We start from the raw sequence: 142,605 nt of genomic DNA on the forward strand, positions 1-142,605 counted from the left end.
AAAATCCATTTTCAACATTTTGTTCTTTCAAACAAAAGAACCTTTTTCAAATTATGATATTGTAGCCTCTACTCCAAAATAATCTTGACAATGCAATTGTATATATAATTATTAGTTACACTTCAAGAATCAACAGGCAGTAAGTACAAAATATATTTACTGCTTTCATTTCAATTGCAATTTTTTGCCTGAGTTAGCCAGACTAGCTACAGTGGTTTAAGAACAAAAAGGAGGCATCACATGCGAGAATTAACAGACTTTATATAAACACCCAGAAAGCACACAAACCAAAACAACAGGTATATAAATCAGTTCTATATGTAAAATACATAAATTAAGACATTGCACCTCAGGATCAGCAAGTAATTAGAAAACATATTTACTTTCAGATTGGTTGGGAACTTTCTTGTTCTGCTTCTGTTGTGCTCTAACAAACAAAAAAAAAAGAAATTCTATCAGTTGCCAGCATTAACTGAACTTTTTAAAAGTAAAAATGAGGAAAAAATAAAAAGAAACAACTCACATAACAGGTAAGTCCATATTTATCAATATAATTATGTATTCTTCCATTCAGTGAAATACAATGAAGTTTATCACCAGACTTTTATTATAAAATCCAGTGAGTCTGAATGAAGTATTATGATTCTCAGAGCAGCAGTTTCAATAGTAAAAGTCTATACATTTTAATTTTATTGACCTGCTCTCAATTTGTAGTTTAAATCAACAAACATATCACTGTAAGACCTGAGATAACATCACCAAAGGCCAATGTAATCCAACTTTAAATGACTTTAGGCATGAAAACTTGGAAGATGGCACATATAAGAAGCAGCTTCTGGTTTTGAAATTCACTTATTTAAGAACAGAATATACCTGAAGCCTCAAAAATACTATTTTATAATTATTTGAAAAATATAAAAATTGGGACTATATGAGATCTGATTTAGCTTAGTGAAAAAAAAAACACCAAACACCTGTGAAAACCTGACCCAAAGAATAGTCATAAATATGTTCATAAATATACTTAGATAACCCTTATAAACCAGGCCGTTATTAAAGTAACCCTAAACATAGAGCATATTAATATCACAATATAAATCTTGAGCTAGAATTACACTACTGATGCCAGAAATTACGTGAGCAAATTATTAAGGATTATTAATTATTAATAAAGGAAAAAGGGTTCTAATAATGATGTACTAGAACTAGTATACCAAAATCTCAAGACACAATACTTGGAATACAGATATCAGCATCTTTATAACCACTGAATGATTGGGACATAGAAGACATTCAAGGATCACAGTATAGAGCCATAGTTGTAGTACTGAAAACATTCAACATCCGTGTTGGCACAGAGCTCAAATAAACTGATTCTGAGCAGGTCCTAGCTTTAGTGAGCAGTGTTCTTATTATCTGGTGTTACATGCTAAATATGTGCACAAGAGTGCATTCTGCTGCGCAAAAATATACTTCACACCAACCAGAAAAATATAAATAACTGCAATCACTCAAAAACAACTTATCTTTTATGATTTAGTACATGCTGTATATGATTATGTTTTCACATAGAAAAGGAAGGCTGCCTCCTCTGATTATATTCATACTTTCATTTGTAACATACCTGAATACAAAAAGAAATTTTAAATCTTGAGGACTTAGCCAGCGCCACAGTGTCTTTTAGAATAGCTTAACTTGTACCAGAGAAAAGGCTATGGGAAGTTTGGAAGGTTGTGACCAAAATACCATCCCCCAAAACCACAGGAGAGAACCAGCATGGTCTTAACTCTAACAGTTTTAACCTTTGATATGTCAGCACAGAAAAGCAAATCTGTAAGAACCAATCATTTATAAACTCCCTGTTCTTTCTGAACACTTACCTCAAGCTGTTCATTCTCATCTAGCTCCTCAACACTGGTCAAATTAGACACTCCAGCTCTATCGGTAAATTCAGCTATCATCTTTTCATCGTTTTCCTGTGGTAACAAAACCCAGTTTTCAGTTAAAAGTATTCCGCATCACAAATAATTATCTATAGAGAATATTTCAGATGTGTTAAAATGACACTATCTATGAATAGAGAATACTTAGATGCATGCTATAGAAATACGTCAGTATGTGAATATGTTCTTTGCATGCTTGTTAAGACAATTTTTTTCAGACTTTTTTAAGTAACAGGAATTTTGGTTTAAATTTCTATATATTAATTTTTTCTGTCACTTTTATACTGTCATCTTCTTAAAGTTATGTGCTCTCAGTATTTTAACAGTGCTCTAAAAACACACATATCTCTAAAGTATGATGTGCTCCTTGTAAATTTAAGAGATATTCATATTTAAAAGCTTTAATGAGATAAACATTCCAATTATCAGTGCATGTTTTTACTGAAATGGCATTAAAAGACCATGCATTTTCACAGATATCTGTCTACACACTCTTCTGTTAGTACGAATTTCTATGTACCAGGAAGATCTCAGAATCAAGAAGCATCCCAGTTTCAAACCACAGTTCCTTTTCCAGGTACAGCAAATGGACTTCAGGCTGACACACTGTATAACATTACTGTCTAAATACTTAAAGCAGACATACTTAAATACTTTCTCACATTTCTCAAGGAATGTGAAAGCATCAACTAAGCTGACACGCTACATTTTGCAATAAATGCTCTCCTCTGATCATAAGCTAAATAAACCTAATAGAACAGATAAAAATACAAGTATGAAAGCCAGACTGGAAAAAAGGTGTTAGAAATTCTTCCCCCATTTTCAATTTATTTTTTTTTACATTATGCGTCAGTTCAACACCCATGGGCTTCTGCATCGTGTTTTGGATTTAGTGCCTCCATCTGGAAAAGGCAGCTGATTAGCAGTATTTTCAAACAACTGACTAAGCTTTGGCTTAAACCTCTTGATCTTCCTGCTGCAACGGCATTTTGCCTTCTTCATTCTGCAGTTCCAACTCCTTACGCTCTTGTTCCAGCTGAGCCTGCAGTCAGTTTAAGAAAGGTAATTAGAAGGGAAAAAAAAAAAACACATTCATATTGCCCACCCCATTGTTTACAATGTATTTCAAAAATGAAATCTTAAAAAAAATAAAAAGGAAGCATAAAACATAACTGCAGTGTTAATAACATAAAACCCTTCCAGCATCATCTGACTCAACACTTTCACAGGTTTTAGATTTGCATGGATAGAAAGTCTTTGCTATCAAGAGGATGAAAAAATAGACACCTGGTTAGCATACACACTTAAGATACTGTTTTGCTCCACATGCTCTTTATCAGTCTATATTCATTATCTCCTACGCTTTGAATTAAGCTCTGATACTTCATATAGTACCTAGCACAGACAGATGAAGCCACGTCAAATCAAATTTATATAAAACTTTAGTAAGCAATGTCATTGACATTAATTATCTTCAGCAGCAACCTTTAATATTTCCAATTAGAAATATCTAATACAAAGTGTTTACTCTTTGTGACCTTAAATCCTACTGCATCAAAAATTAAGAAATTACATAATCGAAGTGCTCACATTCAACAACACTAGGGTCTAGAGAATACTGTTTGCTGCAGCATTCTGTGAGCAGTCATATTGTAGTAATGAGTTTTCGCATTCATTTTTGATATATAATCAAAACACGCCTGAGTACATGACTATAGCCAAAATTGGATTAAGCTAAAAAAATGTGTCTAATGTGAATATTGAATAATTCAACATCTTTCCCATAGTTTACATGAAATAATTTATATAATTCCCTGTGAATTATCTCTAGACACAATCTCATATTCTTGTTTCCATTTGCTATTTTATATGACTCATGAAATCCTATCCTGGTATTGGCTGGGATAGAGTTAATTTTCTTCCTTGTAGCTGGTACAGTCCTGCGTTTCTGCTTTAGTCCAAGAACAATGCTGATAACACACTAGGGATGTTACTGATGTTCTAGTTATTGCTAAATAGCACTTACCCTGATCAAGAACATTTCAGTCTCTTATGCTCTGCCAGTGAGGAGGGGCACAAAAAGCCGGGAGGGAGCAGAGACAGGACACCTGACCCAAACTAGACAAAGGAATATCCCATACCACAGCATGTCATACCCAGTATATAAACTGGGGGGAGTCACCTGGAAGGGACTGATCACTGCATGGCTTGGGCTGGGTATTGGTCAGCAAGTGGTGGGCAATTTTGCTGTGCGTCACTTTTGTTTATTGGTTTTGGTGGGATTTTGTTGTTTGTTTTTTTTTCCTCTCCTTTCCCCTTTTAGTTTTATATTCTCCTTGCAATCCCTCTCAGGAAGTGGGGAAAGGGGAGGTGGGGGGAGAGGGCAAGTGGCTGTGTGGTACTTGGTTACTGCCTGGGTTTAAACCACAACAAATCCTTAGGCACATAACTTTAGGCCTGAAAATTAGTAAATTTCAAATTTTAAAAGTGCAAGTGAAATAGAATAAATGCAACTTATACTGGAACTGGGCTTAACAGGATTTGAAATTACCCTCCTGATAGCATCCTGAAAGTCAGCCATATGAAAAAATCCAGGCAGATAACATCAATGTCATGATAGTAACACTGAAGGTGTGACACATCACTGATTCCCAACCATTTTCAGATCTCTACAATTTTGTATACTTTCTCATTACCTTTGTTTGCATTACTGATATTACACTGAAGTAACTTCAGACAATAATTGGTTATCATTCCCATACCTCCTAACAGGCCTGTCAATTTTTGCAATGATTTCTAACTTTATTTGCACCAGCTCTTGCTCATCATTAATTACAGAAGCCAGGTCTTCTTATTTTAAGTTACTTCTTATGTAAGTATTTTATTTTTTTTTTACATTTTACCACATAGTATGCAAGTTTTCCTTGCTATGTGCTGACCAATTCCTCCAGTTACTATTTAGAAAAGTGAGTTTAAAATACTTGGTTTATGCTACCTTCTATCCAAATCATTATACAGAGATTAGAAACATACAGAGCTACAAGATGCCACAGCGTCATATACTATTTCTATTTATAATTGCCTACTACTAAATATTATTAACCTGATGTTGTTCTTCAAGTTTCTGCTGGATCATTAGTTCTTCTTCCTTCACTTTCTGTAACATTTCGAGTTCTATGCGGGCCGCCTCCCGCTCCTGTTCCAGCTCAATCCTCTCCAACATTATCTATTTCAGAGGTAACAGAGAATCAATTGAAAAAATAGAGATTAAATAGCATCAATTATACTATCATGAATATTTTTTTACCAAGATGGAGCCACCTTTTTTTCTTCATCTAAGACTCTTCTATAATTGTAAATCCAGTGTGCCAGATATTCTATTGGATCTGCAGGCCGACGTTCTGCAACCTCTGCCAGTCCCTTTCTCAAGCAACTTCCCAGGCATCTCTTCAGATACTGAGATTCCATTCACACCTAGTAATAACAGAAAGACATTACCCATCAATGTCAGAGTTAAATTAGGGTTTCTACGAATTATTGCCCCAAGCACCAAATATTGAATATGACATTATTCTTTTTACTAACCTAGCAATTAATTGAAGAAAGTAATTTAAATGTAATATTGGTTTAGTGCTTAAAAGGTCCGGTGATAGATCAGTTATATCAGCACTGCAGGAATAAAAATGCTTAAAATCCCCCTTACTGTTTAGTCATGTATAATTCAGAAACTGTCCAGAAATATGCTGGTAATTTTAGGTCAGCATGATAGAAACAAAAAACAAAAAACCACAGAAAACTTCTACACAGATAGCTGAAGTACAGCAAAGTAGTTCTGTGAATAAGGATAGATTTTAGTCTGAGCTAGCAAAACTATCTTTAGAATATGTATGCAAAACCAAGGCCTGAAGCAATCAGTCTTCACAATTATGAAAGGCATAAACCTGTACATATGCAAGGTTTTACTAGCACTGTGACAGTATGCACATAAGAAACTCGAGTTCTGCAATACTGAAATGCCCTTCATTGGCTACCAAAAGGACTGAATCCACCTCACATGAAGTGACATAGATACAAAACCTCTCTGGCCCTTCATGTTTCCACTGACCCCCAAGGTGATAGGTCCAGGACAAGGGTCAGGGCACATTAGCAGACCTCCATTGTCCCGACCATTCTCAACCGGTGCCTCCAGCCCACACACTCTGCCCCGAGCTCTATTTAAGCTTTTATCCTTGCCCTAGATGATATGCCGGGCGGGCCTGCTCCTGTGGCGCTGTTGGGATTTCCAGAGCGGATCTGGCATGTTACTCTACCTCACCCGGTGCTCCATGGACTCTTTACTAGCGCCCGGTGCTGCCACCTCCCTGTTTCTGGCGCCGTGAGGCTGCGCGCTGTCGCTAAGGTAATTATCTAGCCTGCGCCGCAGCCGATCCTGGCTTCCCCCGCTCGCCTTCCCTCAGAGTAGCCCCAGTCCCACGGCTCCCCGATATTACCTCCCGAGCGCAACCTCGGGACGGCAGCCTTTCCGCGCAGCACCACCCGGTCTTACCCGGCCTGTCGGCTGCTCCAACGCAGGCACAGGCATCACGGCACAGGACGCCTCACAACGCGCCGGGTTGCTAAGCAACACTGCTCTTGGGCGCACCGCGACCTCCGCGTAGCCGATTGGCGGGAGGGCGCAGTGGGGAGGTGCCGGTGGCGGGGCACTCCCGGGGCAGCCGCATTCTTCTCGGTATCGGGACGCGAGCGGGCGGCGGGCGGTGCAGCGGGACAGGCGACACGGGGCGGCCGCTACCGTCCCTTGGCGATGCGATGGGGTCTTCCTACGGAAAAAACAATTGGAAACGCGTTTAACACCGTCTCCTCATGAACGGTTTCCTTTCGTAACAGAAGGGGCTTCCACTAAAATGAAAGACATCTTCAGCCAGTCCTGGGCGCGATCAGCTGGCAGCTACAGATCCTTCCTGACAGGCCTAGACAGAATCATTCTATGCGTGCATGTATAAATACATTTATGCACACGTATATGAAAGGGAAGAAAACACTATCTCAATTTTAGCATGAGAAACCCGAGCTAACACTGAACAAGGATTTTGTAGCTAAGCAGAAGACACGTTTTTAAACGAAGCTGGGATCTCCCTTGCTGGAAGTTTATAATCATAGCATCAAGTAGGTTGAAAAAGACCTTTAAAATCATCAAGTTCCAGGTTAGACGCCCAGCATTAAAATAAACTGATTGTTTCTTCTCCCTGAGAAGCCTCTTGGCTGCCATTCACCTCAGGTTTGGCCAGCTGTTTTACTGGCGACTTTTAACCGGGTATTTAAAAACCCTGCAAAGGATTAATTCCGTATCTGTATTAGTTCTGAAGCTTAACTGCGCTAACGTTACCTTGACTTTTCCCTAGCATTAATGACAGACTGAAAAATATTTCCAGAAAGAAAGACAGCATGGGAGTAATGACACACTCGGCTGACGAAGCCAGCTTTTGAAATGCGTAACAAGGAGCAGATGTAAAACGCGCGCCAAAAGCGGGCACCCCTGCTCTGGCCGGAGGATGTCGCTGGCGCTCTGCGAACGCCTTTCCCAGGGCAGCAAAGGCGCCACCGCCTTTACCCCCGAGGCTAAGGCGAATCCCCACGCCGAGCTACGGCTGCCCGTCCCTCACCGCCAGTAAAGGTGCTCCGCTGCCGCAGGAGAGGCACCTCCCCCCGCACCGGAGGAGCAGGGCCCCTCAATCCGGCCGGCCTACCCCGGCGATCCCCGCGCCTGCGCGGCAGCAGCGGTGGTTGTTCCGCGCCTGCGCGGCGCCAGCGGTCTGCGCGTGAGCCGCGATGGCGGCGGGAGGTGGTGTGCCGATCGAGGAGCGTGTAGGGCAGGTGGTGCTGCCCGGGGACGTGCTGGTTCTCCCTGCGCACCCCGACGAGGACGGGGAGCGACTGCGGCTGGGCTCTAGCCCGGCCCCGCCGACCAGGCTACTCTGCGGGCCGGGCCTGCGGCGGTGCGACGCCGGGCTGTTGGTGACCAAATGCGGCCTGCTGCGGCACCGGCAAGCGGCCGGTGGCGCCTACTGGGTGGACTCGCAGCAGAAGCGGGTAGGGGCGAGGGGAGACCCGCTGTGTGCGGCGGGGGGCGGACAGGGAGGAGACTATCTTCTTGTCCGCGCTTTCCTGACCCGTTTGTCCGCGTTTTTTTGTCCCGCACACCGTGTTTGCAGTATGTTCCGATCAAAGGCGACCACGCAATAGGAATAGTGACGGCCAAAGCGGGGGACGTGTTTAAGCTGGACGTCGGTGGGAGCGAGCAGGCGTCTCTGTCCTACTTGGCCTTTGAAGGCGCCACGAAGAGAAATAGGCCGAACGTGCAGGTTAATGCTCTTGCTGGTTGGCGGTAACGCTCTAGCGATGTCCCTTACTGGTGCTTCTGTTACTGTTTCGTGTTTTTCCTTTGTAAAACTGCTTTTTATAAGCCGCATGTAAAAGGAGGAGTGCGGATTTATTTGCAGTGATTTTTGCTGTGTGCACGACTGGGCTGTGGGTTTTCTGAGTTTTTTTTAGAGGTCATTTAATTTAGTGTGGTTTGGTATCTGGCAGATGGCAGGCTTTTTCACTCCTTACATTTTAACTTTACCATAATATTGCCAGCAGCAGATACAGTTCATGAGTAATATGCATCTGAGGGGGCACTCCAGAGTTAGGGGTTTAAAATAAGCTTTTATACCATCCAGTACTGGTAGAAAATGTTTCTCACAACACTGTTCTAAACAGCTCTATGGCACATGCATGCTGTAGCTTCTGCATCCAACTGAGATACCATCACCAGAATGAAAATTTGACTGTAAAGGAAACCAAAATAAGTTAGTGTGGTTTGTTGTGTTTTGGGGTGGTTTGTTTTTTTTTTTTTTTGGTTAGTTTGTTTTGGCTTGTTTTTTGTTATCATCCTCGTCAAGCTCATAAATGACTACAAGAGCAGATTACATAATGTTTGGTCTTTAAGAAGAGGAATACTCCATGAAATAAAGTTCTGTACTTTCTATTTTTCTAATATCAGTAATGATAAAAGAGAATTCTTTGTAGAGGATGCTGCATTTAGTGGAAGTAGAGAAAATGAAAATACTATACTAGTTTTTGTGTCACCACTATTTTAAAGCTGTTTTGTGGCCTTATGAGAGGGTCTCTAGCAACTGAGTATTGCTTATAAATATGCAGTATGATCTTCTCTACTACTTTTGCTTTTTAATACTGCTTTGTTTAGGTGGGAGATCTTATTTATGGTCAGTTCGTTGTAGCAAATAAAGACATGGAACCAGAGATGGTCTGCATAGACAGCAGTGGAAGATCAAGTGGAATGGGAATAATTGGACAAGATGGCTTCCTCTTTAAAGTTTCTTTAGGTCTAATAAGAAAGTAAGTACTAAGGAAAGTAAGTAGTCACTAACATATACTATGGTGGGTAGGATTCGTGCAACTATTTTCTCTGAGCAGTGTGGGCAGTTCGGTAATCAGTTTGTAATTGTTTTAGTGCGTTTATAACAGTTTTACTGAATAGGGTATGGATATTGGCCTAGGAGGAAGATTTATTTTCCTACTTAAGAGATTTATATGCTCTTCAATATGATGTGCTGTGACCTGCTTAAACAAAGCGATTTGGTTGCCAAGGTAGCATGGAAAACAAAATCAGTGACCTGGCAAAATAAGATATTCAAGGTAGGGTTTCAGGTATGTATCTACTACCTTGGACTTTAAAAACTGTGAATGCCTACTGTCCTTTTTCTGGTTAATGGGGATTGTTGCGGATATACGTTTGGCTGATAGGTGATTAAAAAGCTCTTTCCACATCGATTACATACTATATTCTGACTTCCCAAGAAAAATAAATTGCTTTGAAATACTGATACAGACTTAAAAAAAAAAACTGGGATTTTTGTTTAAAACTGACATGTTAATCCAGGAACTGTTTCAGAAGCTTTTTAATGTATCATGAACTTTGGATTTATGTATGTTGACGTAAATACAAGACTTTTGTGACTGGCAAAGAATGCCAGATTATATGGTTAAGTGATAGTTAAGCATTGTTGCTTTTGGATGTTTTGTTTTGTTGTCCTTTGGAAAATCAATCTGGAGGTGAAGAGCAGCTACTTCATATGTGGACTTTTAAAGTAATAATTTGTCTGGTTACATGTCCCATCAGAAGTCAGTGTGAACTTACACAAATATTTTTTTCATCCGTTCTGTGTGTCTTCCAAATTCTGTCTGCGTGCAAGTAAAGGAATAACAGTATGGTACAAGTGGTAATCTTTCTTTGAGAAAGCCTGTTAGATCTTGATTTGATCCTAGGTGTATTACAATAATTCTTGATGCTTTTTTGCAGTGTTCTCTCACCTAATAAAACTAAAGTATTCTATGTTTACTGCTGTTAATATCGTTTCCTGAAGGAGAAGGGAAGCTATCTTTTGAAGATACATCTTTGATTCTGGTGTTAAATTTATAAATACCAGCACTTTAAAAATGTCACTTTGTCAAACAGTTTTAGACCTATTAAATTGTAGAATTGTTATAAAAGTATGGATTCACTTTAAATTATCAGATATTACTTCTGACCTTAATTAGAAAAATCACACCTGTATTTTTAGGTGTATTTTAGATGAGAGCAGAATCAAAAATCTGATGCTGTATTGCTATTCTGGATGCATATATGCAACTTGTTCATCTTACCTTTTGGTGTGTTGCCTTAATAGCTCACATAACACCAGTACTGCAGTTTAGTTACTGATAGTGTGGTCTGTATAATGACTTTTTAAATCTTTTTTTACAGACTCTTGGCTCCCAAATCTGAAATAATTCAGGAGTTGTCACAGTTGTACCCATTTGAGATGGTCCTGGGAATGAATGGAAGAATATGGGTAAAAGCCAGAACAGTTCAACAGACTTTAATTATAGTAAATATTTTGGAAGCCTGTGAGTATATGACTGCAGAACAGAGAAAACAAGCATTTGCCAAATTGTCAGGGAATTAATAAAAGAAAGCCTTGAGGATTTGTTTGAGATGACTAGGTGTATTGGTTATTTTTGTATTCAGATTTATATTAAAAGCCTTTTTTTCTTTTAAATGAAATACTAGACTTTGTTCTTCAGTTTCCTTATTTATCCACTCAGCTTATTTGTGCCTTGTTTAGGAACTTTGGTTTTACTCACTTCTGTGATTATGAAGTCCTGCTTACATTTATGAATTTCTTGACAGATGGGGAGACAGTCTTTAAAGCTTCCAGTAGCTGTGAGTTTAGAGGTATAACTACTCAGATTTGTAAGAAAAATGGTCAGTTTGTTAATATGCATATATTTGGTTTTTTTATCATTATTAGTATTAACACTTCAAACAATACATGCTTGCTTGAGGTAGTAGAAAGTATCTTGCAGGTCATTCATTCCAGTCAGGTGCTCTGTTTATGCAGTGCAGGAAGTGATTATTTAATATGCAACAAAATGTGGGACTAGAAATGCAGAGAGTAACAGAAAATAATTACAGGGCATAGTATAAAATAAGCATAGGGTGGATAAGGGAAACAATTAGATAAGACTCAGCATACGGTCACAGTGACCTTAGTGCTTTCCCTAAAAATAACCTGGTTAGTAGAATTGAGGAAATAGTGATTAGGACTTAACTTTATAACTTCATAGGACATCATTATGAAAATTCAGGAAGTTGGATGGCTCACTGAAAGGAAAAAATAGGCTAAACAGCTGCTACTTGAAGTCACTTGCATGTTTTTTGTTTTTTTTTCATGAGAGCTTTTTAACTAGAGATTAGGTAAAGGCCACTGCAGCAATAGCCATATATTTCTCAATTCTAGACACTTTATATGTATTTTGTTTTAGATACAGCATCAAGAGTCCATATAGCTTTGCTTCATGTTAAACAAAATCAGCATTAAAATAAAAGCGTCCTCACATGCATGTAGAGGAAATGCTGTTCTAAGGGAGATAAATTGTCCATTTTAGTACATGAGTAGTTTGCTACTGTTCTTTTGAGAAAGAGCCATGGAGTAATTGAAGGGGAACTACTGATCCCTGCTTCATGTAGGAGAAAAGTTTGACTGTGTACCCAATGAGTTGCATTGGAGCTGTTTAAGTGGTTTTTCAGATCTATGATGTTTTGTAGTTCTTAATAAGATGAATAGTTTAATATCAATAGTTAGCAGTAAATTAGAGGGAAAAGGCTAATTAGAATAAGCCTGAATACCATATTAATTCCAAGAAGAAACAGTATTGTTCCTATTTATTCTGCATTTTTTGTAGTTCAGCTTGTGGTATTTGATGCTACAGTTTTCTTTGGCATCTCTCATTTAGAAATTATTTCAGTTGAGAGCCACTCCTGTGAGTCATCTTTAATACACTTACCTAGGGCTTCCCCTGACAAAAAAACAACTTTAATGGTTTCCATGTGACTTTAATGGCTGAAATTCAGAATTCTTTCTGTGTTTCACTGGCTTCCCTATTTAGTATTTAGAGTATTGCTCATCTGGCTTGGTAGATCTTTAGTCATCTTTTTTTTACCTGTCTTCTCCCAGCTGAAGTGACTTTCATTCATATCCCATAAAACTTTTAGGCTTATAATCTGTGTTTTAACTGCACATAAAAAGCTGTAATTTAATAAGGATTTCACTAACTCTGCTCTTCATCAATCATCTTTTTCAAATTTAGCTAACCAGAGCCCCTGCAGGTTGTCCGTTATTAGAACAATAGTTGGCATAAGCAGGAAAGCACTTGCCAAATCATCTCGGGGTGCTGACTTGGTGTTCTGTGAATGTTCTTGGATCATAATAGTAAAACCACAGGAATGGGGAATGACATGGTTCATTTCCTGAAGAGTTGTGGCTTGAAATGCAATTAGCCGTACCACTCCCCCTTTTACTTGTCTAAGCAACCTCCTTTCCCTTCCAAAAGTCTGAATTTTAAGCCTAACCTGCAAGATACATGAACAATCCCGGATTTAAAAATGCTGTTTTGGTAGCACAGCACACCAGATAGTGACCTTGAAAGTTTTCAACATCACAAGTGCCTTATTTCACACTAGCCATTAATCTGTCCCTCTGTCAACAGCTTATCACCCAAATACAAATATAGTTAAATCAAGAGCAGGAAACAAAATGCAATAAAATTATGTTTGTTGTTAATTTAACAAAATGGTGTATCCACAAAGTACTTGTTTTACCCCCTACGCAATCATGGTAAGTATGTGCTACATTTAAGTTTGACAATTTATACAGTGGAGAAAATGACAAGTGGATGTGAGCAAAATGTGTAGAGAAAATGCTTGAAAGCAAATACACATTACTAAAAGAAGGTAATATTGGGGTTCTTTGGTTTTTCTTTTTTTTGTTTGTGTTGGTTTGGGGTTATTTTAGTTTTGGGTTTGGTGGGGTTTTTTGGGGGTAAAAGGAAAACTACATTCCTTAAACCAATTACTAGCTTTGACAAGCTATATCTAATGGAACAAAATATCTAGGCAAAATCCATATGGTGTCTTTGTGAATTTGCAGTTCTGGCTTGGGGACTAAACCTGTATTGCCAAAGAGTGGCACAGGCTATAACTTGGTTCTAGGAAGACAGGCTAATCATAAGTTAATTGGGTATTCTGCTGGACGTGTCACAGGAAGTCCTTCACATTCCCATTAAGGGCACGTAAACACATATATTGAAGGAAATAGAACATGCAGAAGTGATGCCATGGACTTCAAATGTACCTTGTTCAGTAGAATTTTTCCGTTAAATTTATCTACATGATGCATGCCCTTGTCAGCTGTAAAGAACAACTTAGAATTGTTCATTGTGGATAGTTGGCTATTGTGCATTAGGTGCTTTGTTATATTGCTCTTTTTTTCAAGTTAATGTAAAAAGTAAAGGTTGTAGCTGTCAGCATGGACAGTGTGTCTGCAGTGGTGAGCACAACCTCTTAAAGTTAATTAAATGGAAACCATACACTAAAAATAAGAAATACAGAGTCTGTGACCCTTCCTAGGTTGTTACGTTGCGTAAAGACCAAGAATAAATGATGACAGAAATTACAGATAGGCAGTGTTGTAATTGTGTGATAATAAACAACTAAACACATAAGTGTAACTTGTATTTGCTTAAGCAAAAGAAACTTGCACAGATAAATAGTTGAATGTAATGAGAGGATAAACAGCTTAACTCAGGCTATGGTTACAGTATGGCAGTAGCTCTGCTAGATGAGCAGTTCACTGTGCCCAGCTACTCATTGCCACCTTACCATCAGACGCTGGAACTTACGTTTGCTGGTTTATCTATTTGATTTCTAGCCAAGTTCTGTAAAAATGATCTAAATCGGCACCAACACTGAATCACAGGGTCATTTTGTTTTTCTGACCTGGATGTTCTTTTCACAGGAGAGCTCATGGATTTTTTCCTCTCAGATTTTAAATACTAAGGGCAGCTCATCTGCTTCTGGAGAAGGTAAAATTTCTTACAGAGGCCCTAGTTTTCTTCCTTACTGCTTCAACAAATAATTCCGAGTAACAGCTAAATCAACCAGTAAATCGACAGGTTATTTTAAACTTTACAAATTGGTCAGCTTCAAGTTTTACATGCTTACATAAAAAAGTATTTACACCAGTTTTTCTAGCTACATACGACCAACTTGGTGAGATATGTTTTCTGAGTATAGAAACTAGCTGTTACAGACAATGCAGGACGCTTTATTTAGTTGTAATACCAGCGCCTTGTCCTTACTAAATGACTTGTATAGACTGCAAGATGCATAACTACAATTGGAGTCTGTAGAAATAAATGAATCATGTCAGTTTTGCCCTAACAACTTGAAAGAGAAATAGCCTAAAAACATGGGTGTCTGGATTTTAATGGAAGCCAAGTAGTAGTTGCAGGCAGTCAACCAGAACTGCTACAGAATGACTGTTTGACACCCTGATTGTGCAAGTATGCAGTTACGGCTTTTTTGGTGCTATCAGGGTATTTAGGGATGTTCAGGAGTCTCTTTTTGGTTATAGAGCCTGAAGCTCGATCACTATTCCAGTGGCTTGAATAGGCATTAAAAATAATTCTCTTTACTAGGCCTTAGTGTCCTACCTGGTATGAAAAAAACTAAAACACTGGACTAGAGTAACAGTATAGGTAGCACTGCAGTAAATGGGACAAAAGAAAACTATAAGCCCCTGCGATTCAAGTGTGCTTTAATTACACTTAAGCTATAATGATATTAAAGACTGAAGGACAGACAGAGGAACTAATGACCTCATCTGCTCTTTCCAGAGGCTTTGGTTATCATTGCAAATGGTAGGCTTTTCTGTGATTCAGTGTTTATTAGGCTGTTGCCAAAAGAGATTTGTATAAGATTCTGTATCCCCTTTAAAAAGACTTACTAATTCTTTCTTCCTGTTCTTGCCTAGATGGAGGATGTTGCACCAGTCTTTTCTTGGGGTTCCACTGTGAACAGGTCATCCAGATGAAACTAATTTCAAAAGACCTGTAGAGGTTCTTTGGCTTCTTTCACGACTGCCACACCCTGATCTTACTGAAAATAAATCCAAGGTCCTCTGTCCAGGTCTTCTGTCTGGCTGTAGGCAGACTGGTGCTTTTATTTCCTGAGAATCAGAATGAGATTGAAAACACCACCACATGAGTACATACTGCTGTAGAGCCTCCAAACAAGCAATGACCTTTGTCTGGCCTTGCTGAAACTTACAACAGTCTTTATCTGTGTGGATGCACCCTTTGAAGCACATGGGTTAAAATGTCAAGCTTTATTTTTGTATATGTGAATCCAATCTTACTGGTTCAATGCTGAAAAATTAGTCTAGAAATCCTTCTGCAGACACAGGGCCTAGATCCTGCCTTAGCTGACCACTGTTTGTTTCCTCATTGCTTTTGAGTTCTCCCATTTCCTAATACAAAAGACTGTTTAATATAAGCCATTTGTCTAACAACACCCTTGGTCTAAAGCTGATCTATAGAAGCATGATCCAACAAGAAATACAAGTAATTAACTTCTGAAATAACACACAGCTTTGTCATTCTGTACATGAATTGAAAGTTTTGTAATGCTAGATCATGTTTTAGCATAGAGGTACAGTGTGTGCTGGGTGACCTATGCACGGGCATGCTAGAGAAGCTTAATTAACTGGTAGACAAGCAGTTTCAGACTGATACTCTTCAGTTTGACTGTTATAAAACTGAATTATGAAAGCAGGAAGAGAAGGGGTCAGTGTGCTTTTTAAGAACAATATGCCAAACCTGAGAAGATTAAATATTGGTGCCTGTTGCTCTGTGACATGTTTTTTTCATGTGTTAGGAACTTACTCTTTTTTTTTTTTTAACAGGAAAAAACGTGTGAATGCCATCTGTATAGGTGTATGGAAAATTAAACTAAGATCACATAATATGATCTTATTGAGAGGGGGAAAAACAGATACCCAAGGAAGTCAAATTCCCATTCAGCTTTCCTGCCATAATCTTGCTACCTTTCTAAAGCAGTAAAGGCAAAAGTCGTCTAATAAGGACAGAGTAATTGCTGCTGCAACTCCACTTGTGCAACACTCTCACTTTTCGTGGAAAGCAAGCCTTTCTGGCAACAGGAAGAGAAGGTTAGATTTCAGTATTTTCATGACACTTGTTTTATTTTGAATTCTGCATCTATTAGAAGTGTATGTGCATTCAAGTGATTTCACTGCCATGTGAAGTAGGATAGATACTCTTGGATGAATCCAGATGTGCAGGCTCAGACAACGGGGATAAATGAAGTTGGAGTCACTTCTGTGATTAACTGTTTATTGTTCTTGTCATGAACTCCTAGCCAGAGCAAAGAATAAAGATCTTTTCACCTTGTGATAGGTGTTTTTTCCCCCCCTCAGTAATACTGGTGACCTTTGGATTGCAAAGGCCAGCTGCCAGATTGTTGGAGGTATAACGTGCATAAGTATTATTAAGAAAAAAGTTTGGGGTTTTTGTTTTGTGTTATTACTATGGCAACAAAAGTAATGGAGCTGCAATTCTACCTTAGCCAAATGTTCACAGCTGGAGCAACAACCGTTATAAATTTCAGAAGAAAGGAATGTTGACAGTCTGCATAAATTAGAGGTTTAATTACCTGATGAGGCCTGACAAAATTTGTCAATTTTTTTTGTCATAATGTTGTTTCTGAAGACTGCTGTATCCCAGTGGCAAAGATGCATACATTGTAACGCAGATCTCATTTCAAAGCCAGTGAGAAAGCCACTTCAGTGTATTACGGTTCATATTAACAGAGAACCTTCCCCCACTGGTTAAAAAGTAGAGAAAATGTTGGCTTTCATGTATTTCCAAGGAAAAGAAGCAGCCCCAAACCATACAGTCCTCCTAGATTTTCCAGCTTTTTCAAGTAGTCTGGTAATGCTGTTTCTGCCATGAAATTTCCTGAGGTTCTTTTTTAAGTGCTGGGACTTAAGTGCTTTTTCTAATCCATTTGATTTCTAAAAGCATGTTAGATAAAAGCATAGCTACCAGAATTCTGGGCAAAAAGACCCAAAATCTTTTCCCTGCAACTGCCTGAGGTGCTGGCATTTAGGCAAATGGCAAGCATCGTGATACAGCTCTGTCCCGCAGAACTGCTGTTTGTGTGTCTTTCCAGCTGTGCAGGGCCACTATGCACTCCTGCAGGAGCAGGACAGCATGGTCAAGGAGCAGCCAGTGTCTGGGAAGCGGGGTGGTCTTGTGCTCCAAGGCGACTGCAAGGTGATGAATTCTGGTGCGTTACAGCACACGTGGCGTGTTGCCTCTAGTTTGATCTGTACTGTATCAGAACTGTGATGCTCTTGTTGCTTCTGATTAGCAGAGAACTTGTTTTGTGGTAAGATTCTCCAAAAAAACCCACAAGCTCTGTGCTAAACAGAAACTGTAAATAAGGGGTAAACTGAGCAGGTCTAACCAGAGTGGCTGGTGACTCCCAGTGAAGAGAGATAAGGGCGATTTGATCTAGGTAATTCTGGGACATGATGAAAGCCAGTGGCTCTGTGGTGTTTGGAATGTAGACTGTCCAGTACCATCAGAGGTTGCATACATTCTGAGCTGCTGTTGTGTTACTGTAGAGTGTGCTGTCATTGCCACTACCATTTTTGTTGGGTATTTTAAGTGCCAGGTTAACAGGTGACCTCAGGAAATAGTCCTAAGGTAGTGAAGATGAGTCCTCTAAGCTTCTGGCTGGAGTGGTGCCCAGTGACCACAAGCAACTGAAGAGTGTGTTCATAAAACGATGTTGTGACATGTTTGTTCTTGGCTGGCTTATCTGAGCAAGTATATTCTTGAATGTAATGCATATGTAAGCATTTTAAGTGCCCCACTAATCAGACTACTTGAATGATAAGCTCTCTACATTCCCTTACTTAAGTCTTTAGTGTTTGGTTTTTTGTGTTTTGTTTTTTTTTGGGGGGGTGCTTTTTTCACACATTCCCCCCCCCCCCTTCCTCCCTCCCCCAATATATTTAAGCACTGTATCTTGTAATATTTCCTTTCTTTCTTCGCTTAGCCAGTAGCCAGAAGCTAAACCAAAATCCCAATGAGGGGGAAAGTGGCTCCTGGGAGGGAACAGAAGGGATTGATTCATTCCCATCAGTAAGACCGGGATAACGCCCCTCAGCGCGGCAGCAGTGGCGGGCACGCAGCTGGCAGACGCTGGCCGAAGGTCACGCAGCTCTGCGCAGTGGGGCGAGGTGCCTGCGCGGAGGGCACCGGGGGCGGTGCCTGCGTGCCGCACGTGCCCTGCGGCGGGCACGGTGCCGGTAGCGGCGGAGGGGTGTCATACTGTGAGTGCGGGGCCTGGGGAGGGAGGAGGAGGAGGCGGGCGGGCGCGCGCGCACTCGCGCGGTCTCTCACAGGGGTGTCCGGAGGGAAGGAACGCGGGAGCCGCTGTTGCACAGGCCGCCGGGCCGGGCCGGGCCGGGCTATCTCCGCAGTGCCACCGGGCCTCCCCGCTGTCCTTGCCTGGCGGGTGGCTGCTCTCGCCATCCCCGCCGGTCTCCTCTTCGCCGTGCGCACCGGGAAAGAGGCGGCGGCGACTCGTTACTCTTGAGAAATGAGGGCCTGGGGCTGCCGCGGGCTGCGCCGGATGGGGTGAGGGGCTTCCCACCCGCCGCTGAACGGGCGCCGCGGTCATGTGGGCTGCTGCTCTGCATCTGCCGCTTCCCTCGGCGTTTTGGGGTCTGAAATTCACCTTATGCCTGTCCTTGCGGTTTAATATATTGGTTGACCCTTGCATCCTCATGTAACTTAACCTGCGTGGAAGTAGGCACAAGATCAGTCAAAGACGAAGAGACTTCGTCTCTTGTCATTCTTCGTGCATTTGGTGCAATCTTGTGTGTGACCACACTGCTCAGACTTAAGAAGTCCACTGGAACCTCAGGCTGCTTGAAGTCCCCCCAGCCTTCTATTTTAGAATCACAGGGGCAATGTTGCTATCAGACCTGGCTCAGCAGACAACAGGGTGAACTAGGTTGTGCGGAAATTGTTCTCAGCTGGGTCTATCTACCCAGATACATGTTACGCCCTCATGCAAGTACTAAGAATCTGAAAAGATGGAAAATAATTCTTAATTTAAACTTGAATCTACAGGCGTTGAGGTTGGATTGTAGCAGGAGAGACAACTTGCGGCATAGTGAGTCGCTGTGTTATTGATGAATATGGATTTGTATTTTTAGTGGGTCTGTTGGCATTCTTCTTTTTTCTCTATCTCTGCAGGCTGCCACAGCGTGCAGCTTTTCTGCTCTGGAACCCCAGCAGCAAGTTTAGCCTGTATTAGCTTCTTTCTGAAAGAAAGCTGCTTACTAAAGCTGGTAACTGAGCACAGAATATGTATTAGTTTCACCTAACTAGTTTTTGCTACTTCTTCCCATCCCCATGGTCTCTCTATTTTGCACCAGATCTGAATTTTCCTGTACATGGTATTTAGCTGCCCGTTCCCTCTGAATACATCTAGAGAGTTGGAAGATTTCCATGGTATTGTGCCAGAGCTCTTTGTTCTACCCTTCTCAAAAGAAAAGGGTTGTTGAGATGTTGGGCATCTTTAAAACAGCCTCAGAACGGGGGAGATTATTTGGGCTAACAACTAACTTGCTTTCAAAGGAAGGAGTAAGGTTTGCCTGCTTGACACAGCAACTTTCTCCTCAGCTAAAGCCAAGCACAGCCTTGTACTGAATTCAGTAATGAAACAATGCACAGAGTGGGAAGAAACCTAAAAAGATAACTGTTATTCTTGACACAAGGAATGGTTTGTTACAGGATCTTTACAATGGTGAAAATAAAAAATCCCTCATGTTGTGAAAATGACTTATATCCATGCCATCAGAAATTTTAGGAGGCTTCTTTATGCATCAATCTTGGCACATGAAGAACACAATTTAGCTCAGAAGGGACCTCTGAAGTTTCTTCAGTCAAATCCCCAACTAAAGCAGGGCTAATTTTAGAGATTGGTCAGGATGGTGTGTTTTGTAATCCTTACTGGTATTTAAAAGCTCATGAAATCTTGATGAGCATGTTACCAGGTTATTGTAAATGTTCTTTATAGGAGTGAGATTACAAAGATATTTGTAATCACATGACTCATTTTGGGGGGAAATGTCTCATAAAAAATAATCAGCTCAACTTGTTTGGCATATGCAAGTTGTGACAAAGCTCTCGAAGATTTTTAGGCTTGGTATGCAGCAACTTGGGGAGGATGGGAGTGAGAGAGAAGGGACAAATAAGCAATGGTCAAAGTTATTTTATATTAGGGTATATGTGCTAATGCAGTCCAGCTTATGAGAGTCCCCACTGTTTCCATGTCTGCTCAGCTGTCTTTTAAGGAAAAGTATGTAAGTAAATCTCTATGCTACCCTGAGTTTTATTGACAACTCGAAAACCCAGACTTTCCTTTTTTTTTTTTTTTTTTCTTTTGACACAGCTGCAATGGGTCGTGTTTACACTGCTAAAATAAATGTTTAAGGATAGCTATCCTCTTAATGACAATTTTTTCTCTGGTTGTGGGTGGGAAGGAAATGAGACATGTAGAAAACCATGTTTTAACTGGTTTTCTTGACACACAGTGAAGACCATCAACTGGCACTTATAACAGGATTAAGACTAAGCTTGTTTAAATTCTGGTTAGCTGAGTCCTGATAGACCAGAAAGTAACTCACTGTTATCTTGGAGATCTCAGATCTCTTCTGGTCACACAAAAACATGTTTTCCCTTTTTCTTTGGCCTCTGCTCTCTGAAAGCTCACTCCCTTCTGGAGGTTTTAGCAGAGTTGAGAGCTTGCAGGTCTGATAGTTCAAAGAGAATGATGCTCTTTAGTGAAGGGATGTTGGCACTAAAACAGGTAACTGATCATAGAAATGCTGAGTTACTTCACCGTGCAGCCTCTATATTGAAACTTTTTTCTCATATTGTGCATTGTGATAGCTTTTTCACTGCTTCCAAGGTTGGTTGTATTGTTTTGGCATGCAGTGTACGAGGTGGAGGGTACAAGTAGAACAGGCTGAACCACAGGGAAAATATTACTTGCAAAAATGCACAGTTCCACAGAAAAGTGCAGTTTTAACAAGCAGATCTTAATGTTCAGTGATGCATTCCCAGCTTCAGAGAAGTTTTCTAGAACTCTTGTTCCCTGTACCCACCAACCCATAAAGAGGGTAACCATGTGTTCAGTTTTAAGGAAAAAGAAGAATGATTAAGATACCTTTAAAACAATCTTGCTGTGGGCTGCCGCAGGGTGACTGTGGCACATTTAGCTCAAAGAGTGGAGACCCATGTCCTGGCTACAAGACAAAGGCTCCAGAGCTGGACTCCTGCCTAGTCCTGCCCACTTGCCTGCCACACGTGATATCACAGTTTGTCTTCTCTCCTGCCGGCGCTCGCAGTCACAGGGGAAGCTGGTGGTGGCTGATGCTGGTGCAAACTGCATGGCTTCTGGTGAGTGCATGCAGCTAAATGATAAAGGCTTACGGGATGCTCTGTTGTATCTTCTTTGTTGTGGATTGTCTTTTGATGTTTAAAAACTCATGGAGTTTGATCACAAGACAGTAGCGTTTGTTTTTTTAAGGTGGGGTGGAGAGCTGTAAAGTTAATTTAAGCTTCACATTTCCTTAATAAACAGTAGCTAAGCAGAAATGAGGCTGCTAGCTGCAAATGTGCAGTTGTTTTCCGTTTAATGTCTTCACTTGGCGTTCAGTGATGTAGATGTGTTAGGGCTCATCACTGCTAACCATGTCTTGTTAGCAAATGTTTTAATAGTCCTGGCTGCAGCTTCCCATATGTATTGTTCAAAATGGCTTGCTGTGGTGTTTGCTTAGCAGGGAAGGAATTTCAGTATCATGTAGAGCTGCTTCAAATATTCCTCCTATGTATTTAAATAGCAAAATATTCACTTATTTGAATAGGGTTGGGTGGTTTTTTTTTGTCACTGAGTAGAGCCCAAAGCATTTAGCTAAGCTAAAGAGGTATGTTAACTAAGCTTAATGATCTATCAACTACAACTAAGGGGAAGTTGGCTTTTAGCGGTGCTAATAACATTAACAAAAAAAAAAAGGTGAGAAATACTTATTAATCAATTGCTACACATTTGGCAACATGCACAAGAGATTAATACTTGTTTTTACACCACCCCCACCCCCTTTTCTTCTTGTAACAAAGAATTAAGAGAAAACCAGCTCTTGACCTGGCAAGATTCAGATCCAAAGAATAGTTGGATAATCAGACTCTGGGAGGCAAAAGGGCTATATAGCCTTTTGGGTGTGCCACAGTCTTTTCTTAAAGATATTGCTGCATTACAGCAGTACATTTTGAGTTATGTTTTGGTCTTTCCAAAGTCTGGGGTCAGGATGGTCTCTGATATTAGTCAGGGGCAGATATAAAAAAAATTGTTATTACAGTAGGACTTTATGTTTGAAGAAAGTACGTAGAGAAAGCAGATATGGTCAAGGAAGCTTTTCCTTGATTAGAAATAAGTGGTGGAGTGGGGTAAAATCTGTTCCTTTATCTGCTTTATGTTTGTGTAAACTGGCCTTGTTTCCTGCTCGGGACCATGGATTACTCACGTTTCTAGATACTGTGATACTGTCTTCCTTGGAACCAAGCATGCTAGTAAAAGAACAAAGTGATCTTTTTTCCAAATGTTTTCTAGCTATTTCTGCAGGAAGGCAGTTGGTTGTAGTTGTTTATCAGTAGTATTCTGGGGCCAGTTTTAATGATGGACAGGGATTTTCTCCCAGAAAATTCTGGACACAAAAGCGAGGAGCTACTCCTTATTTTCTGAATTCTGGCAACAGCTAGCTGTGGGGGTAAAGATTATGTGTCTCTGGTTTTATTGCCAGTCATGGTTCCAATGTATTTTCTTATATTTATGAGAGGGAAAAATCCTTTTCTACACAAAAGTATATACAGCGGGCAATATTTACGAAAAGTCTATCAGGGAATAGGGTTTTGCAGATGACTCTGGAAAAAATGTGATTCTCTGTATTATGTAATACTAAAGTTGTGTGACTGCAAATCTACAGCCCTTTGTAACACATAACTGTTGCAATAAGTGTGAAGTGACTCCTTATACTGCCAAAACTCCGATGACTCTTGTACCAGTTAGGGCTCAGAGCTGGATCTTGAATTTTGTCCATGAGGCAGGGCTAAGTGTGCTTTCCTGAATCCTCATAACTGATACAGCCTCACTGGAAGGAGGCTGTCAGCCCCTACCAGGCTTGTGAAAGATGCAAGGGTCAGGATTGGGCTGGAGGGGGATTTGCGAACGGATGGTGGTTAAATAAAATTGCTACCAAATGAGTCACTGGTAACAAGCAGCAGTGTTTGTACTGTCAGACTTGATCATGCATATTTAATGGTTTCCATCGCAATGTTACCACTTCTAACCAAAGTTGTTTGTTCCTGATGTCATTTCTGCTTTAGCAAGAGTGGGAATTGGTCAGTATATAGAAGATGCTGTCCTGGGCATGTTTGTAATGTTGGAGCGCAGTGTCTAATAAAATGGTTGCAAGACCACATATTTCTGTCTGCAGGCAAGACTGATGAACTGTTATATTGGCTTGATGCCTGCTTTGGTTCTAGTCTGAAATTGTAGGGAACAGAAAAGGTTACCAGTTACAGTGAACCAGATATAGATTTTGTTTGTTTTTTCTTTTTTCTTAAGTCTTCTGTGGCGTAGTTTTAAAGTTCACTGTTTAATATAGATTGGGTGTGTATGAACATTTAATCTACAAATACTTCTTTTTTGAAAGATACCACTGTCTTAGTGTAATAATTTAAGTTACTAGCTAACATTTTTTTAGATGGTCTGTGGTCTCATTGCAAGGGGTGTTGGCCTAGATGACCTTTGAAGGTTCCTTCCAACCCAAACTATGATTCTGTGGTTTATGACACACATACACTTCAATCATCTTTCTCCTCGTTGCATTTGAGCACTTTAATCATTAACATTTCTGTAATTCTGGTAGCAGGAAAAGGGAAGAATATCTTGTTAATAGTTTTGATGTGGGTCAGGCACAGAACTGGAATGTAATCTTGCTCTTCTAAAATTCAGTTCAGTACAATAATACACAGATCATCTCCAGTCAAACAAAAAATATCAGTGTGAGCTGTTAGTTTTTGTTTTAATCCAGTTCCTCCTTGTCTGGCATCATTGATGCCCAATGTTAGAGCTGTTTTCTTCTTTCTTTTTCCAGAAATGTCCTTCCTGCCTGACTTGGGAATCTTCACCATGGGCATGTGGTCTATTGGTCTTGGAGCTCTTGGTGCAGCTGTGACAGGGATTGTCATTGCTAACACTGATTTATTTTTGTCCAAACCAGAAAAAGCTACGTTGGAGTTTTTAGAGGGGATAGAGCTAAAATCTTTGGGATCAGGTAAGATTCTGGATGTTTCAGCCCACATTCTTTTATAATTTGGTTTTTATAAGAACCTTTGTAAGGAAGAGAACCTTTAATGGAAGAGGTTTTCTTAGTCTTTTCTTGTTATGACACATAGTTGGTGTCCTTGTTAGCTGATAATTCTGGAGAAGGAAAAGCAACCGAAACTATTACTTCTGGATGAAACGTGACATGCTTCTAAAAATCAATAAAACAATAATACCGTGCTATGCATACAGATTTCTTTTTTTCTGATAGAACTGTTTGAATGTGGAATTCCCTGCAGTGCTTTTTGTTTGTCCTTAAAGCATTAGTCATTATATGCAAGAATGGCTGATACTATTGTTGATGCTGTTTCTCCTGTATACACAGAACAAAGGACATTCAAAGCAGGTGAACTATGGAGGAAAAATGGTGCAGTGATCATGGCTGTGCGAAGACCTGGATGTTTTTTGTGCAGAGAGGTAATTGCTGGGCTTAGGAATTAATTAGGAAGAGTTGAGCTCTACTTGCATAGATACCTTTAAATAAAGGGAGAGGGTGAATAGGACAGATATATCTGAACTACATGAAAGGGCTTGTTTCCTAGCCCAAACTGGTCACCAGCTAAGAGCATACTTAGTTTTCTTTGCAGCTGATTTGTATAGCCTGATTTGTATAGATTTATGTAGCTGATTTGTATAGATCCTGAGAATTTTCCTTCTGAAGGCAGTGGCTGCATCATTTTTACATCTGTCAGGGACCTAGCCCATGACAAATATAAAGGGAGATTACACAAAATCCAGCTAGTAATGAGTCTTACGAGCTAGTTGTATTCCCTATGTCCAAAATAAACCTCCATGAGCCTCTATGAGTCTCTGGTCAAAAGCAGCCCAGGACTAGACTGGCAAAAAGCCATCATATAAACCTCATCAGCAAAAAGATGTGCATAAAGAGGAGCCCCTCACTGTTCTGGATGCTGAATGTGAGGCAGGATGGTGAAGAGTCTGAAGGCAAGGAGTTACTGTTCGTAACAAGGAGGGTTTGGAAACAAAATTTGATCCTTAAGTTGGCATTAGGCACCTTGGGTGGAGGTGGGAGGAGACACTTAAAATATGATTTGAATGTACCATGTGCCTGGGAAGAGCCGTAACTTGCACCTTGGCCATTATTTTTCTCATAGCTATGGGGTAAAAAATAGCTATTACGTTATTACTCACCATAACATGGAGTAATTAATATTGCAACCTCTTAATTAAGGGATCTGCTCCTATCAGTGAGAACTGCTTAAGTATGTGTTCAGTTTGTGGAAGGTTAAATACTAAAGTCCTTTGCTCTCAAAACAGGTGTAGTGCAGGCAGGGGGAGAATGCACTATGTGCCTGACTGTGCTTTTCACATACAGTCAGACAGGAATTCATTAAGGTTTTGTTGGTTTTTTTTTAATACTACCTTCCTAAGTAGAAATAAAGTACTGATTCAGGGAACTGTGGGTTGTTGTTACTTTGGTTTGTTTGCTTGTTTCAGGAAAAAATGGGAGATGAGAAATTTAATCTTTCTAGTTCTTATTTTTGGTTCAAAACTTCAAATTTTTAAGAGAGGCAGTCATACTACTGATCAGCTAATTAGGGCAAATAATTGTATTTTAACAGTGAAAGTGTTCAAAAAAGCTTTTAAATTTTCTAAAATGAAGTTATTTTTGATTGTGGTGTGTTCAGAGTATTTGTGTGAGTTGACTCTCACCTCTCTCCTAAGAAAAAGTTCGCCAGTTCAGTCTGCCATTTGTTTTGGTCCATTAATGTTTCTCCATAGTGTGAAAGCTGCCTCTTTCTCCACTGTCACCGACTCTGAGCTGATGGAATGGTTCAGTATAGTGCCTTGCCATATCTGTTAACCTGCAGGCAGTAGGCTGGCTTGGGGGCTTTTTTTTTTGCAAGAACCAAGGTACAGTTGATTCCCACTGTCTTACACCTTCGAAAGAATACTGAATTTTGTCCTTGTTGACAGCACCAAGAACAAATGTACACTTCCCTGGACACAGGGGCAGCATCGAAAAGTGGCCGTTCTACCTCACAGATCACCAACCTAATCTCAGTGGTGAGGACATGCATCCTTTATCCACTGCAGATGATGTCACAAATCCTTTTGGATCATTGAGAATTGAGGCCTGTAGACTTAAGAAATACAGTCTTTTGTCTTTATCGTCTGCATCCTAAATCATCTGATTTTTTTTTTTTGTCATTTAACATAAGACTATATTTAACAGAACTGCACATCTGCATCTCATAGTCTGGATCCAGCCATGCAGTGATCCAGTGCTCGCTCCAGTGCTCCAGTCATTGTGAAAGTGCTGTGGGCTTGCTAAATATTGTAGGTATCAGCTCAACCAGTCTAAAGTAGTAGAAGAGCCTTAGTTAAACTATTAGAGGGATCAGCTGAAATCGGAATTGTTCTTTTTTGTTGCCCCTGCCTTAGCGGAGAGAGGAACTATTTTGCTAGGTTGTGCTGTCCACTTTTTGCAAAAGCAAGAGAACAGTTTCACAGACCAGATGAAATGATCATAGCCCTGTGGTAAGGGTGTACAGCTGTTACGTGATATAATTTGCCCACAAAAACAGACTTTTTGGCTTTCTCTTCTCCAAAACGCTAATCAAGGTTTGATGGTATTGCTGTCTCTCCAGAGACAGTCATTTCAGGGCACCCCTGCACTAGCCTGGAATGTCAGTTCTCAGAAATGTTACGTCACAATATAAATCTTTTGTTGGCTACAAGATTTTTGAATTATATAAAAAATCCCAGACAAAATTGTTCTGTTGTTACTAATGCCCCTTTTAGGAAGATCATAAGGCATTTTGTTGAGGGAAATCAGAAAATTATTACCAGATCTCTAAGAAGAGAAACAAGGGAAAAGATCTGATGAGTGTAAGCAATGATCCTTTAATTCTCACCACTCACTACTCTGTTTGCTTGTGATGCTGATGAATCATTATCCATTTTGTATGAAAAGACAGAGTAGTGAACTAACTGCAAAGCTGCCTTTACCCTTTCAGCTGCTGATGTCTTTCTCCAATGTCTTTTCTCCTATCTGTCTGCTACTTGGTAAATTCTAGATGTCCTGCAAGCCTTTGAGTTAAGACATTTTGGTTAGGTGGCTGAGTGTGTTCATGTAAACTCTGTAAATTCTTTAAAAGTGTGGAGTGCTTTGTGGGAGTTTTGTCCAGTAAAAATGACCTTTCTCCACTGGAGATCATAGAATGGTTTGGGTTGAAAGACACCTCAAAGATCAGCTAGTTCCACCCCCCTGCCACAGGCAGGGACACCTACTAGATGAAGTGAAACAAATTTATAATGTGCAGTCTCATCTGTTGGAAACCTCAGAGGTCTTCGTACAAACTGTGGGATCTGGGATTCCTTCAGCAGAACAAAAAGTCGAGCAGATGAGCGTTGACACCTTGCACTCCCACACACCAGAAGAAGCATTATTGCTTCTGGGATACTGAAGGTGGATAAAGAAATTCTCTGATTATTTTCACTGGGGGGGATCTAGAAAGGAGAGTGCATCTTCACTCCATTACTTAATCTGCACTTGCATAGCCTGCTTCTGCGTAGAGCCCTCAAAATAGCTTGGAAAAGGGCCTGATAATGATGGCTATTTGGAAACAAGGATTGGAAATTCTGGCCTGGGAAGGTTAAGTGATGTGTAGGCAGTATCTTTTTAATGTTCTGTAAACACTTGAAAAGATAGTTGAAGTCCTAGCACAGGCAAGGAATACCTACAGCTTTAAGTTAAAAATACGTTTTCTCCAGCATTTTAGTATTTTATCCAGTAAATGCTCAAAAAAATCTCCTTCCTCCATGCTTACTGAAGAAAATTTTACTAAATCTAGTGAAGACCTGCCTGTGAGTAAAGCTAGCTTAAAAGTCTGATTTATAGGTCTGTTTCTGTTTTGTGCCTCAAGCTAGATTTTATGTATGTTTCTGATGTCCTTGAAATTCAAGGTGAAGCTTTCAATTGCCATTTACTGTCTGAAATGTTTGGGGTATTTTTTCCTTTCTTAGGAGGCTTCTGAGCTCTCCTCTCTGAAACCTCAGCTGTCAAAATTGGGCATCCCTCTCTATGCTGTTGTGAAAGAGAAGATAGGGACTGAAGTGGAGGATTTTCAACCTTATTTCAAAGGAGAAATCTTTCTGGATGAAAAGGTATAGTTAAGTTGGTGTTCTTTTGTTTAAAAACAAACTTGTGAATGTCCTCTTTGAAGAGCTTGTATAAATAATAGAGATGGAATGTGGTCTGAATGAGAAAATATTGAGTAGCATTGTAGTTTAAGACGTTAATTAGCTTTGCTTTTCTAGATACATATCCTGCTCAGCTTACAAACTGACCTGTAGCTATGCACTGACAACATGCTTTTGCAGTATTATTCCTCCCCTCCCCTTTAACAGGTAAAAAAGGTGGCATATTATTTATTCCTTTCTTCCACTGATAGTGTGACATTTGTGGTGTATGAATCAAGGCCTGAACATTATAAACATAATTAATTCCTGATATACAGACCAAGTTGCAGTGATATGGCCTGTCCCAGTACAGTGGCACATGCTTTATGCCTACTTTCATGTCCTTCAAAACTATGGCCCTGCTTATTCCTTAACCGAGAAGATGCATTTAGAAATCATTTGGCTTCTGAAGGAAAAAGAATACGTAATACTCCAATCAGTAGCAGATACGTTAATCTTCCCTCCACATTCTGCCTGTGTGAAAAATCAGGCTGATTTAAAAAAAAACAGTCAACCAGATTCATAAAACTGAAACCCCAGACAAAACAGAAGGTGATAAAAGTTTCAGGACTTGTATCTCTACTAGGTTTTTTATTGTCATACTTCAAAAATAAGAAAAAAGATGTTTATCACAAAGGACCCTTGGTGTCAGCAGTGGGAATGTAGATATACATAGGGCTGAAATACCTGTGGATCAGCTTAAAATCCACATGAATAGTGGCAGTGCCACTAGTTGTCTGTGTGGAGGCAAGGGGTGAGGTAGTGTGTTAAGGAGCTTAGTTCAGGTGCATTTTCTTTTTAGCTATGCCTGGTTAGCTGTTGTGTCTTGTGACCTTTCTTGGATACAGGGCTGGCTGGTTTCCTGAATTTCATCTGGGAGGAAAAGTTCTTCTCACTTTGTTTGCTGAGATATTTTCTGTTTCCCTGCAGAAAGGCTTTTATGGACCACGCAGACGAAAAATGATGATATCGGGTTTCTTCCGCTATGGAGTCTGGCAAAATTTCTTCCGTGCTTGGAAAAGTGGATATAGTGGTAACCTGGAAGGAGAAGGATTCACCCTGGGAGGAGTATATGTGATTGGTGCTGGAAGACAGGTACTGCGGGCCATCTTCATGGGCTTTTATGTCTCCTCTGAGACTAAAAGTTTCTTCTTCGGAATTGTTCAGTTGCTGGCCAGTTGATCTGCTGTAGGGATACTAGTGTAAGAATTTCTCTCTTGTGTCTTTGACTAGGGTGTTTTACTGGAGCATCGTGAAAAAGAATTTGGAGACAAAGTCAACCTTCCATCTGTCCTTGAAGCTGCTGAGAAGATAAAACCCCAAGCTTCATAAGTGGAAAAATAGCTGCACATGTTTCTGACCACAGCTTGAAATGTAGAATGCATCTGTTTCTTGAATATTGCAGTTAAATGCTTTTTAACTATTCAGTGATCAACGCAGAGGACAGGTTCTCTATTCAAATATAGAAAATCATGAAAATCCTCCTGGATCTTCTTTTGCTGCTTTGCAGCCTTTCAGGTGGTCAGGATTTCAACTGCTTTTTTGTGCCTGGCTGCATTAATGAAAGGCTGGTTCTAAAATCCGTCCTAGTGTAGATGTTTCCAGACAGTCAGTTGAAAACCTGCCTACCTAGGGGAGCACATCTTTGCTAAGGCTGAAGTAATGGGGTGGGTACCAGCTGAGGTTGAAGGATAATAAAACTTTATATAAATGAAATGCCTTTGCTTTTTGCTGTTTTCATTAACTTGTAAACACATTGGTGTTTGTAGAAGACTAAATCATGTCAGACTAGATTATTCTAAGATTCTGCATTCAAGAAATGCAGCTATGTCTACCCAGTAGGTTTCTTGTTAACTGCTGGCTCTAGATCTTCCAGCTCTTTGTGTTATTCCCTGCAAAGAAGATTGAAGACATCTGATGTTCACTTCAGAAGATAATTGTGGCATGAGTGCAAGTTCCTTTTTGTGTTTTAAAACTCTTAAAAAAAAAAAAAAAAAAAAAAGGAATAGTAGCAGAGAGCAGATTAGGTGTATCCAGTCTGGAATTCTGTAGTAGAATGACTGGGCTGTTACTTCTAGAAATAGATGTAGTGTTGCACTACATTCATGACAGCCAGCACCATGCATAGCCAAATATATGCATCTAGGCTGAAGTGTGAACACAGCAGCATGAATTTTCCAAATGTGCTAATGTTTCAAAGTCTAAACAAAATTTTAACATTTCACCTAGAGGATTATCAAGTGTTGTGTATCCTTCATTAGCTGGTGTATGTAAGAGGCTAGGTAACTTATGAAAATACATGGGCTGGGACATACTAAGCTAGCAGAAGTATTCTTTTGTCCTGGCAGCAGGTGAGTCTGACCTGTCATTCTGCTTTCTTCTGGTCTTAATGAAACCTTCATGTATCATTTGTGCTGAGGGCAGGGATACTTTGTACTTCTGAAACTTTGGTAATATGCCTATTTCTGCTCTGTGTGCCTGTCCATCTGTATTGTTGAGCTGTGTGCAAAAAAATGGTCATACGTGATGCTGATTGTATGAAACCTAAATGCTAGAAACTCTAGAACTTCACAAGCAGTGAGGCCTGGCCTTGGTCTGTGTTATGGAGTAATCAGTTATGGAGAGTTTAAAATTGCATCCTTATGGAGGAAATCCTGACTTTTTTTTTTATTATTATTATTTATGTCCAGGCAGAACTAATTTTAACTAAAAATATTGATCTGCTCTTCAAAGTCTGCTCTTCACAGTTGCCTAAAACAACACTAGCAGTATGAATTTTGAGTGACTTACATGCATCAAGATATTTCATTTGAAAACTGAATGGAAATTGGACTCGTGCTATCAGGTGAAATTTGCGTTTAACTGTCCTGGGGGATGGATGAAGGATCAGGAGTTTGGAGAGTGGAGCATCAAAGTCTACAAATTGAGTACGCGATTCAGACTTTCTTTATAAAGGCTCTCCTAGGAGTCATGGACAGGTGCAGAGAACCATGTATTGTCTCTGTCCATGTTCTGAGCTGCTTTTGTAAGTATGCCCATAAAATGGTGTCAAGAAGCTGTTGGGTGCTTGAAGACATAAAATGGCTGACTGGAGGTGGGCTCCTCTGAATGGCATCCAGAGCAGCCAGGCAGCTGCCAAAAGTTGTGCTTGAGGGCTTTTTTTCGTCCTGGGTTTTAGCACTGAAAGGAAGTACCCATATCATGAGTGCTTGCCTGACCCAAGGCACCTAAAACTCTACAAACCTGCAAAGTTCAAAGCATTGTGTAAGTGTCCACTTGTCTGCAGTAGGCGTATTGTTACTGTGGAGTGCGATAGGAAACATGCTGAAAGAAATGGGTGTGAGCTACTGTTTCTTAGTTGCAAGATGCAATTAATTACACAAATCTTGCTTACAATAGGAGATTTCTGGATCATGGCTCCTGTGGAGTTTTGAGTTTTCTTTACAGTGGGAACTGGAAAGCTTTGCCATTTACAGAGAACAGATCTTACACAGAGACAGGCAAAGAAGTTACTGATCTTAGACCTGGATTTCAGGGCTTGTTCCAGGGGCTGTTTATACCTTTCACATAAACATGAAATGTGAAAGACATAAACAGTCCTTGGAGAATAGAATGAAAGCCAGACTAATTCCAAGAAATGTAAGATAAACTGGAGTGCTTTTGGAACCTGCTAAATCTGGAGAGCATCTGTTTACAATCTTGCATATATGTAATTGTATTCCAACCACTCTAACAGAACTGGCCACCAGTTCTGTCAGTCAGACTGCTGAAAGTCCTAGACAATGATAAGGGTGCCACACAGCATTGCGGTGTTGCTGTTAGCTGACCCAAAGGGAACTGTGTTTTATGATCTTGGAAGCAGAAGCAGGAAGCCATCATGTCCAGCATTTAGAATGTTTAACTGAAGTATAATGGCTGTTAAACGTACTAATGCTACAAGAATATGAAATGTTCTAGTGTAGAAACATTTTTAGAAAGAACTGTGAAGTCCTTCTGAGCACATTTATTAAAATACTCATGGAGACTAAAAGTTCTCTGCTCTGTCACTTTCAGCAAAGGCACATATACTGTAACCACATTAGACAGATTTGGGAGAGTGTGTTTTCTTACTGCTAATAGCAGTAGTTCCCCTAAACAGGTAGTGGGACAGTGTACTTCTTGATTTGAAAGTTACATAAGCTTACCCACATTTTGAAGTTTTCTAACCCTGTCTTTCGGTTAATCAGAGATCAAGTCAAAATTTGGAGTCACAAAAGTTCCAAATGGTATTTGAAAACGTTCTGAAGAATTACTAATAAATGTTTGGGTTTGGGGCTTTTTTAAGCCAACCTTGGGATTTTTTGGAGTTGACTCATCCTTTCTGAACTCCCTCTTGACAAAATACAAATGGAGAGGATAGAAAATACGTAGTGCCTAGGAGCAGTTAATAGGAATTGGAAATAGGTGGTCTCAAAGAAATAAAAATGACAGCAAAATAGTAAGGGAGGAGCAAATGAATTCTAAGTGTATTTCTGATGGTGGAGACTGTGAGGTCTGACTATCTGGGTTTAAAAAATGTTTTCTTCTTTAAATGTAGAATGTTATTAAAAACCAATTTATTTAATTGTTGATTTTGTTGTACCAACAGCTACCTCTGCTGTCTCAGTTCCTTGTGTGCATCTAAATGTTTTGGTTTGTTTGTTTTTTTTCCCTTTTGCCGCAGAAAATATATGGACTCAGGGATCAATATGATCAGACAAAAAGCCCTTTATTAGAAAGCCTTAACCCCTTAAATACTATTTCTTACATGCACTTACAGTGATTTGGCATGTTATGATTGGATGCATGTCTTGAAGACCCTTTGCAACTAGCATATAATTGGTTAAGCACAGGTGTGGGAACTTGACCTCAAAAGCTTGCCAACAGTCCACAGTTCTCATTAACATGGTGAAATCCAGCTTCTTCTTATCTTGCTTGCTTAAGCTTCCTCGGGCCTCTCATGGCCTTGCTGTTATCTTTCAGGATTTTCAGAGTTTATGTACCAATTATCCATTCTCCTGTGAGAACACTTGTCTCCGCATCTCCCCCTTTTTGTTTTATATATGGTTTGGATGACTCTACTTGAGCAGGGGATTTGCCCTAGATCATATCTCCAATATATGCCAACTACAGGCTGCTGGGCCTGCCCCTTTTTTCTGCGGTATGGCTCTCTGGTAACAGGGGAGGCCATCCTTCACATCAAGGTCTGGCATGGCATGTGTCCCCACCGCTTCACGCCTGCTGGGTTGCAGCCAACAGCGGAGCTAAAGGTTCTTCTTGGTGGCAAACACAGAGGCCAACCCAGTCTTGCCCTTGATTGTGGTAGCAGGCATTTTTTTAGCCTCAGTCCTTGCACCTTGTTGTCAATGCAGAGTTTCACCTGCTTCATCCAGTAACAAGTCTCTACTACAGCAAGGCACACACACATTTACATTAGCAGAGTAACTATTACAGGGTGCAGCAGCATGTTGAAGATGCTGATGGCAGCAAGGGACTAGCCAAAGAAATTTCTTACCAGTGGAATTCTCCCACCCTCTTAATTTGTTCCATCACCTGCTTTATAACACTACCATTGTATTAAAATCTTAGCTTTGTATTAAAATCTTAGCATTGTATTAAAATCTTAGCTTTTGCCTTAGCATTTTCTAGCGGCTACTGCAAATTTCCATACTCTAACATCTCTTTTACAAGTGACAAATCTATACAATACAAGCTGTAGTTTCTTATTAGCAACTAGCTAGTAAATACAGGTGGTTTCATATACAAAATCACAACCTCTAATAATAGCTACTTTAGAAGCACACATATTTAGGATGTTACTTTTCATTTGCCCCCAAGTGATGTTTTGTAGTCATTCATTTTTTCTCTTCCTCTATCTCATTCTGCTTGGGGTATTCACAGTCAGCTCCTGTAGCTGAGGCATCAGGTTTTTCCATTTGTCTGTCCGGCTCATGGTAAGGCTTGACAAACTTTGCAGGCAGTCATCATGGACCTGTAGGCAGGAGGACACAAATATACCCCCTCCCCCATGGTATCAGTTCTTGAGAAGCAGACAGCTTAAATTGCACATTGTTAACTATCATGGAGTTTGATGCATCATTGCTCTTTTTTCCCCCCTTTTTTTTTTTTCCTTGCAAAAGCCGGCCTGCTCAGCAGCAGCTATAGCTGCCTGCCTGCTTCAGCAGCAACTATAAATACCTGCCGGCAGCCGCACTTTCACATTAACTCTTTCATGCCCGAAATGTTAAACAGCTACCCGTTAAAAACTTCTACATGAACACCGATTGCCCTCAACACACACACACACGTGTGGGATCCCACAAGCACACTCCACACAACTACAATATTTGAAGCACAAAAAGACAATTATTACTCCCACTACACAGTCCCACGTACAGAATGTGGCATAAGGACCCTGTGGAGACTAACAGAGAAACAGCTCCGAGAAGCATCATTGCAGTGTGAGGTGGCAGGCTCAACCTTAGCAGGCGTCCCCGCAGAGGCTCTGCCTCCCCCACAGCGCATGAGGCTTGGGCTTTTATACTGACCAAAACACACACTCATTCTGACACAGGTGGCCAGCCTGTGCTGGAAGAAGTGGCCAGCAGTATCTACAAAGGTCTCCAAAGGTTGATAGAAACCTGTACATACTTATTTTTACCAACTTCTAGTTCATGAGTATCACAGAGAGACTGTATTAAATGAGTCACAGTATGCCCAATACCCCTGATAAGAACATATGAAAGACCTTCCCACCACCGAAACCGCACACAATATGCTTGTATCCCGTGTTTGCCTCGCTGTAGGTTTGGGGGGGTGGGTGGGGGGTGGTGGATGGTGGTTTTTTTTGTTTTTGTTTGTTTGTTTGGTTGGTTTTTTTGTTGTTGTTTTTTTTTCTTTAACGTTAAACAGATCGCTCCCTTCACTTTAAGAAGGACTGAAAACATCCATAAAACGGAAGTCCTAAGCTGAAATTTCAATTAATTCAATCACTGACAAGGGGGGTTGTCCTGGGGTGGTACTGGTTCTTTCCAGGGTTTCACCCATCGAGCTGGCACCCACCGCAGACCGGAATCTGTAATAACACATATATAACCTCGACCAGTTAGTTTTACTTCTGCAGGACCTTTCCAAATGCCGGTTTCCAAATCCTTGTACTGGACCAAAATACCCAGAGTTTTAGTCATATAACCTGAACCTAATGCCCGACCATGTATTATAGCAGGGGGGTCATTAAAGTCTCCTGTCAATTGCACAAAATTCATAACATATACAGCTTTCTGTATCCTTGCTACCGGTGTACGTCCTTCTTCCCCCGTTTTTTGTTTTTCCAACAGTTGTTTCAAAGTTTGATGTGTTCGTTCAATAATAGCTTGTCCTTTAGTACCCCCACGATCACCCTGACCTTGTAGAAGGGGTTTAACAGCAGCGGCGAAGGCAGTAGCCATGTATCCAGCCTTTTCCTCTGCTGTGCCCACTTTAGAACATGCATCCATCATTTCTTGAAGACCAGCAGATTTTGGCAAAATCTGCAAAATACACTTACAAGCTGGGTTAGCATTTTCCATAGCCAGAGACATAAACATGGATTCTTTAGCATTAGATGCCAGATCAATATTCTTTTCGATAGCCTCTGTCAATCTGTCAATAAATTGCATATATGGCTCAGTAGGTCCCTGCTTTACTGATGTATATGAAGGATTAGGTTTTCCCGCTTCCGGCACAGCTTTCAGAGCAGCTAAAGCCAATTGCTGTGCTTGCTGTAAAACTTCAATTTTCATGCGAGCTTGTACTCCATCAGGGTGAAATTTCCCCTTTCCCAATAACATTTCAGATGAAACACCGTGCAAAGGGTGATGAGGATTACACTCTGAATTCTCATCTGCAGCCCTTGAGCAAGCTCCTCAAACCCACTTTTAAAATGCAGGAGCTGGGAAGGAGCTAATAAAATTGCAGCCACTCTGAGACAATCATTTGGAGTTAGAACATTACTAGAAAAGAAAGCAGATAACATTTGCTGTGTATATGAGGAAGACAACCCATACTGAGTAACTGCTCCCTTAATTTCTTTCGTAGCTTTCCAGTCCATAGGAGTCCAGACAGACTGTCCCTGAGGATTTATAGTAACACGGAATGCAGCAGGAACATCTATCGGTAAAATAGTACCGTCTATAATTGCATCCTGAATGCAGCCTCACCATCTCATGGCACACGGATTAGCTTTATTAGATGTAGGAGTCGGTGGTAACGGCACATCACACGGACTGATCTTAGCTGGGCTTTCTGGTTTTTCCGTTTTTTTTCCGGTTTTTCTGAGGCTTGCTACCTCTCCTCCCCCAACTTATCCAGACGGTCCCGCAAGTCCTGCAATTGCCTATCTAAGGATTTTCTCCACTGCCCCCAATTCCACTCATTTTGCAGCTCCAGTGGGAGCGATGCAAGCGGTGGCGTATGTGGCGGAGGTGGGTATTTATTCGGAGTTACACTCTCCTCTTCAGGAGATTCCCACCCCGGCAAAAATCCTTGGTGACTAAGCTCGGGGCAGTAGCGGCACGAAAAGGGTTAACATCAGTTTGTTTCGTTTGCTCAGTAACCCCTACCGGCTCCTGAGTATCAGCTGGAGCTACCGCCGATAAAGGCGCTGTCGACATAGGGTAGGGGAAAGGCGCAGGGTCCTCAAACATTCGTACCTTACTGCGCGCCGGTTTTTGACCAGAATATTTTGTGCCTGAAACAGACGACACCACCATGGCTGTAGCGCCGCGTGCTGAATCTAATATAGGTGCCGCACCCTGCTGTTGCAAAGGCGAGTCAAAGCGCTTTAAGAGCAGATTTTTCAGTCTCTCTCTCAGCCTTTATTGCGGCTAGAGTCTCTTTCGTTAGTCGCCAGGTGGCAGCAAGTGATTTCGCCTCCTTAGACCCACAAGTAACTTCATCCCAGAGGCATGTCCCGATTTTTTCCTAGGTCCCGAGATCAAGAGCTTCATTAACCCCCTTGATCAGCTCTTTTTCTTTACTCCAGAGCAATAGCCTTTTTAACAAATTATCATCATATTCTGTCCCTCTCACTGAGAGGATATGCTGGAAGAGATTAAGGATGGTCGTTTCTTCTTTCCTTAGTTGATTCCCCATCCTAACCCTCTTCCAGACCCTGTTGGCTGTTACCTTATTTGCACTGCGCAGTGTCTTCCGGGCTCACTAGGCTCCGTTCCGAGGCGACTACCTCCCGATCCTGGTCCTGCCGGATCGAACCCAGCCGACGGCCCTGTGGCTCCGCGTTTTCCACTTTCTTTGGTGCCACGCGCTTTTTAATTCTTTCAGCTTCAATATGAAATATAAGGGGGGTCCCTGTTCGGGCGCCAGTTGCCACAGAAAATATATGGACTCAGTCAGGGATCAATATGATCAGACAAAAAGCCCTTTATTACAAAGCCTTAACCCCTTAAATACTATTTCTTACATGCACTTACAGTGATTTGGCGTATTATGATTGGATGCATGTCTTGAAGACCCTTTGCAACTAGCATATAATTGGTTAAGCACAGGTGTGGGAACTTGACCTTGAAAGCTTGCCAACAGTCCACAGTTCTCATTAACTTGGTGAAATCCAGCTTCTTCTTATCTTGCTTGTTTAGGCTTCCTCGGGCCTCATGGTCTTGCTGTATCTTTCAGGATTTTCAGAGTTTATGTACCAATTATCCATTCTCCTGTGAGAACACTGTCTCCACACCCTTTTAACACAACATGTACACAAAATCTAAATCAATTCTCAGTGCATCAAATATCACATCACAGTTCAACATTCAGCTGGTTACTGGAAACTCTTTAATAACTTACAGTTTGCTTATTCTGACTTGAGAAGCAAACCTCCCCGGTAGTAATTTCTCTTCAATTGATTTTCCCTTGTTTGTAAGGCTGTCCATCCTCTTTTTTCAGTGCAGAAACAGGCTTGAAAAAGAAAAAAAGAAAAAGCTGTGAAGTCAATGGTGTAGATGTAATACAGAAAGGTGCCTTTTACTTGAACTTTTGAAAATACCGATTACATTTCCTAGAGTGATGTCCTTTTAAAGCCATTAGAAAAATGGTCTGTCTTAAAGGGTGTTTTCTGGTTTTTGTTTCCCAGTGTGGGTTATCCATTTTCACGGCTGTCAGACTGCCTGCAGTTGGTGCAAATACCCACAAGGAGAAGGAAGTGCCAAGGCATCCCTGCCATTTTCTGATGCCTTTCCTGTAATGCACTGTGGTAGAAAGGAAAAGAGCAAATTTCTTTTTCTCCCTGAACCACTGGATGTCACTGCTACCCCAGCCAAAGCGAAGGTCAGCACTAAATCCGCGTTTTTTTCTGCAGGAAAAGATTTGCATAACAAAGATGCCAAGAACGGACCACAATAGATTCCGATTAGGCTGGAAGAAAGCTGATAGAAGAAACACATACTCCTGCGATCTTTTTACTTATGCGGATGTTTTCCGTTTAAAATAAGGAGCTTAAAGGAAGGATATACTGTATTGAATGGTGCAGTCTGTGGTATATAGACATTTTTAAATGCATGTGGAGGGAATAAATTATTAACAGACTCACTGTTATTCTTACCAATGGTTTACGGTTTTAGGCTTCCTTTATCCCACAGACTTCTGTCAGACACTGATGAAGTGGAGCCGGAGTAGACAGGTACAATCACCATCATCATCATCATGGCTTGACTTCGCGAACAAAGATTTGGGAAGGGCTTTACCCACGCTTACTACAAGCGCGCTGATGGCTAAAAAGGCTAATGTGGGATAGGCAAATCTGGTTGCAAAAAGCAAAATGAAAAGTCTCCTTGGGTGGTATAGGCGGGGCGCGATTCTTTCTACATTGTCTTTTCTCCTTGAGACTAGTTCTGCGTGTGTTATCAAAGGAGACAACGGCATTATGTATGGGGTTTCTCCAAGTCTCCCAATTGGAGGCCAAGGTGGACCACTGATGGTAGTTAATATGGCCAAGGCTAAGGTATTGTTTCAGGGAGTCCTTATATCTCTTCTTTGGGGCACTTCTCTTGCAGCAACCAGTGGCAAGTTCACCATAAAACACAATCTTAGGGAGGTGACGATCCTTCATCCTAGAGACGTGCCCTGCCCAGGGCAGCTGCAATTTCAGCAATATGGCCTTGATACTGGTGAACTCTGCCTGTTCAAGGGCAGTAACATTTGACACATAGTCAGTCCAATGAATGTTTAGAATTGTATGGAGGCAGCGCTGATGAAAGTGTTCAAGGAGTCGCAGGTGATGGCGGTAGATAACCCATGATTCAGGCCCATATAAAAGAGCAGACAGTACAATGGCTCTACAGACACTAATCTTTGTACTTCTCTTCAGGTGTTTATTGCACCAGATTCTTTTATGGAGTTTTCCAAAGGCTCTATATACCTTTGCTATTCTGTTGTCTATCTCTTTGTCGATAGTGGCATCCGAGGAAATAATGCTTCTCAAATAGCTGAACTGCTGAACTGACTTAAGCTCTGACTCACCAATGGTAATGTGGGGATGGTGATAATCTTGTGGTGCAGGTTGGTAGAGAACTACTGTCTTCGTCAAGCTGACTTCCAGCCCAAAAAGCTCAGCCGCCTCTGCAAAGCAAGATGTTAAATGTTGCAGAGCTGCTTCTGTGTGGGCAACAAGGGCAGCATTGTCAGCAAAAAAGCAGTTCACGGACAAGATGATTTAAGTCTTAGTGTGGGCCTTCAGTCGCCTTAGATTGAATAGGCTCCCATCAGTACGATATCAAATATAAATGCTGTTTTGTTCGTCGAGGTCTACCGTAGCCCTTTGGAGCATCATGCTGAAGAAGATTGTGAATAAAGCTGGTGCGAGAACACAACCTTGTTTCACACCATCAGTTATTGGGAAGGGCTCAGAGAGTGCATCGCCATATCTGACTTGGCCTTGCTGATCCTCATGTAACAGAATAATCATTTTGAGGAATTTGGGAGGACAACCTAATCGTTCCAAGATCAGGTACAGGCCTTTTCTACTCAAAGAGTGTCAAAAGCTTTGGTGAGGTAACAGCAGAGGGAGCTAGGGAGATAGAAAAAAAATTGCGGAAATGATGCATAAAGTTAACATACAAAGTTAAATCGCTGATTCAGTCTATTCCACTCTCATTTTATTTGATAACTAAATAGTTGAATCATAATTTATTCTTCTTCTAATTGAGCTCTAAAATTTTATAAAGTATTTCCCTAAAATATTTATACTTTCTCTTTTAGATCCATCTACTGATTTCTTTGAAGTCATTTAGTCTCTCAGCAGCTTCTGTGGGCTTTTTTCCCCTTCACCCACCTCTCTCTTAACCTTGTAGTTATCAAAACTGCATGATAATTCCAACTGATTTACAGAAACCTCCCTCCGTAAATAAGAATTTTCATGGAAAAGTTGTGTTTGATGATGATGATGAGCAGATACAGTGGAATTGGTGAATAGCTCTGGTCATGCCATTTTCCACCAGCTACTCCTCATAATGGATCAGTCATTAATTTCAGGAAATGTCTTGGAGTAGTCAGAGGAAACAGCTCTGACAAACCATACACAAACTTTGGCCTGCAAAAATTCACTAAAAAAATCACACTTTCTATTTTCATTCCTGCAGTATTAATACACCCTTTTACTGTTGAAGTGACTGCCTTTTATAAGTTTTCCAATTTGCCCTAGCACTTAGATAATGTTTCTTTGATGGTTTAAATTTTTACCCTTATTTGCAACGCAGTGAAGCACACAGAACAGAGATAACATCACAGGTAAATAAATGGGACATAGTTTGTTTGAACTATCTCCATGCTAACAATGAACGATTCAACTACTCTGTGAACTGCTAACACTAACCATTTTAAGAGAATTTTTTAAATTGTAAGAGAACCTGATTTGACTGATGAATGCCCTTCCTAATTCCACAGTCCTTATATCACAGGGCTGCTGAGTTTCCCTGAAATTTCCCATTTCCCTTGCTGAATCTTAGCAGTTACAATTGCACTCTCCATCTTCCCATCTCTTAGAGAAGCAGCACACTGGAGCTTTCTGTCTTGGTTCCGGACTTTCTGGCAGTGTGACTTGGTGCTCTGTAAGATGACTTAGGTTTTTCTGAGATGGAGTCTTTTTACCACCTGATAATTGACTGACCTTTCCTAGCTCCCCTTCCTTACTTAGATCCTTTCTAAAATTCAGGTGATTCTTCTAGGATCTTCTTCCAGCTTTACCAGTCAATAACATTCTACTTCGGTTTCTAAGAAACCTTGACCAAGCTTGAGAATGCCTTGCAAACCCCTCCTGCCCATCCCCCCTTTAAAAAACATTTATTTGAACAACTGCATGGAAAGCAAGAGAAGGAATTTTGATAATGTGACCAGTGGGTGCGTCACACACTGCTGTTTCCTCTGACTTCAGATGGGTGTGGATGAACGGAACTGTCCATTTATTCCATATTAATTCTACAATGGTTTTGTCCTCCTTGACCGAGTGAATAATCACACAAGAGAACTAATAAACTCACACTGTTTTATTGATCAACAGTTCCTTTTACCCTTCAGCTAAGCACTTGGTGGGAATGCTGCTGTCTTGGTGAGCAGCACCCCTGATCTAGGGGAAATAAGGAAGTCCAAGCCCTGAAGTAGGTGAAGCGAATGAAGCGAAGCCCTGAAGTGTAGCAAATGTGAGAATGCCTCTGGTGTGGAACTGCCTTCCTTAGCCTAGCTTTGCCTTCCTTGCACAAAACCTATTTTCATAGTTAGTGAGGCACTGCAGAAGACAGTTTATATGAGGAAGAGAATGAAGACAGAATTGTTTCCCTGTGCCAAGAGAGATTATTAGGTACAGAATAGATGGGAAGAGGAGCAGTGCATAGAAGTTAGAAGCTAAGCTAGAGAGGGAAGGGGAGGGCATTTCCACCTACCAGGCAGAGACTACTTCAGGTGTGAGCTATCACTTGCTCAGCACATGGGTTTAAAAATCACGACTCAGCTCTTCTCTCCTCACTCTCCTATGTTCCCAGCAGCTCGAAAGAGAAATTTAAAAGCCCTAGGACTCTTTAAAATACTCTTCAGGGTATCCTTTTCCTTTCCTTTTCTCCTTCTGGCTTTTCAGGTAAAGCTCGATTTTCTCCTTCACTATTACCCTGGGAGTGCTGTCCCTAGCATGGTAATTCTCGCTCCGAAAGCCCTCGGGCTGGGAGGAAACGCGGCTGAGGGGACGGGCCGGCAGCGCAGGCCGCTGCCGAGCTCCCTCAGCCCAGGGCGGGGCGCGGGGCAGGTTGGCTTTGCGCGCCTCTTCCGCGGGGCGTGGGACACGGCCATCTCGACCGCAAAACTAGCCTAAAATAAACGAAGCTGACAGCCTTACTGAGGGGCACAGCGTTCCACTCGCTAAGTCGCCGGAGGGGTCTGCGGGGACCGCCTGAGAGGAAGCGACGGCGATAGCGTGACGGACAGTTCTTCCCGCCGCTGGGGCGGGGGCTTCTGCGCTAGCAGCTCCGCCCGGTCTCGGGGGTCCTCCTAGGGTGCCGGCGTTACGCCCCCAGCTGGGGGGGACGCCTGTGGATGTCGCGGCGGGAGAAGGCACTGGGAGGCCTGCAGGACCCTGTGGGGTTGGAGGAAGAGCTGTGTTTCCTGTGCGTCCCCTTTGTGTGGAGCACGGCTGCGTGTGGGGAGCAGGCGTGGCCGGAGGAACGGGTGTGCATTTCCGCGCTTCTCGGCCGCCGGCGGGAGCAGGGGAGCAGCAGTGCGGCTCGACTCTGCAGAGAGGTACCCCAGCCCCGGTGGCTGGCCGCGTCTGCCGCGGGGAAGTTCCGGGAGTGTTGCTACGCCGTGTCCATGGACTAGCCGAGGCAGCGGAGGGAACCTCGGTTACGCCGACCGCCGTCTCACCTCCTCCGCCCAACTTGGCGAAACTTAGCGAGTAAGCAGGCTGCTGCCCCTGGTGAGTTCCTGCCCGCGCAGCCGCCGGCCCGGCGTCCCCCTGAGCCGTCTGACCCGGGGGTCGCACCGCGGCCTGGCTGCATGGAATGCCCCTTTCTGTTCCTTGTCTTTAAGCACGGGCATTTTGATTTCCCCTGGACCATGGCTGTCTACTGCAACGTTCTTTGAGAGCTATCAGCCATTGAACCGGGCGGGGAGCAGGCGCTGCCAGACCGCCCTCCTTCGGGGCGGGCAGTAGCCCTCCGACTTCCAAGTTTCCCTAAAACGCGGGGCTGTGGTGAGCTTTTGCCATTGTCCTTGTCCGTTAAAGGAAGCCGGAGAGGTTGGGCTACGCTTCCTCTGGGAGTACACGCGGAGTTCAGTGAGGTGCCACAAGGAATAAAAACAATTTTGGTTTCTAATTTTTTTAAAAGCCTTTCGGGTTGCTGCAGCCGCAGGGCGGCCTTTGGCTGCTTCTTACTCCGCTGTCCCACCGGCTGCTGCTAGCCTCTCAGTCCAGGCGTTGCGGTTAGAAGAAGCAAGTGTCCCGTGTTTGCGAGAATCGAGGCCTGTAACCTTTGTTTATTATTATTTTAACTTTAATTGCGTGCAAGCTGTTAGCGAGGAACGTTTCTGTCACCTTTTCTCCTGCTTGCCGAAACAGGCCTGGCCGCTGAGCACGGCGTCACCTGAGATGAGGCTAGGCGAGGCGAGCCGAGGCCGCGCTGAAATGCCGGGCTTGTTTCGGCTCCTGGGAGTTCCCAGGAATGGTGTTTGGATAATTGTCATATCACCAGTTCCTGTTTGGTCATTTACGTTCTACCTGGTTGTCTTTAGTTTCAGGTGAATGTCTTATTTCTGGTCTGTGACCGCTACAGAGCGCTGCCGAGAAGCCACTACATACAGACCCTATGAGAAGAGTTCAAGTGAAATTTATTACGCACAGTTCATGTGGAGAAAGTGTTGGTGTGGTTTGTTTTGTTTTTTCTTATTCCCTTTGTAAACTTTTTTTTGTAAGGAAGGGAATTGCCCTTGTGCACTTCTAGGGAGAGGGTTTAGGCTAAGCTGGAAAATGCTTGGTATAACAGCACCTGTGATGTTATACCTGCCTAACTTCAGTACTGTATTTTTCCTCTGTGTGTATGTAGAACAAACCACGATTTTACACTTTCAGATTATCTGCATAAGGCTGTTAAGCATACATCTAACTTCACATAATTCATGTAGACTTTGTGGTTTCATTTTGAGTCTTTCTGTATAAAAAACAAACAAAAAAAAAGCCACCACGCTGTAAAAGTAAGTTATTTATGTTGATTTTCCTTTCCTTATAGGTCCTCAAAGGTGATGGTGGTGGAGGGAAGGATATTTTAGGATAACTGGCAGGATAAGATTTTTCCAGTGCTGCCTTTCTCTTCTTTCTTTCTTTGTTTCTTTTTTTGTTAAAGGGACATAAAGCTTGTGACCTAGAGCTCTGGAATAAAATGGAAGGAAACCAGCTCCTAGAGAGTGGAATTACAGAGTATGCCTTTTTCAGAAATGCTCAGTGGGGTGCTGATTCCTTTCTGGCTATCTCCAGCAGTGAGTTAAGCGTCAGTACTCACATGTTCTTAGAACTTCCTGAGCCACTTTATATTTACAATAAATGTGTGAAACTTTTAATGCTTGGACGTGGATAATTGAGGTGCTACTACTACTTGCTTGACAGGAATTGTGTGGGGGAGAGAAGGGGTCAGGTAGGAACTTAAGTGTAGTCATTGGTGTAAAGTAGGAGTGAGCTGTGGAGGGAAAATACTTCTCAGCTTTTGAGTATTTTTGTTGTATTTTTAAACAAACAGGACATCTCTGTTGGTGGAATTAGTGTTCTTTATCCTCTGGCTAATGACATGGGAAGAGGGTACTTTTAGGGTATGATTCATGTCTTTTAGCTCCATCCTTGTGGGGTGGATTGGAACAAATGTAGTAATTGTCCTGTCCTTTAGAAGACTTTCATATTCAAAATTACCATGCCACTGAAACAGCAGTTTTTTGAAGTGGATTCCCAAAAGTTTGGAAGTGCATTTGTAATACTGTGGAAAACCAATGTGCAAGTAAGTTATGTGGTTGGCATTTTGCTTTTGTTGAATTTGCTCATAGATGAACTTGCTAAAGGTGAGGTCTAGAACTAAATCAAAATAATTAAAAGTTACTCCTCTGTCTGGTGTGTGCTCTGTGTGATTTTTATTTAGTGTAAATTGATCCAGTTAGCTTCATTTGTAGATTCCTTTGTGTTGTTGTTCTCTCCAGTCCCCAGGTAAGAAGACCAAATCAGAAGAAACCTCACGAGTCTAAGCTGAGTTGTCGTCTTGTCTCTGGGCATAGGTTTGCCTCACATTTAGTGCATTGTAGAATAATCTTGTGCTGTTTGCCTGTTTAAAGCCTCTTTTTCCCTCTCTTCCTTGCACAGCGGGGTGGCAGAAAAGAAAGAAAACTACTTTTTTTTTTTTGTTAGGAATAGTGGCTGTGCAAGAGCCTTCATGTAGGTAACATACCTGACAGGATTGAAATGGGTTATGTTCTGGGCTTACATTTTTCTGCCTTTGAGCTTTGTAATGCTTAATGAAAAGATCATAAAAAGTCCTTGCTCCAAGCTCTAAAATGCTATCTAAGTGGGACACTTTCAGAAAAGCCCACAAGTAAAAGCATTCTTGATTCACATAAGGCATAAATGTCTCCTTTGTCTGAGCCCTAAAATTCTATCTAATTGGGCAAACTGCAGCTGAGAAGGACCTGGGAGTATTGGTAGGTGATAAAAGTTGACTATGAGCTGGCATTGTGGCTTTGCAGCCAGAAGGGCCAACACTATCTTGGGGTGCATCTGGAGGAGTGTGGCAGCAGGGTGAGGGAGGTGATCCTCCTCCTCTACTCGACCTTGGTGAGACCACATCTGGAGTACTGTGTCCAGTTCTGAGCCCATCAGCACAAGAATGAAAAAGAGCTACTGGAGAGGATCCAGCAGAGGGCCACAAGGATGATCAGGGTTCTGGAGCATCATTTACGAGGAGAGATTGTGGAAGCTGGGCCTGTTTAGTGAGATCCCATCTTAGTCTTCTCTTCTCTAGACTAATGTGTATCAATATCTCAAAAGTGGGTGCCAGCAGGATGGTACCAGACTCTTTTCAGTGGTGCCCAGTGACAGGAAAAGGAGCAATGGCCACAAACCAAAACAGGAAGTTTCACCTAGACATGAGGAAGAACTTCTTTATGTTGAGCGTGGCAGAGCAGTGGAGCAGGCTGCCCGTGAGGGTTGGGGAGTCTCCCTCTCTGGAAACATTCAAAACCTGCCTGGATGTGTTCCTGTATAACCTGCTATAGGTGACCCTGCCATGGCAGGAGGGGGTCAGACTAGATGATCTCCAGAGGATCACAGTATGCTAGAGATTGGAAGGGACCTCAAAAGATCATCTAGTCCAATCCCCCTGCCGGAGCAGGAACACCTACATAATGTTACACAGGAATGTGTCCAGGCGGGTTTTGAATGTCTCCAGAGAAGGAGACTCCACAACCTCCCTGGGCAGCCCGTTCCAGTGTTCTGTCACCCTCACTGAGAAGAAGTTTTTTCTCAAGTTTAAGTGGAACCTCTTGTGTTCCAGTTTGTACCCATTACCCCTTGTCCTATCATTGTTTCCCACTGAGTAGAGCCCGACTCCATCCTCATGACACTCCCCCTTTATATATTTATAGACACTAATAAGGTCACCCCTCAGTCTCCTCCAAACTATAGAGACCCAGCTCCCTCAGTCTTTCCTCATAAGGGAGATGCTCCACTCCCTTAATCATCTTCGTTGCCCTGCACTGGACTCTCTCCAGTAGGTCCCTGCCCTTCTTGAACTGAGGGGCCCAGAACTGGACACAATATTCCAGATCCTTCCAACCCTTGTGATTATGTGATTCTCTTTTGTGTTGAAGATGTAACTTTTCGCTCTAAGGTGTAGCAAGAAGGTTGTCGAGATGGTTTGTTAAGAATTCGGTCATGTCCAGATGCAAATGTGTTAGATAATCTGTGCGAAGAAATTGTAGGCTGATTTCTAATGAATAATTGAGGAATATATCCCATATAGATTGTGTTTTGTCTTGAGGCTGACCTCTGATTTTCTTAGAGGGTAGTTATATGTAGCTTATGAAACGATAGTGCGTGGCTACTCGCTACTCCTACAATTAATTCTCGTAGTCTTTTGTCAAGGTTCCCATTGTGTGTTATGTGTGGCACAATTTGATCACTGCTTAGCACAAGTAAATTAAACTCTTGTTCTCAGATAAATTAAACTCCTGTTCTAATCTTACTGTGCTACATTAGAAATCTCAGTGAGGTGTATGTGGGAGAAATGGAGTTCACAGAGCTATCGTGGAAACTGTTTCTGCGGATCCTCCCTTTATGTCATTTTTCTGCTTTTACAAAAAAAAAAACAACAAACATCTCCACTTGGGTAGGGTATGGTAAAGTATGTGGGTTTCAGACACCAGACAAAGGAGACATTTATGCTTCACGTGAATCAAAAATATTTTTACTTGTGGGCTTTTTGTGCCATTCTGCTTTACACTGGCTTCCTGGATCAAAACTTCCTGGGTCTGGTAGAACGGGCTTTTGTACTTTGTCATCTATGGTGTGTTTCTAGGGCTAACAGGCTGCAATTCACAAAATCCATGGACATGCTCTGGTTCATATGTTGCTTTATGCTCAAGAACCTCAGAAAAATGAAACCGTCAAACAAAAATTACTTAAGAGAATTTTGTAGGCTATCGCTAAGGGGGAGTTAAGAAATGGTCCTTTTCCAGGAGATGTCAGATTATATGTCCAAAGGACAGTCTTATATCTTACTCATTAGTATTGCAGAGTCCTAAAATCTACAGCTTTTCTAGAGCTGTAGCATTGGTAGCTTGTGTGAGGGTAGCACAGCTTGGGTGGGAACAGAATCCTTCTCCTTGACCCTTTGGCTCTTGCTCAGCCAAAAGCATCTCTTAAAGGAAAGGTTAACAACAGTGTTAGAGATGACCAGGGTGAAGCTTATCAAGGTTAGATATATATAAGTTTTAAAGTTTAATAGTTTGAGATCCCCCCAAAAGTGTGAGATCTGATTTTAATCTAGCAATCAAAAAAGGAGTAGCAGGGGAATGAAACATCTAGGTTCAGATGACTTCGTTTTGAAACAGACACAATTTAATTACTTAAATGTAGTTGAACATCTTGTATTTATTTATTTTTTTTTTTGCATTGTACAACAGCTTCTCTTTATTCTGAATGACTGAACAAAACCTGTTTTCAGTATGGTTGGTGAGCTGTAAAATCACTGTTGGGTAAATTCTTCTGTTTTAGGTGTATCACAGGTGAGGGTTTAACCTGCAAAAAATGGTGATCTTCAAATATTGACGAGATAAGGGATTGCAATGTTTGCAGTTGAAAGTACTGACTTCAGTGGCCAGGCTTTTGCTGACATTTTTGACCAAAATCTCAGAATTTAAGCCTTTTGAGAGAGAAGTATTTTTCTGCTTGATTATTCTGTTACCACTTATGCAGAAGACTTTTAGCAAATGAAAATAAAATATGCTGACCACAGAGGAACTGTATCCAAACCCAGGGCTCTTTGCAGGATTGAAAAGTGAGTTTATTTTCCTTTCTGGTTCAAAGTGTGCCTCAGCCCATTTGGAGGAGGAGATCACCACTTGTTTTGCTTTGGTGTTTCCTGTCTCTTCCTTTTGGGGAGCAAAGCAACAGTGTTTTATCTCTTTCTTTGTAGTACAGATGATACATGCAAGTGAAAGAATTTCTGTTCTTTAGCAGACTGGCTGCTTACACGTTGTCAGGGTCCAGTTGGAGAAAACCCCAGTGCTGGACCCTGTTTCATGATCCCAAGAGTGAAACTAAGACACAGATTAGGTCAAATACCGTAAGCAGTTAGTTGGTTTATTACAAAAGGACACCTTTTATCAAAAAAGGATATTATTGTAATAAAGGGGATAGCTATAGGACAGATTGGAAAAAGGATGGGAAATGAAGCAAGGATTTGGGGTGCAGCAAGAGAGAAAGTCACCATCGTGGATCCAGCAGTGTCCCAGGGATCCGTTGTTGTTGTCATTGGTGGTGGTGGTTCTTTGGGGTTCATAGTTAGTATCGGAGCAGAGTGTCCCCCAAGAGTCCATCGGCGGTGGGTGTCCTCGTGGAGACATCCTTCTGAAGTCCCCTTAAAGGTACCCCATGGAGTGTGTCTCACGGAGTTGCCCTCATGGCGATGTCTCATGGAGGGTGCCCCTCAGGATCTGTGGTAGTCATCGGTGGAGAGTGTCCTCACGGGCGCGTCATTCTGGAGTCATTCTTCTCATAGTAATGGCTCCCTGGCCATGTACCCTTTAGAGATTACCTTTTTCCCCTTTTATAATGAGTTGGTGGGAGTACCTCTGTTCTTCATGTCACGTATTGGCATGTTCCTGGTTGATCACTTTCCCTGGTGTTGCAACCAGCTCTTCAACTGTGTGTGTCTGCACACACCTGTCTGCAGCAATTCTTGGGAAAATCGGTAGCAGTTCCTCGAACCAATCCTCCAGGTAATGGAGGGCAGGAGTCTTAGCTCTTTCCCACTCATCCCTCAGGCAGTGGATGGTGGAGTCCCTCACTCCTTTCTCCAAGGCAATGGATGGAAGAGTCTTACCTCAACTCCTCCCATCCATATCCGAGATATGTGGAATTCCATCTCAGCTTCTCATACCAATCTTTGAGACAATGGACAGTGGAGTCTGATTTCTTCTGAGAACGTTTCTTCTCAAAGCTGTTTTCTGTGTCTTTGCCTTTAGAATTATGTGCAAAAGCTGAAAATATTAAGGCTGTCTTCATTCTTGATCTGAACCTGAATGTGAAAGGCAAGGGTGTAATAAACATAGGGCTTTGCTTCCTTGATCTTTAAAGTAAGTGTTGTTGAATGTTGTCCTGGTACTAAAAAAGAGCTTCTCTCTGTAACATTCCTAGTCTAGAGAGCAGATATTCATAACAAATTGATAAAGGTCTTCCATGTGAAGACCTGTGCTGACGCCCCCGATGTTGTTGGGGATCTTCCTTTGGCACTAATAGGCTTAGGCGCTTGTTGAGCTTGTCTGTGCATATGAGCTTTTTATCTTTTTTTGTGATTTGTTTTATTTTGGCTTGTGTAGTGTATAAACCCAGATTTGTTCATGTGGCCCTACAGCCCTTCCCAGAAATCTTTTTTTCCTGTTTTGAAGGTTTTTTGCTTCCTGCTCAGAGACTAAATAATTGATACTTGAGTCTCTCTGGAAAGGTGATTTCTTTAAATAATTGATGGATTTAGAGCTTCCAATTGCTGCAGACACAGCTACAGGAAACAGAATGAAGCACAATATTCAGGATTCACAGAATGCTGTGAATTTTAATATTTAAGAAAGAGCATGATTTGTTCTGCTTGGTAAGAGCTGTCTACTCTTTGCTTTGGGGCATAACATCCATGCTGAAACATGTACACTGGCATTTAGAAACTCCTGGAATAGAAAACAAAGGGAATAGCCTCAAGTAGCTTGTATTTGAAGGAAGGTACCCGAGTTGTTGGACTGGACTATAGTCTTTATGCAACAGCAGCCTTCTGACTGCTGGGATATAGAGCTGATTCTCATGATGCCCATTTCTTTCCCTTCAATTTGTTGTTAAATGGTGCTGAGGGAAAAACTTAATGTTGCGTGGAATGTGAATGCAGTGGTGTAGCTATATATAATAAAGGGTACACAACAGTGGAGAATTCTACCTTACCTTGAGTATTAAGTCACTTCAGTTTGTCTGCATGGCAAGCCTATGGAGGAGGATGGTTCATCGAAAAAGTTGGTTGACTTGAAACTAATGAATAGGCAATTTAGGGAGATTACTCAGAAGGCAAGAAGAGGGCTTTCTTTGCAAAGCGTACCGCATGCTGAGGTGGCAAAGAGTATTTTAACAAAATGGTCATAGCAGCGGTCTGCTTCTGCAAAGCAGAAGGGACTTTAACTGAAAGATTTTGTCCAGCAGGGACAAGTGAGAAGGAAAGGTGGTGTTCAGTTCTGTTCTTTCTTCTGAGCTGTGCAGCTTCTGTAACCAGTCAGCCTGTTAAGATGGCAGTTTCCTGTGTTCCTACTTTTTCTTTTTTTTTCTTCCCCCTCTGGAGGTATTGGGTTTTTGTTTTGTTTTTATTAAAGGCGTAGATTAGGAAGTGTTTGTGTCTAACTTCTGCACCTTCTAATTCCCCCACTGCATTTGCTAGCTATTGCATCTGTTAGCTATTGCAGAGACTGATGTCTGCATTGGAAAGAGCTCCAACACTGTCACTTCACTTCATGGCCTTTGCTGTCCTGATCTCCTAATGGCACTGTGTTGTTGGCATACTCCTAAGAGGTGGAAAGCCTGTTTTTCCTCCTTACCCTGGGGTGGATGCAGTCTTCCAGTGAGACAGTCAAGGATTTCTCACAACCTGCCTGAGCACTGGCTCTTGGGGGAAGGGCTGGACTTGTTCAAACATGGGCTTGGTCTGCAGCAGCTTTGGTCTTCGTCTTTTTAATTTTTTTTAACTTGTGGTAGTGTGTGTGCAGGGTGCTCTGTGAACCTAAGTAAGTCTCTTGAAGCATTAGCTTATTTCTGTCTTTTGGCTGAGACATCTCATTTGCTGAAGAGCTGGTAGTGGTTAGGATTGTGAGGTGTTTGGTGAATGCCATTTTGTCGCATCTCTAATGTTTTCTGGTGTTGTGTTAGAGGTTTGCCTACTAGTTGTTTTTTGAAAGTTGCACAGGTGTTTCTTTATCAGAAAGTCAGTAAGGAGAATAACTACATGATTTCTGATCTGTGTGGCCACAAAGCTGTTTTCTTTTGTGGCTGTGAGCTGGTGATTGTCCTGCTTGGGATGTAAAATAAGTCTCCTGGGTTGAGAATGCGGTTGGTGTGCTAGGTGGAGGGGCAGCAAAAGAAAGCAAGCTTTGAAAGCATTGTCCCCAGACCCATCATGCATTAACACCCTGTGCCCCCAGTAAGCAGCATTTCCTGGTGCAGGGAGAGTTTGTCTCATTTGGAATGAGTGTTCCCCTGGTGTTTGAAAGCATGGGTCCTGTTACTTTGGGTGGGGGGAAGAAAAGTTTTCTGGATTCAGCCCCACATCATGTCTCCATGACATGAAAACAGCATTTAACCAGAACAACTGGTGAATGTAACTAGTACTGTACATGCGTTTATTTCTTAGCATGCTCATTACAAGAGATCAGATATCAATGTTGGTATTCTTTTTTTAACTTAGAGGTACCTTGATCTGGTTTAAATTTTTAAAATATTTAATTATACTTAACATGTCTTTATATGTAGGAACATTCAGTGTAAAGGCTAAGAAATACAGTGTGGACGTGGACAGACTGCGTGTTATACTGTAAGCAAGAAACATTTTTAAGAAAAAAAAAACCCTCAACAAACCCCCAAACAAATTATATGCTTGAGATTTCTTTAGTATATATTACTATAATTAGTTTGCTGGTTTTCTCTCTTATGAAAAAAAGAAAATGAAGGGGTATCCTTTTTGGCTGAAATGTAACCGGAGATTTGAACAAGTGGCATTCCTGGAAGTGAAGGAAAGCCACAGCATGTGTAAAAATTCAGGATGGTCTCAGGAAAAAAAAAAGGATTTATCAGCAAAGAAAGTTGGTCTTTTTCTTTCCTGCCTTTTTTCCTCAAAGTTGTGACTCATTTTTGTGATATAAAGTGGTATAGCAAGTGAAGGACCCATTTTGTTCCTGAAATACTTTGGTCTGTATGGAGGTGTGGGAGTGAGCAGACATGTCTGGAATTGGTTCTGTTACTTTTGGATTGCTAAATAAAAATAAAAATTTTCCCTGATCACTAAATAGAAACAAAATTATTCCCCAAACTGGAAGTTCTGGCTTCTCAAGTAAAATATTTACTTCGTAAGGGTTCCGAAACCTGTTGGAATGAAAGAAGAAGAAAAGTCAAATTACACCTTGCTGCTGTTGGTGTTATAGGGAGTGTGAATGTATCTGCTTTCATGAGAGGTAGTGGGAAGCAGCCAAGAAGTTTTGATCAGTTCAGATTATTCTGGCTACTTGTTCTGACAGGCTTTGGTCTCTAGAATGAATAAACCCCCAGTCAGAATGACTGACAGGCTTCTGTGTGTTTTGCTGATAAGCCGTCCATTGAACTGTAGTGACAGTGTCTAATGTTGGTTTCACTTATTCTGGTGTAATCTAACTGAGTTTTAACTTGCATAAACATGGGTTAGCCTGTAGTGCTTCTGAGGATAAGGTCAGTGAAGGCCCCACCTCCTGTCGTCGTGCTGTTGTCTGCAATTAAATAGTAATAGAGAGCCTGAGAGCTTACAGAATGATCTTTCTTCTGTCTTTTGCTCATGTTTGGATGAGTGCTGGCTTTTATACTATTTCTTTGTGATGGTTAACGTTTCTTTCTGATGCCTGTGCTGTCTCTTGCTTTAAGTCAGAATATGGAGTGTACATTTTGTTTGCAGTCAGCTACTTGGAGCAGATTTCCCTTAACCTAGGTAAGAGATCTATGTTTTACTTGGTGGCTTGTCAGGTGCTCCTGTATATTGGAGTGAAAAGGTTTTATCTGTTTCCTCATTACTTCAGTGAACCTGATGCTAGTGGAGCAGAAGTAGCATAAACCTAGTAACGTACAGTGGATAGCAGAGTAAAATTTTACCTCTTCTCAGTGTCAATAATAAAAAATATTTGCTGTTTGCATTTACATGGTCAGTAACCACCTACATTCTACAGTGGCCTCAGCTTTCATTCTGACCAGTTTGTATAAAGAAAATACAGAAGTTTTGGAGCTGCTTTTATTTTGAGGAGGTTTTTTTTTGTTTTGTTTTATTTTTTGAGAACAAGGCCAGCCAACTATATCTTTTAGTGAAAGTGAAATTGTTACAATGGCTGTTGTCCTCAGTCACTGCTTTTTAATTGCTGTGGGACTGATCCCTAATTCTGCTCACCTTTTTCAAGTCTTCCTTTAGTGTATTTCTATTAGTTTAAGAAATCGAGGGGAGCTGAAAATGTTCCATGGGTGATATCTTAAACAGCTCCTTGAATTGCAGTTGTGCAGTGTAGAGCTTTTATGCCAGATTATTTGTGATGTTAGTCAAGTGGGCAGCTCACAAGAGGATAACAAATGATGCCCACATAGATTACTTTTCAGAATTTAAGATGTCAATATTCTGAATGCTAGTCTTAAGTTCAGAGTACTTTTACATGGTATTTCAGATGCAATTTATCCATGTAAAAATAGTGGCTTGGCCAAAAGCAGATGCATAACATCAGATTGAATTGTCTAGAGAGCCAGAGTGGAGCTCATCAGAATCACTGCTTCCTTGTTTTGGGTTCAGGAGCAGTGGTGTGTGTTCCTTAAAAAGTTTTTCCAAGTTGCAATTTCTGCTGTAGTGAATAAATCCTAGTCACTGAAACCTGAAAATTTATAGGGATCTGCTCTGAGAGATAGTTTTGTGGAGTTTGTGTTGGAGCAGCATACGCTTGAAATATTCCTCAGATACTTTGAGGACTTTTGAGTCTTCGGCACACTACAAAAGTATGATGTCTTAAGAAATTGATCTGGCTTTGCTCTAGACTGCAGAAGTAGATATGTTGTACTGGTGGTCCTGAAGAGAAACTGGCCTCTTCTTTGTGAGGCCCCAGTCAGAGTTCCTTGAAGACACAACTGCAGAATAAAGATTACGCTTGCAAGTGAGTTCCTGAGTCATCAGAAGGGCTACTGTCCCTGTTTCCAGGAACCTGTAAGAGCTCCAAATCCTGACAGTTTTCCTTGCCTTTGTGCTGCACCAGCTTAGTCCTTACATATGAAGATTTGATGCTCCGCACCCTGGTGTCATACTGAACATAAAGATTCCTTCAGTGGTCAACTTCTCCCTGGGATGTGAAAAGAGCAGTCTGTAGCTGCCTCTTAATTGCTCTATTTTCAGAAGGTCCTAAGAAAATCTATGAACTATCCCTGGTAAGGGATAAGTCTTTCAACTCTCTTCCCTATTCCCCCTTACCCTTGATTGAGCACCTTCGAAGAATATGATGGTTATTTTGAATGGCACCATGCCTTGAATGAACGAACTGATATCTTTTGATACAGATTTGTTGATGGAGAAATAGAATTAAGTAGTCATATCACAGCAGATGATAGGCCAAAGCATGTCTCTTCCTGCATTTTAAAAATTCTTGCTCCTTAGTTTGTTCTTCTCTTAACTTTGTTGGTTTACTTCACCAGCTTCGCATGATTTTTATGCTTTGTATCTACGAATGATGAGGAGAGCAGCTAACAGCTTACCAAATGAACTTTCTTCTTTGTTTTCTCTTGCCTAAGTTTTGCCCTAGTTCCCCCAGCTTTATCCATTTCAGTGCGTTAACTTCAAGTGTGGTGTAGCTTGTGGTGCTGGTGTAGGCTGCTGGCATTGTAAGGGTGGTGCATTTCCACGAGCATACTCAGAAGCTAGTGCTGCTTCTGGCCTCCTGTCCTTGTTCTGCCACCTCTTGGCTGCACCCACCCTGGCATTTGTATTAGCTCTGGGGAAGTAGCTTGGAAGGCTTAAAACTCTTTTATTCTTGGCTCATGGTACAAGATCACAGGTTTGATCACTTGTGCTACATGATTTGCTGTGTGATCGTTTGCTTCACTGAACAGGATTGTTAACGGTTGTGGATTTTAGGAGGGAACAGGGAAGGGAATCCATACTGCATATGGTGGCAGTACTGGCTGAACTTGGAATTTCAGTACAACTTACCTAAAGTCGTACTGAAATTCTTTACTTCCTTGTAAAGCTAATGCTGTCTGAAGGTCAAAAGGACCTGTGGGCCTAGATCTGGATATGTGCGTTAGTGTTCCAGTTGTTCTTGTTCTAGAATTAATATCTGTGAGGATTTCTCTGCATATCCAAGTTAGATTATTTAATATATCACACACTGTTTTAGGAGAGTAAAAATCCAATGACTATGAATATCACTGCTGTAGCATTTTGGAATTAAGGGTAGAATCTGTGGGTGTAGAAAATGCTTTGGAGAAGGCAGTAGCCTCTTGATAAACAACTGCTTTTCCTCCCCTCCCCCCACTAAAGCTGTAAACACCAAGACAAAATTATATATTCTGCTAAAGCAGCAGTGCTGTATTTAATTTCTAAAAATTCCTGTTGTCATGAGTGGGTGCTAAACTGTCAGCTGACACAATATGACTTGCTTTGTCTGAAACAGAAGAGAAAGTTGCTAGTCTGTGCTGCCTACTTTGATCTTCCAAGCGGTTTGTATTGCCTAATGATAGTTATGTAGTCTGTGATGTAAGTGAAATGAAATACTGATGTAGCAGATTTCTAGACTGCTAAAAGATGCCTCCTATATTAGGAAATATGGCTGGTTTTAGTATAAACACAGGGAAGGTGGCTGTTTGGCCTCGAGTGGATCGCTTAGTCTGTTTATTTGTAGGGTTAGGGGAAAAAGTCAGACATGCCTACACTTTCAACTTCTTATGTCAGAATGTCACTCCCACACCAGTTGTGAGCATCTCCTCCATATGGTGTTTGGTGGTCCATCAAGAACCAAAAGACTCTTGATGAGGATAAGCAAAGAGAGTAAGCCAAATCTGCGTCTTTAATATAAGTAGGTGTTTCAGAAGGTAACATCTGCCTCTGGAGCCATGAGCTTCTTTGCAGCAAGGAACCAGTACTGGTAGTACTAGGCCCCCTGTCCCTTCAAAGCATTTAAAAAAAAAAAGTATATGGGGAAAAAAAATAACATTTTGTTTTTTCATTTTGTGAAAATACTGTGATTGATATTGACTGGGACATCTTGCCAGTTGTATGGAGTAATGGAGAGAAGTGTCTTGCAAGCTGATGGTCAAAATGATAAGGTAGGTGGGGAATGGTGCTTATCAGTAAAGGGTACTTTTGATGTTCTTCATTCCTGGGAACAGTTTCACAGAAGCTGGGACTTAGAACAATTGGATCTGAATCCCAGTGCCAGGGAGGGTAACCTAACAAAAAGTAAAACTTTGAGTGTGTTTGTATTTTAGGTCCTGAAATGGTATACTTGTCTTTCTGTCTCATATTATGTTTTAAGCCTCTTTGTCTAGTAGAACTCAATTTTTATGGAATTTAATCATATGCTAGTTACATGCCACCTGCTGCCTCCTCTTTTGTAGTCGTAGCAGCAGTAAAAGCAATGTTTCTTATTAGTAGTGTGTGCATTTTACAGTTAGCACCTCTGTCTTTTGCCAGGATCCCGATTTTCACAGGGAGGCAGGCAGAACAGTGGTAAAGGCATTCATGTGCCTGTATCCAGAGAATGTCTGTCCTGGGTTCAGCAGTAGCAGTCATTTTTCTCCTTAGTAGCTGGTGCAGTGCTGTGTTTTTGACTTTCAGCCTGGGAATAACCTTGACAATGTGCTTGCGCTGGCAGCCAGTATATTGCTGTAACACAGATTTAAACTGATGCAAATGGAGTCTTGGACTTTGCTCAGATTAGTGGTGTTCTGCTGTTGTCTCTAGTGTCTCCTTTTTTTCCCCTCTTCCCCAGACCCATCAGACTTACTGACTTGGATAAGTGTATGACTACTGAGTACTGAAATAAAAATTTCCATTTGGGGCTAGAGGCTGAGATGAAGTTAGAAAAGCCAAGTGTTCATTCCTTCTCTTGTGTTCTCTCAGCTGCAGGCTTAGAAAAACAGGAGAGTAGTGTTTAAGTAAGTTTTCTTTACTATGTCTTTTAATAGTAAGATTTCAAGATGTTGTCTGTGAAGTTAGATGGGTTGGAAAGGTCAGTAACTAAAGCTGAACCAGGGCATGAGGAAACAAAACTGTCTACTTACAGGAATGTATATTGCAAAACTCAGCTTATGTGACTGATCATATCTAGGGAAGTCCTGTCCAGTCACTGCTTGTGCTGCTATAAAGTACAATTTTCTTTGTTTTAACAAAGGTTAAGTGCCTTTTTGCAATAAATGAACTGTGAGCATTATAACTTAGTTATAAGGTGAAGTTTTAGAAGGCAAAAAGACTTGTTTTCTGTATTTGATCAAAACTGTATGGAAATCAACATCTAACTGTGGCAAGATCAAACTCGGGTGTTAATTCTGAATGTTCACACTCTCTAGCCTGACAAATTTTGCAGGTATTGTTTCTGTAAGAATGTACAATATATACTTTATTTTTTCTCCAGACTCTGCTGTTTCTATGGAGCCCACCAAGTGGTTCATTCTGTGTGTACAGTCCCTTTACTGTGGCTGTTGGGAAAAAAAAAAAAGCTTTAGTTCTGACTTAACTCAGTTTTACTCCAACTTGTATAGAATTTTTTACTCCATCTTGTATGGCATCAGGTGGAATAATTCCTTCTTTTAATGATTTTTCTGCTGCTATTGTGTCTGTCCAGATGCACCAATCTGGACTCACCTAGTGACTCTGAAGTAATGTATCTTAAGCAACCTGTGTAGGTAACATATGCCTGAAGGCTACTTAGGTGGTCTGGTTTTATTATATACAAATTAATCTACTTCATGTCAAGTGGATCAGTATGACTTGTATAACACCTACCAACTTTTAGTATGATCTGAAAATTCCTCTTGTGCACATGCAAGCCATTTTAGCCTGAAAAAAAAAAAGCAAAAATTATTCTTTGTCCACCTCTTGCAATCCTACTTTGAAGTCACATGATTTTCTGATATTCTACAGTTTTAAGTAGTTATGGAGAAAACTACTAAAAATCTATCCTTCTCATTTTTTTCTGCATGGTCTCTGCATTTCTGAAAACTATTTCTATTTGTTGTGCAGCAAAGAAACTTCCTGGCTGGGCTTGAAGAGGGACAGGGGGTGTGTCTGGACCAAGGAAGGACTCTCAGTCTGTTTCCAGATGGAAGCCAATCCTGGCATTGGGTGACCTCTGGAAGGAAAATCAAAGTCTGTTTGGGATAGGAGTTTGTAGTCTCATGGGCTGGAGGTGTCTGTTGTGTGTCCTTGATCTGTTTGTGTGTGTGTGGTTTTAGCTTCAGGGGAAAAAAAGTTTGAGACAAGGCTTGAAATATTTTCTGAAATAGATTTCAGAAAACAAGCTCCTCCAGAAGACACTGATTGTAGTACTCCATAATTGTCCTGGAAAACAATTGGTATTTCACTTACAATAAAGAGCTTGCTTTAGCTTTTATTGAATGGGATTCTCAAAGTTGACAGGTATTTACTTCTGTTCTTTCTTTCTGTGGGGCTGTTCATTGTACGCCCAGGTACAGGCTGTCTTTTAAAAAAAAAAATAAAATTGTGGTGGTGATCTTCATTTCTGTATTCCATGGTGCTTGGTTTCAGACACTGCTGGGTAGGCACGGTTTCTGCATGCTGTCTGTGAATGTCCAAGCCAGCATAGTCCTTGAAGCCTTTTCCTTAGTTATGAGGTGTATAAAAATTCTCTATGCTTGCTTTTCTGTTGCTTTTCACTGACATGTTATGCGAGGAAAAAGTTTACCTCAAGGTGAGTGTAGGGTTGAAATATGGAACTATTTTTGTCTGTCTTAAGCAGTACTTCTGTGGTCAGCTGTCTGGAATGCAAGAGCTGTGGAGTGCTTTGTCTTCCCTGCTCCAGCTCTCAGTTTAACAGCTTGCCCTCTGTTCTTCTGTTCCTACGCATGGCATTTCTGCATTTCTGCAGAGGTGGTTTAGTTACGGTACTCTGAAAAGCTGTAGTTCTCTGAAATATTTGAGCAACAGTTGCAGTTGAACCTTATCTCTACTGAATGTACAAAACCACAGAAAACAAACTGCAGAGCAGACCAGCTTTTTAATGTTTGTGAGAATAAGACTTCTTATGGGGTAATGATTTAGTAAAGAAATGTTAAAGTGTAGAAAAGATAGAGTACAACTGCCTGTTGTATTTAGCAGTCTGTAGACATTGAGGTTTTCCAGGTAACATCTTACTAGCTGGGTGGATGTGTGATCTACAAGGGTATGTATTTACACTTTTGTGTAAGTCCAAGCAGCTGTCTGTATAAGTAAAATGGTTTTGAAGGAGTGAGAAAACAAATGAACGCCAGCTTGCTGATGCAGACTTTCCAGGCTAATTTTATAGCTAGTTTCCTTTTTGGGTGTCCCTTCCTGTTACCACATCAGGGTGCTTAAAGAATATAGGGTTATTAAGCAACAAATACTTAGGGGGAGTTTAGAGTCAGCAGAAGTTTCTGAGCTGACTTTGAACATACCGCTGAATGTCATATGATGCATGTTACTATAGTCACTTTCTCAACAAGAGATCTAGAAAAAGATTCTTTATTCTTAAAACATTTCACTGCCTAATTATTCTCATTCTCTTATGTGCAGACGCTGTGCTATAGAAAATGCACTATTATCGATATTCTAATGCAGAAGTCAGCTGTTGGTACAAATACCTGCTCTTCAGCTACAACATTGTCTTCTGGGTGAGTACAAAATGTAGAGACTGAAATAGCTTAGACATACCTCAGTTTTACTAACTTCCTTCCTCTGTTCAAGAGGCTGAAATATTTACCTGAAAGGAAATTGGTGTATGGTATGTCTTGGGTGTTTTGGAACTGAGGAAGCCTATCCCATGTAATCTTTCCTTTTGTTGCCCTTTCCTCCTATCTTACCTTCTGAGTGAAGATAAAGGAGAGAAGCAGGTAAAAAGATAAAATTGTGTTGGTTTGTTTGTTTGGTTGTTTTTTTGTGTGGGGGATTTTTTAGGGGAAAGGAAATATTTGCTTAAAGGATTTTTCAGAAGAAATAGTATAGTCTCTACTGTTGCTGACAAGGCCTCTATCTTTTGAATAATGGAGGCTATTCAACGCTGGTTGTGTTTGTGCAAAGGTTAAAGCTACCTTACTTAAGTGGTACATTGAGTTGCTTCCCTGTTAAGAGAAGCCTCTTCTAATATCTCCTTTCAGATCATCTTTGATCTCTGTGTTTGAGTGGTGTAGCTTAAACACACTATGCAGAAAAGAAGAAAGGAACGGCCCCAGAGATGTGTCAACTTGCGGGCATTGCAACATACTCAAGATTTTAAATGCCATGCTCTGTGGGCAGCAAAATTGTCTGATACACTCTTGAAATACTTAGCTAGGGACTAGCCTTTCTGTAATGCTTGTTTAGAATTGTGAATGTGAAAAGGGTGAAAAAGGTGTGTGGTTTCAGATGTGTATGATGGTCAAAATCACTGAAGCACCTAACTACCTTGGAAAAGAAGGCTGTTATTCAAAGGTTAGTGCATAGTGTTGCGTTAAAAATAGTTAACATGTCTGTGAAGGAAAGGTAAGGATGTGGTTCAAATAAACTTGATAATTCTTTTCAGAACTTGCAGGTCAAATGTTAAGAGTTTGCCCCTGAAGTCATGGAAACTGCAGGCATGGAAGGGCATGGGTAGTCATGAAGAAACGCAGATCTGGTGATTTGCCTGGTGCTAGCATCTTAGATTAATGTTCTGACTCAGAGTTGAAATATTTCTTAGTATGTATGGCTGTTCTAAAAATGTTTAGATTTCTTTCAAAGCTGAAAGGATCAGATAGTAAGAATGAAAGTATGGTATGTGGTTGAAGCAACTTCTTAAAGTTAAGAGTAAAAATTAATCCTGATGCTGACTTGTCTAAGTAGACATGCTAGAGCGGACTGTATTTATGTTATTTGTTTATTGTGAATCCTTAAACCATGTCAACTTTTACTAACTGAAGTTTAAGATATACAGAATTACTACCCAAATCGGTGTTTAACTTCTGTAAAAAATGGGATTTAGTATCTGAACATAAATTGCAGATTCTTGTTTGGTTTTGTCAGCAATGATTTTGTATTTGCTTGATTTACCCACATAAATTTCTGGTAAACTAGATTGGTGATTCTGCACATTTTGTCTGCTTTGGCAGTTTTTAAAGTAGAAAATAAGGTTTTTTTTGAAAGCTGCGTGTATTATGGACAAAAATCTGAATTAATTTAGAGTCACAGAAAAGACTAGGCTCGTTCCAAATGGAAGGCCAGGTTGGATGAGGCTTCAAGCAGCTGGTCAAGTAGAAGGTGTCCCGGCCCATGCGGGGGGAGTTGGGACTAGATGATCTTTAAGGTTCCTTTCAATTCAAACCATTCTGTGATTCCATGAACTTCTGGGGGTCATCTCACCCAGTTTTCTATTGAAAGCGGGACCAAAGGGTAAGAAATAACTGCTCAAAGAGAAGAGCTGGGAGTTCTATGAGCTGCTTACTCGTTAATTTTTTGCAGCCCTCAGCCTAATAAAAATTTTGGAAGGCCAGGTAATGCTGGGACAGCATTGGTTTGGTATGATGGCTGAAAACCAGGGAAGTTTTTGTTACTGCACCACCTCTTGTTTACTAGTGTAGTGTCTTGACCTGGTATTGCACCAGTAAGCCACAGGGGTGTTTACTTGTGTAGGTAACAGGGCAGGAAAGATGTGTGTGGTTTGAGTAGAAACTTTTTTTCCAGGAAGAGTTAATTTGCCACAATGTTGCCCAAGTGCAAACGTTTGTTAGTGATGACATTTTCCCACTAGCAACTGGGGATTCCCATCATAGGGTTGTTTCAAAAAGTGTGTGCTCAAAGGCTGCCAGCTTTGTAGTTACTTTTCTTCTGTATATAGTACAACTCCTATGTAACTATAGTGAAGTGTGGTGCAATGAGGAGTAATATTCATCAAGCTGCTCTGGTTTTCAGAGAAATTGCTTTGTAACTGGGTAGCTGCTCTTCAGCAGGTAGCATGGGGTATGTGAGAAATTGATTGGCTCTTCTATTCATGAATGTATTAGAATTGTTCTAGATCTCTGCTTACGTTCTAGTGAGTGTCTTGGGAGGTGGGGTCTATTATTGTTTTTGATGAGTAAACAACCTTTGAAAATCTGTTGTTTTGGTGTTTTTTTTCCTGAAAGGCATTTGCCTCCCCTTTTTCACAGGAATTAATTTTGTCTCTTTCTATTTTATTTTTATTCCCTGCAGAGTCATATTTCACTTCTTTCAAACTTACTTTTTACTGTATTCTCTTGAAATTAGTGATGACAATCCACAGATCTTTTTTCTATTCCTTAAAGAATCTTTTTTAAAAAGATGCAGAAAAAATGAGGAGAATTTGAAATACAGTTTGTGCATTTCAGCTATCTGTTTGCTTTAGGATTTGGTTTTGTGAACAGGTACTATTTCTTGGTACCTTGCTCAACAAATGGTGTGAGGCTTTGTTGTGGTTTAAACCCAGCCATCAACTAAGCACCATGCAGCTACTGGCTCATCCCCTCCTCTCCTTGCCCCACTAAAATATCAGTGTGTTATCACCATTATTCTCAGACTAAAGCAGAAGCACAGCACTGTACCAGCTACTAGGAAGAAAATTAACTCTATCCTAGCCAAAACCAGGACAGGCTTCTGAGAAGTTTTTGGCCTAACCTAGTAAACTATGTGCAGCTGCAGCTGTTATGGTAAGAGTTCAGTATCTGCAGTTGTAGAACAAGCTATGTAAATGTTGAGTGGGAGGGTAGACAATCCTATAGGCAGTGCATGAATCATTGAGCTGAACGGGTGATTCAGGAGCCTGTGACATCCTCCTGGCTGGGATGACTAGTCTAACGATCTCTTTAATTGGACAAATGTGTAGAACGAAGTAAATTTTCTGTGTGCCTTAAGAACGGAAGGACTACAAAATCAGAAGGGAAATGTAAACATGACTGGAAAAAAGCAGGAGTAAGGGAGGAAATATTGGTCTTGAATTACTTTTCTTGGCTTGCAAGACAGGTACCTGTGGGAACTTGTTGTGTGAGTGTGGCTGCTATATAATGGGTATGAGGGATAGTGCTTATGTAGGTGAGCAGACAGCCTCTTGCCTGTTTAAGCTGTTACTTGAGATGCGATGATAGCTCACCTTTGTCTCAACTCCTGACACAGTTTAGTCACGAACTAGGTAATTTGCATATAAATAAAGCTGCAGTTATTCCTCCCTCATGCTTGCTAAAGATGCATGTTGACTTCCTCATTGTAGTTCTAAAGACAGTATCAGTGACTATAAATTTTAAAGTGAATAGTTTACAGTATATTTTTAGTGGGTGGTTGGTTTCTTCAGTTTATATCATTTATCAAATACAGTTCACATGGACCGGGGTTGCACAAAATATTGAACTACGAGGACAAATATGACTTAATAATGACAAACTCACAGTTTAATCATCCTTTAGCAATCTGTAATTTATTTTTTTTGTAAGGCTTGTTTTTTTTTTTTTTCCACATAAGCAACTTCTCAATAGAAGTTTCAGTTCTGATGGCTTCGAGTTAGTTGTATACAACTGGCTTGCAAAAATCACTTTTCTCTTCTTTGTGCTTGGCTTTCCCTTGTGAAAAAGGGAATGGAGGTCATAGGAAGGCTCTTGTCTTCCTAGGCATGATTTTAATGTGGGATTGCTTTATTCTCTTCTTGCCTTTTAAGCATGCTAATAAGATTTAACTCTCCAAGTACACTTGTTTTGATGAGCAGTGATGAGGCAGTATTGCAACCATTAAGATAGCCCTGCAGGGAGTGCTCAGAAGTTTAAGTGAAATTGCCTTATTACAGCAAGACTAGACCTCCTTTAGAGTTTTTAAAGCTTTCTCCCTCCCCAAATGCCTTCATTTGCCATTATGAAATTAAAAGGCTGCAATAATAAAAAGCTGAAGAGCTTGGTTCTAGCACCTTTCTGTTCCAAGTCATTTTGCAATGTCGTGAGTTCTGTGAAAGCCCCAGTGGAGGGAGGAGGCAGGGGTGGATAACTGACCACAGGGGAAGTGCAAGGATACCCTGTTTTGGGGTGCAGCACTGTTCTTATGCCTTCCAGCCTGGGAATTCTTGAGAAGGCCTAAAGAATGAAAGGCACTGCCTCAGTCATCTGCCTCTAATGCTTGCTGCTTTGTCTCCAGTTGAAGGATTTTCTTTGGTAGTCCAAGAATGGCACCTTGGCCAGGATATGGCTATTTCAGTGAAGCATTGCATGTGTGCTCTGCCAAAGCCTTTTAGGTTGCATATGAGCTCACTGTCTCTCAGATGAATTGAAAGGAGAGCATAAAATAGCTTTTAGTTGCTGTCATCTTGATTTATCTTCTGATGCTTTGTAGCTGTGTTTGTAGCTCTTAAGGGGGGTTGGAGGAAAAAACTTTTTTCCCCTCATCCTATAGAAGCTGTGGCATTTTTGCTCTGAACATGAAGGGCAAAAATTCTCTTAAGTTGTGAAAAGAATACTGAGTTCGTTTTTGCAAAGTAGGAGAAGACTGAGGGTAGCATAAGATTTTCTTGTCTTTTGCAGTTTATGTTGTTTCTCAGGAACATCTAAAAAAGCAAGGAAGAGGAAAGAATCCACCACCAGGTGGTTTCCTGACCCTGAGAGGAAAAGTCTTGGAGGAGACAAGGGTAGGAAGGAAGGCTGTAGGCTGCTGTTTGCTCCAGCATAGGTGGAGCTATAGAATAAAACAGGATTGTCCAGGGGTGGAAGAAGTGTTCTCTGTGAGAGTAACATTTTGTGCTTACAAAAATTGAGTGCAATAAGAATGCATTCCCATTGTTTCTCATAAGACCATGAAGCAGGCTGTTCCAAAATCAGTTCATGTGCAAGGGATGTCTTGCAGGAATTATGTTTGCTGCAATCTAGATTTGAGAAACAGATCTGTTTTCTCAGTTAGCAGGGTGATTCTTAATAGCATAAACAAAGGAATTCAAAGTGTGGTTGGCAATGGATAATGCTTAAGTGGTCCTTGTACATGGTGTCTGTGAGTTGGTGTGTTGTACATCTGAGCCGAGGCTACAGCTCGTAGTGGTATGTTAATAATGTGGATTTTTCAGTTCTAAAGCAGTAAATGACCAAATGCTGCTTAGTTTCCTGTTCAAAGGGGTATAGCTGAGCTGAGTCTTTGGTGCAGTATGTGGTTTAAATGACTCCATAGCACAGAATTGAATTGGGTAGTCCAGTTTGTTCTTGCTCACATATCCAGATTCTAGTGAAAGGCTAATTCCAAAATGCTTCTCTTGAAATAAAGCTGGCTTGCTCACTTTCACCCTGGGAACACATGGTTAGCGTTGCTACTTCTCAGTTGCCTGTTCTCCCATTTGTGTGGACAGTTAGTTCAGTGAGCTGATTGATGAAGGTTAAAACTTTTCTTTCACTTCAGGCTGGATCAGTTCCCTTGTCTTCATCATAGCAGTTAGAGGAATGCCTCTCTGCAAGAGTGATAAGAGAGGATATTTTCCTAGTACTAATTATCTGTAGAAATCTGTATTGGGCATGCTCAATCACACTAACTTCTGAAGTAGTTTTATCACCATTGTGTGTTTTACAATAGTTTCCAGTGAGATATTTTACAGTATCTTGTAATTGGCATTTCAAGCAATCTCATTCAGTTAAATAGCTACCATCTTACTTCCTTGAAAATTGGTTGTCTTGGTAATTGTGCCTGTAAAGCTGATGGCTTTGTTTCTTCTGCAAGTACATCATACTTCACTGTTTTTTTTTTGCTAAAGAAACCTAATGTATGTGATTTGTTGTGTTTCTAGTGAGAATTATGAATTGCTTAGGTGAATTAAGTTACAGATTTTTCCATGTCAATTCTATTAGATTAAGTTGATTTTTTTTTTTTCCACTAATAACTGTTTTACTTATAGGTAGTATGCATATGTGCCCATGGAAATAACTTTGCAAAAATGGTGCAGCTTTGTGAAACTGAACATTTAATAAAACATGAGTTTGTATTCGGAGGTGAGAATGAAGCATTCTAGTGAAAAATCTACTTAATCTATTACAATTTAAGACAACAATAATTATAATGAAAGGCAACCAGTCTGAAGAGGACACCTTATTTGTATATTCAATAGCACATTATTAGTGCTACAGTAACATTAGCTTGTAAACTGAATGTGGAAGTCTTCCTGATTTTTCCCCCTCATTTCTTAAGGAAAAGTTCCCAAATATCCAGCTGTGTCTACCGTGTAATTTACCTTGATTACAGCAAATTATGCCAGCTGTCTTCACCTGTGTCTCAGTATTTCTGGAGCATTGGGAATGAGAAAGGGTGAAGGATGCATTGATTGCGTTTGCTGTAAAACTTGATGATATAGAAGTTGTGAGTACAGATTTTTTTTTTAATTGTTTCTTCATCTGAAAACCACTGGGTTAAGATTTAGGGGTAATCTGGGTCAATATTCTGTTTATATACATGTGGGTTTTTTTTTAAATAGTATTTTTAAAGCTGTGCTTTGATCCAAATCATTACTTTAAATGTTCTTAACTATTTAGAGTCTGAGATGAGTAGTTATGCTGTTGCTTATTAAGCAGTATCTGGAAATTTATTTAGCACTTCTTTGCCCCATTGTAACTCTTTACATCTATTAGTTGATTTGATTGGTTAATCTGTGTGATTAAGCCCTAAAATATGGCATATAATACTTTATGCCTAGATGGAAGTATCAGGTCATTTGAGTAATTTTTGCTGAATGACAAGAATGACACAGACCTTTTAGGCTTTTTCCCCCCCCACTTCCCCCAGCAGAGTAAACCTAGAACAACTTAATTTGCCCTGACTGTGGTTTAGGATCAGTAGGAAGTGAACCCAGTAGTACTTAAAATCTACACATACTTTCTTGTGTGACTGTGAGACAGTCTCATTTTCTTCTTCTTGCCCGTGCTGTGGGGAATTGCCTTTGATGCTTATTTAGCTCATGGGAGAGAGGAAAGGGCCCCCTTTTCAAGGCATTTTTTCATTTGTTGGGCTTTACTTGTCAATGTGTATAAGACTGGGTTGGTGGGGGTGGCAAACTCCATCCTTTATATAGCATCATTTAGGTTGGAAAAGGCATTAACCTAACATTGCCAATTTCACCACTAAGCCATGTCCCGAAGTGCTACATCTGCACACCTGTCTTTTAAATACCTCTAGGGATGGTGACTCGACCACTTCCCTGGGCAGCTGATTCCAATACGTGACAACACTTTTGGTGAAGAAATTTTTCCTAATACTCAATCTAAACCTCCCCTGGAGCAACCTGGGACTGTTTTGCTCTCATCCTGTAGTTTGTTACTTGGGAGGAGAGACCAGCCACCTCCTCATCCATCCTCCTTTCAGTTGGTTGTAGAGTGATAATGTCTCCCCTCAGCCTCTTTTTCTCAAGACTAAGCAAAGCCTAGTTCCTTCAGCTGTTCCTCACAGAACTTGTCCTCTAGACACTTCACCAGCTTCGTTGTTCTTTGGACATGTTTCAGTACCTCAGCATCTTTTAAGGTTACATAGACACAGTGATATGATATGTTGCTTGCTGTATTGCGTACCTGCAATTGGTAGCCACAGGTACATAGTTACTGCATGTTGGGCTGGGACAAAGGGACCCTCTTAAAACAATAAGAAACTCATTCATGGGCCAGCCGCATCTTGGTTGTGTTTGAAGGATGAAAGGAGAATATCCAGGATTGGTGGCACCAAAAGGATGAATTATTTGACAGCTTGGTGAAGTGACCATTCAGTTGGCAAAAGAGCTAACTTTTAAGGTGTCCTAAAGTGAACTGCCTTTATTATAACGTTAAAAATCACAACCACAGGTGAAAAAGACCCTGGCCCAGCTGATGACCCTTCTCCTGAGTATTTCCGACTAGCTAAAGATGACAACACAGCAAGTATTAATTATATGTAAATTACAACCAGTCATTGTAACTGGGAGTTTACTGCCTTATAACTTTTGTGTATAAATGTAAAGAAGAAAGCTGGCATTGGAGTGCTTGATTTGCAGAACAGTCCACTGAGCACCCAGGCCTGAATAAACAATATCTCTCCTGAGCGCATGAACTGGTTTACTGCACGCTGAGCACAAATCCGCTTTTCGGACAACAATAGCAGAGTAGAACGCCATTTTAAATAATGCGGGGGAGCTGCCCTCTCTGTAGAGAGGTCATTTTAGTTTGAGTATTGAAATGGCATTGTTTGTTGAAACGGCTGACAGTGGAGAAAAGAAATAAAAGACTAGAACAAGGATCTCATCCTTCATTTGGATTAATATAATTCATAAATATTTATTATACAAACATTTGGTATAGGATATGTACCTTGTCAATAGATTTGTTGCTTATTAAAAGTAAGTGGATGGACCATTATTTCAGCCTAATTCAAAGGGGCTTTAAACAAACCATATCTAATTGGAGAAGAGGCTAATATAGTGAGCCCTGATAAGTTTTGAGGAGCCAAGCATGGCTACTGCCTGGGGGTGGCACTGTAAAATGACTAGGGAATAATCTCAAAATGCATTAAATATTCTGAAATCTTCTGTGCAGGCAAAAGGCTTAGAGCAGGTCACTGGGACAAGGATAATTCCTCCTTGTATGCTACTACGTGAAATTGTTAATTTAGTCCTGTGTGCTTCTTGAGTAATCATGAATAATCAAATTGAAATACTGTTAAAAAGCAGATTATAATGCAACAATGCTATGGAATAAATTACTGTTGTCTGAGATTACAGGCAATACTTGGTTTTACTTTAGCAACAGTGCGAGTGCCTAAGTGTTTTGAGAAGGTGTTGATTATTGTATTTAATTCTTTTTTTCTCTTTGTTTTAGCTAGCTGGGGTGGCCTTCCTTGCAGCTGGTCTGTGGGCATGGAGTGAAAAGGTAAGGGTAGAAAAGACTGGTCTTACATTGGTGGCTGCCCTCTCCTACCTCTGCTCCCCATAAAACTACTTCTGCAGGAAGTAGCAAAGATTGAATTTAGCATCTGAGCTCATGACCATGTTTGAATGATCTAAACCAAGTTTAGTTGGAGTTTTATTCTTGATCAGGTGTTAAGCTGTGGCCCTTGATATTTAGACCTTTTTTGTAAACTTTTAAGAGCAGGATGCTTGGGAGAACTTAACTTTTACTATTAGTCCTTACAAACTGGTTCTCTTTTGAAAGCATGCTTTCTAAAATACAGCTCTCTACCCCCCTCTTTTTGCTACAAACAAGAAGCATTTGGGAGAAATGTAAAAGATAACTGATTTTGATTAAAAAAAAAAAAACAAACAACTGAACAGAAATCAAACAAAAAAAAACCCAAACACAAGCACACATACTGGGGACTGTCATTTTGAAGTATTCCAGTCTTCAGGCCATCTACAAACTTCCTTTTGGAACTTCCTATGGAGTTGCTTAAGTTACTGTGTCTCTATGTAGAGTCTCAAATGTGGGGAGCATGATCTAACTAAATAAGGCTTTTATATTTGTCAAAGGTTTCTTCTAGTGAGCAACTTCCTCAGAGGAAGTCTGTTGTGAGCATGTACCTACAGAGATCTCCTATTACAAAGAGATGGTATAGGTATGGAAATGAATGATTCACTCCCTTGTCATGAATATAGAAGCATGGTTTTAATATGACTGCAAGCAGTAGGAAAAAGTGACAGTTACTAGCAGATTTACTGATCTTGAACCTTAATTAGCAGTGGAAAGCAGGTGCCCTCACTTGTACTGCTGGGTAGGAAGAGTTTAATTACCATTATGGTGGAACATTTCCTTAATCAGAGTGCTTATACACAGCAGCTGTGTATACACATACAACAGGGAGGTTCTGGGATTCTTCCACTTTTTGGAAGTGAAAGAGTTTTATGATGATCTTAATGCTGAGGTGTGTATTCTCCTTCTCCACGCTCCCTATGTGTGTGCAGGCATTCTTACAACTAAATAAGTGATGTGACTGATACGTAGTAAGCAGCCTACTTCCACTCAAATGCATTTACCTCTTAGCCTGTTGTTATAGAAGGATTTTATTTCCAGTCCTTTAGAGAGAGTGTTAATCTTGTTTTGAATTTGTATTCTCTCAAGTTCAGATATCATCTTCTGTTCTGTGAAGAATCACATAGGGTATATGTGGTTGAAATGACTAGCTCACAGCTACCTCTAATTGCCAGAGGGACTTCATGGTACACTGAAGTTACTAAAAGGCAAGGACAGATTCTTTCTGTCTTTATTCCTTAAATTTTGCCTGAACTATTTCTGTTCTCTGTTCTAACTTAGAAATAAGTGCTTCAAAGCTTTTCCTGTGGTTTTGAACTTCTGAATGGCTTGTAAAATCTGTACATGTCTGTTATTCTTTGTGATGTGGACGGTCTTTCATACTAGTTACTGTTCTTCAGTCATAGTGTCTGTATGGATCTGTTTGTTTACAGATAAATATCTTGGTGAACAATAGATAAGAAGTAAGAGAAAAACATTCCAGAAGCTGTGCTGCAGCAGTAAACTGAAAGATAAATTACAGGTGGTGGAAAAGTTTTGAACATCCTGTCTCTTAAATGCAACATGAAGTACATTGGGTCCCTTTAACTTCTCTGGTTTTTCTTTTACCATGAAGACTGTGTTATAATGAGTTATTATGTTATAAAGTTGTGACAATCAACATCCAGTTTACAGAACCTCGTTTATAAGAAATCGGCTCTGTCCTTGTCTGATGTATTTTATGGTTTCCATACTAATGTATCTCAAAAGAGTAACTGGTTTGGCATCTGTTAATAGGATATATTAGAGATGTTTTATTTGAAGACAACCCATGTTTGCCCTCTGTTGGCAACACACTTCAGTTGAGATGGTGGCATAATGCTTACAAATATTAAGAAAGAGGAAAACAAAGTAAACATGTACAGTTGAACTCTTAATTCACTGTTCCAGGTGACTGAAAGGAAGACTTAAAGGCTGAGTTTTATTCTTGGATTTTTTTTTGACAGTAACCAGGTATCAAACTTCATTCCTGTATACCTGTAGGAAATGGAAGTGCTGTTTTAAAGGGCACTCTGGGCCTCAAAGAGCTTTTACCATCCTGCAGATGACACAGGCAGAAGCATTCTTAGAGAGATGAGAGCGGTGGAATGAGATAGTGCCCTGAATTAATTCTCTTGTTTACTTCCTTCCTTCAGGATTTTTCACTTAGCATCTTCTGTTGGGCAAAAAGCACCCTACGACCTTCTTTGCAAAAGAGAAAGTTGTAAACATCAAACATGAACATGAAGAAACTGTTGTGAACTCAGCAACATCTGAGGGTGAATAACAGAGCCCAGTTCCTGCCAACTGTTCTTCATAAAATGTTTTGATCAGAGGAAGTTTTCTTCCAAAAAATGTTGCTTGAGCAAGTGAGATTGTCTGAAAAAAAAGCTCCTGTTTGTGTTGGAAAGGAGATGGCTGGAAATAGTTGTGACAGTTTCAATATCCTGGTCACAGTGTTTGGTTTCTTAGTGTATGGGTTCTACAAAGACATTAGCCTAGCTAATCTTGGCATGTCTTCCTTCATTTTTGGGTTCTGAGACAAGGTTTGATTAGGTAGGACTCTCACCATTAATCCAGAAGACCAAGTTTGATAGTCATCTGTTGATAATTGTGTTACAGTTTGTAAGAATGGAAATGTGTTACTGGTGACTAGAAAAGTCTTTGCTTCCCAAGACTTTGAATGCTGTGATATTTATAAACCGTGACCAATTTTTAATAGGCCATTTCAACTGTTAGTCAGCAGCTATTGCGAGGCAATTCTAAATCCTACAGTTCAATTTTTTTAGTTATTTTCATCCTTTCAACCAGTTTTGATAAAAACAACCTTATTGTCTTGCTTTTGCCAAATCAACAGCTCTAATGAGATCTGTTATAGAACAAATTCTGAAAGAAGATGAATTCCTACGTATCACTGCCATACTGTAAATCAGTGTGTTTTCATCAGCTGAAGTTTCTCCATGTGCACATTTTATTCTAGTGCTGTATTTTGAAGACATTATTTTTATTAAGCAAGTATTGAAATAGAAAGTGACACAGGTTTTTCCAAGGTATTCTCTTAAAATGTATATTCTTTGAACTTAACTCATGCTACTCAGGTATTTGTGCTAGGTAAGAATTTGCTTTCTCTTGATGGAATTAAACTGCTTATATGAATTGCTTTCTGTCTCGCTGATATCTTTCTCTTACACTGAACAAAATCAGCTTTGGAATATACTTTATTAAAAAAAATAGACCTGTAATGATGGGATTTTGTACTGTTTATTTTGTTATTTCTCCGTTTGAAAAGGAAAGTATTTCCTTATTAAATGTTGTGTGTATTGCTGATAAGTGTATGGCAAAAAATTAATACTATTGCAAGGCTGCCTGGATGTGCTTACAGATTTTTTTTCTTGAAAAGCTTGTTATGTGTATTTGATGGGATTTTAATGGTAGCTGGTGTATAAACTTAATTTCTTTAAAGCCTAATCTAGAAATAAGGGCTTCACTGTGTTAGCATTATGTTTACATAGATTTAGAAATTCTGCCTTAAGATCTAGACAGACAGGCGAGGTGAGAGTTTTGTCAAGATAAGTGGTGTGTCTGGATACTGAAGAAGAAAATATTGTTGCTGAATTAGGAAAATTGGAAGTATATAGAATAGATAACTGGTTTTGGTGTAAGAATTTTATCTAGGATGAAAGGGGAATATTTGGGCTTTACTCTCTATTTTGCCAGATTTTGGAGTAGCATTTCTAAGACTATTCAGCACTAGAAGGGGGTGTAAGTAAAATGTTGAGACAAAAAAAAAACCTTCAAGCTTCCCTGAAAAACTAAAACAAGATTCTGTTCCCATCCCTTAAAATGTCAGCCATAACCTGCTTTGTAGTTTATGTCTCTCCCTTTCTGCCATGAAAACATAAGGATTGGAAAAAATTCCTTAAATTTTCTTAGACTTTGTAATGCCCTTCTGATTAATGTATTTCAGGTTAATATAAAGCATTAGTTCTTTTGCCTTGAAACTGAATGAATATTCAGTGATAATATCGAGCTTTGGCCCCGTCTTGTGGAAGCTTGTTTGGCCAATAGACCTAGAAGAATGTAATCTGAGACTGCACTGGTTTTACTTATTTAAAGTATTATTAGCTATAACTTTGCATTAATATTTCCTCTGCTATGGTGAAGAAAATTGGCATTGTCAGTAACCATGTTACAGTAAGAATTTTCCATGAGGATCAGTTGTTGGCAAGCTCAGGGGTTAGCAACTAATTCGTTTGGAGTCATCTGGAAACCATGGACATCCAGAAGAAATGCTTAATGAAGTACATACTTAAAGTGGTCACCTTTTTCTGCTACCCTATTTTTCTCTTTCAGGGTGTATTGTCTGATCTGACAAAGGTAACTGGTCTTCATGGTCTGGACCCAGTGTTGCTTGTGTTAGTGGTTGGAATAGTGATGTTTACTTTGGGATTTGCTGGTTGTGTAGGAGCGCTGAGAGAAAACATCTGCCTTCTGAAGTTTGTAAGTAACACCTTTATATGAGTGGATTATGTATGAGGAAGTTGGGAATGATGGGTGAATAACTAGTAGCAAACTCAAATAATTAATTTTTAGAACTTTGTTACAATGTATCACGATGTCTGTTACAACTTACTCCCCTAACAAGCTTCTGAGTAATGGTATGAAAGCAGCGTAGGTTCAAACCTATATATATATTTTCCCCTTCCTGGAAAGTGTTTCTTCCCTTTTTTATTTATTCTGTTATGGTGGTGATGTTAAAGTATTGTATACCAGAATCTAACATTGTGTATGTAATATCACAGAATATGATGTTTGGAACATATTCAGTGTTCCAAACTGAACAGGAATTAGGAATTGCTGAGAGGAGATGGTATAGTGGCTTAGGGAGAAAAAAAAGCCCTTAAAAATTTAATTTTTTTTTCTAAATGGACAAAACATGGGGACTTTGACAAATGTCAGATCTCTTAAATTTTATTTTTTTTTTATACTGAGGCTGCTTCTTTGCTTTAGATCTGAAAACGAGCTGAACAAAAAAGTTGTAAAACTGGAAACAATTCAAGAAGTAACATCAAGACTACTTCAGCGCTGTATTTTGCACATTCTTATTTGTTATCACTGCTGTGCATAATGACTGTGGTGTGGTGCTTATTTTACTGTCGAGTTTAGGTGACCAAAATAAAGATAACTCTCCCTCTTGGGTGTTTCTTTACATTGTATTCTCATTTTAACAGGCTGTGTTCTCATAGTATTTGTAGTGAGTAAGAATTTTAACCTAATTCTCTGTGTCTGTTTCTGGTGGAGTTGGAGTAGGGATGCATTCAAAATGAATGGATATTTTCTAATTTGTGCCTTTTATTTTTACAGTTCTGTGGAGCAATTGTGTTTATATTCCTGCTGGAGGTGGCAGTGGCAGTTCTGGCTTTCCTGTTCCAGGACTGGGTGAGGGACAGGGTCAAAGAATTCTTTGAGAACAATATTAAATCCTACCGAGATGATATTGACCTCCAGAACCTCATTGATTCGCTGCAGAAAATTGTAAGTTCATATCCTATCACTAGTCTCATGTGTTCTAGGAGAGTATGTAGATTTGGAAGTTTTCCTTTTTGTTAAGATTTTATCATATTCTGTAGTTAATAGTGCCATGTTACAGATGTGCTGGTTTGCTCTTTTTGCACTGAAAGCATCAGGGAGGCAAGATATTCTAAGAGACAATGCTGTTCTAACTGTCAGTGTGGAAGCTCTACGAAGCATGCATCTGTCTTTGACCTTCTTCACTTGCTCCCCTGTTCTTATCAGTGTTGCACCAGTTTAAGAGGTGAAAAACAAAAACACTGTCCTGAGAAAATTGTGCACAGTGATTGTGTAGTACTTGGTTGCCTACTGGGGTTAAATCACAGTAATTAGCTGTATATTGCCAACGGGTTACCTGTCCTGTTCATTCAGTCTTGTGTGCATTGTTATGGAAGCGTCCTCTTACTAATCTACCTGGTTGGATTTCAGTGCTGTTTTGCTTTAGCTTTTGGTGCTAAGGGCACCTTTTTGTAAGGTGGGGCTCCTCCTGGCTATGACCAACACCAGTAATTTTCTCAGTATTGCACACTCTGTTGTTCTTTGTTTACCTAGTTTCAGTATAGTCATCCAGGCTAATACACTAAGCTGATTTACAGTTGAACTCCAATTAAATACTTTTCAATGAAAATAAAAGGCTGAATGTACTAAGAAGAGTTCAGTAGCCAGACTAACATGCTAATAAGCCTGAAAAAGGAAGGACCAGAAAAATCTCTCCATTGGCCTGTCATTGATTCATGCATGAAAGTACTGAGGAAGGAAGGATGCAGTGTGGATAAGCAGGTGTAGTTCTGCAGGGGCTGAGCAGCAAGATAGAGCAGTCAGTTCAAGTGCCTCAGTGAAGCCCATCTTCTAAGGAGCTACGCTTCTTAGGCTGACTTGCTCTGTTCTCAGTGTGTGCCTTGGGACCCTGAGAGGTTTTTGTAGGCAGCTTCCTGCTCTGGCTAACTTTATTGCTTTCAGGCCTGTAAATGACCTCATAGTCTGTACCTGATGGAATTAGATTAACATGCTTTTGGTGGTTGTATGCCTTATTTACAACAGATGTGTCAGGGAGGAGGGACCAGAAAGATGAAAACAAACCTCTTCTGCTTTCTTCATGGTAAATGACTGTTCTGTTCAGCTCTCCTTAGTTATATATATGCTGCAAAAAAGTTACAAAAGCAACTGTCCACATCTGTTGCTGTCACGGTTTGATAAGTTGTGAATCCATTTACTAACTTCAAGTTTTGGTAGTCTTACAGACAGTTAGATTGATATAAGTTTTGTGAAGATGGGTGTTGGGCAGAGGAAAGATTCTAGAGATATCCCAAGAGGATGGAACTTCATGAAGTACCAGAAAAATCTATGTGATGGTATAACATTTCAAGTAATCAAGTTCTAGAGAAAGATTTGTGCCCTCAGATATCCAGGCTAGTAAGCTGTAAGGCTTAACCTAATAAGAAACTAGCTTTCATTAGTTCAAGAAATTGACCATTCCTTGTAATGGTGTGATTTCACCAAACTGCAAATTGTGATAACTGTAGTACACTGTTAAAAAGTATTTCACATAGGTTTCTTTACCTAGAGTTGACTGACCTTTGAGCTAGTGAGACTTTACCAGCTAATTAATTTGGATATGAAAACCTTCTCATTTAAAAGGAAGGATGTTCTTAAGTGCTTGGATCCACTTTTTACAGTAAACATGAAGATTTAAAGATGGGGTTGCAAATTTAAAGTTTTTTTTTAATAATTTTTCTGGTTTGGTTGACTTGGAAACAGTGGGGTAGAAAGCATTTGTTAAACACTTTTGTTGCACCATTTATGGATGTTCACTGATTGCATCTAGCAATTACCTCTAAAGTGATAATTTTTATGATTCTGTCACACTGACACCCATTTCCAGGAGCAGTATGCCAAATGTATTGCTTTGATTTCGTAGAACTACTTTATTGGTTACTAGTGTTTTACTCTGATGCTGCTGTTAATTCTGCACAGTGTTAGAGGAAGTGAAGATGATAAGCAAAAATCATTCCAGAGAAAGCGTTCAGTAGATAAGTTGTCTCTAAAATATCCCCAAATGCTAAGAGTTCATTTATGTGTTACAGAACCATTGCTGTGGTGCCCAAGGGCCAGATGACTGGGACTTTAACATATATTTTAACTGCAGCAGTGAAAGCAAAAGTCGTGAGAAGTGTGGTGTTCCTTTTTCCTGTTGTATACCTGATCCTGCAGTAAGTTGTTTCCTGGTTTTGTATTGCTCTGATGTTGTTGGAGAGTTATAAAAGGAAGCACTTCCTGGATAAAGTGTGATGACTAGAGCTTTAAAAAGTCTTCTGAATGATCAAAAAATTACTCTTGTGCATATTCTTTGTGCACTCTTTTCATGTTTCTGTTCTAGACTTTATAGAGTCCAAATGTGGCAACCTGTTCTTCCATGGCTTGAGTGGCTGATTTTTATGCCCTACCCCAATGTGTTGTTGCCTTGAATTTCTGTCCTCTGTATAGCTTGTAAGGACCTGAGAGCACTGTCTAAGCAGTGCTTGCCCTAGTTAATACAACATTCCCCCCTCTGCCAGACAAGCAGGAGTAACTATTTGCTGGTTGTTTATCAGCAACTAATAAAGTGCTTATGCACAGTCTCAGTTTAAAGCATGTTGAGTAAATTCTATGGTTTTGCCAAGATTTAGGTGAGATCTGTTTACTAAACTTCAGGAATCTAACCTTTTCAGTGGAAGCCAGAATGTGGAGGTAGGGCTAACATATAATGCTTGACAGTATTAGTAGGAATAGTTACAGCTCAAAGTTGGTCCAGAAGTCTGTATGCGGAATAGATAACTCTTGGTAGGTTATACGGAGGCTTTTGATTGTCTTGGAAATCAGCCAAGGAAAGACTTTGTCAGGGAAATATTCCATGTTCAGATTTCCCAGTAATTATTTTCTACTTTAATTTGGATCAGTACTATTCAACTGCTGTATTTAAGGAGACATAAGTGTGGTTAAATCTTCTTAAGAAGAGATTTACTCCTAATAGTTCAATATAACTCACTATGGATTGTTTGAATTGTGCTGTAGTTGTGTAGTACGTAAGTTTTCATAAGGCTCATGCAGAGAAAACAGCAAGTCTTCAATGGAATGTCTTTGCATCTTTGGAGATGAATATTGTCATTGGGTTGCGTAGGGTTGTGATTTGGAAGATGTTTGTGGTCTTCCTACTTGGGATCTGCGGCTGAAACATTTTGTCTTCATGACTAGGTATGTCTTGGGGCTGGGTTATATGTGAGACTGAACTATCAACTGAGGGGGCTCAAGTAGCTTGCTGCTGTTACTTATTTTAAACTGATTGGAATAGCAAGTTGTATACCACTTGAAATGATGGAATTGTAAGGCGTGTGTCTTCATTGCTGGTATAAATGAATCAGCCAGATCTTTATTGTTACCTCAGTGTTTAGGTGTTATGTGTAATACCTAAATTAAACTGATCTTGGAAATGTAAATGTCTTATTTGTATGCTGGCAGTACATTTACTCTGCTTTATGTTAAAAAGTCCTTGCTAGTTGAAAGCCAAGTGATAGAAGCAGCTAGGATTTCTGGTGGAGGATGTTTTCCTGCGACTATACACCTCTGCTTTGTCATTACTTTTCTTGTATTCTGCTAGTGCTTTGCTCATTTTTAGTAAAAGTACTTCTTAAAATGTTTGGCTCTGAAAGTCCTGATTTGTTTGTCTGTGAAATCTTAAAAAAAAATTTCTGTAAACAGAAGTAAGTAAAATTCAGTTGATTTATTTTAAATCTCTCTTGCTTTGCAGCAAAAAGTTGTGAATACGCAGTGTGGCTATGATATCAGAAAGAAGGTAAGGTACTGGGGTCTTGCTATCTGTCATTCTGTGCTTGCATAAGCAAAATTATAAAAATGGTGAAATTGCTGATAGTTATGTCAGCTTAAAATTCTGGGAACTAATGGACTGTGCCTCATACTGCAAGTAAACCTCTACTGTGAGAGGGTGGAGAAAATAAGTGATGGAATGAGTAAAGGGAAAGGTGTGTTTCAAAAAGGGGTATTACTTGCATTTCAAATGTGCATTTCAGTTATTAGTTATTCTATTATCTGCTAATTATAGAGTATTCTAATAACAGGATTAGCAGAAAGATAATAACATCAGTGTCTGACATTCCCTGATTTAATCAGGGCATACATGTATTTCTAGAGTCTTGTTAAAACATTACTGCATAAGTGACAAATTGTCTACCTATATCATGTGATTGTTCTTATCATAAACTTGAGCAGAGAAGTGATATTCTTCCTCTCTACATTCAGAGCAAGAGTCAATGGGATGATCAGATTTTTGTCAAAGGATGTATTCTTGCCCTTGAGGCTTGGTTACCCCGAAATATCTACATTGTTGCAGGTGTCTTCATAGCTATCTCACTGCTCCAGGTTAGTTGCTTTTGGTATACTACTTTGAAAAAAAATTCAAGTTTGCAGATACAGACCTAATGAAGGGAAAAGTAGTGATAGTAAACGCGGAGTTAATAGTTTGACACAGGGTTTTTTTTGTAGGTATGAGAATAATACGGCAAAAAAAAATTATGGGGATGGGGACTTAGAGTGAAAATACCTGATATCAACTAATTCTGTTGAAATTATATTACTCAAAGCTATGAAGGTCACTGTAGAAATACAGTGCTATTATAATCCATAAATTATATGATTATTTTCTATTGTTAGCATATTGTTAATATATATAATTATTACATAATGTGATACAGTACTTCTTATGTTTCAATGTTCCCTGAGGCAAGGGAGATCTGGTCATCTGCTCCAATAGATCTGTTCTATAGCCTTCTATCACAAATGTGAAATGACTGAAATACAGTTCTGCACCCATGTTAAAACTACCACTTGGCTGTAAGCGATGTATAGCATACTCCTCAAAAAAAGTTGAGACCATGAGATCAGGGAAATTGGTGAACAGGATGCAAACGTGATATTAGCAGACCCAGATGAAGCTGCTGTGGCTTCTTCCAGTACTTTTGTTGGTGCTTGGTACATCAAAGAACAAAAATTCCCAGTAAAACATATTGGATTACTTCTTTCAAAGAGCATCCTGCTTTCATTTGAGGCAGCTGTGTACATTTACCTAATTTTTTTTTGATATGTTACCACTAAGGTGGAAATAACAAAGTTGTTGGCCTACTACAGAATGTATTTTCCAGTTGACTGAAAACAACATAGTGCTGGCAAAATACCTTTTCTCGACCATGGCAATACTGCCCTCTGTTGCTAAGTTTTTAGTATTTTATTACCATCTAATTATATGCTTATATGGCTTTGAGAGATGCTGTCCTGAGAGCAACACCTTTAGTTAGGAAGATGTTCAGGATATAAATTCACATCTTTTGGTAGTGTGTTGACTGACAATAACTTCTTGTTATTCTTTTTCATGTCCTGAATCTCTGGGAAACCATTTTCACAGTCACTTGTCTTTTCAGATTGAGTCTTTCTTGTGCGTTAAACTATTCCATTGTGAGACTGAGAGTTAGACATAACCTGACTACTTCTGTAAAGAAATCTTTTTAGCTTTTCTGAAACTTCACTCCAGTCTGTAATTTTTTAATGCTGTTTCAGGATATGTGCTGAGTTATGGATATATCTTAAATTTGTAAAGGAAGATTTCCCTGAGAACTGGAGTGAATGTTAAAACTTTAAATTTAAATGTCTCAGAATAATCTGGGACATCTCTCACTATTCTTTGTGACAAGAATTTCATTTTAGTACAGGTAATTGTTTGGTTTATATGTATTTTAAAAAATTGTTCAGAAATTGACTTGATTATTCAGAGTTGTAGAACAAATGAAAATGCCTGATTTGTAACTTTAGCAACAGCTAAGTGAGTTATAAGACTCAAACTTGGCTAAGTGGATTTCTTCCAGCTCTAGGGCGTAAGAAGCTTATTATTATGAATGCTTCTGAAGTGTTACATGAAAGCATCTTTTTCTCATAAGTTTTATTTCCTGCAAGATTCTGCTGCCTTTATTACTTTTTAGTCATAGCTATGCTCTGATGGATGTTCCTAGCTATGAAATGATATCTAAACCTGCAAACAAACATCTTTCAGGCTGGTATATTACAAGTGTTTCATCTCACAAATTTTTGTTTGTTTGTTTTTGTTTGTGTTTTAGATTTTTGGTATTTTCCTAGCCAGGACATTGATATCTGACATTGAAGCTGTAAAGGCAGGTAATGCCTTTTGAATATAAAAAAAAAAAAGTGTATTTTATAGTTACTGGTTGGACACCAAGGAGGAAGAAATACACAGGCCATGAAAAACTCCTGCTAAAAGCCTTATGTGGATTTTGCCCAGCTCATGCTTTTTTGTTGGAAGCTGGTACAAAAACAAGATCTCAGAACACACACCCTTTTTTCTGACAAAATGACTCGGTGCCAGCATTGATCTCTGAGGAAGAAATGGAATTTCTCAAGATATTGGTGGAACAGATTTTGAGGATTGTAGCAAAAAGTCGTGAAACTGCTGTAAACTCTTTCCTTGAAAGATTACTGTGAAGACTCTTCTGTTTTCTCTCCCAGCTGTCATCAATCTCAAAATGTAATCTTTTAGAAAAGTGTGCCGATTTCTTCAGAATGTTGAAATCATTTTAATGTCTACAGTAGACTCATGCCGTCATTTTTGGCAAGGTACCCAGCAACCATAATTGTAATGGTATTGGAAGTTGAAAAAAGAAGAAAGTCCCAAATTGTCTAGATCTTTAAATGATTTTCAGTTGTACAGAAGCAAGGGTATTTCTGTTTGACTGGGAATTGCATAGATGTCTCAGGAGCAGGAACCTTGTGCTCAGCATCAGAGTTTGAGTAACCCATGCTGTTTTGAAAATGCAAGCCCTTCTTCCAGAGGGGAAAAATCTTACTATCTGTAGCATTAGATGTTAGAAATCCCCATTTCAGGCAGGGGGTGTGAATCCTTGATGCTGTTTCCTGTCTAAAAGATTTTAAATATTCTTTATAGAGAAAAAAACTCCTTAAAAATGCTTAGCTTTTTATTGATTGGTAATATCATTTAAAAGTTCTGTCTGCAGAAATTTCAAAATGCAACTTGCTTCAGTAGGTAGCAACCATGATATGCTATGAACCCCATGTTCATGGGTTTTTGCCCTTTCCTCCATTTTTTCTTACGACTGCTATATTGATCTTCAGAAGTCCTAACTGTTAATGTCAGGACTGATGGAAAACATTTCAATTCAGCATTGATCCTTACTGAAATCTGTTTTTTTTCATGAGAAAATACGTATTTACTAAAAGATTAGAGTTGTTGATTTTTTTTAATCTTCTGTAAAGCTATTGAATTGTCAGTTCGGCTTGTATTCTGATACACAGTTCAAATGCTAGTCACAGTAGTGATCCAGAATGATTTCTTCACAGTAATCTTCTACATCAAACTTAACTACTGCTGAAGTAATTTTATTTTTTTTTCACCTTATTTTTATGAGAAGAAAACTACTATCTCTTTCCCATCATCCCTTCTTGGGGTTTCAATAGATGGATCTGTAGTTCAGTAGGAGTTCCAGTCTTCTGTAAAAGATTTTGGCATAGTATTTTTAACTTTAAGATAGAATTATGTGACTGAAAAGTTCTTGGAGGTAGCTGTCAGGTTTGCTGTGGGCCATATAACTAACATTGTTTACTCTTCCAGTGACACCCAATTTTTTCAGGAAGAGCAGATTTATTTACAGTGCCTAACACTGTGTAAATTTTAAAAAAAGTATATATTTTTATAGTATTTTACTACACGTAGCCTGCCTGAAGGATTTAATACTTGTATTTCCAAAGTATATAGCTTTTTTAGGAAGCCAAACTTTTAAATCTCTCTCCAATGTCCTTTTTCTCTATTATGCATGTATCAACAAACATTTCACTGGCAAAAGCTGATCAACAGTAAGGATCTTAGTATCTGTACTGATTGTCAAGATACCCTTCCAGCTTTTAATTTCTGAAGCACTTCACATGTGGACAGTGCTATGCTTCTCATGTAAATCAGTTCAGCTTTCACAGATCTTTTTCTGGCTAGTGATTGAGACACAACAGGAAAAGGAAGCTTGTCTAAGGATGGCTGATTTCCCTACAGTAGCAGAGAGCACTGCTATTAGTCATCTGAAAACATTAAAGAAAATGCTAGAAGTGCACTGTCATTTATTTTTATTTAGCTTTGATATACAACAAGAAAACAGTAGCAGTAGATCACTGAGGGGAAAGCAAGAAGCAGTTCTTCTGTAGAGCCTTGAATTTGAGGTCTGTGTTACTTATTTTGTTAAATCTAGTCTATTAGGAGCAGGCAAAAAATTGCTGCTGTTATTGCTGCTTTGCAAGCAACAAAGCCATGTCCAGCAACCTTTGCTTTAAACTGGTGCTTGAAACTTTACAACACCTCATCAACCAATTTATTCTGTTAAGGCTATGAGTAATAATCTGATGTGTATAAAAATTGAGAAGGATGTTTTCTATTTGTAACTTTTTATTCATAAAACATTGCCTTTAAAATTGCATATAGGGAGCATGTTTCCCTTTGCCAATTTTTGGCACAGAAAGCTCCTAATGCTGTGAAGTAATTTCAGCAGTTGGTAAAAATCAACATGGTGTCAAAGATACCTGTGGAATTCATGCACTGAAATTAGCTACTGACAAGAACCAGCATCACAGATCAGAATTCTAGTGTCTGCAAATCTTGCCAGATTGCCTGTAGACAAATGAATACTTGGTTTCATTTTGAAGTACTGTTTGTATGCAAAACAGATTTAATGGAAGTGTTGTCTTTCCAGTGTGTTCTTACCAGCTTTGGCCATATTAATTTGATAGATGGACCACTTGGTGGACAAAGAGATGGCTGGGTGGCCGCACGCAAAGAGTTGTGATCAATGGCTCAATGTCCAGCTGGAGACTAGCAACGAGTGGTGTCCCTCAGGGATCAGTGTTGCGACCGGTCTTGTTCAACATCTTTGTCGCTGACATGGACAGTGGGATTGAGTGCGCCCTCAGCAAGTTTGCTGATGACACCAAGCTGTGTGGTTCGGTTGATACGTTGGAGGGAAGGAATGCCATCCAGAGGGACCTTGACACACTTGTGAGGTGGGCTGATGCCAGCCTTATGAAGTGTAACCATACCACGTGCAAGGTCCTGCACCTGGGTCAGAGCAATCCCAGGCACAGCTACAGCTTGGGCAGAGAAGAGATTTAGAGCAGCCCTGCACAGAAGGACTTGGGGGTGTTGGTCAATGAAAACTAAACATGAGCCGGCAGTGTGCTCTCACAGCCCAGAAAGCCAACCGTATCCTGGGCCTCATCAGAAGGAGAGTGACCAGCAGGTCAAAGAAGGTGATTGTGCTCCTCTACTCTGCTCTCATGAGACCTCACCTGGAGTACTGTGTGCAGTTCTGGTGTCCTCAACATAAAAAGGACATGGAACTGTTGGAACAAGTGCAGAGGAGGGCCACAAGGATGATCAGGGGACTGAAGCACCTCTGGTATGAAGATAGGCTGAGAAAGTTGGGGCTGTTCAAGCCTGGAGAAGAGAAGGCTGCGTGGAGACCTCCTAGCAGCCTTCCAGTGTCTGGAGGGGGCTGCTGTGGAAGGACTCTTCATTAGGGACTGTAGTGATAGGACAAGGTCTAATGGGTTAAAACTTAAACAGGGGAAGTTTACATTGGGTATAAGGAGAAAGTTCTTTACTGTAAGGGTGGTGAGGCACTGGAATGGGTTGCCCAGGGAAGTTGTGAATGCTTCATCCCTGGTGTGGTGTTCAAGACCAGGTTGGATGAAGCCTTGGGTGACGTGGATTAGTGCGAGGTCTCCCTACCCATGGGAGGGGGATTGGAACTAGATGATCTTAAGGTCCTTTCCAACCCTAACTATTCTATGATTCTGTGTTTCTATATTAACACCAGCTTTGTATCATCAGTACTGCAGTTACTGGGAACTGAATTCATTAGAGCAAGTTCAACCTGTTTAAGGATCTATAAATTCATGGAGTGATTTGTTTTCACTGAGGATAAACTTCTCTGTCCTTGCTCAGTGTTACTTTTAAAACCCTAGAGCTCTAGGCTGGTATACCCCAAGGCATTTTGAAGTGCACCCCTATTGGTTGTACACATGGTAAATGTAATTTTGGACTTGGAATGGAAATACTGTCTTAAAACTTTCTGCCTAGCACCTTCTCTGTGGACCTGAAGTGACTTCATGGGTAAAAATTTAAGTTATGGTTTAAGAAAAGTCTTATCAGCTAAAAGCTGTTGAGTGTGAACCTGCCTCTAAAGCCTTGAAGGAGAAGCAATTCAATGATCTCACGAAGAGAGGTTTGGTAAATTGTTGGTGTTGAGATTTCAGTGGTTACATTCAGAACGACTCCACAAACAGTACAATGGAAATGAGTTTTAATGATGTCAAATATGAGATCAGACTTGAATAACTAGACTGAAAAAGAAACATTTCAGTGTGATCCCTTTTATTTCTCTGAAATAAGCACAATCTATTTGTGTGAAGCAGTGTATTTATTTGGCAGTATGTATGACAGTACAACTGCCCTTTTGTTTTTATTAATATGTCTGCACTTGGGCACAGCTTCCTTGTATGGGAAGAGGTGTATGAATATAAGCCCTAAAAACAAGTACAGAGACCAAAGGAGCTTTGATCGTCTCCTAACACCTCAGTATTTCTTCCCAATGGGTTTTGTTTTGGTGATCCTTGTATGGTGCCATGTGGATAAACTTGTACCTCCAGTCCACTGAGGTCAGTGTGATGATTGGCTTATACATAGAACTTGGTTTTGGTTTTTGTCTCCCCATTCCATCGTTTCCTCTCCCTTCTCCCTGCCACCTGTGGTTAATCATGCAGCTTGAACACTGTTCAGCCAGTGGAAAGGGGAGGTTCTGTCTTCTGAGATGGCTTTTCTGAGTGACTTTCAGTATTTTTTTTTTCTCAAGCATTATATTTGATTAAATAAAATTTAATGTTTTGTACTCCTGGAGTTTGATTTCTAGGATTTGTTGCTTCCAATCACTAGTGTTTCCCCCTCTAAGGTTTATACTGGCTACTGAGACTGCAGTTTGCGGATAACTACAGGAACGGTAAGGGCCTGCTGGTGTTTATGTGTATATTTTGCTGAAACTAAGTCTTGGCAGCTGAATAATAGGGAACACTGGTACTTTTTTCTTCATTGCTAATCAAAAGCCATGAACAAGTAAAGAGCTGCAAAAAGGTGTAGAGAAATAATTAAATATCTGGACATCCATAATGTTCAAACTGCTGTTAGCACTTTGACTGCTGTTATCCACAGTTATCGCTCTTGTGATTTGAGCAGTCTGTGGTTTGTCATATTTGAGCAATGTTCCTGAAACTGTTCTTCAGAGTGCAGAAGGGAAGTCACTTCCAGGTTTGAAGATGAGACTTACCGAGATAGATTTGTGACTGCTTATTTGACCATTTTAATGTTTCTTTAATGCATTAAAACCTCATCTTAGTTTTAATAAGGTCAGAGAAATGTTTAACTAGTAGATAATGGCTGTATTGGAATAATGCAATATCTGGAATTAGATACTCTGAAATTTTAACGCTGGATCATTTCTGGTAAGAATAACTTAACTTGAATATGGCTATTTGGTGTGTATGTATAAAACTTGTAATAGATTCTGATATATTTCATAGTACTTCTGGTTTAGGCATGATCCCATGAAGTTGAGATTGTCTGAAGCTATTTCTTATTTTGATATTGGAAATATTTAGGATGTCCGTATCACTGTGTGCTTTAGACTAGAGGAAAACTGCATGTGGTTCAGCTCTTGTTTTATTGTTCTCCTGCTATGTGGTCAAAATCTCCTTGTGTGTTACTCACCAAGTGACTTGTGTGATGTGGCTTCATGAAATTCCCTTTCTCAAGAGTACTCATGATAATGTTATTTAGTGGGCTAAATAGTATTAACAAGTTTTTCAAGTAGGGAAGCTTTTGCTTTTACAGAGTTGTAATATTCGTGCACAGACCTAAACCATTTATACTCAGATTGTTTGAGAACTTGATGTCTCTTAAATATTCCCTGCTCTATAACAATTTTTTTAAAGGTCAGTATGTTCCTGTTTTTTTCACAGTAACTTTTAATGCTGACTAAAAGTCATTGTACCCTAGCTCTTCAGTAGCTACCACTAGAAGGTTTTGAATTTGATCTCCTAGGTCTTGGCAATGTGACTGCAACACACTTGCAACAGCTTCAAGAAAGTTCCTATAAGGACAATAGATCCTGTTACCTTTTTTATCAAGTGACCATTTTTAAATATGAAAGGTTGCTGCAGAACTGTTCAGAGACGTTTGTTGTACTACAGTTTTTCACTGTCTAGAATTAAACCCAGGTTCCCTTACTGGAGGTACCTCCAGCTGCTTCTAAATCTTCACATGTGCCCACCTATAATTTCTAGCTACCTTTAATTTGTATCTTGTCTAACCACTGTATGGACATTGAACTGCAGTTTCTTATAACTTTGTTTCTACCAAATCTCATTCCAGGTTGCAATAGCTGCAACTCTGAAATTAGGGCAAGACTGACCCTATTTGAGACATGAATATGGCATTTTACTTGCACTAGCAAGTAAAAACTCAGGTGAGCTTTGAAATTGGAAATTGAAGGGGAAGTTAGTTTAAAGGTACAGTTTTGCTGTGTTTATAAGATACTTAGTTAACAGCTGGTCTCGCAGGTTGATTCACCATGTGCAGAGGTTGAATTTGTGCCAATTAGCCCTTTGCGTTTTTTAAGCTACAGCTCTTATGTAAAACCCCAGTGTTTCGGGTTGCATGATATAAGCTTGAGATCTTTTTGTAATGATTTTGAAGTCCCGTTGATACAATACAAAGTTGCAAGTGATACCCTGATTTGATAGAACCAAGCACCTGAAAAATATATTGCGGAAGTAGTAGTTGTCTGATGCTTCTAATGTGATGTGTTCTAAGACTACTTGCCTTATTCCTACTGCTGTGCGTTAGTACCTCAGAGAAGAACAGCAATGATGTAAGCATCTGTAGGCCAAATAGATGAACAAATGAGTATTCTTTTTTTCTGTTATGTACAGCTTTAAAAGCAGGAGCTATACCTGGGCTTTAGTAGTCTTGGTTATGTGGCAGCATGATGTATGCAAGGTTGGGTTGTCAAAGCTACTGTTTACTGCGTTTGCCTCAGTGGCAGTGCAGGGTTGCTCTGGGGAAGAAGGGAGGCTAGTGGGGTGTTTCTCCTCTCAAAACTTGTAATGTTGTGACAGCTTCTTTGACTACATTTGCATTGCTGTGACTGCAGAGTTGTTCCAGGGTTTCTTTAATCTTGTCCTCTTCTATTTCTTGCCTCAGATCACCTGAATAATGATGAAAAGCTGAGTTTTAGTGACATGCCATGGCATAGTGGCTCCCAACTATTGTTGTAAGATAAGAGTTTGGAGTATTTACTGTTTAAAATGAGCTGATTTAAGTAAACTTCTCTCAAGAGACACACTTTTCAGCCATTGAAAGTATTTAACAGGTGAAGATTTTATTTTTTCTTTTCCTCCTGTTTGACTTCCAAGAACTGATTGAACAGAAGGAAAGGACTTTGTTGAAAATATAATACAGGACAAGTTCCAGGATTTTTTTGCCTGTATGCTTTTTGTTAGTCTTTTGTATTGGCAAGACCTAATTTTTAATATTAGTTATAATTTATAGAGTGCTAAGTATAGACACCTCTGGAAAGAAAAGTCTTAGAGATACATCTGTTGTGTCAGTACCCTGTGGTAGCACTGAAGGATGCAAGTACTTATTCCTGTTCCAAAGTCTGTGTGGCTACAGGAGAAAAAAGAAAAAGTATACTGCAAAATCCATCTTGTCTGTCAATACAGAGTGACTCCAGGATTCGAAAGGCAGTTCCTCTTGTGGCAGATCCTTGCCTTGAGCACAATCATTTTCAGCTTACATGATTTATGTATTAAGATGTGAGAAACTGGCATGAGATCTTTGGCCTCCTGGTTTCAAGGTGGTTGTTTTCAATTAGTGCCACACATCCAGGGTAAGTCTGATCTTGCAGAAAGCATTTTAAGTCTTTCCTAACCATAGAGTGAGAGAAACTGAAATCATATCCTTCATATGTTTAACTAAAAGTTGCTGTGCAAAGGCAGCATTGCTAAAATTGCAGTTTTGTCTGCTTCTCCTTTGCTGACAGCATAAGCAGAATAAATATATGTCTGCATGTGGAAGATGATGCAGACTATTTTGTGGAACACAAAAAGGCTGTGGTACATACAGGACCTGGGACTGCCAGACATTTGTGCATGGTGAATTTGGACAAAGATGCCTTTGTTTCAAGGCTCTAATTTTACTATTTCAGGACTTGATTATGCCACTGACTCATTGAAATAAAGCCTTTTTCTTTTTCTTTTTTTTTAAATTCAACTGATGGTTTAATCAACTTTTCCATACAGAAAGAAGCTGCTCAACTGGGATTTTTGGTGATGAATAAAGGATTAACCTGTTTAATTCCTTTACTACTCACTGACTGCAGCATTGCAAGCAGCACATTTCAGTAACAGAAAATGATGGTTTTCTGTTACTGAAAACACATCAGAAATACCTATCTTTTAATGACAGAAAACTTAAATTACCTGAATTAAGAAGACTGCACAGAAGACCCATTGAGTTATATTTCACCTCAGGACTTGTATTATCATCTTGTAGAAGTTTGTGTAAGCTTTGAACTAGCTGTAATTCCTTAAAAGATTCTTCAAGGGTTTCTGAAAAATAAGCAAGCAAATACCTGAGCTGTTACCTGAAAAGAAGCTGGGAAGTGAACATGCTTCCTTTTTAAAAATGAAATTCCTGACAAGCTTCATTTCAAATTGGCTATGCAGGGATGTCTTGGGCATCTGTTGTCCCTACTGGAGAATTTCTGTATTATTTTTCATGTAGCGTTTCTTCACTGCTCTCATTCTGGAAGACAGAACCTATGTGCTGTAGATTGTATAAAATAACTTCATAATAGATTAAGATTTGCAATGATTGGTGCTACAAATGTGGATTTGCATTACTTGCCCAGTTGAGTTTGAGAGCCTTAATGGTGGACTGAGCAGTAAAATGGGCTCTTTATTGTCTTGTTATAGGAAACTCCAAATTTTCAGTTTATCTTTTGATTTATGTAGGTTTGTGGTGACTGTCTTTATTGTAGTAAATTGAGACCCATTTTCAGATGCGGTCAGCCATATAGGAAAAAGCTAAAAAAGAAGTATACTCAGTCTTGAAAAAGTATACTCAGTCTTTCTGAAAATTAGCTCAGTAAAAGTAGGTACAGTTTTCTCACTTGTTTCATTTGCACCTTCTACAAGGCCCTTTTGTCTATGCTTCTGCTTTGTTTCCTGCATTAGAATGTCTGTTTTCTGAAGATTATTTCTTCCATTTAGTCTTCCTTGACCATTCAAGTCCATAATTTGTCCTTAATTTTGTCTTCATTTAGGCTTTCTCATCTTTTTTTCTCTAGTCTTCATTACCTTTCTGTTTTGTTGTGTAGGTTTCTAGCAATATACCATTCTACTCGTAGATTGTGCCTGTCCACACAACCTGATCATTTGACTCTAAACAGAAAAAAAAATCTTCAGGCAATTACTGTAGCCTGCTGCTTTTGTCATCTTCTGAATGGCTGACCTTTATTTCATGCTGAAGAGCTACATCTAGACAAGAAACACACTTTTTCTTAACATGGTACATAGAACTAAGAGCATTATCATGTTTTTTTAATAATTGAGGATCTTGCACAAATAATTGTTTTCAGGAGAAAAGTACCTAAATTGATTGCAGATGCTATTGCCAAGGCATTCAGAGCCTCATTCTGCATGCCAGCATGTTCACTTGTTGTCATGGAAATCAGATGCTTCACTCCTTGTGCCTCCTGGATGGCTTTGACCACTTCCTGTTAGATCAAAGGTAAAATATCACAAATGGAAATCTGACTTGTGAATAATGTAAAATGAAGAAAGAAATTATATTGCACTCTTCAGCCTCTTAATTGATGGCAATGATTTACCTGCTGCAGTGCAAACCAGTATATGATGACTAAATAACATTGCTTTGGGCACTGACCATGCACATCTGCCTCGGGCTGGTCCAATTTACTTGGAATATCAATACTTGCAATTGTGTATATGTATATCTATAAGGTAATTTTTATATTTTGTTTTAAGAGGTTTAGTTTGACCTAACTTAATTTTTTCATTTCAAGCCTGCAGACTAGCAAATATGAGTTCTACTTTATCAAACCCTTTGCAGATAGTATCTACTTTTTTTGTTGCTACCTCAAATGAAGCATGATTGAGATGCCTGTGTATGATGACATGATTTACAAAAAACAGATCCTGTTCTAATATGCCAGCAGGCACAGGTCATGCCAGATTTATCCATCACTAGGTAGGTAAGTGGGCTCTTTGCTCCTGGAGGACTGATATTTGGGACAGGTCTGAGTGATCTTTGCCATTTTATTTAGAAACTAATACAGAAATAGAAAAGCTTTACCTACTTAACATTTGTCAAGCCTTACTCAAGTTAAAAGTTGACAAGTGACAGTAAAGTAACCATGTTATTCATTTCTGTGCAGTATCTGTGGCTATGGAGAGCATGGCTTTTCTGCTTACCTCCCCATTACTGATACTGAGGCAGATGAGGGGTTTTTACTGTGATTTTTTCATGTTTCTAATGATAAAGCTGTATGTGCTGTTTAACACAACCCCCAGCTATATCGACAAGCTTTAAAAATATTTGAGAAGGATAAAATAGATACGTATCAGGCCAGTAGCTCTCGTACTTGGGATCTGTTGTGATGCAAGATCGATGCTAGCAGCCGATTTGCTTCTCCATGAACACCAGTATGGTCATTAGTACTGCACCACTGCACAAGTCTGTTGAGTAGCATAGGGTCTTGGCCCAAGATTTCAGCCGCATCAGCTGAAGAGAAAAACATCATCAGGAGGCATTCAAAATCAAAGTTCTCAGTCTTTCTGTCACAGGCCTGAGCTATCCTTTAAGAGCTGTAACTAAAGCATTGGGTTTTAAGAAATCTTGGAAATATTACCTGAGGAATGCTACTTGTGTTACAGTAACTTTTGGAGTTGAAGAACAGAATGAGCTGTTCCAATAAACTTATCCTTTTTAAGAAGCTGTTGAAGCAGGGCTTAAAATGAGCAACTACATATCTTTGAAAACAAATGTTCTGCTGCTATCCTGAAATGTTCATGGGCTGTTTCCTGTGTAGTTTCTTGTACTTGCTGTTAGAGCTCTGAACAAATGAAATCGTGGGCTCTTTAGATCCTGTTCTTGCTGTTTCAGTTCTCAGTAATGGTGTTAATTACTGTTGGTAGCATGTAGGAAGCCAAGTCTTAGAGCAGGATTGCAGCATGTCTGTAATTGCATGTCTTAAGACTGTGTTTAACTGTGTATTAGGCATCATCAGGATGGTGAGCCTTTTAATGTGCATTACCTTGTGTTTCAGGAACCCTCTTGCAAGACTTGCTCGAAGTATTAATCTGTTGGTTGACATTTGGAAAAAAACCTCACTAGGTAATTTTTGCTAAGTAGTGGAACTCTCATGATAACACTGGCTTAATGCTCATTGCCACTAAGGAAGACTACTCCCAGAGCTCTTAGAATTTCAGGAGCAAAAGGAACTCTGATTATGCTCTTTATCAGTCAAACCCATGGTTCCACAGGAGTCTTACTGCAGTTTAATAACATGTTTTTAAAGTGCTGTGAATCAAATGTAACTAACTGGTAGAAAGTGATTTCCTGAGAAAAGCTAAAATGCAGGTAGAAGGGTGCTGAAGGCTGAAATACTCCTTTCAACCAGTTATGTTAAACAGAGGTTCAGCCCTAAGAACATCCTGGTAAATACTGCTCCAGTAATTTCAGTTAGTTGATCCTGTTCAATACTTAAAGACTGAAATTCTACATCTTGGTTCAACTGGTATTTCCTTCTGACTGAAGTGTACCAGGAGAAAGATAAGAAAGTAGTAATGTGCACAACTTAATTCTTTTTGTGGGAATTGAGTGTTCAACCATTTGGCTTTGAGCACAAGAGTTGTTTTGTAAACTGCCAAACAGCTGTTTCCATGCATTTCAGTTGATCATGAACTGAGGGTATAAAGGCGCAGTATTTCCAGCTGGGCATCAGATGTAGCAGCTGAGAGACAAGAGTAGTCATAGGACAGATGCTCACTTTCAGTGTAGAATTGTTCTATTTGCAAAAAATAGAAAAAAAATACTGTAGTTATAAAATTTAATTCATATTTAGGAGTCTTGTATAGTTAAGGATTTTTCTTGTTGATGTCATTTTGGTGGTTCATAGTCTTATCCTGTGTCCACCCCTCATTGCTGGAGGACCACAGCAGAGGAACATGAAACATGCATTGTGTGCTCTGAAGGAGAGATGTGTTGAAGGCCTTCCTGGGCCGTGTACATTCCCTAAGAAGGATTTATAGGATTTGTGAGCTTCTTCCAATCTTTTTAATTTTTCCATTTTTTTAAAATAGTTCCAGTCCTGAAGTAAGGTAGCCAGGGAGATCCTTGCTCCTTTGGAAGCAAAGACTTGAGCTAGAACCAGTATTAACATCTGGAACCACAAGGAATAGGTTGGCTGATAAGGGCATCACCCTGCTCCTGTCTCTTTATCTCTCTCTTTCTCTGTGTGTGGCATTTGTTTTGAAATATTCAGGAAAGGGTCAAATAGAGCATGCACACCAGAAGGTCAGTATCAATAAACCACATGATTACTCTGGATATTTTGCTGAAACCTGTCAACAAATAAGTCAAAATAAATCAACTTTACCCTTTCTATTTTGGGGAGGAAGACAAGGAAGGACAGACATGTTTGTTTGTTTATTTTTATCCAGTATGCTAAGAAACAATCCACAGATCAAAATCCCACAAGGAATCTGGGACATTCTAGCTTAGTTGAACATGTTTGTTTTGAGATGAGCTGCTTGTCATTGCACAACCACCTGTGTATTACCACATGTAACAAGCTTTTGTTTCTAGGTCAGATGTTACACATTAGTCTGAGGAGATCATGGTAATCCAATTTAGTACAGGAAGCAGAAAGTGATGAGAGGATGGTGAATGGAACCAGTCTAAGAGGTTTGATCAAAGGAAGTGTCTTGACCCAATTTGACAAGGACTTCCTGATGTCTACCAGCAATAGAGTTCTTTGAAATAAAACCCAATTAGTTATTAACAGGAACAGGCAGTTTTAACTTACAAAACACCAAATTTTAGTAATTTGTATGACTGAACTTTCAGTTCAGCTGAAAGTCTTTGGGCTGTTAAGTGCACAAATTCTTCTGCTCCTCTGAAGCAAAACAATGGAAAATCAGGAGTTAATGTTAACATCTCTTTAGTGTAATGAAGCTGACAGATCTGATTCCTGTTTTCTATAGTTAGAAAGAAATCCACCTCTTCTAGTCTGTAGGCTTCAGCATGCCCAGTGATTGTCACAGTAGTGAACTTATACTAGGTAATGCAATTAACTAATTTAGTGTGGATTTCTTAGTAGATGTGTATTCATAAGAGTTCAAGCTGAGTTAATTAAGGACAATAGTAACTCATGGGTAAACAGAATAGAAAGTAATTAAAGGTGGGAGAATTATGTGCTCATAGACAGGAACAGACAAACATTAAATAATCAGCCTTTTTGGTTTTTCTACTCTACACTTGAATATCTGTATTGTTTCAGATTCAGATATTGTAGCATTTTGTACCAAGTTCTGACTTTATACAAGGGCAGGTAGATAGCATTGAGTTTAAAAAAATGTATAAAATTTAGTGTTTCATAATTTAGATCTGTGTAGTTAAGATGCCTCCGTTTTAAAAGCTAAACAGTCTCCATCACCATTCAGATACAACTTTGGAGAAATGATCTTTTAATTACTTTTTTTCAAGGCCTGGAAGGAAGAGGGTAAGTTTCTGTATATCTTGTAGTATACCTCGGTGAAATGTAAGTGAAAGCTTTTTACTGGACTGGAATCTGTTTATTAATATGTGGGCTAGATCTACATGTCTATCATGCATATTAGTTTGAAAAAGGATGCAAGTAGCTTGCTATATCGAAGTGATGTCTTCAGTGGTGTAAACAAGTATGCAGCATGGAATGTAGAAGACTGAGATTTTTTTCTCCTTCCATATAATTAATGAATTTTTAATTGTTCTGTACCGTCAGTTTCTATTGCAAAACAGTCACAACTTCTCTGGTTCTGTTTTGACCTATTGTTATTAGTGCACATCTCAAGGTCTTCTAGGGCAGCTGCTTTGGTGATATGAAAGAATTGGAACACTAATTAAGAAAACTAAACCCCACAATGCTTGTTTTTGTGTTATACTCTGGTAAGAAGCTATATAAATCTAAGGATAAATTTAGATACTATAATAGATCTTAACATAGTCCTGAAATTGTGCGTGTTTCTAAAAATGCAGGTATAAGCACAGAGTGAGTATTGTTGCCTTTGCATACCCACCTCTGTGTAGAAGTGAATGAAGTGCAAGTAAATAATCCCATATTTCAATGTGCAGATTAAATTCAACATTTGAGCCGTATCAGGCAGAGAAACCTGGCACCATATGTGTAGAGAGACTGGGTGGTAGAAACTCATTTCTCCTGCCTCACTCCACCCCAGCTCCCTTTCATTCTTTTATTATTGTTTTATTATTTTTATTTATTTCATTTTATTATTATCATTTATTAGTTTTATTATTGATTTGCTTTCCTGTGATTTGGCACTGTAAAGCCTTAGCTTTAATCTTTTCCATTGTACTCATGCCTTGCTAGTATATCTCTGGTGGACAACATCTTTCTTTGAGGCCTTTGACATTTCTCACTGACTATGCAGATTTTTCCATTTGGTTTCTTTCTTATGTACTTCTGAGACTGACTGGGACAATATGGAAGGCTTGCAGCCTTTGGCAATCATCTGTGTTGGAACCTCTCCAGACTGAGTGGAATTAGGTCAGCAGGACTCTTAGCCTGTGTTTTCCTTGCCACATTCATTGTCTTGCAGGGAGATGGGAGAAGTGGGGTGGATATTTGACATAAGTAAACATTAGCAATTCCTTACCTTGACCATCTGCTAACATTCGTAGTGTTTCAAGGAGTTTAAACTGCACAGGAGGCATCTCTGACCTTAGAAGTGTGTGAATCCGTTCTGCCACACCTTTTTCCAGCATTTGAACTTTGCTAACAACTAGAAAATGGAAAAATAAAGACAGTGCTGTGAAGCTCAATAACCACACAAGCATCTGAAAATTTAGATACAATATAACTGTTCTGAATTTTAGGCTGCATTATGCTCTTACCAAAAAGTCCAGCTTGTTAGAGTGCTCAGAAACGAGGTCAGGACTACCCAATTGTTCAGGTTTCTCTTGAACTAAAAGCTTCTTAGGAATTGCTGTTATAATATTTTGGTTAGTTTTGATCTGAGCCCTGCCTGGAGTGAAGTGCATAAATAGGATAAACACAGCATTGTTGTTTCTTTCTAGTTGTACTAGACAATCCATTCATTTGATCACTCTCACGAGCAAGCCTTTCCTATGCTTGCTCATCTCAACTGGGTGGCAGAAGTGATTTACATAGCCATATTTATTGAAAATTAATTTTCTTTTATTATTTGAGCTCCCTGATCCACTGCTGTTCATGCCTTTTGTTTCTGTGCTTTCTCTTCCTTAATTCTTGTGTTTGTTTCTGTGCTTTCTTCTCCTAATTCTTGTGTCTTTGCTCCAGTTATTGCAGTAATCCCTGGTAATAATTAGAAGCTTGTCTGGAAAGAGTCCTAATACTGCTTAACTGTGTTACCAAAAGCTGTTTCCTTCAGAGCAATTCTTTTACCATCTTCACCATGCCTTTTTTGGGGGGGGTGAGGGGGGAAGAGAGCACACATGACACACAGTGAATTTAGGGAGACAGCTGTTCTATCCCTTCCTCATCTTATTGGACAAATTGAGAAGCTGACACTGTTAAGTAACTGTCCTTAATGTCCATGTTTTTCGGTGGCACATTCACTACAGCATAATTACTTTTTTCCAATTTTTTTTTTATAATCTCCTTGGTCTCAAAGATCATTACTTGAATTGAAGACTTTCCCTGTTTTCATTTGCAAGTGTTGATCCATATTCATTTTTGGTTTATGATTTCTTTGGATTTGCTCTCAGTCTTTTTGTTGGCTGGTGGGGTTTTGTTGTTGTTGTAGGCTTTGTTTTGGGGTTGGTTTTGTTTGTTTGTTTTGCCTCCATGAAGCAGACTATATTATTGGAAGTGGTAAGAGTTTGTGTATTTCTGGAAGTGATTTATTATTGTGAGGGAAAGTTATGGCATATAAAGAACATTGAGATGTACTGGTACTATGTATAGTACCAGTACCTGCTGGCAGTGACATAGGGAATGAAGTTGTAGATTGCAACCATGATTTCTGGAGATTTAGATCCTGTAATCTTTGCAAGATCAGTTGTGTTTGTTGCGTTGCTAAGGAACTCCCAAGGATTGCCTGGGCTTGGCATTACAAAAAATGGACCTTGGTATTTGTTGAGGAACATGTTCTGAGTTAGAACATAATTATCTGCTGCTTGTCAAGGGAAACTACATCAACACTGCTATCTTTCAAATGAGATTAATTGGGATCTTTGCTGCTTGTAATCCTTAATTCCTATTGTACATATTGCAGGAGTGAAGTCAATGGGGACTAAGCATGGGACACCCCTACGGTTATGGAAAAAGTCCACCATTTTATTCTAATAATGATAGTTACATTTTGCCTACTAAATCACTCTCCTAATTTCAGCTGGATGGCTCTCCGTGATTTTTTGTGGTTCTGTGATTATCTTCTAATAGCTCTGTGTTAGGTTGTAACTGATGTGAGGTAGCTGGCATGCATTCTCAAAGTGCTGCATACTCTATTAGCACCAAAAAGCAATTTGTCTGCTGATGTGAGTGGTGGTGGAACATCTCTTCAGAGAAATAAAGTACACATAAAAGCAGTGAGGGGCTTATGGTGTGAAATATGTTTGTTAAAATACTGGATAGACAGATAATGTCTGGTTGTTATGATCCAGAGAGTGTGGTGATATTATAAGCCAAACTAAATAAATTACTTGAGAGCTTGTAAAAAATAAGTTGAAAGAAATAGGTGAGGTTCTGAAGACAGCTGTCTGCAAGAAGGAAGTGTATCAGCTTTAAAAGGAAGTAGGGGAAGCAAAGTAGCAAGTACTTTATTCTGTGGCTCTCACTTGTTCAAAGCAGTGATTATGTCTAAAACTGTCAGACCAAGCATGCTGGCTGGTTTACATAATAAAATTGGCAGACAGATTCAAAATCTGTTATTTTTACAAGATATTATTGATGCCATGCTCTTCTCTGGAGTACTGTATAGCAGTGTAAGGACTGTTGCAGGGTGCTGCTGCACTGTTAAGTCTCTAGGAAAACATTTCTGTCCTGAATTGCAATTTCACATGGAAACAGTAAATTTGAAATAAGAAGCAGCACGATTCCCTGATGTGTGTTAACAAAAGGTCACAAGTGTAGAATCATAGAACTGAGTTGGAAGGGACCTTCAAAGCTCATCTAGTTCAACCCCCTCCCTCCACCCCACCTCAGTGAGTGGGGAGATTAGATCAGGTTACTCAGAGCCCCATCCAACCTGACTTTGGATGTTTCCAGAGGTGGGGCGCCCACCTCCCTGGGCAACTTGTTCCAGTGTTTCACAGCCCCCATTGTAAAAAATGTATTCATTATATCTAAGCTAAATCTAATCTCTTGTAGTTAAAAAACACTGTCCCTTGTCCTATCACAACAGGCCCTACTAAAAAAGTCTGTTCCCATTTTTCTTGTGCTTTCCCTTAAGTTTGTAGTTTTAAAGTGTGTTTGTTACGAAGGCTGAATTCAGAATGAATATTGGCTGTATAGAAGAGAAGCAGATTTATGAAATCGCTGCCAGCTGTGATGCAATAGCTTCACCCCATACTCTTTATTTTAAGCTATAAACTGTGTTCTACAGTTTTGTCTTGAACTGCTCTATGTTGTTAACATGAAACTACTTTAGCAGCTGGCAATGAGATCACTAGTATGTGTAGACCCTCTATGTAGGTAAAAAGTATTGATGAGTTACTGAAATACATATGTCTCTGCAGGGAGAGAAAAAGGTCAGTTGCCCCTCAAAATACAAGGGGCTGAAATTGGTGACTTGGACAGAGCCACACAGATCTCCATTAAATGATCCATCTTTACAAAGAATCACAGTAAATCAGTTTTCTTCAAAGTCTGTACCTGGTATAGCAAGGTTTCGAAGTGCACTGAGTGCAGCATGTTGAACAGAGATGTCCTCACTCTCTACATGTTTCTCCAAAAGATCCAGAAGCTGATGTATGACTCCCAGCTGTACCATTCGTACACAGTTGCCATCTGAAGAAAGGCAAAACCAAGCAGTTGAGAGGTAAAAAACACAATGGTAGACATTAATCATGCAAATTGAGAATTCAGGGAGTCTTTACCTTGAGTGTTTTAATGTCTTGATAAATTTGAGACTATAGCTTTTGCATAGTCTTTTACATCCTTCAACTCTAGAGCTAAGTGGGCATTAGCCACCTGTGAATGATGTTGAGACACCCTTGAGTAAAGCTTAGCTTAGAGAGCTTTCTAGACAGCCACTGTCAAATCAAAACTATATGTCCTTCAATAAGGTTTGTTGCTTTTTTTTTATTCTCTGACACCACCACCACCCCACCCCCCCCAAACTGCTTTATTTTCCACTATATATGTGGTAGAATACTGGTAGCATTTTCAGTTTCTCCGTAGGAGAAATTTAATATTTCAGTTTTGCTATTCTGCTGGTTTAAGAGACCATTGTGAGAGCAGGGATCTTATCCAGCAGTGGTGAGTCTGATTACTAGTTTTGTACTGCTGTTACTCCTTGTATTCAGTCAAATAATTTGTCATTAATCATGGAAAGAATTGGGCCTAGCTTTTATTACCTGTTTTGAGAAACCCACTCTCTGAAATGAGGACTTGCTCTCATATGAAGCTAAGAAAATATGAGCTGACCTAGAGAGTTCTGATGTGGTGAAAGCAGATTTATACATTCTGCAGAACTACCATTTTGCTTGGTATATGCTTTGCAATGTTTTCTGTGAGTATTTATTTGTTATATATGTCTCCCTCTCTCTTTGAGAACTTGCTCTGCAGAGGTGACAGCCCTTTTGTTATCAGCAGCTACTTAGTCCACCTTAATAGGAAGTGAGGTGTTCTCCTAAAGAGCAAAAGGAAACTGCATATTATCATATGCATCCTTCCTGAAGGAAGTATTTTGAAGATGCCTGTTACAAATATTTTTCTGTGTTTTATTCAATACAATTTATTACACCTCAAGAGAACCGTATTCCTGACACCAGTAGAAGTTTCTTTATTGCTGTGCTGTTACCTTGTGAATGCTGTTAAAAAGTGGCAAAACACCATATAGGAATACAGTATTCTACAGGAAGGAAGAAATACAGGGTCTTATAGGAAGACCACATCTTCACCTGCAGTAAACAATTATCCATGGAATTATACGGACTTCATGTAAGTAGAGAATCTAGCCAGAATTAGCTTTAGGTGCCTCTTGTGGTACTAACTGCATGCCTAAAATGTACACTTTCAATTTTTGTGTGTATAGCACTTAAAATTGGCTGTAGCAATTTTAACAGCTTCATTGATTTGAATGTTATTTCCAAGCATATCCCAGTATTTCCATGTAGTAGAAACTCCATGTTGTCTTTTGAACCAATGCCTATTATTCCTTTAATCTCTTAGCATTTCAGTTAGTAGCATATTTTTTTCCCCTGTATTACTACATATGTTAAATAAGAATGTCAACTGCTTATAAAACATAAGTGGATATACTCATGAGAAAACTATCAGTCTGGAAAATAGTTCAGTTTCTACTCATGCAAAAAATCTTTTGGTATCACTTATGTATACATTCTCTAAAGCTGATGTTTTTGCTTATGATTCCTCAAATCTTCCCTTGCTTGGTTCTAATCTTTGGAGATCAGAGTGTATGAGGAAAATTACCTAGTTCTCTTTAAGGACAGGTTCTCTAGAAACAGACCATCTCTTTTGGTCTGACAAAAATCTGAAGTCAAAATATTTCGATCTTCATGTAGACTAACCTTAACTGAACTTCATTTCTCTCCTCCCCCCATCTCTCCTCCCCTCACCTTTCAAACCAAAGAATGGCAGGGCATTATTTTCTCTTGTACTAAAGTGTGAATAGGCAGGACCCATTAGTGTCTGCCTTGCTTTGAATGTCACAGAGCTCCAAATTGGTTCTTTCTTCTGTGGATTTTTGCTTGGATAGCAGCAGAACCTTCAATTTAATGACTCATAGTTGAAATATGATGGAACAGCCACTTCATAGTTGCAAAAGCTGTCTGTCATCTTTTCACTGCCTTGGAAGTTATTTGATGCTGAGATCAGATTTCCACAGTGGGTTTTTTCTCTTAGATTAAAGGCTGTGCATACATCAGTGGCACATATTGAGGCCTGAGAGGGATTGTTCACTTTTTCCACATGAAACATGTAATGGGGTTGTGCGGGAGATAGATGGAGAAGAATGAGTGATGAAGCAAGCCATTCAGCTGAATAAATTGAAGATAGCTAGTTTAAAGGCACTGAGGGTATTTCTGTGGCCTTTGTAGAACTGTAATGCACAATGGCTGATTCAGAGCAAGGTGTAAGAGAAGTAAGAAAAGGAGGCTAGAAAAGATGGTGGAGGTGGAAATATGTGTGTATGATGGCTTGCTTTAGCTAGACAAACTTTTGTTTTTAACATTCAGGCAGATGTGAGGGAATCTTATATGATAAGCACATATTAATGAAAATTGTTGGTTGCTTTGGGATTGGAGGTGGTGGGATGCAGTACAAGTGTCCAGTTCTTGATGTTTTATTCTTTAATCTGTATCGTTCAAAATGCAACATAGCAGGGCCACTCTAAACTAAGTTGCTGTTAGGTCTTCATCCTTTTAGTATTCCTGAAATCCGCTTACAGACTTAGTGAAAAATCTAGGTCAGCAGTGTAGTAGTCTGTTCCTAATAGATGCAGAATTTATGTTACAAGAAAGTTCTTTCATTTGTTATTCCAAATGTTTGAAGTATGTACTCAGAATAGTACCTCAGGAAACATGAGTAGTTCAATATCACATGAACTTAATTTGATGATTAGGTTTAGATTTAAAACTGGCTCTTGGGGCAGCTGTGAAAGTAAGTTTATAAAAGCAGGGTGTGAACTGACAGCCACAGGTAACAGCTACAATGGTCTGAAGTTCTTGTGCTTTCGTGTTCTGCACGGGAGCAGCCACTATGGTATTGGATGACTTCAGGCAACATACGTATATGCTTGAAGGGAGGCATGGCAATGGGAGTGCTAGGCGCCTATAATAATAATGTAGTGCCTGAGAAGAATTCTCCTAAGAATTATGAAACAGGTTGCAGATGTGCCTGTTAACTGTGAAAGCAGCAGAGAAGATGGCAAATCCAGGGGAACTTTTTTCCTTTTTTTTTTTTTTTTTGTACCTGGAATGTTAGTATACCTTCTGGTTTTTTTTTTACCTCCAAGAAGCAGAGAGACAATGAGATCTGATGCAGCCTTCACAATACATGTATTTTCAGCTTGTGAACTACCCTGGAGCCTCATCAGGATCTCGGACAGCACCTCTTGCACACCTGCCTCCACCAACTGCACTTTTAGAGCATCTGTAGAGATAACAATAAAAGCACGTTGTTTTGGTTAAACCCAGCAGGCAACCAAGTACCAGGCAGCTGCTCACTCACTTCCCTCCTGCCCTCTCCCCAGGTGGGATGGGAAGGAGAATCAGAAAAACGTGAAACCCAGGGGTTGAGATAAGAACAGCTTAACAAATGCAATTAAATAAAATATAATGATAATAGAAATAATAGAAATAATGCCAACATTAACAATACTGATAATAGGGAACAGCAGTGAAAACGAGACACATGAGACAAATGTGCAACACAAGTGATGCACAATAAAATTGCTCACCACCAGCTGACCAATAGCCAGGCCAACCCAAGCAGTGATCAGTCCCTTCTGGCTAGCCCAGTTTATATACTGGGCATGACATACTGTGGTCTGGAATACCAATTCGGCTAGTTTGGGTCAGATGTCCTGTCTCTGCTTCCACTCAGCTTCTTGTGCCCCTCCTCACTGGCAAAGCATGAGGGACTGAAAGTCCTATATCAGGATAAGCATTACTTAGCAACAACTGAAACATTGGTGTGTTATCAGCATTGTTCCTGGACTAAAGCTGAAATACAGCACTGCACCTGCTACTAGGAAGAAAATTAACACTGTCCCAGCTGAAACCAGGGCACACACTAAAAGCTTCTTAAGGCTTTATTGAAGTGTTTTGATCTAAGAAGCTAAATCCTTGAACTTTAGCCAGACTCTTTAGGTGTGGTCTCTGTTTTGGTTTTGCATGTAACAGACATTCTGATGCTAGGATGACACCAAGGCAGAATGAGCAATGCTTCTGCACTGATCTTTAACATTTCTTGTCTTGCCAGCCATGAGTTTTCATTTCTTTAAAATATGTATCAGGTGTCTAGATATTTTTAATGGGTTCTTGTTGGTGCTTATTACACCACTGCTTAGAGTAGGCATCGTCTATGCTATTTGGTTGTCATTTTTTAAAAGAAAACAATGTCAAGTCTGCTTTCCTGTTACACACCATGGAGTATATGAGTTGGCATCTGCTATCCTGTAGATCCACCAAAGTAGAGTGAAATGCTACTCCAATCCTTTGTTTGTTGCCTCACCTATTAAGCTTCAAATTCTTGCTCAGGCCATGATTTCTTATATTCTTGTGGCTTTTTTCCACTGAAGAAATTGCTGGTTCCATTAGTAGGATCTCATGGCAAACTGAGAACCCAGAGTTTAAGTTAAGTACTAGTATCCTTCTCTCCTCATTCTCCTAAGATGAAAAGAGACTTACCATTTTCTGCAAGTGCTTGCAGGACCTCAAAGATAATTTCTAACCTCTCATGGTTCTCTGCTCTTCTCAGTTGTTTTACCAGCTGTTCAGCAACCTTTGTCTTGCTTAGAGCTTCCTTGGCTGTATCTGTGTATATGATAAAGTCAGGACTTTGAATGCTTCTTTATCTGATTAAATGTTAAGAGTATATCTCCCTATAATCTGTCAATTTGCCACATGAAATTATGCCCTCTGTACTTATTTGTGGGTCAAAAGCTGCCCATTAGTTCTGAATTGTTTTTAATGTATATCAGCAATTGCTAGTTCTCCAGGAAAGAGTAGTTAATTCTCCAATACAGGTAACTGTGGCCAGTCCCTGATTAGGTATCAGTAGTGTTTAAAAACCAAAACCCCGAACAAAAACCATAAACCACCACTCCCATCCCAAATACCCCCAAAAACCAAAACCAAACCAAATAAAAATACCCCACAAAATCCCCCAAAACAGCTCCCAAACCTGTGGGCATTCTGCATTTACAAGGAAAGGCAGTGACAGTATGAAGATTATATTTTGCTCCAAGATAGAAAAAAAACCTTACTTACCAAGGTCTGCAAGATTGCATAAGGCCAGTAGATCAACATGGACAAGTGGTTCACTCTCTGCATAATCGGTTAATACTCGGACTAGTGGTGTGATTACTCCAGCCTTCACCAGCTCTTCCTGAAGTTCCCCTGGTAATAAGAATAGAAGTTACAGGTGATTAAATAGGGACCAATTAAATTGGTAAAAAGGGACCAACTGAGATGCTTTGCAGCAGGATATTCTGGTACAGGATATTCTGGTACATTCTCACACTGCCAGAATTTGTGCAGCTTTTGTGCTGGGTGTTCATGCTAATGCATGTGTATGAGAAATGAAGGTTCAGGACAGAGTGTTGCTAGACCTCCTGGTTCTACTTTGACTAGAGGAATTAAGCCACTGTAAAAGGTATATAAAGACAATTACATGAGCATCTCTACTACTAGTGCAGCTTCTAAAGCGAGTTTTGATGGACTATATCTCTTGGTGTGTGTCTGAAAATTAAGTGAGGCACAGTTGGCTTATTTCTCCCAGGGAATGGGAATCTCAGCATTATTATTTTATAGCTTCTTTTGTTCTAAAGGTCAGGGAGAAAGAAAGGACTGGAAACCCAAGATAAAGCATAGCCTGCTGACAACTCTTTTCAGGAATCAACAGTGTTCTGACTCCTATAGCAAATGTCTATATTTTTATGTTAGAATAATGCGTTTTGTTTATTTTTCTTTAAAAAATGTTTTTATAAAACAGGACACTTTACCAATATTTGAGCTATTATACTACTGAAAGGCAGACTACTTTAATCTTAGGGAATCATCCTCTTCTAGTGATTTAAATGCTGGTTTCCCAGCATGCAGGGAATCTTGGGAGTGCTTGAGTTCAAATTCTCTTTGGATTTTTTGTAGGCTGAGTAAGTTTCTAAGCAGGTGTTAATTTGTGTTGCTGAGGAAAACACTGATAACTGTTTTCTTTCTTTTTGTAGTCGTCTTGTCAAATCTGCTGGGCCTGTGTTCTGACAGAAGTGAAGTATGTTAATCGTATGGCCATATGCTGTAGTAATGCTGGTGTATACTAGTTGCAAGAGCCTTACATGTAATCATATGGGGAGGTTTTTTTACTGTCATTCCTTGGCAAATACATGTTAATTTGCAGAGGGTTAGTAGAATCTATGCCAGATACCTATCATGCTTGGATTTCATAGAAACAGACCAGGAAAACAAACCTATAGCTTTCTAGATAAAACTATGCAGGTCCACACTAGAAAGATAAGAGAAGGTATGTTAAAGGCAGAGGGAAATGGATAGAAGGTACTGGGGGTGAAAATTTCCATATTACCTCCAGTATACAGTAAATACTTTTGGTCATTCTGGGAATTAAAGGTAGAAGAAAAACTCTTAAAACTGTTTGGGCTAGTAGGTGAAAACGGTTTAATTCATGAGACGAGCACACTAGTGTACTGGCTTCATGGAAAATCTGGAGCACAAAGATCTTGGAGAATACCATCAATAAATATCTGTATTTAGAGTATGTTTTTTCTGACACATTTTTTAAACAAGTGCTTTGCTTTATAGCTGTTGTTACTACTTTGGAAGAAGGCAAAGCCATTCAGGATCTGGGCCCAAAGCCGTTCTGCAAAATTAAGATATATATGAGTCTCTGCTACTTTTGTTGTTGCAGAGGAGTTCTGACAAAGAATATGTCACCTTGAAGTCAAAAGTATAGGGGAAACCCAGAGTTTTGGAGGTGTTTGAGATGTATTCAGACTGGTGTCTGTAAGCTGTGTGAATTGTATATCTAACTGGAGGCTGAAGTACATTCTGTGCTCAGGTCTCCAAATTATTATGAACTGCAGGTTACAGTACCTTATAAATTAATGCCTTGCAGCTAGGGAAAATGGGATTTTCTCAAGTCAGTACTTACGATTATCATAACAGATGCGGCCAATAGCCCTCCCAGCATGAAGCAACATTTCTTGGTCTGTACTTTCCAGCAAAGGTATCAAAGTTGGAACCAAATCTGCTTCAATACATGGTTTCTTCATTTCCTCTGTATAGGTAAGGGAGAGGGACTTGTGGTTTTTTGCCGTGTTGCAATAAAAATAGTTGCAATTGCAAGACCAATAGCTATGTAACAAAACTCAAGAGTGGAAATGTACAGCTAATGTGCTGTAATACACCTTGTAGTAAGACTTTGCTACAACATACCATTCTTGGCTATCTCTGAAAGCACCTGGGCTGCTTTCACTGCGCATCGTGGATTGCCCTTCAGGATTTTTGCCAAAGTTAAAAAGATCCCACTCTCTCCGAGTAGGCTGAAGGATCTTTGCTCTGTAATGATAAGAGTGTTAATACCTGCAGCAGGTTTGTAACTAGTTTATTTGCATGTTCGCTTCCTATACCTTCATAGACTGTATCTGTGGGATCCAGGGTTCTGATTTAGCAAGGTACTTAAAGGCTGTTTCAGTCTAAATGTATGAGATCAGTCATGTGCTTGAATTGCAGCAAGTGTAGTTCCAGCTGATGATTCTGCTTCACGCAGAATTGCAGCACAGGTGGCAAAGCAAAGAGGAAAGCAGTTTCATCATCTTTGACTATAAAAGGATGCTTGCATAATGCATGGGAAGTCGGGGATTAAGATTCTATTCCTGAGGTATAGCTTAGAAATAAATTTTGTAGGTAAGCACAACATCTTTAATTAGACTAGTAATTAGAACAGTCAATTCGTTTAGTTTTTTTTCATCAAAGGTATGGCTTATTGTTCTTAGGGTAGTAAATCACCGTCTGCCAGGAGTTTCAGGTAATTGCAGGCCTGTGTTATTTCAGGAGAATGGGCAGAGACCTTAAAGACTTCTGTATAAGGAGCTACTTTTGAAATTCCTGATTTGATAGGGTCACCCCAGTTTAATTCTAGGAGTTCGTAGTAAATAGAATATATTAAATTTAGAATTTGTCTGCAGCTTCAGGTGTTTTAGTGGCCAGTAGCTTTTTTGTGGTCACAGGTAGATTTGCAAGTATACAAAGAGAAAGGAAAACAACAAAATAGGCTCAGGACAGCTGTAATTGTAGCAGCAATCACTTCTTGCAATATAGATTATCACAACAGACAAAAACATTCAGTGAATGCTTTTGAATTGTACAGATGGTTAAATAGCAGTGTGGAGTGATACTTAGCTATCTTCAGTAAGAGCCAGGAGAATCCCATTCAGACTTTCAAGGATCTGATCTTCAGCTTCTGTGTCATCTCCACAGAGCTCAAGGTACTCCAGGTGTTGACTCAGGGTTTCTAAACAGAATGGGATAGAAAACTGTGGTGAGCTATTATGGAAAATATTTTGAGCTCTTTATGGTGTTTCTTTTTAGTGACAGTGGCTGCCCATAAGATCATCTCCTGAAGGGTCCAGATCTAAATATGCTCATTAAATAACTAATTTAATCCAAGCGCATGGGGTCAAAAGCTTGGTCCACTTCTCAAACAGCACATAACTCTTGTGCAGGCATAAACTTGCAGAGATAAATTCTATCTGGAAAAAGAAATTAGCATATGGTAACTGGCTGTTTGAGGTGACAAGGAAAGAGGAATAATTGGAAAACCCAAATTAAGCCTGCCATTTCTAAATACTTCTTTATTATAAAGATGGTATTTGCAGTTCAACTATCTATATATCTATTCTGGTAGTGACCAGCAGCAGGCACTGAAAGAATGCAAGAGTGAAGGAGATACATTAACATACTTAGAAACATATCTAGTATTTTTATCTGTGTATTTAATACATTTAGATGGACTTTTATTCCATAAATATAATTACTTATTTAAGTTAATTCATACTTTATCTCCACAGCACACTGTGCCATCAAGCTCCACAGTTTCACTGTTGTAAGAGTAAGATTTTAAAGCTAAGTAAAATACTTAGCTTTAAAATAGCTACCAAAAAGCTCAAAACTAATTGCCTTTGAGGTTCTGTAGCAAGAGAAAGGACAAATAGTATAGAATCATTCCTTCCCATGCTTGTCGTGATTAGATGGATTTTTAGCATATCTCTCCCTTATAATTCTTCTGCTAATTCATCTAATATTTTCTCTACAGAAGCTTTCATAACTTGCTTCCATCTTTTTGCAGGTAAGGAGCTAAAATTTGAAAGTCTCTTCAAGGTACAGGTGGACTGGTTTTAAGACAGAGATTGGAACGCTTTGTTTTCTACTCTTTTAATCCTTTGTGTATTTAAGAATGTGTTTTGTGCAGCTATTCAAAATTACTCAGTCTTTTCTGGGCAGATGAAGCTCATTTAGACCCCACCATTATTCATACATAGGCCATCATCTCCCCATATGTGTTCTGCGTTTACAGACACTGAATGTGATGTGTCTCTATCCCAAGTTGTGCAGGCTGATAAGATTTTTCTGCCACTCTCTTCAGACAGTTTTAAATTTGAGTACTCCAAATAATCAAAAATCTCTTTACCATTCTTCTATGTCTAGATAACTTATATTAAATGTGTAGGTTCTGGCAAAAGTAACCTCTAATGATTATGCCTCTCTGTTGTGAAAGCAGTCTTTATTCTGCCCTTCAGTCTTTATCAGATAACCTTCTCTCGTATCACAAGATAGCTTAGGTGGCAAACCTTATTGAATGGTTTGTAGAAATCAAAATGCATTGTTAACAATATCTCCTTTATTCACCTTCATGCCAGCTCCTTAAAAATATGGTTAAAGAGAGGGGTTGAGCATTACTTGGCTCCACAGAAGTCATATAGACTCTCTCCATTTTTATTGCTTCTGTGCTTTATTCCAATCTTACAATTTGCCTATGCAGATATCAGATTTCCATATGTCAGTTTCCTGCATTCTTTGTAACTGTTTTTGTAAAGTCATGCCACTCTTACTGCTTTCCACCCTATTAATCCTTTCTTTGATTCAAATGGCATTCTGTGTGTCACAATTAGTGTGATTTGATGATTCATATTTTTAATTCCTTATAAACTCTGGGGAGTAACATCCAGTCCTGACAATTGGCTGGCATTTATTTTATTGATTTGTTCTAAATCTGTTGGCCTTTCAATCTGAAAGTTCCTCCATCTGTTTCCTGAAAACAAAAAAAAGCTGCAGTGATTGAAATGAATATGGGAAATAATGATGGAAAACTGATGGCTGAAGTAGTTAAGTTATAGTAGAATATAATGTAAGGTGTTACCAAAACTGTAGTAAAATAGCACTTCTGTTTCACAACCTATTTCATTGAAAAAGACGTGTTACAAGTCTTGGCTTAGAAATTCTTCAGCAACGGACTAGTAAATAATTTTTGTTGTTTGAGGGATTCACCATTTTCTCATTCTTTAATGTGTCCATTAGTTAATGTTTCATTCAGTGGGGGTTTTATTTATTTTTTTAAATTAGAATCCATGAGTTTGTGCTTACAGGAATTAACTTCAGAGGAGCCCAAAGTGTCTTGAGCTCTTTTGAAGAGATGATGATTTAAACATTGGGGAAGTAGGACAGAAACAACTTTTACTTATATAAAGATAATTCTTTGACTTAAAAAATTAAAAGCAGTTAAGAACAATGACAATACTGGTTTTAAAAGAAATGCTATCTGAAGAAAAACGGCTTGATTCATCAGGTTAAAAATCTATATGGAGAAACTTCAATACTTTTTATTCTGAGTAAGAAACCCAGGCTTGCATGTATTGATGCCTCTTGGAAATGTTTTGCAGTTGAAAGTAGCTATGTGCTTGTCTTTTTGTGGCCTTCTGAAAATCATGTGCTAAAGGCAACACAGGCATAAAATTCATAGGAGATCAGCATTTGGTTGTTTTTCTTTCTTTAATAGATTACTTTGGATTTGTTGCCTTTTTTTTTTTTTTTATTAAACAGGGATAGATGTACAGCAAGGATGATTTTATTTGACCCAATTACAAAAATTAACATTAATCACTGGTTTCCATTTCTGTGTATTTTTCCTGTCACAGTTTGGTGTATGAATGCTTTCATATGAATGAAGTATATGCAGAATACAGTTCTTACCAATAGAAATAAAAAAATCACCTGAGCAACCTGACAGTTGAATCAGCTTTAATCTTAAGTTGGATCTGGAGGGAGTGGGCAGAAGGCTACAACTGCTAATAGAGCAAGAGAAGTCTGTGAGAATGAATTAGCTACTGAACTCTGACTTCATCCTTATCAAGACCCCAAATGTGTTGGCATGAAGTGATGCATTTAACTGCTTTTACTCTATATCCTCTGATTAGAGCAATAGCAGTATTTGCATATACATTTCTGATAGAGTTAGGATACATACAAAGGTGAAAAGGTGACCAGATCTCTGAAGCTGTTTTACAAATAGCAGGGAACTGTCTATATTACTGGTCACTCATTAGGTGGGTATAGTGGTAATTAGAAATTCAGATGTTTTATTGTTTCTCCAAGGAACAGATCAGTAGAATAACACCATGTGCGCGATGACAAAGTCCTTGTAAAATACGCTCTGGTTGCAGTCTGTAATGTTGTGAAATTAGTACTATAAGCAGCAGAATTGACCAAGTATTTGGCTGAAGAGCTATTTTTATAAGCCTTGCAGAAGAGGTGGTATTTAACAGTCTTAAAATATTGAATCTTTTTACTCAGAATTTTATCATGTTATATGTGATTTATAAAAACCTGATTAATTTAACCAACATGGGGCTGATTCCTCAATACTCTAATTGTCTCTAAGTCCATGCTTCTGAAGTGGAATTGAAGCAGACACTGTATAACAGTTGTTTTTCTTGGAGAGGCAATAATGCATATAAAGATTGAGAGGCATACGTAGTTCCAAAAGTTTGGAAATAAAATAGGCCAGAAAAGGATATTTCTGTTTTGTGGAAAATTCTAGGTGGTTGACATTTTGTTTCCTCCCATGCTCGAACAGAATGTTGACATGGTGGAACTTCAGGCAAAACAGAACAATTTGTTTCACTTCTTTTGCAAATGTGGTTCTTTTCCCCCTGGGGTCCTGCCTGGCCTGCTGCCTGGCTGGCCAGTAGGTGAGCTGGAAAGGGGCCAGCTAGGCTAGCCAGCTGGTCAGGCAGTGGGAAGTGCCTGCCCACCTGGCTTCTGATGGACAGTTTTAGCTGGATAAACATGTTTTTGAGGAACACTTTTTTGTTCTCTTGAATCAGCATTTTCATCAGAATATTGTTGAACAGTATGTTGAGCTTTAGTAATTCACGGTAGAAGCAGGGAAAATGTACTCAGGCTCTGGTCTGGAAAGCTTTAATTTTACTTTCTCACTGATTACCTGAAGGCTCTGAATTTAGAAATCTCTGGAGACTGAAGTACAAAAAGCTTCTTCCTGAGCTGAAGGGCTAGGTTATTAGTTTGCACATAAATCTGTGCTTAAGCTACTCAGAGGCGCAGGAAACAGACTTTTGCTGTGGGAGTTGTTTTTTAATCTTCCTAATGAAAGCAGAAACTATAAAGCAGAAAACATGCCACACTTCGAGACTTCATCTGTTTTTTTGCAGTGAGGAAAGAGCCATAAGGTATGAGCTCTTTGGATCCCTTGTACCATTTCTGCATCAATTCGTAGTGCAAGTTTTGACCTATGAAATCCTCACTGAGTGAGAAAGAAGGAATTCCACACGTCTTTGTTCTTCAGTGACTGCTTATGCGGCACCTAAAACAGCAATGCCCTAACTTGTTTGGGGGTTTTTGGTGTTTAGGTTTCGTTGGTTTTTGTTTTTGTTGGTTTTTTTTTTGTTTGGTTGGGTTTTTGTGGTTTTGGTTTGTTTTTTTGTTTGTTTTGTTTTGTTTTTTGGGGGGTTTGTGGTGTTTTTTTTTTGGGGGGGGGGCATGCTCCTCATTTCATGCCCTTTCACATGTGTGTTTTCTCTAGAGCAAATACAGACCCTATCTTGCAATAGCAAACGCCACATTTTGGAATCTGAGCAGTTTGAACTCAGTATGGTTCAATTTGTTTGAGGGCTTGAAACAGTGTAGTCCAGTTGAATGCCTAGTATTGCATGTCTACTGCTGCCTCTTCCTTCAGTAATTTCACATACTAAGTTTGTTCTTCTGCCATTTACCTTTAGTATATTTTAGAAGTTGTATAAGAAGGACTTTATTATTATTATTAAAGCTGGAAAATAATATGTTTTTCCAGAGCATAAAAATATGGTTCTTGTTCACAATAGAGGTCCGTTTAACTTAGTGTTATGTCTCTGGTAACAGGTGACTAAAGAATAGCAACAGAAGACAGTAGGTATCCTTTCCCTGGAACACTTTCTCAACTTTCAGTAATCGGCTCCTTGGGGATTTTCTTTGCTGGAAGTTTCATCTTGTTTAACTGCACTTAAATTCATGAAAATACATATTTTGAACTTGTTTGTAGTTTAGCTTGTGGGACATAAAGTGGTGATGAGTTCCACAAAGTAATTTTGTATTGAGGGAGAAAGCTCTTTCTTGTTTTCTCTTGTTGAAGTCATTGGATAATCACTATTATCTAATGTTTAGATAAAGGCTTTCTCTTGGTTCTGATTTTCTGAAAATGTATTGTATTGCCAAAGCAGGGAACAAAAGGCTCAGTCAAACACATTCATATTCATGTGGCTGCCTGCAAAATCATGTAGCTTTAAACCTCTGTTTCTCACAGTATTTTTTTTATGTATTTCCATGAAATAAGAAAAATAAATCCTGGTCTGTGGCACCTCCCATGTAAACCTATGGTAACAAATGTGCATGCATGCAAAGTAGAATTAGTATAGTAGTAGAAGCAAAGCTCCACATCTCCTCATCTAGGAATGTGATCTTATATTTACTTCATAGTGAAACATGAAGGTGTAAATTGTAGATGGAGAAATCCAGAAGGACTGGAAAGTGTACATGTGTTAAGAGCAAATAAAGGTCAAATACTCATATTCCTGCTGACTGTGAATGGTGTAGCTTATATGATTGTAGTAATTGTGCTGTAACCAGGGAAGCAAAAGCTGCTTCTTTGGACTTTGGTGGCCCTATCAGGGAAGGGAGGAGAAAGGTGCCATTCAGTTTGAAGAAAGGTATTTTTTAATTTCTGGGGAAGGTGCCATTCAATTTGAGGAAAGGTATTTTTTAATTTCTCTAGTGGTGAATTATTATGTTTCATCTTTACAAAGACATGCAACTGTTTTGGGACTGGGCTGACTTATATTCTTTCCGATAGAACTATCTTATCTTGGTGCATGAAGTAAATTATTGAAGGAACAGATCTTCCATCTCTTCAAACTTTCAAACCCATGGCAAGAAAATTGTCCTATAAATCAGATAAGCTATTATCTATGTCTCCATGAAAAGCCACTTTAAGCCACATTGAAAAATGTTTTGTGTCTTTGTCTTTGCACTCAAGAGTGATGAGATGTAGGAGAAAAATCATTAGATTAAAAGGGAGCTGGACAGAGAATTTAAAACCAATATCCTAAGGGTGACAGAGATATAATTATGCTTTTTCTGCGTGAAAGTTACTTCAACCTGAGAAGTCCTGTAGTTAACGATCATGTTGGCATATATAGCCTTTGTATCTTTCCTGCCACAGCACCCCTTGGCCACTCTCTTCGAGAAGGTAAGAAGGAGGAATGGATGGCTAGCATAGGTTATCCTTGGACCCATGTCATTCTCTAGGAATTGAAATCTCTCATTACTGCTCTCAATGTAATATATTTTCCCCATTATTCTCTTCTCCTGGACTAGACTATTAGTAAATACTTTCAATGTTAATGGCCAAATATGTACAGTTTCTGTGCATGTTTTAAAAACACCTGTTGCCAAGAACTGAAAAATAGAAGAAAGGCTGCTGTGTTGTTCACAAAAACTAGCCTTTGCCCATTGTTTTTGCAGCCTTTCTACTTTGCATTGGCCCATCCTGAACTCTTTTGAGCATTTGTAGTGCATATGATACTGTAGGATGCACTTTTCAGCATTTTACTGTTCAAAGAGCATGAGAATGCAGTGGGTTTTGAAAGAGATTTTTTATTTTTTAGCCTGAGCTGCAAGTTGAAAGGGCAATGAAAACAGGAATTTAAGCCTGACTAGCTAGTACTTACATTTATGTTTTCTATTAGTCATAAGGATTTAAGAAAACTTCCTATAATCAATGTCTAAAATTCTCTTAATTGTCATAGATCAGCCAGGACAGCCACAAATGTTCTTTCTTTGATGTGGTGACATGTGTGGCATTCATTCCCCTCTCCTTTGAGAACCTGTGCATAGTTTTAACATGAGCAAAACATGAGTGAAGAACTTGAAAATGTAAGCAGTTAAAGGAAATGTAGAGATGTTGCATTATTTGGTGGGAATTACATGGTTGAAGCTTAAGAGTTCCACAGTGCAGTGACTGAAGTACAAAGCTGTAAGTACATGGACAAAGGCTTTTTTCTTTCTTGATAGTAAAGGACTTGGCTATGCGTCACATGATTAAAAGATGATATTTTGCAGAAAACTGGTAAATTCAAGCTCAGAGGAAGAGGCCCTTGTAAAAGGTGATAGTGGTATTTCTTGTGGTAATACAAATTGATGTGTTATCACTGGTGAGAAAAATGGCAATTGAGTGTGAAATGGAGATTCATTGGGAGGGAGAAAGGAACTTTTGTTTTCTGGGAAATTTATTCTTGGATAATTTAATTTTACCAAGGAAGGAATACAAGAAAGATTGTACGTGGGGAAAGCTAGGGGTACAAAGCAGATCCCACTGGCCTGTGGCTGATGTTGTACCCTGTAGAGTCAAGAAGAAAACTGGCTGTAGAACCCCGAGTCAAAACAGATGAGAGGAAAAATATGATTATCCTAGGATAACCTAAAACAGGTCATTGAGATAAGTCAGAAGAAAGCCAGCAGAGTTCAGTCAGGGAGAGCATATGTGCTGAAGAGATGACCCATAGCATGAAAAGCTGCTTAATCGTATTCTGCTAAACTTACTAATCTTTTGAGAGCTGGACAATAGGAATAAAATTCACTTTATTGTAAAGGAATCAGTGTTATGAACTTGTGTACAAGTATGCACTCTTTTACGTGCCTGGTAATTCCTGTTACACTTGGTGCTTATGGAATAGGTCTGTTTGACAGATGCCAGCTTCATAGGCTAATGCTAAGCTTGAGCTCCCAGATGATCTAATTCCTTATGCAAGGTAAGGGGAACACCAGCTTTCAGGTTTACAAGTCAGACTTGGGGAAATAACAACGAATGTACTATGCTCAAAACCAGTGAGTAATGCATGTAAAAATGACTTTCTCCATGAACAACAGTTTATGTTTAGGTCATATTCAGGTTTTTCTTTGTAGACAAGAGGTCAGGAAAGTTGCTGGTTTAAGTCAAAGTTCAGCTTCCATAGTTGTTTAGTTCTAGGAGGTGTTGATTTCATCAAGTATTGTGAAATAGGAGTAAATTGTCTGAGCTGGCAAAGCTACATGCTGACTACAACAATATGAGCAGATAAGTAATCAGACAAATTGTGACAGCTGGGTATAAATTGGCTGACTTCATTTATGGAAATGAATGAAATCCCTCTGTCTTGCTCACTGGAGATCTAGTGTTCTGAATTTTTTATGAGTGATGTTGGTCTCTAAAGGTACCTTTGATCACGCAGTTAATATACATCTGAAGTAGGTTATCTTTTGTATGATGTGCTTACTATTTGCTCACATTCTGTACTTTTGCAGCACAAAGTGAATTAAAGGAACCCTTCCCTTTGGGCATTATGTGTGTATGAGAAGTAAGCTGTAGTCTCAGCCAAACAGTATTCAGTATTCATTTCCCTGGCTCCCTAAATTTAGCTTGAAGAGCTGTCAGTGGAGGAAAAATCAATTAGACTCCATAGCAGAGAAAACACTAATTTCCTTTGGCTGACAACTCCTGCAAGGGTTTTTTCAGCCAACTGAAAGAACAGATGTGAAAAAGTAAGCCTTTGTGCTGATATCAAAGCATCAACCCAGTCCTCAACTATCCCTGCTAAACAGTCTGTTGGGGGAGTGTAGGTGGAGTTAAAGACTATAAAGAGTGACAGTAAGCTGGTGATGTCCAGACCCCAGAATGCAGTATCAGAAGAAGAGCTGTTGACAGGCAGGTGTTGGAGGCAGAGTGCAGAATGGTGGGCTGGATAGCTAGGAAGAGGTGCTATCTTTGCCCTCAGCTGTCTGCTGCCTCTACAGTGAAGCAGAAAAGTCTCATTCCTGATCACGGCAGTGCATGTTATCTGGTTCTCCACGGCACCTTGTTGCAAAGCCATCTGGTTGGCTGTAGATGTTTTGATTGGTGTATATGTATGGAGCATGGTGATGCACAACTGAAGCCAAAATGTGTGTCTGCAGTGAAGAGAGCATCATCATTTAGAGAACAAGACTAGCTACACTGGGAAACCCAGTTATGTGGCATGGCTGATGGAGCAAGGAAGTCTAACCAGGGTACCCAGTAGCATGGAAGCTATGTGGACAGATAACAAATAATTAAGCAAACACAACTACTGGTCTTTTGTGCATGGACTCCATCTAAATAGGCACAACACAAAGGTCCCACAGTCCAAACTAAAACTCGTGAACTTCGAGGGTTTAATAATTGTTGTCTGTGAAAAGAAGCTCATAGGCCTGAGCGCTTGTCTGTTCCAGTTGTGTGTGATGAATATTGTGAGGTAGGTGCATCATGTAGATTTCAAAGGCTGTAATACAAAGCTGTGTTACCAGATTGGAAAGGACATTTCTTACTCCTTTGCTTCCCTCGTATAATGCTAAAAAAAAAAAATAAAATATGTATTTCTCTAATTCTCAAAAGGACAGAGCTTTTATCTAAATTCATCCTCCACCTGCCCCTATCTTGACCTTGCTAATTGCTTGTATGACTCAACCCAAGATCTGGAAAAAGCTGTTGAGAGTGGGGGCTCTTGACCCTGCACTATTGAGGAAGATGATTGTGTCACATGATCACTGCAATTACTGAGGTTGCGTACTAATCTCAGAATTTTCTGGAATAAAACAGACTAGTAGGGACTTGTGTAAATGCATTTTCTGTGAGCACTGTGTGAAGCTTTTGTAGTGGTCGGTATTACAGTGTCAATCCAGCTTGACCTGTTTTGCAGCTTCATAGGGATGAGAAGATTCTTGGAAGATAGTCTCAAAGTTGATTGCATAATGGACATACTAGGAATATATTTTCTAATTAGTGTGGGGGATGTTTGCCTATTTTTATGTGATACAAGAGACCTCATACTGAAAAAAATATTTTGAGGTCTGACACACATTTTAAAATTTTTGGCCATAGAAGATGTCAGTGCTTAATGCAAGTAATGTATGTAATTGTTGTAACGTATGACCTGTATTTAGAACTCTGCTTCAAAACTTGAGTTGCTCAGTAGAATCTGCTTATTAGTACATCAATTTATCAATACCTACAAAGTGTTACTTTTATGTTTGTTCCGAGTGGAATAAGAAGGATCAGATTTTAAAGGTATGTTGAAAGGCACAGGTGTCAGTTTGAACAGTTTTGAAAATTCAGTTTGACTATGTTTGTTTGTTTTATTTTAATTATGTTAACCTTGCATTACCTGTGCTGTATGAATAAGTTTGAGCTCTGCTGCACAAGTTGGCGTTGCCTGGGTATTGAAGAAGTGACACACAGTGAGGACTGGAATGCAGCCTGGGTTTTGCAGAGGACTTGCTTCTGAGATTTCCCAGTAGCTGTTCTCTGCTGCCAGTGTGATGATATCAAACAGTACTGTTTGGTATAACAGTACTGTTTGGTATAATTGCCCTCTGTTTGAAAGGGAGCAGGCTTATACAGATTGACATCTTGAGAAAATCCTGGTTGTATTAGTGAAATTAATTTCAGAAAACAGTTGGCACACATTCAGTTGTAAAGCATTTTAGACACAGTTCATGTTTAAAACAGCTCCAGCACAATCATAGAATCATAGAATGTTTGGGTTGGAAGGAACCTTAAAGATCATCTGGTTCCAACACCTTGCCTTGGGCAGGGACACGTTCCAATAGACCAAGTTGTTCAAAGCCCCATCCAGCCTGGCCTTGGACGCTGCCAGGGATGGGGCATCCGCAGCTTCTCTGTTACAGTGCCTCACCACCCTCACAATAAAGAATTTCTTCCCTGTATCTTCAGGTAACACATCTAATCTAAATCCACCTTCTTCTAGTTTAAAGCCATTCCCCTTTGTCCTATCCCTACATGCCCTTGTAAAAACTCCCTATCCAGCTTTCTTGTAGGCCCCCATTTAGGCACTGGAAGGCTGCTCTAAGGTCTTCCCAGAGCCTTCTCTTCTGCATGCTGAACAAGCCCAACTCTCTCAGCCTGCCTCTACGGGAAATGTGCTGCAGCCTTCTGACCCTTTGTGGCCCTCCTCTGCACTTTCTCCACCAGGTCCACATCCTTCTTGTGTTGGGATCCCCCGAGCTGAACACAGTACTCCAGGTGGGGTCTCATGAGAGCAGAGTAGGGAGGGAGAGTCACCTACCTCCTACTTCTTTGATGCAGCCCAGTTGGCTTTCTGGGCTGCAAGCATACATTGCCAGGTCATGTTGAGCTTCTCATCAACCAACAACCCCAAGTATTTCTCAGAACTGCTTTCAATCCAGTCTCCACTCAACCTGTAGCTGTGCTTGGGATTGTCTGATCCAGGTGCAGGACCACTTCACCTTCTTGAACTTCATGAGTTTCACACAGGCCCACCTCTTAAGTGTGTCATTGTCCCTCTGGATGGCATCCCTTCCCTCCAGCATGTCAGCCACACCACACAGCTTGGTGTCATTGGCAAACTTGCTGAGGACTCAATCCTGCTGTCTGTGTTGCCAGCAAAGATGTTAAGCAGCACTGGTCACAGTGCCGACACCTGAAGAACACCACTTGTCACTGGTCTCCACTTGGACATTGAGCATTTGACCATAACTCTTTGAGTGTGACCATCCAGCTACCTAGATAACATGATTAGCTACTATCTTGAATATCTTTTCCTGGGCTGAGTGCTGTAATAAGATTTTCATGCACAAACTTATGTTTGCATAATGCTATAAAAGCTTTCTTGAGAGTGCCTGGAACTATCAGGTTCAAAAGTCTTTGCAGGTTCTCTCATTTATCTGTAAGAAACACTTATGATCATTAAGAATTACCTAAGTCAGTTTTTAAATACCAAAATGCATATCAAAGTGTATGGAAGTGGATTTGTAGAAAGGAAAAAAGGAAACATTTAATAAAGCTGAGAAGGTCATATCTGTAAGTAAGTCATAAGATTATTTTGCTCTGGTGAGCTTGTGCACTTTGGTTTAAGTACTTTGTAGCTAGTTTTCTTCCATTGTTCTACTTTTCTTATACAGATAAGTTAAAGAATGATAAAATGTTTTTGGTTAAATAGTTTTGGGGTGCTAGATGTTTTTAAAAAATGGGTTGAACAGTGCTGTTTCCAAATACTTATTTCTGGTATTTTTTACTGTCTAAGTAAATTGTTATCTAATTTGTAGCATTTGTAGGGGTAATTTCTCTTAAATTTCTCTTTTTCTCTCTGGAACTGATGCCTTTGAAGATGTTTCTAGAGGTCTTTCAGTAAAGCTGAGCAGCATCTATCCCCCAGTATTTTTACACTAAACGGGACAGTAATTTAACGCTCCAGTCTACAAAGGACCCTAGCAGAATCCCCATACCAGACTATATATAGGAATATGCGATATACTGTCACTCTGTATTTTCTGTATTTTTTGTTGTTGGTTGGTTTGTGCGGTTTTGGTTGGTCAGTTTTGCGATTTTTATTTTTTTTTGGGGGGGGGGGTGTTTGTGGGTTTTGTTTTGTTTTGTTTTGTTTTGTTTTTAAAGATTGTTGGTGATCTTGTGATGCAAACAAGTGTTTAGAAGTAAAGAAAGATGGAAACACAGATAGTTGAAATGCTTCTGGGTATGGGCCTTCAACAACTGTCCTTCCTCAAGTCCAAAGCACTTCTAGCTGAAATGAGGCTGAGAGACTTTGAGGAGCTTGCTCAAAAACATGCTTATTTGGACTTTGTCTCCCCTTCTTCAGCCCATACAAGTTAGGATAGCTTTATTGACTTTGGTGCAGTCTAGATTCTAATTCTACAGAACAAGTGACTGGATTTCCATTAGTTTCTGGAAAGCAACAAGCTTTGTTGACTCCAATTTAGGTAAGTACATCTGACACAATGCTTTAAAAATCTATAAGGAAAAAAAAAAGCTTGAATTAAACGCAGCAGCTGTGGGATTTCCCTATCGTATTGGTGTATTAAGGGTATAAAGCTGTTGAAGCAAATGGCAAGATGCTGGGGAATGCTGAGAACCGCACACAGGAATTTGTAATTTTGTCCAGGCTGGCTTTTAATATTTTTAGTTGTAACGAAAGTAACACAGAACACAGCTTACATCTAAACATTGCCTGAATTCTTACATGGTTCTGCATGAATAAGTGCTTCTTTTGAAAAGGTAAGTTTGAAAAATCTGTACTTTAGAAGTGTATGGGTTTTTTTCTGTCACTTTGTCTTCTCCTGTCAAGTTTCATACTTGGGGAGCAGAAACAGTGCTGTGTGAACAAACACATGCTTTAAAAAGCACTACCAAAAATGGGAATCAAAACCTTGGAGCACCAGTCAGCCAATACTGCAAAAGAGTAAGCTTTCTGAACAGGAAAGTAGGACAGATAACACAAATGATGTAGGATTAGGAGGAGAAACAATCCACCACATTCAGTTATCTCCATCTGAATCTCCATAGGAAGTCAGGCCTACAGAAATAATCCTCTACAGATGGAGCTGGTTTAGCCAGAAGCAATACCTGTAGAGTACTGGTTTAGCCCATCTATATTTTGTGTCCATCTTTCTCACTGCATCACAAGGTCACTAACAATCTTTAAAAAAAAAATAAATTAAATTTTGACCTGCTTTGTTATCAGTGTCCCAAAACTACTGAGATGTTTAAAATCACCTGGTCAATTATTTAATTGACTAAGAAGATAATTAAATGGCTGCTCAGTTGTCATACTCGGAGACAGACTGTTTCACCTTTAAACACGTTGAGTAATGCTAAGATTAGTTCCCCTGATGTCATGAAGTCTAATTGTGGAATAAATTACCATCATGTGAATGAAGGTGGAAGGCTGAACTCTTTGATCCAGTTACCTGATACCTTTGAATGATGTGGAGAATAATAGAAATTGAATTCTCAGAGGAGTATTTTAAATACAGTATGAATGTCATCCTTTTCATAGGGACCGAGTGCTAAGCTAATGGAAGCTAAGGGCCTATGCCCCAGTTTTACACAGGATAAGAATTGAGTCAGAGACACACATTCAAATGCCAGACCACTTAAATGAAGTTCTAGTCTTTTCAGTAGCACTTGACAAAGTGAAATAAGTATGCAGAGGCATGTGTGAGCAGCTTTGTTTTGATGCATGTTGTACTGTCAATAGAGAACGATGAATTTTAGTTCCCTTCAAAATACTGAAGTTCATAAGAATTTATAATTTTCCAAGGTTTTAAGTTCATTTTTCATTGCTGTTCTTAATTTGCTAATGTTATTTAACCAAACCTTAATTTTCATCTGACTTTTAAGTATTGTTTGAAATAGGACACACAAGAATTTCAGGTAACCTATAGTACTGCATTTATCATAGCACTACACTTCCATATTTAAATGATACTAAATTAGTTTTCTATTTCTATCACAGACATTTTCAATTCTTGTATGAGAGAAAATTAATTGCATATTAGAGATCATATCTATCTATAGTTAACAAGAGCTTTACTTACCCATAAAAGCTGTAGCTCTCCAGAATGGGGACAGTAAAGAATAATTGATCTGTACTGTGTGCCTTTGTCCTTTCCACCTAGCTAGCTGTGAATAAGGGGAGATATTTTATAGCTTTCGAGCTGATGAGCAGCCCACAGCATGCTCACTCTCTTTTCTCCTTTTTCTGTGACCCTGCTTTTCAAATGCATCTAATACTCCGTAATTACTTAATCCTCTGCTGCTGCTTGTGTTTCCAGTTCTTAGATGTCATTAACAGAAATGGAAACAGAGTAATTATCATGCTGGGAGAGAACCTTTCAGATGTTCAAAATAATTTATATTGAATTTTTCTCTACTGTCATTCAGAAGTGTGATTATTGAATTGTAAGGGTCAGATTTCCAAGACAGGCCAAATCCCTCACTGGCATCTAGGTACACCAGCCAGGTTTAGAAAGTGCCTGCCTCCTAGAATTTACTTCCCGCCAAACTATATCAATGCCTGGATCTTAACTGGTGGGTCCTAAGTGCTTGAGAAAGCCTGATCCAAAATCATCTCATTGGGCTTCACAATCACCTTTCAAGTTTGTGTGGATGAAACATATGGGAGTATTCTCTTTATTTTCTGTAAAGATAACATTACAGCCTGAAGCTGCCATTTCTGGGTTACAATTTCTGATCAAGTAGAATGTTGCTTAAAATCATTTTTTTAAATTGTTATTGAAAAAGTAAAATTGCTGTCTTTCAAGCAATAGTTTTATAATGTACTTTTGTTGTTACTGCATTTTTCAACCCACTTTATTGGAGAGTTGAACCTCTGACAAATAAGAGCTATTTACAGGATGGCTTATGAACTATGTGCTGTTCAGGATGCATTGCAACCCCCTAGTGTTGCTGCATTATGAGTTAGAGGAAATGCAATCTGCCAATTAATACTATTTAAAGATTGTTCCTGTAAGCAGATTGAGCTTCCCAGTGTGGTGCTGCCTGGTGGTGGTTGTGTATGGTGATGTTTGTGGTGGTAGCAGTGGGCTCCAAGTGTAGCGTTCTAAAACCTTCCTGTACTGTGGTTCTATAATAGCCATGGTGGTTATAACACTGGAGGGACTTTACATCACTGACTCAAAGACAAAAATGGTCTGATAATGAGTTTGGAGACTGAGGATCAAATCTTAAGGAGGGTGGGACATTTTACTGACTCTTGCTAGATAAGTTAAAAGCTCTTCCCTTTTGCTGGGCTTACGGAGAGGGAAGGTGAGCTGAATGCTTTATGATTAACTTTTTTTTCTTTTCAGTGGCACATTTTGCAAAGTTTCAAATGAATTGGAAGATAAAATTTGTAAGGTAAAGATTGTTGCATCTTGTAATGGGAAAAATTGCTTATGTCCTACAGATACTGAAAGAGTATAGTATGTTTGACTGCTTAAAAGACGCAAAAATCAGTCATGGATTAAGCTGCATGTCACAAAATGGTGACACCTGCCTGCCAGTTCAGGGATTGACAAGATTAAGTGGTTTTTGATCACCTTTGAAAATCAAAGGTACTGCTCTTTGTTGAGGTTAGAGTGCAAACTGAGTCTTAAAAAGAATTTCCACATACTGTCAGCATGAGCAGAGGTTGTGGCATTTCTGAAATGCAAGCAAGAAGGTAACGCCTTATGGGCAGACATGGAGAACTGTGAAGCTCACCAAAAGAGACAAAATACAAAGTACAGAGAGGATAAGTAGGTGGTGTGTAGTGCAGTAGTACGTATGCCAGAAGCATTCAACCTCCACAGGGGCCAGTTCCAGTGTCTTTTGAAGTCAATGGGATATTTTTCAAAGGAATACTAGATCAGGTTCATGGATACATAGAAAATGGTAATAATGACAAGAAAACAACAAACCCAGCTTTCCTTTGTAAAAGACTGAAGACAACCAAGGGAACAAAATAAGGTGTACAGTAAATGGGTGAAGACAATAAGAAATCACATCAGATAAACTCATCTTTAGTGTCGTTCATCATCTTGCTGCAGTGAATACTAATGGGAAAACACAGGTGTTCATAATATTGCACAAAGCACTGACAAGCAGCCAGGTATGGAAATACTGTGCCAAATGAACCGTGATTTTATATGCAAAACTAATCAGTTACAAAGATTATGGCAAAATAAGACAGTATGGGAATCCAAATTTATGGAACAGCACTGTCAAGCTAAAATGCTCTTTCTGTTTGCATATAATCCTGCAAACCAGTTGTAAGAGGCACTGCGTAAGGCTTTTACCATCATCAGGTGCTGATTATGCTATGTGCTGTTCAAATGCACAGGGAGCTTTTTTTTTTTTTTTTTTTTTTGTGCTGGGAAAGCTTACAACCAAACCGCAAAATCAGAAAATGCCTCGTCAGTAACCTGGTGGAGGGCCAGCGGCAGAGACAGTGAGGGGAACCCAGCAGTGTTCCTCGAGTGAGGGAGACCCAAGCTCTTCTTTGGTGAAGCATTAACAGGTCTGCACTGCTGTAGAGGGGCAATGTGCTTGCGTCGGAAAGTGACCATGGGCTGTATAGCTTCTGAAATAAAGCTCGGTCATGAGGGGCTTTGCCTATGGGACCTGAGGTATGTTTCTGCTTCTTCTTCTAGCCATGTCCCAGGACAAGCAGACACGCAGAAACCATTTTCTGCAGATGCCAGTGAGAAAGCTTCCTTTCAGCAAAATAAATTATCTAGAATAAATGGGGGAGTGTTTCCTTCTTTCTTAATTGATGGATTGCTTTAAATCCTGTTAATCTGATACTCTATAATGTGATGTATCTCTCATCTGAAGATTAATCTGTTGCTTAAATTTTTTACAAGGTGGAATATGGTTTATTTGATTGCAGCTTCAAGTAATCTGGCCTCTGTTCAGAAAAAACAAGTGGGTAGTGGATACTTGTGATGTTCTGAGCAGTAAAATACCAGAAAAAGACATGGAAAGGATTCTTTACACTGTGGAATAGACAGTGCTCCTATATATGGTATTGTTTTTCTTCACTGCCTTTGAATGGTACTGAAAAGATACTTTAGTCTAGTTCGCGGGTCTAGTAAGATGCATTTATATTTTGGAAAATCAAAAGAATTTTAGGAAAGGAGCTATCATCAGCTTACTTGCTGAGCATGAGATTTCTCTGACTGTGATGAAAATAAAACTAGCAGAACAGAAGGGAAAGTGGAGGAGTTAAAGCAGCGGGTGAGCAGAGCAGAGTATTGCTGGGGCCTGTGGTCGTGCTTCAGCAAACTTGTTTTGGAAAAGGATTGGGAATAAGCTGGTCTACAACATCCCATTAAGATCCAAAGCAAGTCCCATTTTTTTCATGGTGCTGTATCATCACATAAGGAGCAGTGTACAACATCACAGTGCTTTGAGAGAGGTGGCTACAGTTCTCCCAGCATACTGCAGTGCTGATTTAGCTGTGTAGAGACTATTAAAGATTCATTACTCTCTATAATTCAGATTGCTCTGACGTACTTTGATGGAGAATCCATACTGGCGAATACCATTACTGGGCTTAGAGGTACATTTTTGATTTATTATGAAAATAATAATTTATTTTTATCTGTAAAAACGACAAGTAACAACAGTTACCAAAGTTCTGTCTGTGATTTCCTGGAAAGCAACACACTCATCTGCTGTGCCCTGGATTTACTCTAAGTGCACCTGTGTATGTCAGAAGTGATCTGAGCATGTCATTTTCTTGGATTTCTTGATGGTTTAGAGTTGTTTTGTAACTTCACCCCTGAATGGGCTTCAGATATCCCCAAATCCAGGACAAATTGTCATTAGGTATCTCCAGCAGTCTGTCCTAATCTACATGCTGGAGACCCAATTTGAGCATAGTTAGGGGCCGTGTCTGGAGTTCTGACGATTTGATCAGGGTTGATTGTAAATGTACCTAATAGTTGTGTTCTGAAATTAAGTACAGTATTTCCTGATGGCAACCAAGGACTTATCAGTGAGAGTGTATGAATTGCTGCTGTCACTGCTACCTCTTTTCAAGCAGTTTTTACCAATGCACCTTCAATATGAGAAGAATTTGGCCACCAAAAGCTTGCCTGCCTGTTAAAAAGCCCAGGCTTTATGGAATAGAGGCAGTGGGCCATCTGAAATAAGATGTAAAAAAGGACATCTTTTAGTTAATAATGTGTTAAGTGTGGAAATCTGGATTTACTACCCAAGTCAGTCTTTGTTTCAGGTCCCATCGTTACTACTTGAATAGTAATAGTACTAGCTCAGGGGCAGCAGGGTTGCTGTTATTGCTGCATTCATTAAATACCTAGATCCTTCAAGCCTATTAATTTGGCAGTAGTTTTGCGTTTTCTCTCCCTTGCTGAAATTTTACGTATGGCTTTTTCTTCCTGTTTTTTTTGTGTTGCTGATATGATTAACATATGCACCCACAGAGTTTTATGCTTTTTAGTACATAAAAAGCATTTTTAGGGGAAAAATATCAAATGAATGTGGAAAAGCAGCAGATAGCTGTCAGTCTGAATATTTTCAACTGAGGAAAAAACCACCACCATTATCCCGCCTTTCCCTTAACTTGCATTTCAAAGAAGCCTATCTGGAGTTTTTTCAATGAGGGACAGATACTCAAAGGAATTGAAGTTTGTGATTCTTGGGGATCAGAAAGAAACTCCCCCTTTTAAGAAAAGGCAGATGAGAAATACCAGTAATTTCAGTCTTCATTTTTAAAAGAGATCCTTCTGGAAGGAAAAGAAATTACTAACAATGATAGTTTATGATCCTGGCTGAATTTAACTTCAGTCAGGAAGCTTGCATGTGAAGATTCAAGTTGGTGGTAACAATGCAATGCTTTGGTTTTGTGTGTGAGTCACTTTTACGAGGCCCACGTACTAACATTTCTCAGAGTTGTCAGAACACTGTTCCTAGCCTTGTTTGGTGCTGTAGCAGTGCACTGAAAGAAACTGAGATTAGCTGTAATTCATAAGCACCATTAGCCGCAAGATGATGGCCAAATTACTGTATGCTGAAGAGTAGCTCTAGTCTATGCAGACTAGGTTAGGATTTACTATCCTTCACTCTCATAACATTTTAAGGCATGGAGTTGGGAAAGAACTGGTTTCAGTTCAGAAAGTCATTCACGCTCTTGAGTTTCACTTTAATTTGTTGGTCTTGTACTTTACTGTGATACTGTTTCTTGTTTATATATGTTTAGTCTTGGTGGTTTAGTGCCAGGACTGCTAGTAGAAGTCCTTAGGTAGCTTGAAAGGCCATTGCATGGTCTCACACATACAGAGCTGCTTCTGACCGGGTGTGTGGCAAGATTGATTTCTTTGCAGCTGTCAAGTTAAAGGGGTTAAAATGGGGTTAATACTTTCCTGCTTTCCCTGGAATATTGAGGCCTTACTAATCAGGTAGTGAATAAACTGACTTGTAGTGAATTAGAAATCTATGTATTGCATTAAGTTATAATACCTACACTATCTTAATATGCATGCTACTGAGCTCTGCTCAGCGGGGCAAGAACTGTGGACTTTTGCAACCGAAGGACAAGTATAAATACTAACCAGCACAATCTTCTTTTACCTAGGAGTCCTTTATTATCATGAATACAGGTCAGTTTTCTATTTCTTGATTCAATGGCTATAGCATATAACAAAAGTGAAATTCCAGGTTGTTGTTAGTTTGCTGTAAGAGTTTGTTCATATAAAAAAGGGGGAAGAAAATGGAAGGGATGTTAACTTTTCTAGAGGTTATCTAGCTTTGTTGAGCATGGGAGATGTTATGTCCTTCCATATAACTCACTTTTAAATCCTTTTTCCCTCAGGTCATTGGTCAAGAAACTTTCTGAGAGAAAATTAATGAACTTTCTAATTCCTTTTCACAGGTTAAGGAATGGTTAAGCTATCAGTGAAGACTTAGAAGTAACTGGGTAAATCCCTTGTTTAGAGGAACTGTTCTGCCATTATGTATTTGCAAAATGCCCTAGGTGTTGTGCGTACCAGGCAGATTTTAAATTAGCTATAGATTTTTCATTCTTTCCATCTGGATCAGTAAAAAGATAATTTTCCTCATAACATGTTATAATAGCAGCTGGCTATACAACACCAACTTGGTTTCATAAAAGTTTTTTGAGGTTTTGACATTTCATTTTCTTCCACATTGGGAAGATTTTGGCTTCACTTTTATGATTCTGCCACCAGAGCTGTACTGGGGTGTCATCTCATTAATTGAAACCTTGGGATTTCAGTTTGAAGACTGTGTGTACATATCCAGCTGGGCTGCTAAAGCTGGTTTGGGAATGGGCAATATGCACTTCTGTTCTGCCTGCTATCTGCTGGGAGTAGGTTTTCAATGAGAATTCATCGAAGTACATCAAAGGCTTCAATATTAGGGCCAGTGCAATGAGAATGTCTCGCTTTCATTCTTAGACCTAACCCCAATCACCCTTTCTTAAGGAAATGCTTACCGATAAGTCTCTGAAATACTTAGACTTTTACAGAACTTATTTTAGTCAAAACCATTCTGATAATCTCTAATTATTTCTATCCATGCATGACAGCATGTATAGCTGTACAAAGGCAAAGCTTCCTACAATTAGTACATTTATTCCTCAAGGAAAGTGTTTAAAATCAGGCATTAGATAGTTGTTTGTGCCTTATCTGTCAGGCTCAGAAAAATATACTTGACTCCAGAATTCAAACACCACTGTAATTAGTAACATCAGTGAAACATCACTATTTTCAATGCCGCTTTTAATTACCTATTGTTACATTAATGCTGCTGTTCTTTTTCATTTTATAATGGAGATCAGAGAAACTTTCTCACTGCTGAGATTAATTTTTGTGTCAATTATTTTCTTAGGCCCTCTGAGTATTTGAGGGTTAGCTTACTATAATTTTCATTAATACTGGAGTTGTTTTTTTTTATTCCTTCAGTTGTACATGATGAGGCTCAAAAGACAAATTTAAAGCCTACTGAAAAAATCTCTGTTCCCAATGCTGCCTTGTGAGGCAGTGAATCTTGTAACATGAAGGGAATGGAGCAGATGAGTCCTACATCTCAGCTGTATAAAATGTGACCAGAGTCCTTGCTTAGAGATATTAGAGAATCATTCCCGCTGACCTTTGGAGGAATTCTAGGAGATACAGCAGAGAACCCAGCCATGCTTGTTTCTTGTGGTATCTTCCTGACATAAAATACTGAATTATTTGAGAGAAATTGCCAATTCTTACATAGATATCTGAAGGATACTAAAGCAATCCAGTAGCTGCACTGTTCAGGGAAAAGGGCTGGTGCATTATGCTTATAGTATTATAAAATTGCTTGGAAATTTAAAAAATTGCATTGTATTCATACAGTTTTTTTCAGAAGAAAACATGAAATAATTGAAACTACCTGAAAGTCTGACTTTGTAGGTCATAGAAGACCCTGTCAAATCCATTGTAAATCCACAAAAAAGGTGGGGTGTTTTTTGCTGGTATACATGAACTTAAAAAGAGAAAGACAAAGGAAGGATATATGCAAGTATTTATGATGCTCAGAGCTGCTGTTATTCTTCAGGGACTGTTGTGGGTTTTCTTCATCTCATTCCAGTTCAGTAGTGACAACACATTATTAGACATAAAGCTGTGAGATTAGGGTTTTTTCTTTTACAGTGCAGTTGCATTTATAATTTTTTACAATACTTGTATGATAAAGGAGTACATAAATGCAGAAACATATCTTTATATATGATTTTGGTTATTGAATATTTAGCAAAGACCGCAAAATATCTTTGCTTACTGGAAGATCAATTATCATTAATGGTACAAGCTGTTTTGTTGAAATATAACAGTTGCAAAATACAATGATACATCAGTAACAGAGAACCGCCTTTGTATTCAACCCACTTGCTCATAATGGAGAATAGGCCATAGTTATGTCTAGAAGGTTCTGAGTTTCTGGGAGGCAAACGTCCTTAAAGTCTGGATATTGGTTGCAATTTCATAATTTCCACCTGTCCAGCACCTGTAGTCCTTAAGACACAAAGGAATCCTTCTGGAAGAAGAGTTTCTGATTGCAGATCCAGATTACAATATTATTTTTGTGGTTAAAATCTGGGACCTTGCTTTATTAAACCAGGGTGTAGACTGTTTATTGGATTTTTATTTTATAACACTGTTGGCTCTTCCTTTTTCCTTTTTTTTTTTAATGTAGCTCTGATTTAAAATTACTTTCTGTATCAGCCACCTCCATCTTCCTGTAGCTTGGGTTTTTTTTTCTAAATAGGCTGTTTAGTCCTTGTTCTGTGTACTGTATGTCTGTAGTATCACTCCTAGAGAATGCAAATATTGTCCATCTTTATGATGGATTTTATTTGTTTTAATGCAGTATTTCTGTAATGGAACAACATCAGCTAAAAAAAAAATAAATTGGTTTCTCAGTACTTTTGAAGAATTGCATGAAAAAAGGCTGAAGTAGAAAGGAAGAAAATGCAATAAATTACAGTCTGAAGCACATAGTCTTCAGTTTAGCTGAGCCAAACTCTTTGTATAGCCTTGGGGTCTGTGGGAAGGACTGGAAGCAAGGTTGGGCAGCTCAAATTCCTCTGTCATCTAGAGAAGCTTGTAATAATGCTCTACATACTTTTTCTCGGCCCAAAGGAACCTTGATAGGTGCATCTTTTTTTCTCTAAATAAGCTATTTGTTCTACAGCATTCTGCTGACACCTTGTAGCTTGCCCTTCAGCTGAGATGTTTGCTTGGTTTTGTGGGCTGCTGTACAGACTGTATGGAGCAACACAATCTGTGGAATGTGGAGTCCTTTGGAAAGTAGCTAAGATGGTTGTATGGTCCCTATGGCTTCCAAGACCTATATCAGGGGTAAAAATTTGGCCTGTATTTCCTTGTTCCCCTGCATATCGCTTAATAGTCCCTTGTACTTACTGGGCTTTTTCTGTGGGAGATGCACTGTCTGATCCTATTTCTTCAGTGACTTACAAAGCTTTTTAATATTACACACTCTAGTTAATCCCATTGATTTCACTGGAGTTGACTACACAGTATGAAGTTAAGTGCTTCTTCAGTCTATATTTTCATTAACAGATGGGCCAACAAAAGAAAGACTGCTGGTGACAAATTTGCAAGAAAATCCAATAACTTTTAGAGAGGGACAAAAAGCTTCTTTGTTTTCATTTCTGTAATAGTTATGGTTATAAGGATTATTAATTTATATGATCAAAGTAAAGCCTAAATTATCAGCACAAATGCTACATTACTCAAGTGCTCTCTGGCAGTTACCGTGTTTAAGTGCTAACTTCTCTGTGCTATTTGGCAACAACTCCACTTGGGAGCAGTCTGTCTCGCTTTACAGATTCATAGTAAATAAGCCAGAAGGGACTATTAGATCATCTTAATCATAACACACCATTGAAACTTCATTTGTTCATTTGAAACTAACATTTGTTCTTAAGGCTCGATATAACAGATTTATGGTCTTTCTGAATACCATAGGAGACAATGGAATGGCTTCATGATTGCTAGAGCACTCTAGCACTCAGAAGGGATAGTTAATTTAGTTTACAAAGAATTGTTTGTGGTGCCAGTAGAGAGAAATTGAAAACTTCCTGCTAACCTGGGCCTTCGGCTTCACACTAGTTTATGGCTAGTCTCCTTGTGAGACTAATGATGATCAGTATAATTTAATCAAGGAAGCTGTTTGTATCCATAAAATGTAACCTAGTGGATGACTCAGTTGAAACTCCCAATGGTATTAACATAAAAATTCTCTCTTGTAGTAAATAAGTCACATTTCACCAGTCAAATCAAAGGGACCAGGTCATCCTGCATAGTTCAGACCCTGAGTTTGTTATGCTAACTATGAGAGTTTAGAAATTACTAAATTCCCTTATGCCTCACTTTTCTTCCATAAACTGATCTGTTTGCTTGCTTTCATGAGGAATACATGATCTTTTCTACCTAACAGGTTTAACTAGGGTATAGCCACAGTTAAGTGGCTTATGTTGCACAGCCAAGTGCAACATAAGCCCAGCCTCTGTGGAAGGGCCAGCCTTTTAGCTAGTATGCTGAGCTGCGGTGTACAGGCAGTGGTTATAAGATTATGTGCTAGCCTGGCCTGGACAGGCTGTTGTGACAAGAGGACTGAAAGAGGACCATGGAAAAAAAAACAATGAGGTTCTTTGTGGTTTGGAGCAGAATAGCTGGTTAAACTTTCTGGAGTTCATGGCAGTGTGGGTGGAGGAGACTTCCGAGCTACTTGGTCGTGCAGTTAGGGCAAGTGGTCTGTGAAAGAGAAGACAGGATGCAACTACTTCTGTGGAGTGTAATAAACAAGCCTTGGTATGAGACATCAGATTACTGAAAATATCACAGGAGCTGAACCAGTGATGTGCTAACAGTCTTCAAGAAGCCCGAGTTATTCTGGCTGTAATGGAAATAGATCTGTAAGCAGTTGTGAGTGACATTCAGCTGGAGACTAACCATTACAGGCATGACTATACCCATGACTGGAGCACATTTTGATAACTGAAGTGCAGCAGTTAACTGAGCTTCACTCGATTTCTGAGGACAGCTGACAGCAGGTTCTGTCATTCAATACTTTGCAGAGAATGGAAGAGTTCTGATCTGATGCTGATGGTGATCTATATAGGTAGCAGTGAGAGAGTAGAAAATGTGCAACAGTAGTAGCATACTCTTTCCTACCTGGACAGCATGCTTGGGTCCTGATGGTAAGATAAAGAGGCACTTAAGGAATTCTAAAATGAGCACATAAAAATTATCTTGTTTGGAAATTGGAGGTAATCTTATTTTTTGAAATCTCAGAATATCCCCCTGAGGGCATGTTGGTGGCTTAAAATGACTTAGTAAAGGAAAGAAAGACCTGGAACAACAGCCACAACCTGTTTGAATCCATTGTTACTCAAGAACGGCTAGAAAACTTGGTCAACATATGGTAGGTATCTCTTCGCAAGAACTAGTTATGTAGTACAGTAGCAGTTTTCTCAAAGCAAGAAGTTCTGTAGGAAGAAATTCCTCAGTCATCCAAGTACTTTAGTCATTTTGTGGCCACATTGTATGATGTATTTAATATAATGAACTGTATTACCTTTGCATATGTGGGTTATGGGGATTGTAGAGGGGCTCATCTTCCTGTTGGAAGAGAGGAAACGTGGGATACCACAGGCACAGTACAGGCCTCTGCAGTGAGAGGAAGGGGGATGAATTTACTTTGAGCTGGTCTTTCTCAGGAGGTAGCTACTGACAATGGATATAAGCTCAGTGCAGGAAGCAGCAGTAGAAATCTAAAATGCAGAAGCTCAGGAGAAAGGAGAAAAAGAAAAGTGTGAGGATCTGCCCTGTGTGGCACTGTTGGAAAATAATGAGGAGGCAACTAATATCACTGAAGATATGAGTAGAGAGAATGAGGAGAAATAGTGCTGCTCTTCTACTTCCTAAATCTGCCTTAAGGGACTGATAGGGGCACATCCTTATTGTGAAACTTGGATCTTGTCATGACTTCACAAATAGCTTTCAAGAATGTGTTTTCTCTCAGGTGAACAGAGCACAGACATAAATGCCAAAGCTGCTAAGGCTTGTATTGTGAGATGAGTCAGTAGCCTTAATCCAGGTTTTGTGATTTGAAACTGTGAAGATGATTAGAGTTAAAAAAAAAAAAAAAAAAGAAAAATCAAGTGAGTTTTTTGACAACGTCCTGAGCCATTCTTTGTCCCACAGTATGTGACAGGAGTGGAGAACGTCTTAAAGTGGCTATGAAGTAAAGGAGAAGGATTTTCAAAATACTTCAGTTACTGCTTTTTAAATCTTTTGAGCAGCGCCTCAGTGTCAAGACATAGAAAATGCTGAGTATGATCTGCAGCAGAAAATTAGGGCTCTTTGGCAGCAGAGGCTTTGGCATGTTAGGAGGTGGGCAGCAAGTGAAGCTGAAAATTAAAGGGCTTTAAAAAACAATATAAATATAATATAAATAAAGAACCGAGCCATCAAAGCAAACCAAACTCACAAAAAAACCCCACCCAAACAACCAGAAATAAAACCCCATAACAGAAGTATTCAATTTTGAAGTTGCAATTCAGAATGGCAACTAACTTAATTTAGCTGGGTTGTTGATCAGGTCTTGCAAACAAGAGTCCAATAGTTAAAAGAAAATCAATGTAGTCTTCATGCAGATTGAAAGCTGCCTTTGTAAATCTGTAAAATATTATTAAGAACAAAGATGACAAGAATAAGAAGCGGCTTAAATGGGCAAAATGCTATGCCCTGGAAGACAATCACTTGCATGATTCCACTAAAGCAAGACAGTTTGTGTATAAAGCTGATGAGTCATTTAAATGATTAAAAATTTTCCTATTGGTGGCCTTCAATTGCAAGTAATCAATTTAGCTGCCATAATGTAGTGTCTAATATGATGTGAAGTTGATATGATATGATTGCTGCATTAAACATAATGCAGCTAAATTGTACCAGAGAGTATATTACAGAAAATTAGCTTTTGCATGATACATTTTGAAGCACTTACAGTTAGATGGAAAAAGGTGAACTGACTGAGCATCTTCATAAGTTAATACATATCTGAGAGAAGAAATTCCTGTAATTCAGAGCATGATGTCTTTTGGGTAGCTTATTGTAATGAAATTGAAATTGAAATTTCATTGAAAATGTACCAAATGCTGGAATAATTCCATGTAGCAATTAGGTCATGGAATGCAAAGGTCTCTTGGGTTTTGCCAATACACAAAGTGAATAATTTGGGTAAAGGAGAGTATTGAGTTCCTGCTTGAAAATATGTATCCTGTTATTTTGCAGACAGCCAAGTCTTGGATAAGGTGTGTGCTGAGGGGAAGGGGAAGGAAAGACTATACCAGTATTCTTTAGGTAGGTGCGTGTACTTGGAGTTTTGTCCTAGGTTAACACTTCTTTATAAAGATCAAATAGAGGTAAATCAATAAAAAGAAAAGGTGTGTAGAGTCTTAAGAAAAGTCGATCACTATGGAGTTGAAAGGCAACCAGTTGTGCTTTGAAGAGTCATGGATGGCCTCCCTCAGCTATGAAGACTTCTGCTGGGAAACAGGTGGACTGATGTATTTTGTACTTACACAGCACAAAGCTGAACTGCAGCGTGCAGTGTAAGCACATGCTGCGTTTAATACAGTAAGGTAAAACATCAGGGTCTGACATGAGCAAGGAAATGTAAATAAGAGAGCGGGGGACAGTTCATTTTGTGTATGTTTTTGAACAACAAAAAAAAATTAATTGGAGACTGTTGCCAGTGGGCCTTTTTATCTATGTTAAGGCTAGATCCCTACAGACACTTAGTGAGCTGTAATTGCTTAAGTAGAGCCTGCTGTCTGCCAGCCGAGTACATCCCATTTATGGCTGAGGGTCTGACTTGAAGAGCTTGATTACTGTTTTGTAAATAAGATATACACCAATTGAATTAGACAGCACAATCCAAGTGAGCGGATGGTGGAGTACCAAGACCTCTTAGTTAACTGCAGTGTATGTGTGTTTTGCCTTCTTTTTCTGCCCCTCCTCTGTGAAGTATCTCTTTACAGCGCTTGGCTTATGGGACACTAGTTGTTACTTGCAAGCCTACTTACCAAGTTTTCTCAGATGAACTCTCTCAAGGAAGCTTGACTTTTTTTTATCTTTGGTTTACGTTACTATTTTGCACTCTGAATTATTTTAATGGTGGATGTTTAATCCTCCATTTGAAAAATTATGATGGGACTTGCCAGCTCTTTGATGTATCTTGCTATTGTGAGCGTATTAATAGCAATAAACATCAAATACATAATGTTCTAGTTTGGGTTGCATCCATGTCTATTACTATGGAGGTATTAAAACAAGTCTAAACTTAAATTTTACAACCTTGCATTAATCGCAGACCTTTGTAATGAGGGTCAGAAGTCCAAATATCAAATTTCAACTAGTATCAACTATTTCAAATAGTATCAACTTGAAGGAAAAATTGGAGTGCTGCCCTTTCAACCCAGCACCCCAAGTCTCTGACAAATGGTGCCGAACCGTGAAGGTATTACGGCCTCCAGTGTAACAGTGTGTACATCTGTAGCACAGAACACAAATGGGTAAACATAAAGTGATCTTTCTGGGTAGGACTGCCATACTGCCAAGCAAAAGTGATCACTGATGTAAGGTCTTCTGAAGGGCAAGTAGTGTTGCAGAGTACAGAATTAGCCTTGGGAGAGTGAAGTAATGACAGATCACTGTATTATCTGCAGCCCTGGACTTAAAATACTACTTTCTCTGGTTAATTCTGTGCCTACTGTCTGTGCTATCTGTATTTGAGATTGTCCAATTTGTTTGAGGGGCTGAGAAGTAACAGATTTGAATTTTGAAACAAAAACAAAATAAACCCAATCCAGCTATCTGATGAGATTCCTGCCACTGTAAATGGTGGTTGTACCATTAAAATCCCAAGTTAGCATCACTTAATTTACAACTATGTGACTGACAGTATGATAAGACATCTTTTCTCATTAATACATTTGTATCTCTTCAACTGCATTTCATTTAAGCTGAATTTTAAATCTGTTTAATTCCTATTTTGCTATACAGACCTCAGGGTTGGGTTTTGGTTTTTTTTTTGTTTGTTTTGTTTTCTCATTTGTTGGGGTTTTTTTTTGGGGGGGGGGTATTGGTTGTTTTTTGTTGATTTCTTTCTTTTCTTTTTTTTTTTGTTGTTGTGTTGTGGGTTTTTTATTGGTTGTTTTTTGTTGCTTTTTATTTTATTTTATTTTTTATGGCAGTACCTTGTAGAAATACCAGTATTGAACCAGTACAGACATGATAACAAATATGCAAAGCCAGTCCACGATCCAAAACACTTCACAGTCTGATTTACTGACACTAGCCCTATATGAAAAAGGAAGATCTGGAAAAACATACCCTTATTCTTGCTCTACGTGATGCTTTGTAATGGAGTAGCAGCTTTAGGAAAATGATCGTTCTGATCTAGTTGCAGATTGTGCTGTGGAGGTGCTCGTTTTAGCCCTTAGAGGGAGCCACAGACTTGACTATGGAAATGGAGGGAAACTGGGCACGTTTTCATCTGTGATAGATGAGGTGGGGAGGGGATGCTTCCCAATTGTTTCTGGATTTTTTTTCCTAGTTTTTAATTGACAGCAATATGAAAATTAGACAAAAGGCTGGTTTGTTGTGGTGAATTCCCTAACGTGTTTGCTTTTGTAGTGACAGATTTGTAGGATTTATAAGGCCTCTAGCAAATTTTATGTTTCTGTTTCCACATGGTCGTCTCCTTTCCACACCATTCCGTTTCAGATTCTACTGTTGTCCTTTTGATGTTGACACAGCAGGATTTAAAACATTCAGATTTTGTACACTGCTTACTAAACAATGAAAAATGTAAAAAAGACACCACAAAATGGTTGATTAAGGCTATAGAGTTCATAGTCTGGAAAACTTGGGGAACTGAGGTGGTTTAGCCTGGAGAAAAGGAGGCTTGGGGAGACCTTATTGCTCTACAACTACCTGAAAAGAGGTTGTAGCAAGGTGGGTGTTGGTCCCTTCTCCAAAGTAACAAGCTGTAGGATGAGAGAAAACGGCCTCAAATTGTGCCAGGGGAGGCATTACCCCTCTTCCTTTCCCTGTAATCTGCAGTTTATAGCAGAATATTTTTATGTAAGTGCCATAGCTAAAGTAGATTATATGGCTGTGTTGTAAAATCAAAATGAAAATGCTGTTCTTATGGCTCAGCATTCACCAGCATTGCAGCTGAGCTATTCAGCTCAAGGAATAGAGGATGTATATGACTGGAGAAAAATGGATTGGGAGGTTTGCAGGCCTTGGTCAATTAAGCACGTCTCCTTTTCTTAAAAATGAAATTAAAATATTTCTTTTCCTCACCCTCCCTCCCTCTTCCCCATCAGACGAATTCTAGTGGCAGTTCTAAGAACTGATTAGCCAGGAAGATGCTATAACACAGAATGGGATAGTGTGTCTAGTTCCAGAAGGTAAAGGAAACTCCAAACTTAAACAGTTCTGAGCTCCTTGAAGAGGCTGCTGTTAATTACAGCATCAAGTTGTGTGGCAATTACCATTGGGTATGCCTGCCAAGAAAGAACTGCATTAATAGTAATCCTTTATTTTGTGCATAGGCTGTTGAGATGTAATGTCTTTATGTAATGATTTTAGCTTTTTTTTGATTGTTGAACTAGGGGTAGCCAAGTTAGAAGAGTAATGAAGAGGTCATTGTCCTTCTAAACTATTCAAACTACTTTACTGGAAAGCTGGGAAGATGCTGAATGGCCACAACTGGGAAGCAGACATCCTTACTTCAGATTTCCCTGCTCTTCTGAGTAATCAATTCATCCATACCTTAGGTTTGGTATTTCTTCAAGGTTGCCTTTTGAGTTTTGGACCTCATAGATTTTTCCAATTTTTCTGAAAAATCAGGAGTGTTCATGATAATTCAGACTATTAATTTGGAATATTTACAGAAAGGTGAACTATAATTAGGATCATTGTCTACTGCGTTAAAAATCTTGCCTTGGATTTGCATAGGATACTGCTGGAGATGTTTCATAACCAGACAGCAGGTTCACTGAGATAGCCAAGAGAGAAGCAGCCCTTTTATCTTTTTAACGGCACAATGTCTTCAATTAAGAGAAAACTCATTTTTGAGTAGACGGACACTTCCTCCACCTCTGATGGGGTAGGCTCAGAATTGGAAATTCTGTCCTTGGTTATACAAGGATCTGTTATTTTTTGCTTTTAGCTATGGTGTTTTCTTCGAATTTTTGATTGTCAGACATCTCTTGTATCAGGAGCTGTTAATTGTTACCTGAGGTCATTCTAGAGATTGTCATTCGTAGAGGTATTGAGTGTCTACCTTTCTCTTAGTGAAGAGGGTGAGCAGGAAGCAAAGCTGCACAGATGCCTGCCTCTCGCTGGTCAACCTGACATTCATGTGTTACAGGAGTGGGCTGTGAAAACAGCCTACGTTTAAAGATCACCAAAGGCCAGATGTGAGGATATCTTTAACCTTTAAAATGATGCCTCCCCCAGAAGACAAGCAGTGCAAAAAGAGAACGTTTTTACACAAATATTATTTCATTCTGCATAAAGGGTCACAGCTAGTTATGAAGGCTCTTATGTTTGGACCACCAGCTGAGGAAACTGGCTTCTAGAGAAGCTTCATCACAGTGGGTAGGAAAGCACATGGAGAGGATTGGAAATAAACTGCGATGGAAAAAGAATGAGTGGGAGATTTTTTTCTGCAGTCTGTCTTCCCTGTGATGGTTATTACAGTGGAGCAGGTGACTGCGTTTTGCGTAGACAGGTTTTTTTATTCCTAGCAATGCATGTCTGCGGTCATTCTGTCTGTATCAGAGACATCATTTAATTGTTTTATAATAGTTCTTTAAGAGTATTTCTTCAGAGAGGAGAAATGTGATTCTGAAAGGATTTCTGTTAAATGCAGAAGAGATCTGAGGTACTGGAGTGGTGGTAATTGTCTGAATTACTATTGTTCTTTGGCACTTCTAGTCTGGTAAGGATATATGGAAGGTAGACCTGTTATCAGATTCTTTCATATCCTTGCAAGGTGCTCAGCATATGGATGGATTGGGTGTTGTGAGTTCCTGATGAAGCCAGCAAGCTAGGCCTGGTTTGGGCCAAATATCCCGTTGGCCCAAAATATTCAAAGTTTGCATTTCTGGAACACCATCCTCTGTCAGTCTTTTCTGGTAAGTGGAACATTGGATTGTTTCTCAAGCATGCCTAGTATTTACTTACATCTCTATACCTTTGGGAATCTGGCAACTGAGTTATGCCTCTCCTTCCATTTACTCCATTCCTGAACTGTTCTCAAATCAAATGTTAATTAGTAAGGAAAAGGAAGGGACCGGTTAAAACACTTACTTCTTCCTACTGGTCCTCTTGGATTTTCTACCTCATAAAGAATCATAGAATGGTTAGGGTTGGAAAGGACCTTGAGAAAGAAGCATAAGTCTTAAACAAAACTTAGCTATGTGTGAAAGCAAAGAGAGAATTGATGGAAAAACTGCCACCCATGTGAGATTTTGAGGATCAGATGTTCTGAGGCAAAGTATCTTGGTCAAGAAACTAATGGCAGAAGTAGAAAGATGTGTCTTTCCACTTCTGTAGGATATTGGCTTACATCAGATGGAGTATTTCTTTATCTTCTTTACTTCCCCTTTGCATGTTCACAGTTTTCTATTTTGAGGTTGTTGCAATCCAAAGAAGAAAAGCTATGACAGAGGAAATTGATCAGATTTATTGCTGTGATTAGATGACAAAACTACCACATCTGCCTTTAAAAACCAACCGAACAAAAAAAAAAAAATCCCACACAGGTTAATTCCACTTGATCATTTGGTTACCACTCTCAAATATTTTTGGTGAATAATCTTCAGGCAGTGGGTGGTTTGTGAAGTATCCATTTCATCTGCTTGCTCTTGCTATTTGCGTTGCATGATCACTCATTGAACATTACCAGAAGTTGCCTGAAAATTTGTTTGTATGCTGTCTGGTATCTCCATCCTGATCTACTTCTGCAGCTAAATGCAGTTCGGAAATGATTCTTCTTATTATGCTTAGATGCACATAATACTTGATGAAGAGTTTGTTCTTTGCACTGTGGTCATTTCTGATCAGGATTTGATTTCTGTTCTGTAGAGTCAAGTAAAATAAAATAAGAAAGATGAAAAATGGGTAGAACAGCAAAACTGCTTTCCCTGAAGCCTTTGCAAAGGCGAGTCTTTTTCAATTAGTGCCAAAATGTGGAGCCACAGCTCTAATATAATTGAATAAAAGCAGAGAAAGAAAGGCCAGCCCCCCCCAGGCTCTCCCCTTTTATATCTGTCCAAGTGAAATAGAAGAAAGAAGCAGTAACAAAGTCTTTCTTACCCAAGGTTTTTTCTTGCCAAACTGTATTTCTTAAAAA

General features: G+C 39.5%; 5 protein-coding genes across 9 annotated transcripts; 3 read left to right on the top strand and 2 right to left on the bottom strand.

Moving 5' to 3' along the window:
- Positions 1–367: 367 nt before the first annotated feature.
- DYDC1 (DPY30 domain containing 1) lies at positions 368–6,513 on the bottom strand. Its single transcript, XM_057416398.1, has 6 exons — positions 6,448–6,513; positions 5,265–5,417; positions 5,047–5,169; positions 2,905–2,985; positions 1,881–1,976; positions 368–427 (listed from the first exon to the last, which is right to left on the bottom strand). The coding sequence occupies exons 2-6, from the start codon at positions 5,409–5,411 to the stop codon at positions 386–388; spliced, it is 489 nt and encodes a 162-aa protein (XP_057272381.1). The 5' UTR covers positions 5,412–5,417; positions 6,448–6,513; the 3' UTR covers positions 368–385.
- A 1,259-nt stretch (positions 6,514–7,772) lies between these two features.
- On the top strand, positions 7,773–10,982 carry EXOSC3 (exosome component 3). Its single transcript, XM_057416394.1, has 4 exons — positions 7,773–8,033; positions 8,156–8,305; positions 9,193–9,344; positions 10,753–10,982. The coding sequence occupies exons 1-4, from the start codon at positions 7,773–7,775 to the stop codon at positions 10,952–10,954; spliced, it is 765 nt and encodes a 254-aa protein (XP_057272377.1). The 3' UTR covers positions 10,955–10,982.
- On the top strand, positions 7,934–30,798 carry PRXL2A (peroxiredoxin like 2A). 3 transcript variants are annotated; one of them, XM_057416389.1, is made up of 6 exons: positions 7,934–7,954; positions 24,647–24,826; positions 25,202–25,293; positions 28,867–29,007; positions 30,013–30,177; positions 30,316–30,798. In XM_057416389.1, the coding sequence occupies exons 2-6, from the start codon at positions 24,649–24,651 to the stop codon at positions 30,412–30,414; spliced, it is 675 nt and encodes a 224-aa protein (XP_057272372.1). In that variant the 5' UTR covers positions 7,934–7,954; positions 24,647–24,648; the 3' UTR covers positions 30,415–30,798. The 3 variants fall into 3 exon arrangements, with proteins under 3 accessions (XP_057272372.1, XP_057272373.1, XP_057272371.1); XM_057416390.1 differs by lacking the exon at positions 7,934–7,954 and adding an exon at positions 18,727–18,748; XM_057416388.1 differs by lacking the exon at positions 7,934–7,954 and adding an exon at positions 21,717–21,890.
- Positions 30,799–43,880: 13,082 nt separating this feature from the next.
- On the top strand, positions 43,881–82,733 carry TSPAN14 (tetraspanin 14). 3 transcript variants are annotated; one of them, XM_057416392.1, is made up of 10 exons: positions 54,476–54,575; positions 55,815–55,976; positions 61,377–61,474; positions 70,610–70,660; positions 75,128–75,274; positions 76,139–76,309; positions 78,430–78,555; positions 80,130–80,174; positions 80,639–80,758; positions 82,504–82,733. In XM_057416392.1, exons 3-10 carry the CDS (start codon positions 61,394–61,396, stop codon positions 82,573–82,575), a joined length of 813 nt encoding a protein of 270 aa, XP_057272375.1. In that variant the 5' UTR covers positions 54,476–54,575; positions 55,815–55,976; positions 61,377–61,393; the 3' UTR covers positions 82,576–82,733. The 3 variants fall into 3 exon arrangements, with proteins under 3 accessions (XP_057272374.1, XP_057272376.1, XP_057272375.1); XM_057416391.1 differs by lacking the exons at positions 54,476–54,575; positions 55,815–55,976 and adding an exon at positions 43,881–44,044; XM_057416393.1 differs by lacking the exons at positions 54,476–54,575; positions 55,815–55,976 and adding an exon at positions 44,172–44,320.
- A 6,849-nt stretch (positions 82,734–89,582) lies between these two features.
- LOC130603006 (rap1 GTPase-GDP dissociation stimulator 1-like) lies at positions 89,583–123,933 on the bottom strand. The gene is given in 14 exon segments (XM_057416400.1): positions 89,583–89,716; positions 90,992–91,120; positions 92,163–92,289; positions 93,178–93,317; positions 97,472–97,597; positions 100,669–100,803; positions 103,987–104,130; positions 105,390–105,515; positions 105,972–106,100; positions 107,866–107,991; positions 108,150–108,272; positions 109,117–109,227; positions 123,687–123,738; positions 123,741–123,933. Coding segments are annotated over 14 exon segments (1,737 nt in total). The 5' UTR covers positions 123,876–123,933.
- Between the last annotated feature and the right edge of the window lie 18,672 nt (positions 123,934–142,605).

This window comes from Pezoporus wallicus, unplaced genomic scaffold (genome assembly GCF_028554395.1).
Source record: "Pezoporus wallicus isolate ANWC-B61680 ecotype Strahan unplaced genomic scaffold, APGP_CSIRO_Pwel_v1 contig_2012, whole genome shotgun sequence".
Taxonomy (NCBI): domain Eukaryota; kingdom Metazoa; phylum Chordata; class Aves; order Psittaciformes; family Psittacidae; genus Pezoporus; species Pezoporus wallicus.

Coding starts and splice junctions, on each gene's coding strand:
- DYDC1 (XM_057416398.1), bottom strand. CDS start 5,411: ATGGAATCTCAGTATCTGAAGAGATGCCTGGGAAGTTGCTTGAGAAAG. Junction 2,986..5,046: donor AACTTGAAGAACAACATCAG/GTTAATAATATT, acceptor AACTGACTGCAG/GCTCAGCTGGAACAAGAGCG. Junction 1,977..2,904: donor TGCAGCAGGAAGATCAAGAG/GTTTAAGCCAAA, acceptor TTGTTACCACAG/GAAAACGATGAAAAGATGAT.
- EXOSC3 (XM_057416394.1), top strand. CDS start 7,773: ATGGCGGCGGGAGGTGGTGTGCCGATCGAGGAGCGTGTAGGGCAGGTG. Junction 8,034..8,155: donor TGGACTCGCAGCAGAAGCGG/GTAGGGGCGAGG, acceptor CCGTGTTTGCAG/TATGTTCCGATCAAAGGCGA. Junction 9,345..10,752: donor TCTTTAGGTCTAATAAGAAA/GTAAGTACTAAG, acceptor CTTTTTTTACAG/ACTCTTGGCTCCCAAATCTG.
- PRXL2A (XM_057416388.1), top strand. CDS start 21,728: ATGTCCTGGCTACAAGACAAAGGCTCCAGAGCTGGACTCCTGCCTAGT. Junction 25,294..28,866: donor GATGTTTTTTGTGCAGAGAG/GTAATTGCTGGG, acceptor TTCCTTTCTTAG/GAGGCTTCTGAGCTCTCCTC. Junction 29,008..30,012: donor AAATCTTTCTGGATGAAAAG/GTATAGTTAAGT, acceptor GTTTCCCTGCAG/AAAGGCTTTTATGGACCACG.
- TSPAN14 (XM_057416391.1), top strand. CDS start 61,394: ATGCACTATTATCGATATTCTAATGCAGAAGTCAGCTGTTGGTACAAA. Junction 61,475..70,609: donor GCTACAACATTGTCTTCTGG/GTGAGTACAAAA, acceptor TCTTTGTTTTAG/CTAGCTGGGGTGGCCTTCCT. Junction 80,759..82,503: donor TAGCTATCTCACTGCTCCAG/GTTAGTTGCTTT, acceptor TTTGTGTTTTAG/ATTTTTGGTATTTTCCTAGC.